The following is a 144,179-nucleotide window of genomic DNA, read 5'->3' as shown; positions in this document are numbered from 1 at the left end:
TGAGATATAAAGTAAGACTCTGAGAAAGATATGAAGCTGTGGGACCATGACTTCCCCAATCCGAACAGCAAGATTGAAAATAAAGGAGACCATGTAAATATTGTCAATTCGACAAACAGAAGAGACGCAGGAAGCAATGTTTTTTTTTTCCTGAACAACTTCAACATCCCGGAACAAAACTACTGCTTTTTACTCTTACCCTGTCTTTTCATGATATCCATTCCCTCCTTCTCCATCAGTGGTGGGTTTCAAAAATTGTTCGAACTTACTCTGTGGGTGTGGCCTCCTTTGTGGGAGTGGCTTGCCACCCATGTGATTGGATGGGAGTGGCTTGCCACCCATGTGACCGGATATGAAGATGCCGACAACACTTGTCAGAACCACCTTAAATTACCTCACACACAGCACTGGCATGCATAAGAATATGATGTAAACTTGTTTTTTAAAAGGCATCTTTGGTTTGCGTTAAAACAACTTCAATATACGCAATGTTCTGATTGCACCACAAACGCAGTAGTCATCCTTACCTTTTACAGAGGCACTGAGTTTTATAAATATGAGCATAATAGTGTAAAATAATCATATCCAAGGACCAATGGTGGGTTTCAAAAATTTTTGGAACCTCTTCTGTAGGTGTGGCCTTCTTTCCGGGTCCACTGGTGGAACCTCTTCTAACCGCTTTGGTAGATTTGACGAACCGGTTCTACCGAATAGGTGCGAACTGGTAGGAACCCACCTCTGTTCTCCATAGTACAAATGTTAGTATGTCAGAGAAAGAAAGGGAGCAGTTGAGCTTTCTGCAGCGATCAGCTACATTTCAAGCCAAGAAGCACAGATGCTGCTTGACGAACATCCAAAACTGCACAACTCAGATGAAGAGGGAGAGGAAGAAGATAAGTGCTACCTTTTATTCTCCTTCTCTTCTTCCCTCATCTTCCTTCCATGGTTTATCTTTCAATTACTTCACTGTGCATGGATGCATAGACTAGTCTAAGAGAGAGAGATTTTTTTTTAAAAAAAAATCATTTGGAAGATGTCTTAATGTATGTGGATAGGAAATGTAAGAAAGAGCAAAAGAAAAATGATGATCAAAATTTGAGTAACAGGGATCTATTTATAACAGGTGCAGTGTTCAGGTGAAATGTGGATACTGACTGTAACTACCCCAACTGACTTCCAATAAGCAAAGTCAATGGGACAAACTAGATTCTCTTAATAACTGTGTTAAGTGCTATTGCTTAACTACGGCAAAAAGGTCATAAAAATGGTGCAAAGCCTGCCCAACGACTGCCTTGCTTAGCAACAGAAATTTGGACTCAACTGTGGTCATAAGTCAAGGATTATCTGTAATGCTTTTTCCACAGATAAAAATATTTCAGAATTGTGAGTCCACTCTATGCTGTGAAAATTTTTGTGTGCGTCAGAGGTGGTATTCTACCAGTTTGGACCGGTTCGCCTGAACCAGTAGCAGAAATCTCGGGTGGCCCACCCACTTGCCCTGGTTCTGTAACATCCCATTTAGATACTTTTTTCACCAAAAATGCATGTGCGGAGGTACATTTGCATTCTCTATTTGAGAGAATGGACTATTTGAGAGACCGCCTCCTGCCAATTACCTCCCTGCGTCCCATCAGATCGCACAGAGTAGGCCTCCTCCGAATTCCATCCGCCAGTCAGTGTCGACTGGCGACTACGCGGAGGAGAGCCTTCTCAGTTGCAGCTCCGACACTATGGAACAACCTCCCCGTGGAGATCCGTACCCTCACCACAGTCCAGGCCTTCCGCACAGCCCTCAAGATCTGGCTATCCCGTCAGGCCTGGGGATAGGATTACTCTCACCCCGCCCGAATGTTGAGTGAATGTTGTGTTTTTATGGATAATTTTCTTTTATTCACGATTCTTTTCTTTTTAAGTCTTGTCTTGCACTCCCTTCCCCTCATTGTTGTAAGCCGCCCTGAGTCCCCTCAGGGAAAAGGGCGGCATATAAATCCCCAATAAATCTAAATCTCTAGATTAACCTTTTCAGGCAGGATTCATCATTGAGATGGCATTGGCTGCTCTTATAGATAAATTTTGTAGAGATTTGGAGAAGAGTTGCGTCTCCCTCCTGTTTCTTTTGGATCTCCCAACAGTGTTTAATATTATGTTTTAAGTATTTAAATTTTAAGTTTAATATTTATGAGGTTAAGGGATGGAAATGCTGTTTTGCAATGATTCCATTCCTGCTTCAGAGGGCAGGCCTGTCCAATTATTATTGTGGAAAAAGAGACAGCCTTAGTGGTTACCTATGTTAGGGGATTCCAGGCTTCTCCCTTTTCAACTTTTATAACCATAAAAATAGTACTTAGACATATATACCACTCCACAGTGCTTTACAGCACTCTCTGAACAGTTTACAAAATCAGCATATCGTCCCCAACAACCTGGGTCCTCATTTTACTGAAGGTTGGAAGGCTGAGTCAACCTTAGGCTTGTCAGGATTAAACTCCTGGCAATGGGCAAAGTTAGCCTGCAATAATGCATTCCAACCACTGAGCCACAAAGACTCCTGTATATGAAACTGCTACATGAGATCTAATTTAGCATTTCCGTTTGGTATCATTTATGTTGTGAAAAAAAAATGTTCTGCCTTAACCCATTAAGCTTCCTTGCCCTGAATCAGACAGAAAATATCACTCTTATGCAGATTCAAAAGCCTGCATGTCCGAAATATCTGGGAAACCTATGAAAGACTAAATAAATATTGGGAAAAGTACCTGCGATCCACACAAGTATAATTAAACAAACTCCATTCTAACCTAGCATACCAACAAATGTTTCTTAACAAATCAAAAGAGAGAAACTTTTCTAACCAGTGCAGCCAATTTATTGAGGCAAGGATAGACACCTGGATTAGTTTAGAACAGAGGTCTTCAAACTTGGCAACTTTAAGACTTGTGGACTTCAAGTTCCAGAATTCTCCAGCCAGCTATGCTGGCTGGAGAATTCTGGGAGTTGAAGTCCACTAGTCTTAAAGTTGCCAAGTTTGGGGACCCTTTAGCACCTGTATTTTGATAAAGTTCTGCTATTTTTAACGGGGATGACGAAGGGAATATTTTAAAGCAATAAAGGACAATATTTTAAAACATCAGCTTGCTTTAGCTGGCAAAACCCACGGATTTTTGCTGGTCTTCCAACCCAGAAAACACTACTTCGTTTGGGGTCACCCTACAAGAGGTTGCTGCTCCTCCTCCTCCTTTTCTCCTCCTCCTCCTCCCCCGGCCAAGTTACCTGCAAGAGGCAGTAGCCGACCTCGGAGTGTTCAGCCAAGCTGACGCTGTAGACTCGGCGTTTGAAGACGGGCTCGTTGTCGTTGGCATCCGCCACAGTGACGCTCACCAGGCAGGAGGCCGAGAGGGGCGGCGCGCCCAAGTCCCGGGCCAGCGCCCACAGCTGCACCAGCGCTTCCCGCTCGCGATCCAGCGGGCCTCGGAGACTCAGGACGCCGCTGAGCGGGTCGAGGAGGAAAAGCGCGCCGTGAGGCTGCGAGGGGGCCAAGGCGTAGCGCACTTGGCTGTTGCGAGAGCCGGGCTCGTCGGCGTCCGAGGCGCTGAGGCGCAGGACCACCGAGCCGGCCGACGCGGCTTCGGAGACGGTGGCTCGGTAGCGGGGCTGCGCGAAGACCGGAGCCTGGTCGTTTCGGTCGGCCACGCGGAGGGTCAGCACGTGGCGCGCGAAGAGCGGCGGGACGCCGGCATCGACGGCCGTCAAGCGGAGCTCGTAAGCTTCGCGGGTCTCCCGGTCTAAGGAACCTTCCACGCACAGGAAATAGACGCCGACGCCGCCGGAGCGCCGCAGCGAAAAGGCGCCTTCGCCGCCTTCCAGGCTCAGCGCCACGCCGCCCGGCTGTTCGTCGGGGTCGGAGACTGACACGCGGGCTACGTAGTCACCCGACCGCGCCCCTTCGGAGACTCCGGCGCCGGCCTCGGTGAGGTAGAGCAACTGAATGACCGGCGGGTTGTCGTTCACGTCGAGGACTTCCACGGCCACCCAGGCGGTCGCCACTTCGGGCAGGGCGCCGCCGTCTCGAGCTTCCACGGCCAGTTGGTGACTAGCGCGCAGCTCGCGATCCAGCGGCCGGCGCAAACGGAGCAACCCGCTGCGCTCGCCCACTTCGAAGTAAACCGCCGCAGAAGAGTCTCCCTGGCGGCGGCTAAGAGCGTAACGCACCTCCCCGTTAACACCCAGGTCCGGGTCGGTGGCGAAAACCCGACACACGGAAGCTCCCGCTGGCGCGTCTTCCCGTAGCTGGGCGCGATACTCGCGTCGGTCGAAAGTGGGAGCGTTGTCGTTTTCGTCCAGCACTCGGAGCTCTACCCGGAGGCGTCCGCTCCGGCGAGGGCTGCCGCCGTCCCAAGCCTCGACCAGCAACCGGTGGGTAGCCGCCTGCTCCCGGTCCAGCCGTCTCAACAAGAGCAGATCCAGAGGGTCGGAGGGAGCACCGTAGCGCACCTGGAAAAACGGATCTTCCTCCTCCTCCTCCGCGGAGCCGTCCTGGTCCCCCGGCAGCAAGGAGTAGCCCCGGACGCCGAAGCTTCCCTCGTCGGGATCGCGGGCGGCGGGCAAGCGGAAAGCGCTGCCGGGCGGGCTGAGCTCGGAGACGCTGAGGCGCACCAACTCCCGGGGGAAGCGGGGCGCGTGGTCGTTTGCGTCGGCGACGGCGATTTCCACCTGCACGATCGCCCCTCTCAGCGTGGCTGCCGCGAAGCTGTAGCGCGCCGTCCGCTCACGGTCCAGGGGCCTGGCGGTGCGGATGATGCCGGTGTCCGGGTGGATGTGGAAATCCGCCAGCAGGGCGGATTCCCCGCTGCCTTCCGACAAGAAAAACCCACCAGGGTGGGCTTCCCCAGGGGGCAGCCCCGCGCTTATGTCCCCTACCAGAGTGTCAGCCGGCAGCTCTTCGCCCACTTCCAAGCTGAGGTTATACACCTGGGCTGAGCACTGCCCAGCAATGCACAGGCACAGCCACAGTGGGATCGGCCATCTCCGGGAGATCCAAGGCTTCAATGCCGGTCGCCCCCTTAGCTTCCTCCATCTCTTCCTCGTCTTCAAGGCGGGAGGTCGGAGCTCCATGCTGGCCTCGATCTCTTCCACACACACCGATGAAGCTTTCCCCCCCCCCCCCTGCATTAAACACTTTTGAGCACTTGTAGCTCATCCAAATCAGTGTGACCAGCGCTTCTCCTTAGTCTTTTCCTTTCCCATGCCCTCAGCCCTCCTTGTAGCCTGGACGGAGTGCATTCAGACTGCTTTCACCCATAAAACTCTGGCTAAGCAAAACCTGTGCCAGGCTCCAGCGGGCAAGACATTTCCCTGCCTCTCTCCCGGCTGCTTGTTTCTGATGCTGCTGTTTCTGCAGTCTTAGCCAAGGACCTCTGAGATGCTAACACACCCCTACCCCATGTGATGAGGAAGGGGGGGGAATGAATAGCCTGGGACTTAGCCCCAATTAACCAGCCTATAGCAGCCTTGCTAGGCACTAACTACCCAGCTAACTTTGAAACAAGATTAAGATTTTATTTTAATTCATTTTTAAATCTTGGTCTCCCGCCTTTCAAAGGAAGTTATATAGTACAGCTTGTTAAAGCAGTATTTCTCTAACATGAACAATTAGGTCCTGTTGGAATCCCTATTGTTCAGGATTCTAATCTCTTTTCTTTTCATCACTTTTAAATTATTTTAAGCCAACCCTCAGTAGTCCTTGCTGAATTAATTTGGAGATGCTGTCCTCTTATCTTAGTAGGTGTTTGTGTTTCTTTCAGGGTTTGTTTGTTTTTTACTTTATCTTTGCAAAACTTGGAAGTCTCCAAAACTATGATATGTAAGCTAAATGAGGAACTTGAACTAACAGTATGAATATCATAATTAGAAAGAATGACAAGCAGGGGATGTATACATGTTTTATAGAAAGCTACGATAACCTGTACAAGTTTGATACGTATCCAGTACTTACTAAATAGATAATTCACAGTAAATAATAAACATTTTTATAATGCTTTCAGGACTTGAAAGTGCTTTGTCTGTTTTATATGATTTTACTCTTATAACAAGTATCTTATAACAAATAAGAGATACCGTATTTTTCAGAGTATAAGATGCACCTTTTCCCCCCAAAAAAGAAGGTCTTTTCAGCATCTTATACACTGAATACAGCATTTTTGGCTTACCGCAACCCCACCCCTTTGCAAAAATGGCCATGCAGAGACTTTGGGAGGCTCCTGGTGGCTGAGGAGGGCAAAAACGATTAAAAACAGGCTGTTTTTGCCCCCCCCCAGCCCCAGGAGCACTCTACAAGCATCACAAAGCTCTGCATACCCTTTTGTTTTTGCAAAAAAATGGCCCATTTTTTGCTCGTTTTTGTGGGCCCCAGGTGCACTCTACAAGCCTCCCACAGATCTGCATGCCTTTTTTTTTTCAAAAGAGGCGTGCAGACAGTTTGGGAGGCCTGCAGAGTGCAAAAACTGTTTTTAAAATTTACCTCTTCAAAATCGTGGTGCCTCTTATACTCCAGTGAGTCTTATATTCTGAAAAATACGGTATTACATCTTCTACTCCAGACTGAAGTCTAACATAAGGATCACTTCACAGCAGAAGAGTCAGCCTTGTGCCTTCCAATATATAGCTCAAACGCTGTAATACTATTATTATTTTGCCTTTGACTTCTGCTGACTATGCAGTGTTCTTGGCAACATTTTACCTGCTTCTATAGGACATTGCTAAACTTAAATTTGTGATGGATGCATTTAGTTGCATAATTCCCAAGGCTTGATTATCAGAGAAAGCTATTAATACTAAAATATTTGGAGTTTTAGAAGACTGGGAGTTAGTTTTCTCTGATAATCACTTTTATTGTAAATTGTTCTCTTGGACAGCTATATTATTTAAAGTTCCAAATTTTGTGATACTTTTGGCATCACTTCTCTTTCTTTAAAAACTTGTATTGTGTCTGATACATTATTTTTTCAAATATCATTCAACTTTGTATAACTAATCCTTTTTAAAAGAAAGATAAATATAATGAAACTATCACCCCATAAAATTTCCGGGAGTTGATCTACAAAAGTATGATTGAAATGATCAAGAGACTGAACCAGCTCTATTATGAGCAAAAGTTGCAATGTAGGAACTTTTTAGCTTCAACAAAAAATGCAGTGTGGAAAGTTGAAACACCAAACAGAGAGATTCAACTATGCAGAGTCAATTCGATAAGAATTTGGATAGGAGATCAACAGGAAATACCAGGACTAAAAGCTAGCCTGGAAAATTAGTAGAGGGAATCCTTGAAGAGAGCAATGGCACTCTATTTTCATTGGGTTGCTAATAAAATTATAAGGACACCTCCATGAAATCACCAGGAGTACAACCAGGAGTGGGTTCCTGTACCGGTTAGTACTGGTTCACTTTGCGCGCCATGTGTTGCTCATGCATGCACAGTTGACTGTAATTTTTTCCCTAATGAACTGTTGTAAGCCAAGGACTACATATAATGTAATGTAACGTACTGTACTGTACAAGGGAGGTGGTGGCTCACAAGGGACGTGGTGACTCAGTGGCTAAGACGCTGAGCTTGTCAATCAGAAAGGACAGCGGTTCGGCGGTTCCTAGCCCTGCATAATGGAGTAAGCTTCCGTTACTTGTCCCAGCTTCTGCCAACCTAACAGTTTGAAAGCATGTAAAAATGCAAGTAGAAAAATAGGGACCAGCTTTGGTGGGAAGGTAACAGCGTTCCATGCGCCTTCGGCGTTTAGTCAAGGCAGCCACATGACCACGGAGACATCTTCAGACAACACTGGCTCTTTGGCTTTGAAACGGAGATGAACACCATCCCCTAGAGTGGGGAATCACTAGCTCGTATGTGCGAGGAGAATCTTTACCCTTACCTTTACTTTATTTTAATTTACTTTAATGCAATGTAATGTAAAAACGAGTTAAAAATAAAACAAGCTCAGTGGCAGACTTGGCCAATCAAAGAACAAAATTGATCAGCCTTAATCTTGGTTGGGTTCTTTTGAGATCTAACAGGTTGAGAGACACCATCCCACTGGGTCGTTCCGTAGGAGGCTCCTGGCTTTGCTCCCCATGATATCATGAATGTTTTCAAGGAGGTGGTGAAGGAGACCCTCCATTATCTTGGGAAGTAAGGGGTCCCTTGGGTCATGAAATCAGCTGTCTCCCACAAGAACATAATGTGGTGTTGTCATGGCCCCTGGGGGCAGGTATATAAAGGCAAAAAGGAGGAGAGGAGAGCTGTGGAGAGTTCAGGAGACGAGGGCGGAGGAGTGTTGAGCAGTTGAGTTGTGTTTGGTTGGCGTTGAGTTGAGGAGTGGAGAACATCGCAGTGGAGGAGAGGAGGTGCATATTTGAGAACATTGCAGTGGAGGAGAGGAGGTGCATTGTGGAGAACACATTGGAGGAGAGGCGGTGCACAGTCGAGAACATCACAGTGGAGGAGAGGAGGTGCATATTTGAGAACATCGCAGTGGAAGAGAGGAGGTGATAAAGCAATAGAGAGAGAGATAGGATAAATTGAGGGATACATAGGTGGGTAGATGGATAAATGGATGGATGTTGATTGATAGATGAGTGATGAGAGATGAGAGACACAAAGACAGACGGATGGATGGGAACACCAAGGACTCTACATTTAAACCTGGAGTTACAAACATTCTCCTTTATTGATAGGATCTGCTGCCAGATATAGAGATCTCTCTTCACAGCAAGATGAGCCATAGCCTGAAAAAGTTGCAGTTTCTAAAGATGGAGTCCAATCCACAGATCAATCATGACCCGCGGCGGTGAAACCAGAAAGCCCATTCCTCTGGTTCCTGTCCTTCCAGTTCCCATCCTCAGCCACTCAGCGAACCACTCAGGTCTTTCCTCTGCTTGTGAAATCTTCCCCAGCCCCAATGGAGGTCAGGAAGAAAATTCTGTTTCCAGCACTGGGGCTGCCCAGTTTGGCACACAGAACAACTGTCAGGATCCCTCCAGGGGCTCTTCAAATAGAGAGGAAGCATGGCATGAAAGAGTCCGTTCCCTTGCCAAGGCTGTATGAGAGGGAATGGGCTCAGAGCAGCAACCTAGCCCAAGGGAGAAGATCTCCAGATGCCGTCCTGCCTTTACATCCAGGTATATACGCTAGGGGGCTGGGCTACCTATGGAATAACAGCATTGTCCTATCACATCAGCCCATCCCACACAATCAATCAATCAGAACAGAAGCTTATCTAAAACATTATAGGGTCCTGAGCAGGCGGTTGGACTAGATGACCTTCATGGCCCCTTCCCACTCTGTTATTCTGTAAAGATTTATTGCAAGATTAAACTCTCTCTGGAATGAGGACCCAGACTGTTGGTGGCAATAGGCTGACTCTGTAAACCGCTTAGAAAGGGCTGTAAGTCTAAAGCTAAGAAAGTCCAAATCCTATTGTTAAATGCTACAAAAATCTGACCAACTGGCCATTAAGGGAAAGAGTTTAAGACAATTGGCTGCGGCCAACTCACCATGACCAACTCGCCACAGCCAACTTTCCATGGCCAACTCGTTACAGGACAAGAGTTACGCTAATATCAAAGAAATGGTAGACAAGAATCATGAAAGAAAGAACGCAAAAGGAGGAATCGAGTGAAGCGTAAATGATAAAATGATTTGTAAAAAAATATTTTAAATAATTAAATTAAATGGTTGAATTGTCCTGGGGAGAGTTGTCCCATTGGGTAAGGGAAATACACGAGAGATAAGAAACACATTGAAGGTGGGCTGGACTTAGATCTTTTGTGGGCACAAAGGAACTCTTAAACTTATGACATGTTTGACCCCTCCCTCGGGCTCCATGTGGTCATCCCCTATGCATCCTTTTTTTCTCTTCGCTTTGTCCCATTGAATTGCCCACCCATCTCCGTCTGTCTCTTCTTCTCAGAACTCTCCAACAAAGGCTTCTGAAATTTGTGGCAGAGCAAGAAGCCACTACGAGGCCAATCTGTCAAAGAAATTTTGGACTTGATGGACGAGAGAGAAATATTAGAGATCCTGGACTTTCTTCATAAAAAGGTTGGTGTGTGTCGTGGTGGGCTCGGAGGTCCACCGTGGAGAGGTTGCAGAAACAAGGGCTGCCTCGGTGGTGCTTCCCTGGTTTTCCCTAAGCTCAGCTCTTTCCTTGCAAGCATTTCATGACCCAATTAGGTAACTTCATCAGTGCTGGTGAATGTGAGGTTTGCTTTGCTCCCTGCTTATTCAGGAGAAGCTACGGTGTATAAACAGAGAGCAAACATCACTCCCTTCTGGTATTGAATCAGTTCCCCAGTTGGATCATGAAACATCTGCAGGAAAAGAACCAAGCTCAGATAACACCAAGGGGCTTCACAGTCCTCCTCATCCTCCCATAAACCTCCTCCCACCACCCTCTTCCTTCTTCCATCCTTTCTCATTCTCCCCTTCTTCACACTGTGAAGCCACTCCCTTGTAGCACTGATAACGTTACCTAGTTGAGAGCCAAGCTCAGAGCACCAAGGGCTTCACAGTCCTCCTGCTCCTGCTCCTCCTTCTCCTCTCTGCCTACACTAATCCGTTCCAGCACTGATGACATTACCTAGTTGGGTCATGAAACATCTGCAAGAAAACAACCAAGCTCAGAGAGAACCAAGGACCCCTCATGTCAACCTACAAATGTTTTCTTCTCTTGGAGCTGCTAAACCAGCCGCCAGAGGAAGGATGTTCAGAAGTTCCAAAGGCCAAAATCTAACATTGTGGTTTTTTCTCCCCACAAAGCTAAAGAGAAGAAAAGGCCCCAAAATAAGAAGGGAAATAATGAGAAATGGGAAAAATAATTTTTGTTTTAATTTCGGGGCCGGCCATATTTTATGGCATCGAAAACATATCGAAAATGGCTAAGATATGTTTTAGTTCTTGTTGACCTTCCTTTCAGTCCTCCTCATGACCTGGAAATGGTCAAAAAAGTCAATATAACAGTGGAGATGGCATGATCCAAAGGCGGGAGCTTGGACACCCATCCCACATGATGTCTAGAATTTAAAGCAGAATTATTCCTTCTGGGAATTATAAGTGAGAAATATAGCAAAGGGGTAACCTACTTATACATATTATAAAGGTAGCAAGAATTGTCTTTGCCCAAAATTGGAAAAACAGGGAAATTCCACTAGAAGAGGAAGTGGTTAGGAAAAGTTTGACTTGAAAACTCAAATTAGAATTATGTATGTAATCATAACAGAGTTATGAAAGTGGATAAGATAGAACTGAAAGCAAAATGGAAAGAAGATGTTTTTATATTTGTAAATACAAAATGTAAATAAGCAAGGTGTTTATGATATCTAATGTATTTTTTAGTATCTATGGCAAAGACAAAGCCAGGACAGTTAAACTGTGCCCAAAGTTTTATTGTGTGTTTAATAAAAAGTCTTTTTTTTTAAAAAAAAACCTGATGCATCTCTGCATGGTCTCTTTTTCTTCTTTCCAATAGGCCTTTGGTGAGCATATTACCCCCACACACCCAGGTCACAGACCTGATACTGAAAGCCCTGGAGGCTCTCCCAAAAAAGAAGTTTGTCAGGCTACTGGACACCTGCTCAACTCTTTTTTGGAAGAATGTGGGATGGACCTGGAGGAAGTAAGAAAATGCAGGGTTTGGAGCAAAAGGGATATAGGAGATTTCCTATAAAACTTCTTGAGCCTATCCAAACTCACCCTCTTCCATTGAGATGGAAGCAAATTCTCCAAAGTTTGCTTGTCAGAGACAAACAAACAAACAGTGACATAGGATGGAGTACTTTGCTGTTGTTGTTTTTTGAAGCTGTTCTTCTTCCCTCCCTCCTTTACACCTGAGTGCATTTTTAAATGCTTATGAGTCAAGGTGCTGCACTGATATTTTTTTGTTTGTTTGCAACCCACGTTGCTGGCCTTTTGGGATGGCAGTCCTTGCATCCTCCGAGCCTGCCACCACTCATAATAAGCCTGCAAATATCATGGTCCTCCAAACTATCCCTGCTAAATATGCACCGCTCATTTATCATGATAGAAAGTATTCTATCGTTTGAGAAAAACAGCGGAAAATGAAGAAAATGTTAATAAATAAAAAGTAATAAGTATTATTACATGAAGTATGAACTTTTTATTACATAAGAATTTCTTCTACTGTAATATGTATATGTGTTGTGCTGCTGTAAAGGAGTTTTCCTTTGGAACATTTGATTGTTGGGCATTTGTGGCATATGTGCCTCTGCGAAAGCAGTTGTATCCTCCCTGTATTGGGATCTGGATCCTTCATGGGTCCTTTTAAAACCCCTTCCCATTCCCTCCAGGAATTGGCATGTAGCTCAAACTACCAGAGCAATCCTCACACCTTTTCTGCTGTTAATAGTCCAATCAGGAATAACCAAAGGGAAACACTGCCTGAAAGGAATCTGTCTATGTTAGGGTATATGAATGAGTTTTACAATGCAGTTACTATATACTATATTACTAAAGTAATTATAATAGTAAAAGCTTTGGTGTAAAATAAGAGGAGTGTGAGGAATTGTGACAAGTAGAAAGGAATGATTTTAATTTTCCTGTGGCCATTGTATATTTGGGGGGGGGATGTAAAGTATTTTCTAGCTTGGACCCGTGGCAACTGGGCAGACAAACAAACCCCCGAGAGGAAACTCCATACGTAACACTTTCTCCCTCCCTCTCCCTCTCTTTCTACCTCATTTTCCTCTGATTGGTTGGCGGTGAACTGTCACCTGAGCCCAAAAGCCCAGCGTGAACAGTGTTTCTCCCAAAAGTCCGTGAGGAAGGGCCTGGAACTAAAGATGCTGGGTCCCATTGGCCGACATGAACAGCTAGGGTCCGAACACCAGAGGCGAGATGGTAGATGTTAATGGCTGGGGGTGGAAACCTAGGGACACAAAAGGGGTGGTGAAGGGAACGAGAACAGTCCCATTCAGTAGAAGAATGCAGATGAGCGGGAGTAAGAAGAGACAAGAGGGAACAGGCAGAGACGAATAGGGTGGTGGGAATCAGGATGAGATGAACGGGTGCAAGCCGAAATGAGTGACTAGAAGCAAGAAACCAGGAGCCAGGAGGGAACAGGGAAAGTTGTACTAGAGCAGGCCAAGATGAGCAGGACCAAGCCAAGATGAGCAGACAGGAGAAGGCTGAGACAGTCCGTAGCATTGGAACCAGGTCAAAATCAAGATGAGACCAGGAGCAGGAAGGCAGGCAGGAACAGGCCGAGGCAGGTGGCAGCACGCCAAGATGGTCCAGAGCAAGATGAGAAGACCAGGAGGAAGCTGAGGTGAGCCGGAAGGAGCAGGCCGACCTTCAAAAAATAAAACAAGCAATCCAAAAAGAGGCACTTTGAATCAACACTCCAAAATATCAGATTCCATTCAGATGGAAGATGGAAGCAAATTCTCCAAAGGCAGCTACCAGAGCAATCCTCACACTTTTTGTGCTGTTAATAGCACAATCAATCAGGGTGAACAGTGTTTCTCCCAAAAGCCCATGAGGAAGGTCCTGGGACTAAGAGGCAGGGTCTCATTGGCCGGCATGTACAGCTAGGGTCCTAACAGCGGAGGCGAGAGGGTAGAGGTTACTGGCTGGGGGAGGAAGCCGAGATGACCAGGCAGGATAAGGCCGAGACAGGTGGGAGCAAGCCGAGATGGTCCAGAGCAAGATGAGATGACCAGGAGGAAGCCGCGATGGCCAGGCAGAAGCAGGCGAGGCAGGTGGGAGCATGGCGAGATGGTCCAGAGCAAGTTGAGATGACCAGGAGGAAGCCGCGATGGCCAGGCAGAAGAAGCCGAGGCAAGTGGGAGCACGCCAAGATGGTCCAGGATAAGATGAGATGACCAGGAGGAAGCTGTGATTACCAGGTAGGAGCAGGCCGAGGCAGGTGGGAGCACGCTGAGCTTCAAAAAATAAAAAAGCAATCCAAAAAGTGGTACTTTGAGTCAACACTCCAAAATAACAGATTCCATTCAGATGGAAGCAAATTCTCCAAAGGCAGCTATCAGAGACAAAGAAACAAACAGTGACATAGGATAGAGCACTTTGTTGTTGTTGTTATTTTTTGAAGCTGTTCTTCTTCCCTCCCTCCTTTACACCTGAGTGCATTTTTAAATGCTTATGAGTCAAGGTGCTGCACTGATATTTTGTTTGTTTGTTTGTTTGCAACCCACTTTGCTGGCTTTTTGGGATGGCAGTCCTTGCATCCTCCATGCCTGCCACCCCTCATAATAAGCCTGCAAATATCATGGTCCTCCAAATTATCCCTGCTAAATATGCACCCCTCATTCATCAGGATAGAAAGAATTCTATTGTTTTAAGAAAAAGGGAGAGAAATGATGGAAAGGGTAATAAATAAAAAGTATTATCACATGAAGTAGAAACTTATGTTATAGGAATTTGTTCTATTGAAATATGTATATGTGTTGTGTTGCTGTAAAGGTGTTTTCCTTTGGAGCATTTGGTTGTTGGGCATTTGTGGCACATGTGTCTCTGCGAAAGCATGTGCCTGCAGTCAGTTGTATCCTTCCTGTATTAGGACCTGGATCCTTCATGAGGCCTTTTAAATGCCATCTCCATTCCCTCCAGGAATTGGCAAGTAACTCAAACTACCAGAGCAATCCTAACACCTTTTGAGCTGTTAATAGCCCAATCAACAGATAAACACTGCCAGAAAGGAAACTGTCTATGTTAGGGTATATGACTGAGTTTTACAATGTGGTTAGATTATGAGACTAAAGTAATTACAATATTAAGAGCTTTGGCGTAAAAGTAAGAGAAGGAGTCTGAGGAATTGTGTCTGTTGTGTTTTTTTTTGGGGGGGGGGGAGGATGCAAAGGATTTTCTAGCTCAGACCCAAGGCAACTGGGCGGAGAAACAAACCCCCAGAGAGGAAACTCCATACGTAACACTTTCTCTCTCCCTCCTTCCCTTCTCTCTCTCTCTCGCTTTCTCCCTTCCCTTTCTCGGTGGTGAACTGTCACCTGAGCCCAAAAGCCCAGGGTTTACAGTGTTTTTCCCAAAAGCCCGTGAGGAAGGGCCTGGGACTAAAGAGGCAGGGTCTCATTTGCTGGCACAAAGAGCTAGGGTCCTAACACCGGAGGCCAGAGGGTAGAAGTTAATGGGTGGGGGCGGAAACCTGGCGGAAAAGGAGTGGCAAAGGGTTGGAGGAGAAGCAGTCATGGATCCAAAGCAGGAACTGGAGAATCGTATAATGGGTAGGATGGAGCAGCATCCAAACTGCATGATCAGGTGTGGCGTTGGGTGGAGCAGCGTTCTAATTCGAGCAGGTGCAGGCCAAGACTAATGGGTGTAATTGTAGACAAAAAGGATTACCCACCCTAACCCTAACACAAAAACTGATTCTGCAGTTGTGCTGCTTCTCCCCTCCACCACATACCTGACTCTGCATTTGAACATATGGTACTTCTGTGGGGCTACTGCTCTCCCTCTATCACACACCTGAACATGCAATTGGGCTGCTGCTCCCACCCAACCCCAAACCTGATCCTGCGGTTGGGATGGTTCTGCCCCCAGCCCGCATCTGATCCTGCAGTTTGGCTGCTGTTCCAACCATAGCCTACACCTGATCCTACAGTTGGGCTTCAGTTTCGCAACCTCACCTACATCTGATCCTGCAAGTGAGCTCACCCCACATCTGATCCTGCCCAATTACAGGATAAGGTGTTGAATATAAAGAGCAGCAGCCCAAATGCAGATTCAGGTTTTGGGGGGGGGGGGGAGAGCAACAGCCCAACTGCAGTATTATGTGTGGGTTGGGGAAGACCAGGAGCTCAACTGAGACATAATGTGTGGGGACTAAAGATGCTGTGTCCCATTGGCCAACACAAACAGCTAGGGTTCTAACACTGGAATCGAGATGGTAGAGGTTAATGGCTGGGGGCGGAAACCTGATATGAGTGACATCATAGAGATGAGAAGTCAGGAGCAGGATGAGTCAGGCAGGAGCATGCCAAGGGGTACTAGAGCAGGCCGAGATGAGCAGGCAGGAGAAAACTGACTCAGTCTGTAGGAGGTGAACTTGGTCAAAAGCAAGATGAGATGAGGGGGAGGAAGGCAGGCAGGAGCAATCCGAGGCAGGTAGGAGCACACCAAGATGGTCCAGAGCAAGATGAGTCGAGCAGGAGGAAGCTGAGATGACCAGGCAGGAGCATTTTGAGATAGGTGGGAGCACACCGAGATGGTCCAGAGCAAGATGAGACTACTAGGAGGAAGCCGAGATGACCAGGTATGGCTGGATGGCCTCTTGCTATGCGGATGGAATTTCCCATGCAGGAGGAGCTGAAGAAACATTTAGGATCTGCTTGGTAGATGTTGCTTGATGTCTGGGTGTGAATCCTTGAGAAAATTCAAGCAAACCTTCAAAATCAGCTTCTGATCTGAAAGGAATAAAATATTTTTTTAGTTGCCTCATTGCTTTACCATTTCTAATGAATAAAATCTTGGCATGAGGCCATAAAAAATATGAAACCTAAAACCAAATCCATTCAAGAAGTTACTATACATCATACGTTCTGTCCAAGCTTACCTTCCGGGGGAGATTCAGTGCTGCATTGCTGATTCCTCGGATGGTGTAGGTTTGGATTACGTGGTTGTTATTCATAAGGACCCTCAGCGCATTTTTCTATAAATGTGCGATCTTTGTTCTTGAAGTTCCTTCCTATAAACTGAACAGAAGAACAGAGGATAAGTTGCACTCTACGTAAGCAACCACTGAAAGTTAAGAACGACAGTAAAGTTTGACACCCCTGTTTCAGAGGGTCATTGAAACACTTGGAGGTTCATCGGTGTCCTCAGGGTCACCTGAGTAGTGTTCCTGGTTCCTATAATCTGCAATCTTTCCTCTGGAGATCCATTCCTACTCCTGCAGCATTCAAAGGCTGTTCATCCCAAATTGCATAGCGAGAAGTCAGTAGAGATTCTTAGTCATCCGGATCATGGTTGTCCTTTGGGACCTACAAGAGCCGAGGTGAAGAGCCAAGGTGGCGCAGTGGTTAAATGCAGCACTGCAGTTCAGCAGTTTGGCTGTTCAAATCCCACCAGGCTCAAGGTTGACTCAGCCTTCCATCCTTCCGAGGTGGGTAAAATGAGGACCCAGATTGTTGTTGGGGGCAATATGCTGACTCTGTAAACCGCTTAGAGAGGGCTGAAAGCCCTATGAAGCGGTATATAAGCCTAACTATTGCTATTGTTACAACCTGGGTGACTGAGAATCTCTACAGACATTCCCCTTTCCTGCGTTCCCCTCCCTCTTTTCTTGGGTCATGAAAGAAGAAAATTGAATAAAATGTATTTATCTATTTGTGAAAAACGTACCTCGTTAAAAAATGCAGCATAATCCTTTCTTGCAGCCTCTTTTTCCATAAACAGATATGGAAATATACGAGGAATCAGCTTCCCGGGAAATCCATCCATGGCGCACATCCTCATCGCGCTGAAAAGGAGAAATTGTGCATATTAGGAGTAGAAGATCTCCTTCTATCTGGACAAGCTGAACACCATCTTTTCAAGCCTAAAAGAAAATTCTGTACTTTACCTTCCCAGAGAGGCAAATCCTTTATGCTGCTCCTCAGGATTACTCAGCATGTCCCAGCCGTGCTCTTTGTTGATGGCCTCCAAAATGTGGCAGTCTGTCTTGCCTATTCGCAAGATGTTTTTCAGGGCCTCGACTGCCACACTGCAAACAAACATGATACGGTAGAGTTGGTCAGTGGGCTGATTCTAGTTCCATGCATCAGATGATGGAGCAGGGAGGCTGCTAGAGAAGTTTATAGCCCGTGATCCTGGGATCCATATGGCCCAGCTTCACAAACGGGGCCCTATATCTCCCTGTCCCTGGAATCCACCACAATCTTCTGGATGATTGTAGCTAGACCCCCATCCCTCTCCCAAATCCTAGAATGATACCAGATGCAAAACGTCTACCTTGCCCTGCCTTGTCCTTTCCCTAGGCTTGTGCATCAGAAAGAGGCTCAGCATATACAATTTCACCAGTGGTAGTGCACAGAAGCGTCCAGATAGGTGGGTGGAGTCTCCCGCTGCCGCTACTGGTTCAGCCGCTCTGATCCAAACTGGGAACAACCCACCTCTGAATTTCATATCTTACCTCAATGCTAACATCCTTCAGTTTAATGCTTAAACAGGGCTGTTATTATTGTTGGGGGTGGGGGGGAATCTGAATTACCTGCAGGGACTACAGTTGGTGTTGCTGTCCAGACACCCAATTGTTGAGCATTCTCTGTTGGCCTCAGGAATATAAAATAACCAATATAAGAGAAGACTTTCAAGTTTCCCTTTTATGAGTTCCTCGCTTTTAAGGAGTGTGGGTCCCAAATCCCAAAGCGTGGCTCACAGCTGTTGGGAGAGAGAGAAAGAAAGGGAGTTGGGCTTCTAGCCTCTTCTACCAAAATCACCCCTGAAATGGGAAGCGGAGAGATTCTTCAGACAGACAACCTACCTAATTGGGCAGATAGAAAGCTGTGCCCTTTCCCAGTTCCTCCATTTGTGTGTGTGTGGGGGGGGAACCTTGCTCAGCAGGCAAGGGAGGACTTTGGGATGGTGGGAGGCATCGGCAGCCAAGCAGCTCCAGAGGGTTCAGATTTCACTAGAGGGGAAAATAAAGAATCGTTTATTTAGGAAATCAAGTTATTTACTAATAACTTCTCAACTGGTTTATCTTCAGCAAGAAGCTGAATTACCATCCTTGTGACTTCCCTTCCGTTCCTTTCACCTCCGACTCTCCCTTTTCCAAATTGGAATTTAATCCCAGGGTTTTTTTTTTAAAAAGTAAAGATTATATTTAATCTTTTGCTATTTTACAAATAGGGGTTAATGACAGTGACCCAGAAAAATTGGGGAAATTCATTCTCAAGGATGAGAATGATGATGACACATTGTATCAGTAAATTATTTATTAGTACTTGATTGTTTTTAATTTTTCAAAGGTTACTCTGGGCACCATTCAACAAAGCTAAAACTATTTTTTAAAAATACATAAAACAGTTACAGTATTATTACTGAGCCATTAACCACTATCAAACAGAGCTAAAACAAAAAATTAACATGCAAAGGGCTTTAATTATAATGAAGCCACTTTACTAGACCACCATTCCCCTTGGGATTCTAGGCCTTGATTATTCAAATATTTCCTGGCTTTCAGAAAAGTGTATTTATGATTATGTATTAAGTGTATTTATTTACTATATTTACCAGTTGTCATGGCAGGCACACATCAGTAGTACGCTGACAGATTTCCTTGGTTCCATGTATACCAATGCGGCCATGAACCCTCTCACAGCCTTCTTCACTTTTTCATCCTCACTGCTTCTCAGAATGTGAAACATGCTCTGCAAAGTCCGCCCGAGCTAAAGAGATAAAACATTGGAGAGAAAACTCATTAGAAAGCATGACTCATGAGAAAGTTCAAGACAGTCTTCACCCTTTTGTGATGGGCTAATTAACGTCAGCATATCTTACCCAGTTGTAGAGCGAACTGGCTTGATGGAGCAGAACAAGTTTCACAACAGCCCCCACAGCCTCAGACCAGATCTCCTTCTGCAGTTTTGTTGCCAGAGACCTGTATGAAGGCTAGAAGTTCTTTTGGCAGAAGGGATTTCATAATCATCTGTGAGGGGAAAGTAAAGTAATATGTTATTAAACAGAAAACCGACCAGAAATCTCTGGGTTTAGTGGGGCAAATAAGAATGTAGAGTGTGAATGCACTCCCACATGAATGCATGCAGATTCAGGAGGCCTCCCTGAAGACTCCTGGGACCAAAAACGGACCGGCGGGGGGGCTCACCTGACTCTCTGTGGCCCATTTTGGGCCTAGCAGGTCTCCCCACGCGCTATATCCACATCCCCCGGCACATGAATGCACATCTCCCCCATGAGTGGCAGAGACCCGAAAATCAGCTGGCTGGCAGAAGGCGCATGCACATGTGTGGTGGAGCTGAGCTGGGCAATGGCTCGTGGCACCTGTGCCATAGGTTCGCCATCACTGGTATAGGTTGAACTAGAGGACCTCCAAGGTCCCTTCCAACTCTGTTATTCTGTAATAGCCTTAAATCTGTTATCGGAGTCTAGCATGATTGTGAGTGTGGCAGTCATATAAATTGATTAACTAAATAAGTTAAGCTTCCCTTTTCTCTAAAAAAATGCAAGTATATTTTGACACAACTCACTTCATTCTATTTAATAGTATATTAATTCATTATAACTCTTTGATGATTTCCTAGGATATGTAATCAAAGTTGGAACATTTCATGTGTTTAAAAGTGTTTCTGAATTGGCCCACATTCAGTTTGATGATTTTCAAATTGAGTTCCTGTGAAATCGAATTGGTTTTTATATCGCAAACTAAGACCAAGGCAAACATTGTTGCTCTATGAAGATTTTGAAAAGATCATTGTTCCTCACCATGGCGGTTTTGAAAATGGTGCTGTTGTCCCAATGCTGCTTCTCATCTATGCCCATATTTGCCAGTTCAGTACTGGATAATTCTGTGGAACAATAAAACAAAGGTGTTGTACATTCTGGATTAAATTATTTGCCAAATATTCAGTAGTTTTCCAACAAAAATGTTTTTTCCCCAAAGTTCCGTTATATGGATAGAGATGATCACGCATATAGAAAAAGACGCGTTGCGAACAATCTGAACTCTGAAAGAAGTTGCGGCAAATTTACTCAGAAAAGCTTGTCAAGATAGAGCAGATTTGTGGGGACAATGGCATTGGAAGATTTTTAATTCCACATATTCATCTTCACGTAAACACCTCCACCTGCACAACCAATCTTGACAAAGTTGCCTTGCCTAACCATACTTCTTGGCCAGTATTTAGGGGCATTTGCCCTGCTGGTCCTCCCTCAACTTCAGCCTCGTTTGCACAGATCTCTACAAGGGAAATTCACGATGTTGGAGCTACTTAGCTGAGCTGATCTCAGGGAAATCCTTAGTTTGGTCATATTAAATATGGACAGGTAGTCCTCAATGTAGGACCACAATGGAGCCCAACTTTGATGTTACTAAGTGAGAAATTTGTTAAGGGAGTTTCGCCCCATTTTACGACTTTTCTTCCATGTTTCTGAAGTGAATCACTGTACTTGTTCAATTGGTAACACAGTTGTGAAGTGAATCTGGCTTCCCCACTGACTTTGTATGTCAGAAGGTCGCAAAGGGGAATCACGTGACGTCGGGACATTGCAACGGTCGTAAATGGGAGTCAGTTGTCCAGCCTCCAAATGTAAATCCCGGGACCAGGGAGACGCTGCAACGGTCATAAGAGTGCAAAAATGGCCATAAGTCACTGAGGGAAACCTACCTGTTACTAGAACTGGGAATTTCAGATTCAGAAGCCAAGAGGTGGCAGTTTGGTCCCAGTACCGAAAGGCAGATTCTGTATGGACACAGAAAGGGACCAACAGGCCGATCCAGTGTCCCTCGTTTTTGATGGTCGGCTTCTGTGGAATAAGAGGCCCAGGGTGAATGCAAGGCTGACCTTCTGGAACCCAACAGAAAGCCCATCTCATCCAGGGGTAAAAAAGGCTGCTTCCTCAACAAACTCATCTCAGATGGGATCTGTCTTTTATAGATTTGAAACAGCTGGCTCAGGGACCGGATTGCTCTCTCATGCAAGGCGAGGTCAGGCGACATCAGCCAGTTCCCCGAGGCCTAGGAAAAGTGGAGAGAATTCCTTTTTCTAGACACGTCAGGGGTAAATAACTTGTTATGATTTACCAAAAAAAAAAAAAAATACTTACAATTATAGAAAACTATAAAAGAAAACTATATAAATTACAAGCAATAGTTTGAGAGATGCAGCCTTCCCTACTGGACTTCCAGATCCAGATTAATAGAATTTCCTTTGACCTGGTGGTTTCCCTATGGGTGAGTTTCTCAAGGGGACTCTTGAGCCAAGCTCTTAGCCTAATTTCAGTCCCGGGATGTAGGAAGCAATGATATAAAATATGATTTACAGCAGTGTTATTGTATGTAGGAAGATACAATGGGCAACCTCATTTACTGCTCAGTTCACACTGATTAGATTAAGTTCCAGGAATTTAAAGCACAAACCTGGTGCTACATAGTTAATGATTGTAAACATGTACCTCAATGTTTTGCCCTTAGGAACACCAACGTTTTCCTAAGAAAACTAGAACCCTCTTGTTCATTTCTTGCACAACACTAATGAAGAAACGGGGTATCCAAAACAGGGGGACTGGTAGCAGGCAAGCATACACAGGCAGGTTATGGGAACCCCTATTAATCAGCAACTCAGTCGCATCAATTCTTATCAGCAAGTCTGTTTCATGAGTATGGCATAGATGGATTGTGTTGAATGCATTCAGAAATATCCATGTAATGAGACAGTCACCCCAGGGGACGGGGGAGTAGAAGAGAGTTGAAGTAGGCACCAAATCACCACTGGGTGGAAATGTTTCAGCAGCCAAAAAAGAACAGGAGCCCAACGAGGCGAGAGGGGGAGGAGGAATTTTCATCAATAAATAATCTCTTACATTTTAATCATTTCAATGATAATCATAAAACATGCTGGCAGTCCTTGATCTGCCACTGTAACAGAGACTGCTCACAGGTTCTGATGGCTGTTAAGTAAAGTGTCAAACCTAATGACCACCCTCCGCTCTCCCTGATGTAAATGAACATGCAGGTCATTAAGTGGGGCTCAGGGCTGTAGGAGGCCTTTCTTTTTCTACCTTCAGCTGCTTTGGAGAATAGGTTGACCCCTTCTTCTCTGTAGTAAGCTCTCACATATCGGAACGCTGCTCTCATGTCACTCCTAGTCTTTCTTTTCACTAGACTAGACATACCCAGTTCCTGCAACCATTGTTCATATATTAGCCTCCAAGCCCCTCATCATCTTTGTTGCTCTTCTCTGCACTCTTTCCAGAGTCTCAACATCTTTTTTTATATTATGCTGACCCAAACTGGATGGAGTTCTTCAAGTGTGGCCTTTCTAAAGCTTTATAAAGTGGCACTAATATGTGATCTTGATTCTACAGCCCTGTTAATGCAGCCTAGAATTGTACTGGTTTTTTCGGCTGCTGCCACACACAACTGGCTCATATTTAAGTGATTGTTCACTAGGACCCCAAGATTGTTCTCAGAGTTAATGCTATTGAGCCAAGTTTCAACTAAACTGTACTTGTACATTTAGTTTTTCTTGTGGAACATTACTTTTCTCGCCACTAAATTTTGGGCCCTATCATTTTGTTAGATAGGGTTCCACCACAAAACCGTGCTCGACTAAACCGTGCCTGACTAAACTGCGCCGCTGACATCATCAACAGGGCGACAACAGCGCGGAGACAGAAGCACGCTGTAAACCTAAACCTAAAATTAACCCCTAAACCTAAACCTAACCCCCCTAAACCTAATCCTAAACCTAACCCTTAACCTAACCCTAAACTTAATCCTAACCCTTCACCTAACCCTAAACCTAACCCTAACCCTTAACCTAACCCTAACCCTAACCCTAACCCTTAACCTAACCCTAAAGCTAACCCTAAACCTAACCCTTACCTTAAGTTGAATCGGCTTGCTTTCAAAGCACTATTTAAAGCGCCCTTCTTTCTCCACGCTGGCTGTTGTCGCCCTGTTGACAGCGACGCGGTTTAATCGGGCGCGGCTTAGACGGGTCACGGTTAGATAAGGCCCAGAAACTGGCTCAGGGTTTCTGAGATCACATCTGACAGCTCCTTCTGAGCTCTGGGATGTCATCCCTCTGGTCTTGGTGATTTGAACTCATCCAGAGCAGACAGGTGTTCTCTTTCCATTTTCTTGCTTATTTTAATTTGTATTCCACCTTAGTTATGTGTCCTTCTTTTGATTTTTTTATACTTATTCTTTTTGTCTTTCAGTTTATCAGAGAATTCTGATACGCTGGTTTTTTCTTGAATTTTTTTTTCAATGGTATTGAGTTGGACTGGGCTTTTATACTCATATTTTTCAGAATTCCCCAAGCAAAGTTTCTATTCATGGATTCTATCAGGACTTTAACAATAACAAGGTCATTATTTCATTCAACCGATTTAGTACCTGCTCTTCATACACTTCATAGGCCAAACGTCTCAAACCTTGAAGGAGCTCATCCAAAGAGGCCGCTCCCTGAAGACTATCTGTCAGAAGGAATGAAAGACTGCAATGAACAAGAATCATTCATCTAAGGGTCACATAGATTTCAAAGTAAGCCTGACTCAGAAACTCTTACAATGGAATTACATTCTATATATCTCTGAATATCTCTATATATCTCTGAATAAATCCATATATCTCTGAAGGTATACTTTGTGTACTCTTATGCAAGGCAAATGATGAGATGATTATTCACAAGTCACAATACAAAAAACTAGTTTTAGATCATAAATATTAGTTGTGACAGATTATAAATTAATTGCTGCCCTCTCTACTCCAATAAAATTTGGTTCCAAATACTGACACTATCAAAAGTATAATGCTATAAAATAGGTTTATTGGGCCAAAATGAGTAAAAAGGCAGGTTTCTGGGTGGCAAAGTTAATCATTCTTCACCCAGGAAATTTAGAATTGTATATCCCGAATATATGTTTTAGAAGTATGTGGAAGAAATGTAGTATTTGAGATAACCAAACAAAAAATGAAGAATATTGATGTTTTGGGCTGCTTTTTATATTGAAGATTCTCTTACATGATTTTTGTGTTTTTTAAAACTTTCTAATAGTTTAATCTGTTTTTATATTGTTTTTAATTGTTGTAAGCTGCCCAAAGTCACATATTTGAGGCAGCTACGAATGAAGAAGTAAGGGAATAAAAATAATTAAGATGTTTGAAACTAATTTTTCACACCTACCTTCAGTGGATAGCTGGAATATGGTAGAATTCAATGTTACCCATAGTAACTTATTGAAACAAAAGAATGCCTGGGAAAAAAGATAAAACATTGTTTTCCTGTTAATGTAGTTGATTGTTACAGTTTTCCAAAAGTTAATTAAACCTTATTTGATCGATCAATCGATCCATCGATCCATCCATCCACTTTTTATATAAATTATAAGCAACAATTCAATAAAATAAAACAGCTCACCTTGCCAAATGAGATCGTCTCCACTGAAATCACAAAGAGGAAATAAAGGAGAGGAAACCTAAGGGAAGAAAGAAGGAAAAAGAAAATAAAGGCAAGGATCTCCTACAAGCTGGTAGGGATCCCTCTGCAAATCCTAAACAACAGAGGACCCAGAGGCAGATGGGAGTCTAAAAGAACCGTCCCCAGGTCCTTAAGCCAGCCAGTACTCTGGGAAAGGCAACTGAGGCACTTACAAAAGGTAGAATAGTCTTCTGCCTAAAGCGAGTTAAAAAAGGCTGTAGACATTTAGACAGCCCATGAGGTCTTCAAAATGAAACCTTTTAGGGAGTACTTTCTCAACCCTCCAATCCTCCCTCCCCCCAGATTATTTTTTTTTTTAAGTATGAGCCAGTTAGTCCACTTCTAACTCAGAGCAGCTATGAGACACTGGCATTTTTATACAGAAAAGTCAAAGTCCTCCCCTTGTCAACAGAGCCTCAGCAAGGGAAAAGTCGAATTAGCAACTTGTTCCACTTACACCCAAGCAACAGTTAAACGAAGAACCAGGTGGCAGTTGGACTCCCCCCCCCCCCGTGTTCCGTGACATCAGGCTGACATCATCAGCTGGATGACATCACAACATTCCTGTCCTGCAGCCAAGTCTCTCTTGGTCCCTAGTATCAGTGTCTGAAACGAAGTCCTTCTCAAGGAACTCCATGTAGATAAACCCTCTTTAGTTGTGCTTGGTGGCCAGAATATATCTGAGAATGTATCTCCTTCTGAGTCCTTCTACTAGAGAAAAGGAGCTCTTTTCTTCAGCTGCTTTTAGGCTACTTCTGGCTGCATTATTTCCAGACAGGAAACACATCCTTCTCTCCTACACACCAACACCCCCTCCCTCCTACACACCAACACCATCATCCCCAGCTGTTTTGTCAGCTTTTAGAGCCAACGGTCCTTTGCTAGCTGAGGAAAGGGTTTAGAGAGGCAGAGCAACCACTGCACAGACAGAGGCTGTTTTCTAGGCAACCTGACTTCTGACATGGATGAAGTAGATCAAAGTTGCCCTCAAACCAGCTTAACTCCTCCTAACTTACTGAGCACAAACAGATTCAGTGATTGGATTTAAAGTTTTAAAATGTTGTGGGAACCTTTTCAAGATCAACTATATGTGCTGCCAGTGATGAAGGAGCACATCAAATTATTAATGCAATTATTTAAATGTTAGCTTCTGATGTATGGCCCTGTGGAGGCAGCTCAGCTTTTTGGGGAGAATCTTGGCCTTGCTGCATGCTATTATGGGCTTAAAATAAACATATAATAAAACAACAACAAAAGAAAAAGAGAAACTTGCTTCTCAATTTTTAAATGTTCACTTTTTTTAAAAAAAATGTATGTTTTAAATTCAGTGTTAAATTTGCAAATAGGGAGTGAAGCCAAGCGAAGGCTTCACTCAGGTACAGCTTTAAATGACACATTAGCCTGAAATCCTCTGAACAGCAGGCAGGCAAGAAATATCTGAAATCAATGAATAAATAAAAGGTGCTTTTTGACGTGCACTTTTCCTTCCACAGACAATTCTGGTTCCCAACTCGGATGTGACATGAAACTGTGACTGGTTGAACGTTTTCCCTCTTTTGCTTTGCCAACTTGCTAGAAGAAGAGAAGCCAAAGAGGGGATGACTCATCAGGGAGAGATTTGTCAGGATCCGTCCCACCTTTTGCTCGAAGCCTACCAGAGGTTGAAGGCAGAGTGTTGATTGAATCTAGTGGATCTCAGATCTTCATGAACTTCTTCAGGAAGATCCCTTCCCAACCTGACCCTTTTAGGTTCTCCAAGGCTGCACCCACCACTGTTGTAACTGAGTCCATCCACCTTGCTGGTGCTCCTCCTCTGCCCTTCCGCCTGTCCCAGCGCTTGAGCTGTGTTCCAGAGGCAGAGAAGGCACCCCCTGAAATCAGCCCCATCGGATCCGTGACTTTGAGGTGGAATCGGAGGGCTCTGGTTTTGGAGATGACTTCAGTGTGCAGGACCTTTTGTCCCCCCTTTACCAGGTGATGGCTCAGAGCAAAGTGGGAACTAGCCCAAGATGATGGGGGTTGTTTTGCTTAGCCTTTGTCTCACAGTTATAGAGTTTTTGCCTGGTGCTCCCCTCGCTCTGAGGGAAGAGCTGTGCATAGTGCAGTGAGGAGCTCATGGCTGGTTGGGGTCAGGAAGGACTGACTGGGCCAAGGTCCTCCAACTTCTGTCACTAAGGAGGACCAGGACCTGGCTCTTCTGACTGTCCTCACATCATCAGTGGCTATCAGTTATAACAATGAAATCACATTGGAGTCACATTGGAGCAACTAACAAAATCCTGGAAAATATAGACAGTAAATAGAAATCCCAACTTTCTCAGGGTATATTAGGTTAATAGTTTCTATTTGGAATTGGTTTCTGTTTCTTTCCCTTTCCAAATTTCACCAGGTTTCCTTGTGACTTCCCCTTCAATGCAAAACTCCACTTAAAATCACTCTAAATATGTTTGGTGATTACCATTTTAATGACAGAAAATATTAACGTTTTAATTAATAATATAAATATCCCAGCATTAAACTCTTGATAGAATTAAACATGCTTCTTGGGGAGACAGCAATATTTTCTAGTTGTGACTTGCACTGTAAGGTTCATATAGTTCTGTAAGCACAACATCGTTAATAGGTGATTTTAAAAGGAATGAAGTTTTCTCCAAATATCATAGGATACCTTGGGAGATTTAATATTGTGAGATTTGGCTCTTTTTGTAATTCATTTAAAAAAGATTGTTTGGGGGAGGAATGTGATTTCTATGAGTCCTCTACAGTATTATAAGACTGACCTAAGCTCCCATATTTGTTAAACAGAGATGTACATTATGGAAACCATTCCTTTTTTAAATTCCTGAATGTCTCATACCTAACAGTAGTAAGTGAGAAGATCAACAGAGCAAAAAAAAAGGCCCAGTAAGCAATAGTGAGCAGTTCTTGCAGTGGGAACCAATACTTCTTTATGCTGTTGTGCACTGGCCTTGAAGCATTCTGAATTTTATTTTCATATCCTGCTATTTTAATTCCTCTCAGATCTCTGGGTTTGCATCACAATTGTATCCTTTTTCCTCTGGGTATCTGTACCAGCCACAAGCCACACTTCAAAATGGAGAGGGAAGTGAGACAATGATAAATCAGTGAGTAAATATTGAATTAAGAGCTGCTAAATAAAAACATTTCTTTACCTACTTCTCTCTCTCTCAATCTGTCATCTATCTATCATCTTTCTATTTCCTGCCCCCTCTCCCCCGATAATTTGAAGCTGAACACTGGAGTCAGTCTCAAACTCACTAATCTAAATCTTTATTGAGAAAGGTGTATTTTTTGTATATTGTTCGTTTATTATAACTACACTTGGGAAGCTATGTCAAAGTTATAACGACAAAAGGACAGAAAAATTAAAATCTGCTTTGGAGAGTCGTGTAAACCAGTGGCTGAATGAATGCTAATCCTTCAGACAGAGAAATCAGTTAAGGAGAACACCAACAAAGGAGAATATTTCTCTTTCTCTTCTACTTTCCCCTCAGGTCTTTTTCTCTGCTTTCTTCTCAGGTCTTTTTCTCTGCTTTTCTCTGTTTTTCTCTCAGGCCTCTTTCTCTGTTTTCCCCTCAGGCCTTTTCCCCTGCTTTCCCCTCAGGCCGTTTTCTCTGCTTTCTTCTCAGGCCTTTTTCCCTGCTTTCCTCTCAGGCCTCTTTCTCTGTTTTTCCCTCAGGCCTCTTTCTCTACTTCCCCCTCAGGCCTTTTTCTCTGCTTTCTTCTCAGGCCTCTTTCTCTGTTTATCTCTCAGGCCTCTTTCTCTGTTTTTGTCTCAGGCCTTTTTCTCTGCTTTCCCCTCAGGCCTTTTTCTCTGCTTTCCTCTTCGCCCTTTCTCTGCTTTCCCCTCAGGCCTTTTTCTCTGCTTTCCTCTTCGGCCTTTCTCTGCTTTCCCCTCAGGCCTTTTTCTCTGCTTTCCCCTCAGGCCTTTTTCCCTGCTTTCCCCTCAGGCCGTTTTCTCTGCTTTCTTCTCAGGCCTTTTTCTCTGCTTTCCTCTTCGGCCTTTCTCTGCTTTCCCCTCAGGCCTTTTTCTCTGCTTTCCTCTTCGGCCTTTCTCTGCTTTCCCCTCAGGCCTTTTTCTCTGCTTTCCCCTCAGGCCTTTTTCCCTGCTTTCCCCTCAGGCCGTTTTCTCTGCTTTCCCCTCAGGCCTTTTTCTCTGCTTTCCTCTTCGGCCTTTCTCTGCTTTCCCCTCAGGCCTTTTTCTCTGCTTTCCTCTTCGGCCTTTCTCTGCTTTCCCCTCAGGCCTTTTTCCCTGCTTTCTTCTCAGGCCTTTTTCTCTGCTTTCCTCTTCGGCCTTTCTCTGCTTTCCCCTCAGGCCGTTTTCTCTGCTTTCTTCTCAGGCCTTTTTCTCTGCTTTCCTCTTAGGCCTTTTTCTCTGCTTTCCCCTCAGGCCTTTCTCTACTTTCCCCTCAGGCCGTTTTCTCTGCTTTCTTCTCAGGCCTTTTTCTCTGCTTTCTTCTCAGGCATCTTTCTCTGTTTTTCTCTCAGGCCTCTTTCTCTGCTTTCTTCTCAGGCCTCTTGGTTTATAAAATGTAGCTAAAAACAAATTGGTACCCTCGCTCTATGTGCTTGTGTAAAAAGTCAGAAATGGGTCAAAAGTGAATTAAGAATGTAAAAGAAAAAACCTGTTTACCTATGGAAGAGTTTGTTACAGCCATTGCTGCCTGTCCACCCTCTTGGGTGTCATGACCTCATGTCATGGAAGGTCTGCAAGAAAGCCACTAAGCCCAGGGGTGCAAAAAGGACCTCAGGTATTCGGATGCGAACGGGGGGGGGGGGTGCTGAGACCCCACTTTCCCACGTGAAGAAACTGGTGGCTTCCTGGAAAAATTTGGTGAAGAGTAAAATTACTTTTTACTTTACACTTTGCTTCTTTTCTCTTCACGTCAATTTCACTGTAAATCGTGAATGTTTATACACTATATTGCCTAAAGTACTCGCTCACCCATCCAAATAATCAGAATCAGGTGTTCCAATCCCTTCCATGGCCACAGGTGTATAAAATCAAGTACCTGGGCCTGCAGACTGTTTCTACAAACATTTGTGAAAGAATGGGTCGCTCTCAGGAGCTCAGTGAATTCCAGTGTGGAACTGTGATAGGATGCCACTTGTGCAACAAATCCAGTCGTGAAATTTCTTCGCTCTTAAATATTCCACAGTCAACTGTCAGCTGCATTATAAGAACGTGGAAGTGTTTGGGAACGACAACAACTCAGCCACGAAGTGATAGGCCACGTAAATCCATCCAACATCAGTGTGTGACCTCACAAATGCGCTTCTGGAAGAATGGTCAAAAATTCCCCAAAACACCCTCCTAAACCTTGTGGACAGCCTTCCCAGAAGAGTTGAAGCTGTTATAGCTGCAAAGGGTGGACCGAGGTCATATTGAACCCCATGGATTAGGAATGGGAGGTCACTCACAGTAAGTTCATGTGCGAGTAAAGGCAGGTGAGTGAATACTTTTGGCAATATAGTGTATGTTTTTATATCCAAACACTGATGGTGCATTGCTGTACAAAAATGTCATCCCATCTTTCATTTGTCTTCCTCTGGCAAGTTTGCAAAGCAGAAGAGGAGAAATATTTAACCAGCCACAGTTTCATGTCACGTCCTCCATTTCAAGGAGGATTTGGGTAGAAGAGATTTTTTTAGCTGTCTCCCCAATTTTTTCTTCCCGACCCTTTTCTCTCTCTCTCCCAACAGCTATGTGCCACCCCACTTTGGGACTTCGTTGCAGCTTCTTTTATTCTATCGTGAACAAGGTAGGCTGCTTTACACCCTATGCTTCTCTTAATGCTGGGGTTTCTGTTTTCAGAAAGGTGGGAGTCATGTCCCAAGAGGTGTGCATAGCCAAGAACATCGCAGTGGAGGAGAGGAGGTGCATAGTCGACAACATTGCAGTGGAGGAGAGGAGGTGCTTGTTTGAGAACATTGCAGTTCAATTAGATTAGGGAAAGACTATTTTGAGGAATTAAATAAAATAGTGCTGAAGTTTATTTGGCAGGGTGGGTGGGTGGGGGGAAGCAAGAATAAAATTAAAATTGTTACAAGATGCTAGAATAAGAAGAGGACTGGGCTTACCTAACTGGGAATTATATTTACCAGGCAACAAGTTTGATGTGGGTTAAGGAGTGGATAACATTAAGGAATTCTAGATTATTGACTGTAGAAGGACATGACTTACTATTGGGATGGCATGCTTTTCTATGATATAAGGGAACTAAAACACAGGGTTATTTTAGAAGACACTATTTACAGGAGGCTTTGTTACTGAATTGGGAGAAGATCAAAAGGCAATATTATTTAAAAATCCCAGTCTGGCTATCAACTATTGAAGCTTTTTTATATCCAATAATATACGAAAAGGAACAAACAGATATGGTGAAATATTGAATGCAGAGGGTGAACTTAAATCTATGCAAGAGTTAAAACAGGAAGAAATAGGAATGAATTGGTTTTCATATGTGCAAATACAATCTAGATATGATAAAGATCATAAAACGGAAGGTTTCTATGTTAAAACGACTGAATTAGACAACATTTTGACAGGTACTGATGAAAAAGTAATTTAAAAACTATATGGATACTTACTAGAGGTTAAGTTAAAGTAAGAACAAGTTACAGAATCTATAATAGCTTGGGGGGGGAATTTTGGACATGAGATTGAACTAGAAAAATGGCAGAAATTGTAGTCTCAAAATTATAAAATGACAATGTCAATATCATACAAGGAAAATTTGTATGTTTCACAGGTGGCACCTACACAAACGAGAATAGCAAGAATGTCCAAGAACAAGTCAGAAAAGTGTTGGATATGTCATCAGACACCGAGTTCATATTACCATATGTGGTGGACTTGCATAGAAGCTAAAAGATACTGGACTAAAATCCACACATGGTTGGAGAAAATGATACAAAAACACATAGACCTTAAACCAGAGATTTTTTTTATTGGGAATCATACCAGAAACGTATAATAAAGATCTGAAATATTTGATTGTAAATGTTTTAACGGCAGCTAGAATTGTATTTGCAAAAAATTGGAAAAACAAGAAAATACCAACGTAGGAGGAAGTTATTCGAAAAACAACGGAATGTGCTGAAATGAGTAAATTGACATTCAAAATTAGAGAACAAGAAGATGAACAATTTTATAAGGTATGGGATTTGTTCTACAGTGGTAACATTAAAAAAATATGGAAATGAAAAATCTTGGAGATGTTTTTCATATTGTAATAATAGAATGAGATAGATGATACTATAAAGACATATTATTACTAAATAGATTAATAATAATGTAATGGAATGTTGGTATATACATGAATCTAATCTTTAGAATATTTGTTTAAAATGAAGGAATAACAATTTTAAGCTGAACATATGATCTACAATGAGAATAATGTACCTATGTATACTTGATGGACAATCTGTGATTTTATATATAATTGAAAGCTGTGATGCACAAATGTTTGTAACCAAACAACATGCTTTATATATATGTATTGATGATGGTTTTATGTTTCATGTGTTGTTCCTCTTTGTCTAAAAATAAAAAAAAATTTTTTAAAAAGAACATCACAGTGCAGGAGAGGAGATGCATAGTGGAAAATATTGCAGTATAGGACAGGAGGTGCATAGTCGAAGCATCACAGTGGAGGAGAGGAGGTGCATAGTCGAGAACATTGCAGTGGAGGAGAGAAGGAGAGACTGGACACTTGCAAAGTTTGGAATATTAGAATATCAGGTAAGACTGCACCTTGATTCTGCAGAATGGAATGGGATCGGATGGGATGGATGAATGGATATAGATAGATAGATGAGAGATGGATGGATGGATGTTTGATTAGATAGATAAATATAGGTGATAAAGCAATAGAGAGAGAGGTAAGATAAAGAGGGGTAGGTAGGTAGGTGGATAAATGGATGGATGGATATAAATAGATAGATGAGAGATGGATGGATGGGTGGATGGGCGGATGGATGGATAGATATAAATGATAAAGCAATAGAGAGAGATATAGGATTAATAGAGGGATAGATAGGTGGGTAGGTTAATAAATGGATGGATGGAAGTAGATAGATGGATGAGAGGTGGGCAAAGGATAATTGACGCGCAAAATATAGCCTCTCATTATCAAGACAACCCCTGCCTTCTCGAGGTGCCCACCGTTTTCCAACAGAAGGGGCTCTGTCAACTCTTGGGCCCGGCGAGCTCAAGTAGTACTCAGCCTAGAATCATGGATCCCGTTGATTCGGGATGCATGCGACTCTACAGCGAAGGGATTGGCGAAGTCAAGTAAGTCAAGATGGATGAGAGATGAAAGATGAGAGATGAGAGACACACAGAGAGATGGATGGATAGGAGCAGCAAGGACACCACATTTCAACCTGGAGTTACAAACATTCTTCTTTATTGGTAGGATCTGCTACCAGATCTAGTGGTCTCTCTTCACAGCAGGATGAGCCATATCCTGAAAAAGTTGCGGTTCCTAAAGAAGATGGAGAGAAATGAGTCCAATCCACAGATCTATCGGCGGTGAAACCAGAAAGCCCATTTCTCTGGTTCCTGTCCTTCCAGTTCCCATCCCTCAGCCAATCAGTGAACCACGGAAGTCTTTCCTCTGCTTGTGAAGTCTTCCCCAGCCTCAAAGAAGGTTCAGTCCCCAGCGCTACGGTTTGGCACACAGAACAACTGTCAGGATCCGTCCGGGGGCTCTTCAGATGGAGAGAAAGCATGGCATGAAAGAGACCGCTCCCTTGCCAAGGCTGTATGAGAGGGGAAGGGCTCAGAAGAGCAACCTAGTCCAAGAGAAAGACCTTCTCCAGATGCCGTCCCGCCTTTACATCCAGGTATATACACTAGAGGGCTGGGCTACCTATAGAATAACAGCCTTGTCCTATCACATCAGCCCATCCCACACAATCAATCAGTCAATCAATCAGAACAGAGCCGGAAGGGACTTTGGGTGTTTTCTAGTCCAAGCCCTCCAGTCTTGGAGCACTCACAAGTTCTGGTGGCAAGCCGTTCCACTGGTTGATTGTTCTCATTGTTAGGAAATTTCTGCTTCATTCCAGGTTGCTTCCATCTGTTGCTTCTCGTCTTGCATTTGGGTGCTTTGGAAAATAGGATGACCTCTCCTCTTTGAGGCAGCCGCTCAAATACTGAATGATTGCTGTCATGTCCTCCCTGGTTCTTATTTTCTCTAGACTCGCCATACCCAGTCCCTGCTACCATTCTTCATCAGGCAGGGAAGTTATGGTGCAGACCCCCTCAGTCAAAGAATTTCAACTTTGAAAGGGGGGGCTCAAGCGGGTTGGACTAGAAGACCTCCAAGGTCCCTTTCAACTCCTATTCTGTTCTGTTCATTCCTAACATTTTGCAATGTCTTGGGAAGACCTACCTTTAGAACCTGGAATCCAATTTTGGTCACCATAATATATATATATATATATATAAACTGATCCAGGAGAGATGCAACTTAAGAATAATGAGGAGAAATGTCCTGACAGATCAATTATCCAGTGGAACAGCTTGCTTCCAGAAGTTGTGGGCTCTTCATCACTGGAGGCTTTTAAGGAAGTCCCTTATCTGAAACGTTATATGGTTTGCTGCCTGAGCAGGGAGTTGGACTAGATGACCTTCATGGTCCCTTCTCACTCTTTTATTCTGTAAAGATTTATTGCCAGATTAAACTCTCCCTGGAATGAGGACCCAGATTGTTGGTGGCAATAGGCTGACTCTGTAAACCGCTTAGAAAGGGCTGTAAGTCTAAAGCTAAGAAAGTCCAAATCCTATTGTTAAATGTCACAAGAATCTGACCTACTGGCCATTAAGGGAAAGAGTTTAAGACAATTGGCTGCGGCCAACTCACCATGACCAATTCGCCACAGCCAACTTTCCATGGGCAACTTGTTATGGGACAAGAGTTACCCTAATATCAAAGAAATGGTAGACAAGAATCATGAAAGAAAGGACGCAAAAGGAGGATTTGAGTGAAGAGTAAATGACAAAATGATTTGTAAAAAAAATATTTAAAATAATTAAATTAAATGGTTGAATTGTCCTGGGGAGAGTTGTCCCATTGGATAAGGAAAATACACGGGAGATAAGAAACACATTGAAGGTGGGCTGGACTTAGATGTCTTGTGGGCACAAAGGGACACTTGACTTATGATATGTTTGACCCCCTCCTTCGGGCTCCACCTGGTCATCCTCTACGCATCCTTTTTTTCTCTTCCCTTTGCAAAGGCTTGTCCCATTGAATTGTCCACACATCTCAGTCTGTCTCTTCTCAGAACTCTCCAACAAAGGCTTCCGAAATTTGTGGCAGAGCAAGAAGCCACTACGAGGCCAATCTGTCTTGGACTTGATGGACAAGAGAGAAATATTAGAGAACCTGGACCTTCTTCGTAAAGAGGTTGGTGTGTGTCGCGGTGGGCTCGGAGGTCCACCGTGGAGAGGTTGCAGAAGCAAGGGCTGCCTCGGTGGTGATGATTATCCCAAAAGTAGACAAATGCGGTTATCGATAATTTGCTGAACTCTGAGGCCCTTGGTTTTCCCTGAACATGGCTGTTTCCTTGCAGACATTTCATGACCCAAGTAGGTAACTTCATCAGTGCTGGTGAGTGTAAGGTTTGCTTTCCTCCCTGCTTATTCAGGAGAAGCTACGGTGTATAAACAGAGAGCAAATATCATTCCCTTCTAGAATTGAATCCGTCCCCTAGTTGGATCATCTGGAGGAAAAGAACCAAGCTCAGATAACACCAAGGGCTTCACAGTCCTCCTCCTCCTGCTCCTCCCCCTCCTCTCTGCCAACCCCAATCTGTTCCAGCACTGATGACATTACCTAGTTGCAAACGTCTGCAAGAAAACCACCAAGCTCAGAGAGAACCAAGGACTCCTCATGTCAACCCTGAGCTACAAATGTTCTCTTCTCTTGGAGCTGCTAAACCAGCCATCAGAGGAAGGATGTTCAGAAGTTCTAAAGGCCAACATCTAATATTGTGGTTTTTTTCTCCCCACAAAGCTAAAGAGAAGAAAGAGAAAAAGCCCCAAAACAAGAAGGGGAATTATGAGAAATGGGAAAAAGATTTTTTTTTTCAATTTCGGGGCCGGCCATATTTTATGGCATCGAAAACATATCGAAAACGGCTAAGGTATGTTTTAGTTCAGCATTTTGCCTTGCTTCTTGTTGACCTTCCTTTCGGTCCTCCTCATGACCTGGAAATGGTCAAAAAAGTCAATATAACAGTGGGGACGGCATGATCCAAAGGCTGGAGTTTGGACATCCATCCCACATGATGTCTAGAATTTAAAGCAGAATTATTCCTTCTGGGAATTATAAATGAGAAATGTAGCAAAGGGGTAACCTACTTAATAATACATATTATAATGGCTGCAAGAAAGGTCTTTGCCCAAAACTGGAAAAACAGGGAAATTCCACTTGAAGAGGAAGTGGTTAGGAAAATTTTGACTTGCACTGAAATGGATAGATTGATGTGGGAATTGAAGAATAAAGGTGAAACAGAATACTATAAGATCTGGGGGGGGGGGGGGCGGAAACAGCTGTAGATTTCCGGCACAGAGATGATTCAGCCTCGGCTGCCCCCCCCCCCCCTCTCTTCGCAGACAAAAAAGCTGCAAAGATCAAAAGAAAGCACTTGCCAGCTGGATCTCTCTCCTCCCCTTCTTGCCTGAAGAGTGAGGTATCTGTCAGATGTCTAGGCAGATAACGCGACCAGGAACTCGGGAGCAGCTCTATTAAGCTGCCACCACCAGCAAGGTCCCGCCCAGGAAGTCAACATGGATAGAAGATGTCTTTATATTTGTAAATACCAAATGTAAATAAGCAAGGTGATTATGATATCCAATGTATATTTTAGTATGTATGGCAATGACAAAGCCAGGACAGTTAAATTGTGCCCAAAGTTTTATTGTGTGTTTAATAAAAAGTCTTTAAATTAAAAAAAAACCTGATGCATCTCTGCAAGGTCTCCTTTTCTTCTTTCCAATAGGCCTTGGTGAGCATCCCCACCACCACCACCAAACAGGTCATAGACCTGATACTGAAAGTCCTGGAGGCTCTCCCGAAAAAAGAAGATTGTCAGGCTACTGGACAGCTGCTCAACTCTTTTTTGGAAGAATGCGGGATGGACCTGGAGGAAGTAAGAAAATGCAGGGTTTGGAGCAAAAGGGATATAGGAGATTTCTTTATTATTTTATTAGAAGTTCTAAAGGCCAACATCTAATATTGTGGTTTTTTTTCTCCCCACAAAGCTAAAGAGAAGAAAGAGAAAAAGCCCCAAAACAAGAAGGGGAATTATGAGAAATGGGAAAAAGATTTTTTTTTTCAATTTCGGGGCCGGCCATATTTTATGGCATCGAAAACATATCGAAAACGGCTAAGGTATGTTTTAGTTCAGCATTTTGCCTTGCTTCTTGTTGACCTTCCTTTCGGTCCTCCTCATGACCTGGAAATGGTCAAAAAAGTCAATATAACAGTGGGGACGGCATGATCCAAAGGCTGGAGTTTGGACATCCATCCCACATGATGTCTAGAATTTAAAGCAGAATTATTCCTTCTGGGAATTATAAATGAGAAATGTAGCAAAGGGGTAACCTACTTAATAATACATATTATAATGGCTGCAAGAAAGGTCTTTGCCCAAAACTGGAAAAACAGGGAAATTCCACTTGAAGAGGAAGTGGTTAGGAAAATGTTGACTTGCACTGAAATGGATAGATTGATGTGGGAATTGAAGAATAAAGGTGAAACAGAATACTATAAGATCTGGGGGAAAAAAAAAAACAGCTGTAGATTTCCGGCACAGAGATAATTCAGCCTCGGCTGCCCCCCCCCCCCCTCTCTTCGCAGACAAAAAAGCTGCAAAGATCAAAAGAAAGCACTTGCCAGCTGGATCTCTCTCCTCCCCTTCTTGCCTGAAGAGTGAGGTATCTGTCAGATGTCTAGGCAGATAACGCGACCAGGAACTCGGGAGCAGCTCTATTAAGCTGCCACCATCAGCAAGGTCCCGCCCAGGAAGTCAACATGGATAGAAGATGTCTTTATATTTGTAAACACCAAATGTAAATAAGCAAGGTGATTATGATATCTAATGTATATTTTAGTATGTATGGCAATGACAAAGCCAGGACAGTTAAATTGTGCCCAAAGTTTTATTGTGTGTTTAATAAAAAGTCTTTAAATTAAAAAAAAAAACCTGATGCATCTCTGCAAGGTCTCCTTTTCTTCTTTCCAATAGGCCTTGGGTGAACATCCTCCCCCCCCCACCAAACAGGTCACAGACCTGATACTGAAAGTCCTGGAGGCTCTCCCGAAAAAAGAAGATTGTCAGGCTACTGGACAGCTGCTCAACTCTTTTTTGGAAGAATGCGGGATGGACCTGGAGGAAGTAAGACAATGCAGGGTTTGGAGCAAAAGGGATATAGGAGATTTCTTTATTATTTTATTAGAATCATATCTAATAATAAAATAAAACACCCCCCCCCCCCACCATGGTGACAACAACTCACATGAGCCATTTAATGGGCTCCATTAATGGGCACCACGGAGAAGGCAGATATTTCTCTCTCTGGGCACAATGAGAATTTATCTGCTGAACAAAACTCCTCCTTGGTGACAGGAAGGGCATCCCACCAGTAAACATTCAGTTCCATTCAGTTGCCCATATCCACACTGCAAGGGATTATGAGGTCATTGAAAGATGATAATGATGATGTATCTAAGTAATCTGGTGAGTCCAAGGTGACTCTCCTTTCATCCCGTTTCTAGGCCACCAGTGCTCTAGCCTACATCCTCACCCTACCCGATGCGGCTGATGCTCTCCAAAGCAAATTCCCCCACCTGCTCATCGCTCAGTCACACAAATTTATTTATTCCATGAAGCAAGCAGAATGGGTCCAGCAATACCTTTCAGGTTTCAGAACAAATCAACTTCTTGATGTAAGGAATCTCCTAGGCACAGTCTGGATCCTTTCTCCATTTCTGCAATGCTCGGCAGGTGCCTACAAGTTTTTCCCAAGTCAACATACGACCACAATGGAGCCCAAAATGTGTTATTAAGTGAAACAGTCATTAAGTGAACTTTGTCCCATTTTGGGGGGGTGGTGGCAGAGATCAGCTGGATCCTTGGCACTCACGCTTGTTTCTTTGTTTGATTTAGAACTGCCGTAGAAGCAGTCAAAGGTTTAATAAAGTGTGCCGCCTATCAGGAGCAATTCAAGGCTTTGGAGACATTGGGCTGCTGGGAAAAGTTAAGGACCCCTGGACGTTTATTTATTTATTTATTTTCCACCTGGCACGGTAAGAAATTCAAAGTTAAAAGAAATTGGCAACGTGGCAGTGGGGGAGAGAGAGGGGGGAGGGGAGAGAGTGAGAAAGAGAGCAGGAGACAGGGAGGGTAGAAGAGGGAGGGAAGGGGTGAGAGAGAGCAACGGTGAGAGGGAAAGGAAGAAAAGAAGAGAGATGTAAGGAGACAGAGATGGGAAAACGGGGGAGAGGGAAGGGGAGAGAAAGAAAGAGAGAGAAAGAGGGAGGGAGAAGGAGAGAGGGGGGAAGGAGATAGAGAGAGGGAGAGGGGAGGAGAGAGAGGGAAGGGGAGAGGCAGAAGCAGAGAGGGGGAGAAAGAGGGTGGATGGATGAGAGAGAGAGGGTGATGAATGGGAGAGGGAAAGAGGGAGAAAAAGGCAGAAGCAGAGAGGGAGGGGGGAGAGAGAGAGAAAGGATGAGAGAAAGGGTGAGGAAGGAGAGAGGGAGACAGAGAAAGAGGGAGAGAGATAAATGAGGGAAGGAGAAAGAGAAGGAAGTGAGGGGGAGAAAGAGGGGGAAGGAAGAGATAGGAAGGGGATCAATAGGGGGTCAGATAGCCGCTAACCTTTCCTGTGATTTTCATTAATTGATCTAAATTCAACTTCTGTAGCCCATTCAATATCCACAAGAACATTCAATAACTGCATGGTTATTTTTATCCACATTCAATATCCGCCTGGTTAGTTTTGTTTTGGATTTATGTTTTGAGGCTTCCTTTATTTATGAACTGTTGTTAAACACCCGGGTGTAAATGGAAGGTGGGCAACCATAGAGATTCTCTAAATGGAGTAACTCATTCAATCTCTTTATCGATAATTTAGCTAATGATTCTCTAGCTTGGTGATTTTCTTCTCACTAACCGGCAGATCTTGTCTGATCTCTCCATATTTGACCTTTCAGGAGCTTGTTTGCATCCTCGATAGAAGAGCTTGATATCCTGGTTCAAGAGGCCTATAAATACATCCGTCATCCGGATATGAAGGAGAAGACCATTGGGATGGATTTCTTCTCGGAGGTGAGGAGACGTTGTGGTGCACCTCAACATTCTGGAGGTCAAGGAACGTTGCCCAGGGCTCACACGAACTTTATGGTTAGAAACTGAACGTTGTAGGTGTTCCATCACTGGAGGTCTTGAAGAAGGGACTGGACAGCCATTTCTCTAAAGTGGAAATGTCAGCAAGATGCAGAGAGAAAGGGAAAGGATCTCGGGAGACCCAAAGGGCAGGAAGCAGAGCATGGGGTGTGTTGGGTGTGTGTGAGAATACTGTGGGCCTGTGCCTGTGCTAGGCCTCCAAAGACTTCTCCCATCTGAGGCATCCTGTCCTCTGATTGACAACCCACACACCTTCGTTTAACAGCTGCATCCTAGAGAGCAGAGGGTGGGAGTTGTTAAGCAAGGCTGTTTCATTGAGCCTGCCCATTACAGTCATACAATGAGGACTACAAGATCTTTCTTTTAGGAATTGCCACCCAATTTGATCGCCTGCATTCTTGGAAGTCCAAGATATAGGTTTGACAACATTCAGCTTTAATTTCACTTAATATTAAGAATTTCAAAATTACGTGGCTGCATTTTCTCACAGTTTCCATTACATTCACTTCACCTGCCAAATTTTATTGATTAGGATCAGATCAAGAAGAAATAATCTTGTACTTCTCCTTTCCCTTTCCCCCATTCTAATTTGAAAAGTGTGTAGTTTGCTTGTCAGAAGTAACTCCTCTTAGAAAATCAGTAGTACTCACCAACAAGTGTCATACATACTTTGTCATGTATAAGAATTTGGCACTTTCCAGATGTGTAAAGATTGGGGTTTTTTTTAATGTTGGAAAATACATTTTCACTATGTGGATTGTATTATATTAATTTAGGGAAACGTGTTTTGTGACATAACCCAGGTCTTCCAAGGACTCTGCCTTTTTAGAAAGTTCTTGGAAAATCAGCAAAAGAAAGATGGAAGCAAAGTTTCAAATTAAAACTACCTTTGATGTGGTGCTATCTTAGCTGCCTGTTCTTGGATCACGTGCATTTCAATTTTGACCAAAAAGTCTAAAATACTGTAAGGAGCATTAAGATAATAGGGCATATGTTTTCTTTTTTAAAAAAATATATGAAAAGTGTCTGCAAATCTGTAGTTGATTAAAAATAAGTTTTGTTCTTTCTCTTTCAAAGCTTAGTCGATTAAGAGAACAAATACTCCATCAAATTAACTTATTTTCAGGAAATTGGAACTATTACTCGCTTTTAAAATGGCTTTTAGCTCATTCCCCAACTCTTTAAATAATGCGGAATGTGTTGCCAATTGAAGACAAATCTCAGATCCAATCTCCTTCATGATTTACATAAAAGCCAACTGTGGTCATGCCAAAATTTTGGTTGTTTAGCATTTTGTTCACGATCTATCACAACCATATACTGGATATGAAAAAAAGGAAAGATAAATGCCGTGTAATTATTGTAATTATCATTCCATATTGAATCAAATATCAGTAGATAACCAGTTTAGCATAAAACCTCCAAATGTCCAAAGTCAGAAGAATATTTACCATCAACATTTGCGTTAAAATAAATATTCAAACTACTTTGAAGTTGATTGAGCTTTAATGACAGCCATTCCTTTCTAATTGCAGGTATATTCTACAAGCAGAGGCTTCATAGCAGAAGCTAATGGAATTTGCTTTGATTTGAGAGGCTGGCTACATCATTCTTGCTTGGAAGAATTCTGCCATGTATAATGGGATTAGCTTTCAAAGAAATGTGTTTAAGATCAAGTTGCTTATTTGTTTTTCTAATACAAAGGAACTTTCTATGCTTGCTAAAGATATTATTGTATGCATATGTACATGCATTTCATTATCTTTAATGAAACTTGGGAGGCAAAAATAATTCTTATTCCATATACACAAAATGAGCTACATTTCCATGAGTGACCAAATAAACCTTCAAAATTACAAATGGGGCTATTATTATCTTGAGCTATTATTTACTTTTGTACTTATACTTCTATTTTTTCCTATTTTTTATGATATGTAAAACTGATAGGAAGAGAGATTTTATTGTTTGGAGCATGACAATCAATATTTTGCACTTCTTCTTGTGCCATATCCTTCATCGGACATTGGCGATCATTTTGGCGATCCTATTTTTATCAACAGCAGCAAGAAAAAGTGCTGTTGAGTTTTGTCCAAACTAATCCCATAGATTTTGAAGCCATGATGTTCTTCTGTCTGCACCTCATTTGCCTTCAATCTTTCCTGGGAGGATTAAGTAAAATATGCATATTTGTATGGGTGTCACATTACATGTCCAAAATATTCTAACTTTTGCTTTTTTATGGTTTTGATAATTTCCCTTGGCTTTCCCAGGTGACTTATCACCTCCTCATTTCTGATTTTGTCAACGCAACTTATATGTAGCAGCCGCCTATAAATCCACATTTCAAATACTTCTAGTCTTTTCAAGTGGCTTTCTGTCAGAGACCAATTCTCCACTCCGTAGAGCAGGATAGAAAAGCTGTAGCATCTGACAAGCCTGATTTTCAATCTTAGGTTTATGTCGTGACTACAGAAGACCTTTTTCATTTTGAAGAATGCTGTTCGAGCTTTCTTTATCCTTGTTTTTACTTCAGTGTACAATATTTTGTACCGTAAACTAAATCTAACTGGTTGAGATATAAGTTAGAAAAAAAGGAAATAGCTCCAAATTCCCAAAAAGAAGTTAATGTATTTGTTCTTTTAATCCATGCTCCATCCAGTTTTATAGCAATACTAGTTGATAACCCGGCTCGGGTATTTATTTATCTCAAAGCTCCTTCCATGAACATCACCACAATTTCTAATGTTGGATTTTCCCCCTTACCAGAGGGAGCCCCCTTGTGGACTACTGTGAAGCCATTACCATGGCAACTCCACAGCACTGTACAGTAGAAGCCATTTTAAAGCACAACAGGCTGTAACATACACCACGAGGTGTCTTACCCCCACAGTATTTGTTTCCAGGGGGTAAGTAATCTGTGTACCAGGTTTGGTTGAAATTACTTTCTGCTAATAGAAAGTCTGAGGAGGGGAGCTCCCTTAGAGAAAGATTGCACCAAAACAACCATCTGCTAGTATCAGGAGGAAATAAAAAGAATAGGCAGGCAAGATCAGTCTGCTATTCTATGGAATAATTGGAAATCCAGGTTGTTATGTATTTATTTCAATAGGAAAAACACATCTCTGTTTTCTGTCGAAAGAAGGGGAAAAACAACTCCTGAGATTTCCATTTTTTTAAATGAGCATTAAATAACTTGCGTTCCTAAACACTGCACCCTGCTCACATTTTAGATCTGTCTAAATCTAGCTGTAATCTCTAAAGCAAAAGTCTAGATATTATGTCATATCTAATAAGCCAATGTCCCTTGGAGAATTGAGTCTTTTTGCCATAACCTAAACATATTCTAACAACTAGCAAAAACTGAATTTCAAAAAAAATATCTTCCCCTGTGTTGCAAATAACTAAAGTATTCTACTACTCTTTATTTTCAAATGCTTAGACTTATTAAACAGATGAATTATAATAGTCTGTGTTTTCCCCATGTAAAAGAACATTGGAAAAATATGCTGTTCCATATAAAGACCATATGCAAGATTCATGAACAGAACCACAGAGCGCCTACAAGGCTGACAATTTAAAAAACTGATCAGAAATGTATGTTTGACCGCTCAGAAACAAATGTTACTCTAAAGTAACATCTTTGTAAAGAAGCAGATGGCACTCCTAATGCATTTCATCTCAGGGTTAGTTTTGTTTTCAGCATCAGAAACCATCACAGCCAATTAGAAAAGATTTGTGCATGGGACCATGTTGACTGCAAGACTATAAAGAACCTCCATGAAGATCAGAATCTGATGTCAGGCAAGCCATTCCTGTTTCAATAGGCCATTAGTAATCCTTTCTATATTATCAGTTTGCGTATATATCATTAATTTATATAGTATATAACTGTGATGGCGAATCTATGGCACGCGTGCTACAGGTGGAACACAGAGTCATCTCTGCGGACACACAAGCCGTTGCCCCAGCTGAGCTCCACCACGCATGCATACGTGCTTCCTGCCAGCTAATTTTGGGGTTGTTTTTGCTCCGAGGAGGCTGCAGGGAGGCGTACCAGGTCCAAAATGGGGCGCAGGTGGGGGCTTACATGTGCATGCGCAGAGGGGTGGGGGAGCACAGGGGGAGCATGTGCCCATACGCGGCGGCAAGGAGAGTGCATGCATTGCATTATGGGTGCAGGCATGCGCGCACACTTTGGCATACAACGACAAAAGACTTTATCCATCACTGGTATATAATGTGCGACCAAAAGCTTTCTCCATGCCATGGAAGTGTGAATGCTTTGTTGGATATTGGGCATCTCCCTTCTTGACATCACAAACGGCACACACATTTTGGTGTGGCACCAACTAGAGAAGATGAGAGAAGGCCGGCTCCCCTGGTATGGACATGTCCTGAGAGCAGCACCTTCCATTGTTGCCAAGACTGCCTACCAACTAGAATCCAATGGCCAATGACCTGGCGGGCGAGATGGCAAGACGTCATCAACATAGATATGCAAGCCGTAGGCTTTCACCCTTTCACCCTGGAGATGCAGCTGACTGTGCAAAGTGGCGCTAAATGATCCAAAAAGTAGACCCTGCACTTGCTGGAATATACTAGGAAGAATGTTGTGGTGCAATCACCCGTTGAAGGGAAGAACCTCTACCATGGAAAGTAAAGATATTCCTGCTAACGGTGGGAGGGGGAGGACATCAAACCCTTAGGGGGTTTGCCCATCTGGCAAAATTCTTGCAATATATATTTGTTAAATTTATTTGCTGCCTATCTCACCAGAGGCTACTCTAGGAGGTAGATAGGTGATCAATAATAAAATATCTCTTTGGGCCATCCACAAGTGGTTCTAGTTGCTTGTGCTTGACAAATGTAGAGCTAGATATTTTTTTCTGACCCAAGTACTACTCCTCTTGATATTTATTTTCATGTTTAAATGTTTTAACTTAATTTCCTTGCTCTCTGGAGTGACCCACCCTCCTTGCCACACAAACAGCAGGACCCAACTTGGCATTTAGTGTCAGTTGACTTTAGTTGAGTTTGTTTTGCAGTGTATTTGATTGCTATTTTACATACATACATATACATATATGTTATATTTGTGCTGATAAATAAATAAAGGGAGACTAGTATAGATCTATTTCAAGCTATTTAGCTCTCATCAGCTAGCCATACCCTTACTGGGAATCGAGCCTGTGCTGTATTACCTCTAAGGCAGATGTGTTAACCATTGAGCCACAGAGCTCGACTCCTTATCAGCCAGCCAGGGTGAAAGGTATCTATTTAGATCTACAGCACAGGCTCGATTCCCAGTAAGGGTATGGCTAGCTGATGAGAGCTAAATAGCTTGAAATAGATCTATACTAGTCTCCCTTTATTTATTTATCAGCACAAATATAATAAATGAAACAAAAAGGCAACAGTAAAAAAAAAAAATTGGGTTCTGTCTGGATGGTCTCTTGTGATGAGCCGAAGGACAGAGAATGGAAGTAGTGATCTTCCTCCCATATTTGGGCATACCGGGGGTTGTAAAATCTAAATATATATATATATATATATGATCTAACTGGCGTGTTTATTCATCTTTTGTTCTGCATATAGGTCTAGATATACATTTGTTCCTGAAATAGGTTGATTTGGGTTTGAGGAGTTTGCAAAATAGCACTGTCAAAGAACAGGTGTCTGTACACAATACTAATTATTTAAAGAATAATTAGCACTATAACTGTACGTCTACTATAAATAGAATATATCATAAGGCCTCTCTGGGGGCATTTGGGTGGCTAATGGACTAAGAAAATCCCATCTGCATCCTGCTCATGTAATGCTTAGTTTTACCCAACTTCTGTTAATTTTAATGTTTTAAATTCTTGTTATAGTGTAAGCTACTCAGAGTCATTCAATAGCAAATGAGTGACATACAAATTTAATAAATAAATGAGCATCATAAGTTTTCCACAGGACTGTTGAGAGAAAAAGCCTTTTATTATGCAGAACTAAGAGATATCATATTTTAAACTTTAGCAGAAGCAATATTGAGCATCATTTTGTCTAATGTGAATATCCCCAAAATTTCAATGCACCATGTGATTGCCCAAATAATGTTAATCATTTGGAGTGAGTTCTCAATAGGAACAAAATACTACAATAAATTAAAAATTTATTATCAGAAATTGCAAACAAGACCAATATTTAGGATTTAGTAAAAAATACGTTGGGTCCATTCTTTCACAAATAGTAGCAACTTTATTCTACATTGATACTGCATGCTAGCATACATACAAGAAACTTATTCTACTTTAATTTCCTTAAAAATAAGAACAATGCAATTAAATTACAAGAGCCAAATTTCTATTTATCTAGACTTTGGAAGCAAAAACAACCAGGTGATAAATATGGTATTTCTTCAAATTCAGAACAGACCATTCCATTGGATATGAAAACATTGTTTGAATTCTAATCACACTCTGAGATATGCTAATAGGAATCATACAATCTCTTTCAATTCAACATGATCTAAACTTCCTGATTCTGAGAGATCCACTTTTGTGAATCAACTTGGAACTCGTAATCTGAAAAATAATAATCACGTCTAATGTTTCTTATCTAAAAAATTTTATTCACTGCAGTACAGATCCACTCATTAATTTTAGTTGCTATTGTTTCTCATTATAGCGAAGTAATATACATGTTAAGGTAAAAGTTCCACTCGCATATATGTGCTAGCCATTCCCAACCCTATCCATATACACGTTACTTGGAGATAACTTTCATAGAATGGAATGAAACCTACTATATTTCCTGTCAAGGGCATTTAATCCTTGTTTCTTTTGGGGGGAACATGCTTCACCAGCATTTCAGTGGTACACTTATCAATTACCTGCATTGATGTGGAAGAGATATTGTTTAAAAAACACTTTTCATGCACAAATGTAAATAGATTACTGCAATAGTCTTGCCATAGCCAAGGAAATAAATAGTTCCCTTTAACCCTCTTTCGTGCAGTCCAACATATGAGCAGCTCTTGCCTTCAAGAATGGCAATAATGATAAAGGCAGAATAAATGAAACACATAACAGAATCTGAATTTTTCCTTTAAATAAATGGGAAAAGATCTTGTTGTGCTTTTAAAATGGTTATGAAATCAAACATTACTAATAATATATCTCTTGACAAATTGTCCAAATAGCAGTTTTATCCTTAAGAGCTAAAGAGAATTTATAGAGCAAGAATTTCTGTTCACCCCAGTATAGACTGACTGAGTACATCTCAATATTGTAAATGTATTTTCCATCCATGTGGTTCCATGATTATCATCCAGAAATGATATCTAAAAGTAATTTAGTCATAAAATTATTTTCTATGATCACCATTTTACTTACACCTGCAATGGTGCAAATCAACATTTATAATAGTTCTGGTATTTCTTAAGATAAAGATGAGTACCCTCATATTAACTGAGATAACTATTGTATAGCTTATACCCAGTTACTAGTTTTCTGTTTAGTATCTTGAAAAATCTATTAACATTTAACCAGCGATTTCTAAAACCTCTTCAACAAATGTTATGTAAAATCCAAGCAGGTTGGAGTATGAAATCCTCCAGCAATTACCTTTGCAGCTTACCCTTTTAGAAGCTATCCTTGGGTTTGTTTGTTTTTTGGGAGAGTGGGGACTCTATATACCTGCCCATTTAACCATCCTATGCATGGCTCCTGAAGAATAAGATAGTATTTAAGAGATTGTTTAGAATTTGGCCTGAGTAGCTGATCCCTGGAGCTCCTGGAAGATTATGCTCGAAGGATCACATTGAAAGCTCCCATTGATATAGAAAAAAGATCTGGGCACCATTCCTGAGATTAGCACAAGCTCATTGGCCTGAGACACAATTTAAAAAAAAATCATGGTTACTTTTGAAAACACTAGAATATACTGATTTACTTGACAACACTTCAGACCACCCTGGCCAAGTAACAAATGTTATGAAGTCTTTCCAACAAGAATATCCCTGCTTTCAATTAAAATGTGAATATCAGGTACTCAATCTATTAAGCAATTGTTTTTAAGTACAAACTCTTGGAATGTGACCCAAAGAATCAAACATAAAGAAAATAACTTTTAACATTCTTCTGCAAATACCCTATTTTTCAAAGAATAAGACGCACCGCAGTATAAGACACACCAAGATTTCGAAGAGGCAAATTAAAGAAATTTTTGCACTCTGCAGACTTCCCAAAAATGGCCCATTTTTCATCAAAAAAAAGGCATGAATAGCCTTTAGGAGGTTCGGGGGGGGAGGGGGAAGGAGGAATGAGCAAAAAACATCCAAGTTTTTTTGCAAAAATGGGCCCGTTTTTTCTCAATAAACTGACATGCATAGCCTTTAGGCGGCTTCCAGAGTGCTCTGGGGGCTGGGCAAAATTGAGCAAAAAACGGTCATATACTTGTGATATGCTAAATTTAGGTTTATAATCTGTGGCTGATGTTTAAAAAGATTGATGCAATGCAGTAATTTCATTTAATAGAGACTTGCACCATAAATTCCTAAGTACTTCTACCTGGTATTAAGTATAATTGATTGCCTTGGTATAAATATAAGCAATGGCTCACAGCTTCACAATGACTCCAACCTGAGCCAATTTTAAGGAAAAGTGATAACTATTCCAATTTTTAAGGTACTTAAAAATGTTTCATCACACACTTGCAACATATATGATCTTTGTAATAAAGGCTTTCTACAACAATTACATATTTTTATCAAAACCTACTCATTGATAGCCTCAGGTGTTATATGGAAATTACATTAATAACAGTACCTTACAAATCAAGCATGCTACTGACAACATTACATGTGAATGAATACAAGCATACATATAATACATACTTGAAACATTTTTAAGAAAGTTTAAGTGAAGACATTATACCATTTATATCCAACTTGTCTTTGTCACAACTCACATGGAGGGAAGAAAAAGCTAAAGATCTCAATCTATATTAGACACACCCTTGAAGCAGTAAGTACAATCCAAAGAGAAAAAAATGTGCAGTGATTTTTTCAGCCCTTCCTAACAGACTTCCTCTTCTTCTTCTCTGAAAAGCTAGGGAGGTCATGCTACTGAGAAGCAAAATTCAATGTTGTATGAAGGGCTGCAAAGCAAAATAAGGAATACTTTGCCATTACATTTAAAGCAAAGTCCACCCATATGTGTGCAAGGGTATTTTATTTCAGCTGAAAAGTATACCTATTTCTGAAATGTGTTCGATTTCTTTTCCAATGTATTACCTTCACCTTTTAAAGCTTTCATAAATAAGAATGCAAAAATGGAAGAGACAAACATCAAATTATTTTTAAAAGGTTGTTTCAATAAAATTTTAATGATGATTCAAACATGGGATAGGCAAAAATTAGAACCGTGACTCAAGCAGAACGATGCACATTCAACATACGAGACTGCAGTTAAGTCTTCTATTTTAGGGGAAATGAAATGTATTGGATTACATCTTTACAAGCAGCACATTGTATTAAGGACGTGAATCGTTACTACAATGGCTTTTGTTTTCCCTTGACAATGTTACCATTCAGGGTCCTAGGACAGAGTAGTATGCAATTTTTTTTTAAAAAAAAATCATCAAAATTTCAAACATTACTTCTTCATCAAGAAGGCAGAAAGAAAACAGCACCACCTTCCATCCACACAGAAAGACACGCAAACATTTAATGGTCTACAGTTAATAGCACTATGTATGTACTCTGATTTCTTCAGACATGTAATAACTGCAGCTGATTTTTCTAGGATGAGAGAAAAGATAAATTCCAAAAGAAAACATTATAGGAGAAGAGAAAAACTCAAGAGAAGAAAGCAATACAAAATGTAAAAACTGCAAACTGAGCAATGGCTTTAGCAGTGTTTCGGCTATGTAACAAAGGATTGGGATTATGGCACATCAATGGAAGTTTGGTCTCATTTAAAATCGTTTTCTCTTCATGATTTCAGGTTTCCAGCTAACAGGATGAGTTTCTTCAGTCTAGAGAGATTAAAAGAGAAAAAAAAAGAGTTCTAGCCCAATTCTAACTTTGCAAATACTAGTGTTACATATTTCCTAAAACTCTAGGGAATTTCTGAATACAATCCCAAATGATATACCAATTTAACTACTTTGACCTTTTTTTTTTTTTAATTTTTAAGATTTTATTGGTAAAAAGAAAATACAACATCCATAACTTGTAACAAACAATACAACTACATTTCAAGATATTCCCATACTATCAAATCATTATAAACATCAAAGGTTAGGTATCTTTCCCTCCCTCTTTTCTTCCCTCCCCCCTTACTTCCTTCTCCCCTGCCTTCCCTCCTTTCTTTTCTCCTTTTCTCCTTTCCTTCCCCCTCCTTTCCCTCCCTCGCTCCCCCCCTCCTTCACACATACCTTCCCTCCTTCCCTGCCTCTTTCCCTCCTCCTTCCTTTTCTCTTAATCTCCCTCCTTTCCTCCCTCCTTCCCTCCTTCCTTTCAACTCTCCTTCTCTCTTTCTTTCCCTCCCTCTTTCCCTCTTTACTACCCTCTCTTCTTCCCTCCCTCCTTCCTCCCCCAGTTTCTTCTCTTTCTTCTCTCCTTCTTTCTTCCCACCTTCTTTCCCTTCTCTTCTTTCTCTTCCTCCTCTTTCTTCCCCCCTTCTTCTGCCTTTCCTATTCCTCTCCTTTCTCCTCTCCATCCTGACTTCCCTACTATCCTCCTTCCCTCCCTTCTAACCTTTGTTACATTTGCATATTTTCCTCTGCTGAGGACAATCTGGTTCTCTTTCCCTTTCCTTGCTTGAAGAGGCAAGGATTATACGTCTTCTCGCCTCATCTAAAATGAAGTTTGATCACTAATTTCATGCAGGTAATTATAGCGAATTTCCTATCAGCTTTTTAAAGTTTTCCCAGCATTGTAGCGTGACAAAATTGCTCGACGGTGGGTTCTCGCCCCTGATACATTTCTCCTTTCATTTATCTCTCAGTTGTTGTATATTGTTCATTTGAGTTATTGGTTTAATCGTGATAGGTTAGTCAGCTATCTCTTTTTATGTCTAGGTCTTCACTGACTCATCAAGCCATTTGTATAGCTTCTTCCAGACTGTATAAAAGTCTGTGTCTTCTTTGTCATTAATTCGCATCGTCAGTCTGTTCATTTCTGCTAGTTCTAAAATTTTATTCATCACCATAGTGTTGGTGGGGGCATTTTCACTCTTCCAGCACTGTGCGTAAACAATCCTTGACGCTGTCAGAATATGGACTAGGAGGTATTGGTCAGATTTGCAAATTTTTTGATCTATTATTCCTAATAAGAAAGTTTCCGGCTTAAAGCATAGTTTAATTGACAGGATTCCATTCAGCCATCCTAGTATTTGCTTCCAATATGCTTTGGCTACCGGACACGTCCACCACATATGGTAGTACGTGCCCAGCACCGTTTTACATTTCCAGCATATGGCCGAAACTTTTGAAGACATTTTCGCCAGTCTTGTCGGTGGAAGATGCCAGCGGTAGAACATTTTATATATATTTTCTTTATAGGCCGTCGACTTTGTCAATTTTAGATTCCATTCCCAGACTCTTTCCCAGTCGTCTAAATCTATTGAGTGGCCGATGTTTTGGGCCCAGGTTACCATGACTTCTTTTACCCTTTCTGCTTCCGTTTTTCGAATCAGTAAGCAGTTGTATATTTTTGAAACTAATTTCTCATCTGGTCCAACTAAAATTTTATCTAATTCCTGGTTCTTGTTCTGGAAGCCAGGTTGTGCTAGATCGAATTTATGTTTGTTTTGAATTTGAAGATATGGCCACCAATCGATGTTTATTCCCTTATCAGCCAAATTTTCCCTGGGGTTTAGTTTGTTTTGGTCGTCTAGCAACTGTTGGTAGGTAACAATTTTATCCAAGTTTATCAAATTCGGGTATATCAGGGCTTCCGTCGGAGATATCCATTTAGGTAGTTGCGTATAGTATCTCCTTCTAATTTCGAGCCAGTCCTTAATCAATACCCCCCTTAAATGGTGACTACTAAAATAATTGTGGATTTTATTTCCCTCGCACCATAAGTAGTTGTGCCACCCGTATTGCAGGTCGTGGCCCTCTATTGTTAAGATTCTTTTATTAGCTAACATTACCCATTCTTTTATCCACATAGTTGTTGCTGCTTGATGATATGTTTTCCATTCCGGTAATCCCATTCCCCCTTGAGTTCTTTTATCCTGCAGGTGCATATATTTTATTCTGGGCTTTTTACCATTCCATATAAAGTTTCGAATCATTTTATCCAGATCATTATAAAATTTTTCCCCTAGCTTAACCGGTGCCGTTTGAAATAGGTAGAGGATTTTTGGGAGAACATTCATTTTAATTACTGCGACTCTTCCCATCAGTGATAGTTGTAGTTTTGACCAGGTTTTTAAGTCCTTTTGGGTATTCTGTAACAACTTATCATAGTTGTCTTCTTTTATGGAAGAGCACTTCGCAGACAGCCAGATCCCTAAATACTTAATTTTTTTAGTTACCTTTAATTCCATTGTTTCCTCTAGTTCTCCAATCTGGTTTTTGGGGAAATTTTTTATAATCATTTTTGTTTTTTCCTTGTTTATTTTTAAACCGGCCACACACCCAAAGTTCTCAATGTCCTTCATCAAATTCGGTCCTGAAAGTAAGGGGTCTTCCACGATAAAGACCATGTCATCAACTTTGACCTTTCTTATTTAGAACAGTCACTTGTATTGACTTCCCAGTCAATCCCTAGCTGAAGAGGAACTCAATGCCATATCTTCCGTATAAATATTCTCTATTTCTTTTTAAATTTTAATGGGAAGAGAAAGGCACTATTGGTATGAAAACACAAATGGATTTATTTCCTATTTCATCTCACGTTACCCATGATTAACAGTTTTGGAGAAGAATTTAAAAAGTCCAATTGAAATCTTTCACATAAACCACAGCATCAATTAAGAAACATAAGAATTACAATTGTTTTTGAAAGTGTGTGCTCTAGTTACTATTTTCATAAATCAGATATTTTGTTAACTAGTCTAAGAGTGATTTCTTGTCATTTGTGAACTACCAGAATTCGACCAGTTGGTTTGTTTTGATATATCTTCCTTTATACATCACACCATGCTGTCATACTAAATGTGAAAGCAGATTGAAATATCATAAATTTATTTGGAAATAAAACCCACAAAACTAAGTTGAACTTATGAGTAGATGTATGTAAAATTGTTCTAATTGTTCTATAAAATGTAATTCATTGTTTTTAAAATGCAATCATAAATACATATTTTGTTAGCCAAACTGAATAAATATCTGATCACATAATGCTCTGAGTTACTTTACTGAAACTGAAGAACAGAATGCAAAAGCATTTATTTTATTGTATTACTGGAAAGTTTCTATAAAGCAATTGAACTCAACTTATAAACCATATTTTTAAAAAAATAATGTTTCCACTGGGGTAAAATGTTGCTTGTGAACCTTATTTAATAACTGTTTAACATTAAATATGCTTTTGAGATTAATTTCAGAATATGTACACTGTGTATCTTCAACCTAGTTTTATGCTGTAAAATGTTATTAAAAATATCCCACATACCGCAGAATCATCTTCTTTATAGACTTTTATAGTTTTGTCAGCTTCAGCTGTAAGAAGTCTGCTTTCAGATTGGTCAAATGCACAAGAAAATATTCCCGATTCACTGTCCAAAGAGCCAGGCTGTACAGCTGCATGCACCCTCTGAAAGTTGTACCCAGTTCTCCAATCCCAAAGGTGCATTGTACCGTTGTCAGCTGAAAATAAAACACCAGGATATTCATTCAAAGTCACAATTCAAGTATATAGCATAGTTATTCTGAATACATCCACCATAATCTAGATCTGTTTGCATCCATACAATTCATTTCTATACAATAAGATTAACAATCCATCTCTGTGCCCCTCTGATTTCATTAGGATTGACTTCTAGAAAAAAAGATTAATCATCACAAGTGCTCTACCAAGATATAATATTTTATTTTCCTAGAACTTGTACTGATATTATGTATGGGAAAATAATGCTTGCTATCTGCAGTTAATATATATTGCAGATAGTCTTCGAGTCTTGTCTATTTGTAAGTATTGGATTACATACCTAATGGGAGTTATAATAGCAATATAGCAATAGCAGTAGACTTATATACCGCTTCATAGGCCTTTCAGGCCTCTCTAAGCAGTTTACAGAGAGTCAGCATATTGCCCCCAACAATCTGGGTCCTCATTTTACCCACCTCGGAAGGATGGAAGGCTGAGTCAACCCTGAGCCGGTGAGATTTGAACCGCTGACCTGCTGATCTAGCAGTAGCCTGCAGTGCTGCATTTTAACCACTGCGCCACCTTGGCTCTTATAGCCAAACATAACACTAGAGCAGTGTTTTTCAACCTTTTTTGTGCAAAGGCACACTTTTTTCATGAAAAAAATCACGAGGCACACCACCATTAGAAAATGTTAAAAATTTTTAACTCTGTGCCTATATTGACTATATATAAAGTAATTCTCTTGAATAGGAATCAAATAAACAAAAAGAAATTATTTTATAATTGCAACTTTCGGGACACAGAGATGTGTCACACCCGGTGGGTGTTTTTCCCACGGCACACCTTACACTATGTCACGGCACACTAGTGTGCCGCGGCACAGTGGTTGAAAAACACTGCACTAGAGTACCTGAGGACTAGAAAGCCTAGGAAAAAAAATGTTCCCAGAATTCCTGTGTTAACATACTGGCACCAGGTAGAAATTCTTCATATTATCTGTGATGTTTTAGGCTAAACTTGCGTTACCATTTCTCCTTGTATATATATTTAAATGGGCTTGAATTAGCTTTCATTGAAGGCTCTCCTAAGAACATGTCTATATGAGATATACATACATACATACATACATACATACATACATTCCTTTAAATACAAAAATAATTTTAAAATATATAACTAAGCATTGGCTGCTTAGTACTTTTAATAATTTTAATTGTCCAGTCCCAAAAGAGCCAAATGTAAAATGCTCAAATCTATTTTTAAAGCAGTTTTGCAGTGCCAGATGCTGAAAAATAGAATTACTACCCTGCAAACACTTGTTGAAATAAGGGTGCATTGCTGACTTTAGGGATAAAAAATTGAAAAACTGACATGATGCACTACCCCTGGTGGACCGCATGACTGTTAGCTTTGGGCAGGTTCAGCTCCTTGCCCACATCAGATTTCAGCAAGTACCAAAATTTGCAGTAAATATATTCATTTTTTTTGTGCAGGAAAATCTTACAAGAGAGAAGATATTGAAACTTAGGCAAGGACATTTTAAACTAGAAATGGGAAACTTGCGGATTCCCAATGTCACAGCGTGGTTACTGGTCAGACATGATGGGTACAGTATTCTGACATCCTATGGATAGCCACAGGTTAGTGGTCCAAAAATTAAGGGTCAAAATAAATTGGAAACCCATATTAAATCCTTCCATCTCTGATGTTCATGCTAATCATTAAGTCTGCCAATAGGTTCTAAATAATCAGAGCTTTAGAATAGCCCATGAAAGACAGTGCTGTATCATGAGTCCTACAGTGCATAATAGCAAATCAGAATTTGTTTACAAATCATACGCAAATTTTAACTTACCTCCCGAAACCAGGACTCCATCTGAGTTCACAGCCAACGTATTGATAATAGCACTATGGCCAGAAAGGTTTTGGATGAAATTTCCATCAGGGAATTTCCACTGTTTTATATTATCTGGAGATCCAGATGCAAATGTGTACCTGCAAGAAAATGTATATTAAGATCTTAAAAACTGTTGGATGTCTAATTAATCAGCATTTAATTACTGATTGTTAAAGTTATCAGGGTTTATCAGAGTTTCAATGTTTAATTATTTCCTCTGAATTATTTTTGGTGGCAAAGAAACATGGCTTTCCAGATATTTTTGAATTACAACTTCAAATGAGCTGAATTCACATTAGTAGTAGTAAAACTGTATGGAACTTGACATTCAGCAGGAACTAGGAAGTGTACGTTCTCACCCAGTAATTTAAGCATCGTAGAACTGCTTGCTGTATGTATATAGCATACAGATATATTCTGTCCACTTTATCTTTCTATTACTTAACTAGGTTTCCCCTATCCTACTCTAGGGAATGGTGCTCATCTCCATTTTCTAGCCGATGGAGCCAGCATTGTCCGAAGACATCTTCCATTGTCATGTTGCCAGCCCGGTTATAAACCAAAGACACACAGAACATTGTTACCTTCCCACCAAAGCGGTACCTATTAATCTACTCACATTTGCATGTTTTCAAATTGCTAGATGGGCACGATCTGGGGCAGGAACAGGAGCTCACCCCATTGCATAGCACTTGGGTCTCGAACCCAGGCTGTGAACTTTCCAGCTAACAAACTCAGCATCTTTAACCACTGAGCCATTGTGCCCCCTGATACTTTTACTCAACTAAAAATAATAAAATCAAAGATTTACTGTATGGGAATAATCCACCAAAGTGGGTCATATTTTTTCCACATAATAGCTCTATTTGGTCAGTAGACACTATGGCTTAATTTGCACATCGAACCACTCTCAGTCTTTTATTGAGATGTAAAAGGGGAACAATGCCAGCAGAAGACATACTGTTTTCATCCGGGTAAAGAAATGAACTACCGGTATTTAAATCTAAGAATAAATACTCAATTCTTCCTCACTGATGATAGTGAAAGACAATCTAATAAAGCATATACAAGATTATAGCTTTAATCTTATATACTTCAATCTTGTTCTGCTGTATACAGAACCAACTTTTGCACAAAACCCTCTGGCCTTAATGAAGGAAAATTTCAATGATCAAAAGCTCACAAGGTCGTGTGACATTGCAATAATACATTTCTCTAATAGTTAAAATTACTAGAGAAATTCAATCTATTATTGCCTTAAATAGGCAGTACAGTATTGTGTTCATGATTGGCAGTCTGATTTATCTATAATAAAAAAGGTTATTTACTTTTTTAAAAGCCTGTTTTTTTAAAAAAAACATGGAAAATCTTACTGTCTTGGATGCAAGACAACTGCTCTTACAGATTTCTTGTGATTTGTTAACGTGACCCGTGTTTTCCCTGCTACCATGTCCCAGAGACGTATTGTGGTATCATGACTTCCTGCAATGAAGAAATGAATTTAAGAAGTAATATAGATAAGTCCTTACACCACATTTTGTTTTTCCTTAATGTTTCTGTTTCCCCTGCACTTGAAAATCTCCCTGCTGCTTTGAGTCTTATTAAAATAAGAAAGGTGGTAGAGATATACTGGTATTACTTCTGGCACCCCACTGCATGCTCCAGTAATACAGAGATCATACAGCATGCAGACAAAAATTATGACCTTGGCAGAACAGTACCCTCTCTGTTCTACCATAGCTCCAGGGAAAGTCCCCGGAGCCACAAATTGAACTGCTGCAGATACATATTCTAATTCATTTGTGGGCCCTATTCATATGGCCAAAGCAGTAAAAAGATGATTTTCTGAAAGACCTTCTCTTCCTTTGCAAGGCAGTTTTTCAAATCTTAAATCTATTTGCTTGAATAAGTACTTGCTGCAATTCAATAACAACTGTGAAAAGCATTCAAGATTCTCATGCTTTCAATATATTTTTAAAGCAATTCTGGGTAGTTATAATTGTTTATACTCTGAGGTTCTTAGCTATATGCAGAATTATTTAAAACATTGACATATTTGAAAACCACAAATGCAACAAATGGAAGTATTTTATTAAACCATAAGCAACTACGTGCAAGTTGACTACAGGACCAACTTACTGAATTATGCATTAATCGTACCTGTGATAATCTGTGGCTCTGCTGCTTGGCACTTCACTGTTGCCACGGCATTTGTGTGTCCTGACAATGTATGCACACTAGCTTTTGTTCTTACATCCCAAATCTAATAAGATCATAAATTTAAACAATTAAGTACAATAATGCAAAGGTTATAAATAATCTTTTATCAAACAAACATTTCCATTTATATATAATTATGAGTTTATCATGCAGGATTCTGCTGACCTTAGTATCACTTATGAACTCCCATATACAGCAAGAACAGTATTTGTGTAGGAAAATAGCAGACACACACAAGCACTTCCTGCCATTGGCATGGTTTACTATTGTACGGAGCAGAACTGAAACTGCTCAACTTTTTTCTGTATGCCTTTGAGGGATAAAGCATGGATTACAACAATTTGCAGCCCCAGGGACCTCCCTTATTTCTACTCCCAAACCTTAAAACAAAAAAATATTAAACAGTACTATCCCAATTTGGTTATTTTGCAAAAGTATTTCAATGGCACAATCCTGGGATTACAAATGCAACAGATAATTCACTTTCCATATTTAAAAATCATTCTTTTTTTATTAACTGGAATTAATAGAATCTGAAGATTTTAAATAGCTAATGACAAAAAAAAATCACATTAGTTTCCACAGGGACAAACAAGGTTTATATTCATATATATATGAACATTTCTGCTTTACTTACACGTGCTGTTGAATCTCTGCTACAAGTTACAAGCACATCTATTGTTGGATGCAAATCCAAACCATACACAGCGCTGAGATGGCCATGGTAATGCCTAATAACCTGTATGTAAACATATTACAGTCAGTACTGAATGTTCTATCATCATTACATTCCTGAAAGATTCCAACTCTTTCAAATTTATTTAGTTACCTTATTATATTCAAGATCCCAACATTTCACCTGTTTGTCTTCCCCACATGAGAAAAGATAAGGACTTCTTGCACTGACTATTACACCTCGAACTGTACTAATATGTCCTGTTAAAGACAGTTTTAATTTGCCACTTGCAAGATCCCAAATCTGTAATGAGAAAAATACATCTTTGGTGTTCTTTGAAACAAAACACACAAACGTCTGTTATCCTAATTGAGCAACATCTCAAAGATCTTAGTAGAATACAAAATACATTCCTTCAGGATAGTAGAAAGACTGAAACAATAGTTTACCAATCCGAGTTTGGGATTACTAACATACTTAAACAATTTGGCCTACAGGCAAAGATAGAAGGTAATAAAATATACTGAAGTGGATATTACTAAAGCATTATTATGAAGTATATTAGCGAAAGAATAAAAAAAAGTACTGGACCACAATTAAGTCAATATCTCACCTTTATAGTCCTGTCAGCAGAACCAGTAACAAACCACTGATTCCCTGGTTCAACTGCAATACATCTCACCCATCCCAAATGTCCACTGATCACCTGCAAAAGTTACAGGGCAATTTATCAATTTAGATCAAATATCAACCGACAGCTTAAAGCAGTTACATAACAAAAAGTTTGTTTGGTCATTCGGCTTCAAATCTACCGGTAACTGTAACGTTGCCAATTTTCAATGAATAATGATGAAGAGGGTTCCAAAGGAAATTGCAAATCCCACAGGATGCAGGTTGCCCAGTTCTGCACTATCATTATGTACAAATAGCAATAGCAATACAAATTATATATCAGTCTTTACAGCACTCTCTGGACAGTTTACAATGTCAGCATATTTTCCCCAACAATCTAGATCCTCATTATACCAACCTTGGAAAGATGGAAGGCTGAGTCAATTTTGAGCCAGTCAGGATCAAATTCCTGCAATACTACATTCTAACTACTGAGCCACCGGGACTCCCACACTGCGCCACCGCAGCAGATCCATCCATGATCAGGAATTTGTAAACTATGTTAATTTCAAATTTTATTTGAAATAAGATTGTTTTTGTTGCTGCCTTCTAGAGCAAATTCTTTTGCAACAACTTTTGTCTATATAATCCATAGAACTAGATTAAAAGTATCAGTATTATATCAGTTAAACTTCAGCTTGGAGCTGTGTCCCCTCACTCCCCCCAAGTTGCATCATTTTCATCTTGTTAGGTTTCCTCCTTGATGGTATAAATTGTCCATATCTTTCTTCAATTTTAAAAATGAACTTTTGTTAGTCTTGTTTGGACTGTATTTAACAATGTGTTGCCTTGCCCACTATGGTTGTCACATCATTTTGTAAAAGCAACTAGTTAACTAATGTGAGAGGCAATACATAAGTCATATACTGTGGTGCATGTGTGTAATGAACTAGATGCTTCTAAGGGGCTCTACAGTATGTTTCCATGAAGATCTGAAGAGTGGGAGCTGAAAAATATTTGATCCACTCACTCTGACAGTTCTGCCAATTACATGCAAGTCTAAGCTATTCGAACGAAGATTGTTGGAATTAGATTCTACAACAAGCTGCTTTTCCCATCTCCTCTGCTACGTTGAAGTGATTGGAAACATCACTTCAAATTTTAAGCAAGTCACAGAAATTAATTTAATTTAATTCAGTTATGATTTACTGGAACAAGACAGGATAAAAATATGATATAGCAATAGCAATAGCAGTTAGATTTATATACCGCTTCATAGGGCTTTCAGCCCTCTCTAAGCGGTTTACAGAATCAGCATATCGCCCCCACAGTCTGGGCCTTGATTCAGTCAATAAACCTTAATCAGAATGCTGTTAGTTTATTTAGAGATGTTTCCAACTTACCTGAAACATACTGAAGTGAACTCAAGGTCAGAATAGGCTTATTCTTCTAATAACCTCAGCGTATGGTTTTGTATTCCCATCTAAACTAGTCCAACATTTAACAAACTATTTATTCGGCAATAAATACTTTTAATGTATTTACTACTTACTCTGTATAGCTTCCATGGTGGATGCCACTGTGGTTTTGGCATTGTTGGAGCTTTTTTGGCCATCAATGCAGAATTTTTATTCCCACCAGCTTCCATCATAGCCTATAAATTGAACAAACGTAACATCATATATTTTTCTTTATCAAATTCTATGTTCTTTCTAGCTCATTAGAAGATTAGAATATAACCTGGTTCATTTACACGGGGAATGAAACTTACCATAGTCAAACCTGGAGGCTGTGAACGCTCAGAAATCCCAGCATGTCTATATATATCACCCACACCAGCAGCAGTTCTATTTGATTCGATTCTGAAATGAGAAAAAATGATGAGGGCTTTTTACCTCCACAATTAATAGACTGCTGATTTTGCATATAACTGATAATACACCTATTCGAGAAAATCTGTGGAGTATCATCATACTAGTGCAGAATGACAAAATATATTCAGATCACAATCCAGCTAAACTGGTAATAAGTAGCAACATTTTAATCATGACTATTAGATTCCATAGTATTTCATGAACCTGAGACTTTACTAATTTTTTACTTTATATCAGTGCTTCTCATAATACCAAAGGAAGAAACATGTCATACATGCACATTCATTGAGGCAAGTATGGTTTATCATCTCTGTTGATAATGGGAAGAGTGAATGTCCAAAAGGATTGCTGGAGATAACAATAAAAAGATGCTATTGCTGTCCTGTTGATAAGACCATTTGCTCTGGCTGGAATCTATCTATCAGAAAGGGCAGTCTTCTGGATATGGCTTCTTACTAGAATAGCCGTATGGCTCCTTCTCTAATAATATTCAGAAAGGGCATTAAAATATTGCTCCAAGGAATAACATTAAATCGTACTGTGATTAAGTAACCGATTTGTCTGATCCTGTGATAGATCATTTTGGATTTTTTAAAACAGAAGATTATTGTAACTGTAGTGTATTCTGCCAGAGATATTAGAATAAGACAGCATGGAAGACTAGGCAAATTGCACCCATCTTACTTCCTGGCAGGCCATTGGGAAAAAGAATACTTGACCAGACAGATCTGTCCTGATATGGCTCCTCTTCCTTTTTAAGGTTGGTATTAACAATAACATAGCGAAGAACTGAAGTTAATTACAAGGTCATTTATGCTGCAATTTATTTCTCTATATTTTTAGGATAGCCTAGTTAACAGCAATCCCACACAGGCATACGTGAATGTATGTCCTATTAAACTGAAATGATTACCGAGCAGAAGCCTATTAGGACTGTATTATTCATGGATTGTGCCCTGGCTCATACAGAAATCTCTAGACACTATAGCAGTGATGGCGAATCTTTTTTGGCTCCCATGCCGAAAGCGGGGGAAACACAGGGGGTTTGTGCGTAGGCATGCCACACCCATAATGATATGCGCACGACCCTCCCGCTTTGGGTGGTTTTTTTCATTCTCCCCAGGCTCCAGAGGCTTTCTAGGAGTCTAGGGAGGGTGAAAACAGTCTCCCCACACACCCCCGGACACCCTCTGGAGGCCTCAGGAGTTTCTCTGAAGCCTCCAAAGAGCAAAAAACGGACCTACGGGGAAACCAGAAGTTCAGGAATGGTGACTTCCGGTTTGCCCGTAGGTCCATTTTTTGACCTCTGGAGCCTTCAGGAGGCTTCCCTAAAGGCTCCAGAGGGCAAAAATTGGCCCTAGGGACGAACCGGAAGTCACCATTCCCGAACTTCCGGGTTCCCCATAGGTCTATCTTTCGCTCTCCGAAACCTTCAGGGTCCCGCTCCGGAAGGCAAAAAATGGTCCTATGAGCAACTTCTGGTTTGCCAGTAGGGCTGGTTTTTCGCAAGCCTCCCAAGGGCGAAAAGCAGCCTTAAAAGGACGCAGTTAGCTAGCCAGTGCGCACATGCGGGCTGGCCAGCTCACAGAGCAACGCCTCGCATGCCCTTCAAAATGGCTCTGCGTGACACCTGTGGCACAGGTGCCATAGGTTCGTCATCACAACACTATAGAAACTAGCTTTCATCAAAGATCCTTTATGGCACACAAAAGCCATCGGAAACAGAAAAGATATCTATTTACATACTGCTTGTTTTGCTGTTTGATGTAAGTCCCTATTTTACTCCCCCTCTTAAATTATCAATAGTAAATAACGTCTTGCTGAACAATTACAAAGAACATAATCAAATGGAGCGCACTATCATGAATCAACAAATATCACTGTGTTTTGCAAATGAATCTAAAATGCCATTTTGCTTTCTTAGCTGATTAATAAATGCAATATAATTACTTGGATTGAGAAGATGGCAGTGCCACAGCTAATGATTGAGATGCTGATTCACTAGGCATCCTTTGGATTTTAGTGTCTGCAGTCAGAGCCACTCCTGTTTTTTTTTTTTAAGGAAAGAGAATATAATCAATTACAATAAAATTAATAACTAAATAGCAATAGCAATAGCAATAGCAGTAGACTTATATACCGCTTCATAGGCGTTTCAGGCCTCTCTAAGCGGTTTACAGAGAGTCAGCATATTGCCCCCAACAATCTGGGTCCTCATTTTACCCACCTCGGAAGGATGGAAGGCTGAGTCAACCCTGAGCCGGTGAGATTTGAACCGCTAACCTGCTGATCTAGCAGTAGCCTGCAGTGCTGCATTTAACCACTCCGCCATGCTTATTCATGTTACAAATTATATATTTAATACATGTACCATTTTTCATTTTGCAACATATAAAGGAACAATGATCACTTCTCCAAGCAATTATGGAATCAGGGAAAAAAGGGAATTCTATGTGAAGTTTTTCCCTAGTAACAGATATGTTATATATTGAAAGATTGCCCACTTCAAGTATTATTCTATCTGCTTTTTAATTTTGAACACTTTTAATTTATTGCGGTTTCTGGGTATATGGCTAATGCTGTCACACAGATATTTCAACTGCTTAGTTTCATAGTACTCAGCAAAAATAATCAGTTTTTTAAATTTTAAAAAAGGTCAGTTTCACAAGAGTTCTACAAGAAGTTAAAACATTAATTCCATATATGAGTTTGGAAATTCAGTGACTGGAAGCAGAGATTAAAAACTAAATTCAGAGTAAAGAATTTGTGATCTGTAATGTATATAACACATGAATCTGAATAAGATTTTTTTGAAGCTATATAAAGAGAGAGAACATGAATAGATCAATGAACAAATATATATATATATATATATATATATATATATATATATATATATATATATATATATATATATATATATATATATATATATATATATATATATATATTAATATATATATATATATATTAATATATATATTATATATATATTCCTAGTTTAAAAGTTTGAAAAATATTGGCAGCCTGTCTTAATTCAAAGTATACCAAGCAAGAAGCAATTCTGTTTGTTTGTTTCAATGTCTAAGAATGGGTGAATTCTTCCATGAGGTTGCTGAGTTTCTAAAAATAATGCAGAGAGGAACAGCAAGGTGGGGAGTGACTTGCAGGCTAAATCTTACAAATATTTCAAAAACTGGGCATGTTTATCTTAAAAAAGTCAAAGTTAAGGGATGATCAATACCAGTCTTCCAATATTTGCATAGGAAGACAACACAGACTTATTCTACCCTGATGTTAGGACAAAAACCAATAGATATTTGGTTTTAGTATTTATAGATAGAGATCCAAATATGAGGAACTTTCTTACTATTAAGCAGCGGAACAATATGTCTCCTGGAATCATAAGTGCTCCATCACTGGAGGTTTTCAAATAAAGGCTGGGCAATCATTTGCCTGGGAGGTTTGAGGAATGCTGCCCTGGGTAGAAAGTTGAACTAAAGGACGCTCTGTTCCCTGATTATAACTATGCCGAGATTTTTAAACATTTCAAGATATATTGGCAATACACCTGCATTTAAACTATTAGACATGGTAACAGAGGATATCATAAATATTACCAAAAGCAATAAAGATTATTTATAATTCTCCCATGAATGATAACACTCAAACTGTTTTGAAATCCATGTCTATATTAGTACGCTGCACCTTAATATACAATGACATCTTTCTTAAGATTTCCAATTGGAAACATAATCGTATTTGGCAGTAAGCTTACTCACCAGGTCCAGGAGGATATGGATGTGTTCCTGTTATCAAATAATCATCCTCTCCTAAACATTAAGAGATGTATTAAATCATTTATAGAAGAGTCAAAACAATCATTTAATGATTATACAATTCCTGTCATGATTTCAAACTGCAGCCATCGTTTGAATTTCTACTGAATTAATGTAGAAAATATGTATATATTTATGCATATGAATACATGTATAATAAGTATGTAAATATGTATCTGAATATCTGAAAAGCTCAGGAGGAGTTTAGCAAGATGTTAAATATATTCTGAACAATATCTGGATGTTCAAGAAATTTTCGTATTTGAACTGATACTGCTTTCTTTTAACCAGGCACATATGGACTTTACCGTGTAGGATCTAGTTTATTTGACTAGAATTTCAAGATCATTGACTGAACTCAGAAGAAAAATAACAGTTTGAACAAAAAGACATAAGTTAAGAATTCACGAAGAATCTACCCACAAGAACCCATCCTAGCCACTTATGATTAGTAACGGACCCAGGCTCATGTTCTGAAAATAGAAATTAACTTGGTTTTCTTTTTCATTAGTTTAACTTGGGGTTTGAAAACTTTTTTAGTTATTACAATTTTCTGCATAGCTGGTAGTCAGATACTCTGCCAATGTATTTTAAAACATCTAGATATCTATTATTACAGTCTGATCTATATTTAATTATCTCTGCCTTAAATCAATGACTCAAGTCAATGACAAGCCTTCAGGCAGTTACAATTCACTGTTTCAGCCCGCAGGCAACCCTCTCTTTAAAAGTGGGACACAAATCCAATAAAACAATCCTAAGCATCTCTACAGTTACTATCATCTAATAGTGACCATATGGTTACAAAAGGTGTTTCTTGAACAAGGGTTCAGGATTATTAAAGCCATATCTGTATCCATCACCAGCACACTTGCACACATGTAATTGTTACCTACCTGGATTTTGAAGATACTGCTTGTGTCCATAGGACTCTACTATGCCATGGGGACCCTTCTCTCGAACACATTCTTTCAATATAGGCATATGTAGCACAGATCCATACTCTGTACGGAGTTTAACTGCCATCTTAACCTTGTGGCTGCACAAAAACATATTTTATTACATCTTTGTTTTCTTACATATGTTTTACTATAATAACACCATACCTCAGTAGAGATTCATAAAGTCTGATGTAAACATACTTATGCCATGCGCTGGCACACAATTCCTCCCCCCCCCCAAAAAATACCACTTTCCTGTATTTTCTAAATTTGAATGGAATGCCAAAGTCAATTCGGATTATTTAACATATAATAACTTGAAGTTTATTTAACTGCATTAATTAAGGGGAATCATTCCATTTTTCCATTGTATATAGCTCTGAATACTGGACTGAGTCAAGACTTCAGAATTCAAGCTATGAACAATGCCAGTGGTAGAAGCTAAAGTGAGGTAAGGAAAAGGAAGCATTGGGAAGATGAGGGGGGGAGGGGGGAGAGCTAGCTGCTACTGTCCTTGGTTTCAAAAACAGCATATTCAAAGGGCGAGCCCACTCGGTCTTCAAATAGCTTTCCTTTCCTTTCCTATCTGCTGACTGCCTTGGCTTCAAATATGGCATAAGGGGGGGGGGGAAGCATTGGATAGATGGAGGTGACTAAGTCAGTTAGATATGCTGTATTTGAACTCACTAATAGTAGGACAGGCAGGGAAAGTACTCAGATGATCAGTGTACAAACCACATGGGGGATGCAAGAGAGATGCACACTAGTCTTTCCTATTCATTATATAAAAATCTCCATATTTTGTTTCAGCTGAAACTTTTAAAGCACAGTGTGCTTATTCTGGGTTCAAAACAAAACCTATTTTTCATTTCATGCCTAGTTCTATTTCTTACCTCTTTTCATCTAATAATACAGGTTTTGCGTTGTCAGCCACAAACATATCATGAGTCCTCTTTAAAGACCTGAATACAAGAGTGTGGACAGAATGCTTCTGCACTTCCTAAATAAGAAAAAAAGCACACATTGCATTAGAGACATTCCTTGAGGATGGGCTCCAGCCCGAGTCCAAAAACTCAGAAGACTAAACCTCTGGGCGCGAGGATTGACCCAGATTGGATCCTGCAAAGAAAAAAGAGTTCAGATTTATCCATAATACTTTCAATAAAATAAAGAAGTGAAAAATGAAAACAAAAGATTGATTTACTAGATAACCATAATTTCTCTTTATGTACCAATGAGCAAAGAAAATGAACATCTGATCTCACTGGGATTTGAAAAAGAAATCACATAAAACTTTTCCTACCTCCTTCAAAACTCAACAGAATAGGAGAAATCTAACCTTCAGGTCAGAAGGAACCTCTACAGTAATCACTAAACAAAATAATCATATGTTTTACTTTTTATGGGAGAAAACCAAAGGCAGCCATTTCTTCTTGCTCTAAAGATCAACATATCAAAAGAAATCTCTCCCTTACTATTGTACAATTTATATGAAAGTAACAATACAGCTATTTATTTATCTGTCAATATCTCAAGGCTGAAAATGAGATGCTGCCTTCTCTTTGTGCAATTTTACACAATGGAAATGAGATTGTCCTTGACTTACAACAGTTCATTTAGTGACTGTTCAAAGTTACAGCTGCACTTTAAAAAGTGACTTACAGACATTTTTCACACTTATGACCATTGCAGCATCCCCATGGTCATGTGATCAAAATGCAGACGCTTGGGAACTGACTCACATTTATGACTGCTGTAGTGTCCCAAGTCAACTTCTGTGACTTTCTGACAAAGTCAATGGGAAAATCATTCACTTAACAACCGTGTTACTAATTTAACTGCAGTGATTCAGTTAACTGTGGCAAAAAAGGTCATAAAATGAAGCAAAATTCACTTAACAAATGCCTCAGCAACAAAAATTTTGGAATCAATTGTGGTCATAAACTTGAAGACTACCTGTATTGTTTTGCCTATGTAATTGTGGAAAAGGAGAATAGTGTAAAAACCACAAGAAAAATCAATTTCCATGTTACTGTTTTAATATTATTTAACTGTAAAAATCATTTGTGTGGTGGCTAAAAGTTAAAAATAATCTGAGGGCATATAATCAATTGTTGTTGCAGTACTATTACAGATGGATCAGTGGGAAAACATGAGTGACTCTGTCACCTTTAGATTTGACTACTGCAACATGCTCAACACAGGGCTGCTCCTGAAGACTATCTGGAAGAATACAGTGGTATGGGAAGTATGGGACCTCCTAAAACAGCATATGTTGCATCTCTGCTCCACAAGATGTTTTGGTTATCAGTTTGTTTCTTGGTCCAACACAGTTTTTTTTTTAACCTATAGAGCCTTTCGTAGTATTGAAACATTTTGGATGGATTGGCACATAATTTCACTTTCTGGCTGGTATCAGTGGCATCATATGCCTCATTTTATCAGTATCTTACCTTTCAAATGTACTGTGGTTTTCTTACAAGAGGCAGTGAGCCAGAACTTAATCAACAATTTTGTTTGTTGAATTAGCCTATTCTGTTTGGATATTTTATTCTTTGTATCATGAAAAATCTGAACATTGCAATAATCAAATAAGCTACAGTTAACCATGAAAAACAGTGTTGAACAAGCTCAAACATATCATTTTGTAGACAGGTACAAAAATAAACAGGTAGAAAGCAAAGACAAGTAAGAACTAAACTTAGCTGGAAACAAGAATCGTGGTTGTATAATAAACCTTTCAATTTAAACAGAATAAAGATGGAAGGAATGTTGAAGGTCTTCTAATCAAAATCCCCTGCTCAAGCAAGAGATCCTAAACCATGGGTGTCAAACTCGATTGTGTCATATGATATATTGTGACTTTTCTGCCTTTGTGGAGCTGGGATGGTGTGGTCTGCGCATGATGCATCCAGCCCATGGGCCATCAGTTTGACAAGCCTGTCCTAAACCATTTCAGATAGGTGGTTGTCCAGTCTTTTCTTAAAGACCTCCAGTGATGGAGCACCCACATCTTCTGAAGGCAAGCTGCTCTACTGATTAACTGTCCTGTTAGGAAGTTTCTCCTTAATTCTGGGTTGGTTCTCTCCTTGATTAGCTTCCATCCATTGTTTCCATCCATCCATTGTCTTGCCTTCTGGTGCTCTGGAAAATAGGTTGACCCCCTTTTTATGGCAGCCCCTCAAATGCTGGAACACTGTTATGATGTCACCCCTAGTCCTTTTTTTCTCTAGACTAGCCAAACCCAAATCCTGCCACCAAAACTGGATAAAAGATTCCAGGTGTGATTTTACTATGGCTTTATAAAGCAGTAAAAATACTTCACGCAATCTTGATTCTATGCCTCTCTTCATACAACCGTTCACATTTATGCTTTGGATCCTCTCACGTCAATATTCGCCTAAGAAGGCACCCCATTAGGTTCCTACTCATAATATTCTATTTTATTTTTCTTTTATGTACACTGAGAGCATATGCACCAAAGACAAATTCCTTGTGTGTCCAATCACACTTGGCCAATAAATAATTCTATTTTAATCTATTCTAATTCTATAATGGACCGTTTTGAGGGGCTAAGGTGTTGGGCAAACGCAGCCCCAGCGGGAGAGACCGAGGAGCCGTCACTAATTTCCTTTCGAATAAAGCCCCGGACGCGTCCAAAGAGTCGGAAGGGAAGCGCTCTTCCTTTCTTACCTCCACCATGATGACAGCCGGCTTCGGTAAAGCCGCCCGTTGCGGCTTCGGCTTCCCCCGCTCAACGGCTACGCACAGCACCCACTTACACCACAACCAAGTCTGTTACCAACAGGCGCTTCCGGCAACGGTCACCGGCGCGACGGAAGTGACGCTTCCGCTGCTTGCATCCGGGAGCATGCGCAAAAGCTCGCCGTCTGATTGGCGGCGCAAATGGACCCGGGACGCCTTTGGATGTGATGGGAGGGCGGGGGACCGTAGATGCGAAGTTATAGTCAGGAGCTGATGTTCCCAAACTTGGCCGCTTTAAGACTTGTGGACTTCAACTCCCAGAATTCTCCAGCCAGCAGAGCTGGAGAATTCTGGGGGTTGAAGTCCACAAATCTTAAAGCGGCCAAGTTTGAAGACCTCGGTTCAAGAATTTCAACCGGTGGCGGGGGGAGTCTTCTTAACTGCAGAAGCAGCCACGGAAAACTTATAAATAAATCATATTGCAATAAATTTCGTATATTAACAGTTCAGATGTGTGAGATGAACTCTCATGGTTCCTGCCTGGAGGAGTGCAAGCTTAAGCCCTCTTGAAATTCGGTTGGTCGCTTACAACGGGGGTTTCCCAATCTTGGTAACTTTTGAGTTGTGTGGACTTCAACTCTCAGAATTCCTCAGCCAGATTGGATGACTGAGAAATCCCGGGAGTTGAAGTCCCGGCGTCTTAAAATTGCCAAGATTGGGATTCCCCCTGGCTTACAAAACACAGAAGGGCGGATCGCAAGATCCACGTTCTGCTCTGTCTCTCCCAAGTTCCGGATTTGGTTCAAAAATCAAGAGTTTGCAAGACTTGTGAACCAGAAAATTCTAAATTTTAACTTTTCTTTAAAAACTCAAAAAAAAAAAAGAGGGTTTGTCAAAAATTAAAACTAGTTTTGGTGCTATTAAAGAAATGGAAAACTAGCATACTTCTGTAGGCTAAAATATAGTAATAAAGATCTACCAAGCAATTCTTTGCAGCCATTCCTCCAGTCTTTGTACTTATTTGTAGCCTATGACTATCATTAAGCGTTGTATTTTATGATTCGTGACGAATGTATCTTATTTTATGTACAATGAGATCATATGCACCAAAGACAAATTCCTTGTGTGTCCAATTACACTTGGTCAATAAAGAATTCTATTCTTTTCTGCAGAAAAGTGTGTTGGTGTGATCTGTGATACCCTGATAGACTCTAATTTGCATTGGTAACAAGGTTTGCTTAGTAGAGGATTCCCAAGATAATTGGTTCTTAAAGAAAGCCTGGTTTATCTTTGGGCCAGAAATTATAGAATTGAAGTAGCTACACCACCTGTTAAGGTCAATTAATTTTAGACTTTGGATAAAAATGCTGAAGTAATCTATGGAAAACGAAAAGCACTTGAAACAGAAAGGTTGCTAGTATTTTTTTTTTAAGGGAGATTTAATGGAGTGATTTTTTTAAGGCAGTCTCCTATGCAATTCAGATATTCAAAAGATAACAAAAATATATATTTACAGCATTATGAACTTTGCATAGTATTTTAGAGTTGCATACAACTTTGTACAACTTTCATCCTCTGGCTTCATGTTATATTTTGGGACAGAAAGTGCCATTACAGATTGTGAACAGTAGAGTGTGCAGTTTAGCTTGTTTCACAGCAAAGTACCAAAAATCAATTATACCAGTATCAAAAGATGGGGCCTTCCCCCCACTCCAAATGAAAAAAAAATCCAAAATCCAAACTGATGAAAGATTTAGGTTGGTTGTGGGTTGCAGTTCAATACTTCCAGAGGCTATTAGCTTTAGAACAATTAATACTATAAGCCTGTATAAGTTAAATCTCAAGATTTGTTGAATTTATCAGAGCTTGAGTTTAAAGATGATTGTTTCCTAATAAAGGAGTATCATGCTTTTGCGTGGCATGACAAAACCGCGCTCGACTAAAGCGCGCCCGATTAAACCGCGTCGCTGACATCATCAACAGGGCGACAACAGTGAGCGCGGAGAAAGAAGGGCGCTTTAAATAGTGCTTTGAAAGCAAGCCGATTCAACTTAAGGTAAGGGTTAGGGTTAGGGTTAGGGTTAGGTTTAGGGTTAGGTTAAGGGTTAGGGTTAGGTTAAGGGTTAGGGTTAGGTTTAGGGTTAGGTTAAGGATTAGGGTTAGGTTTAGGGTTAGGTTAAGGGTTAGGATTAGGTTTAGGGTTAGGTTAACGGTTAGGTTTAGGGTTAGGTTAAGGGTTAGGGTTAGGATTAGGTTTAGGGGGGTTAGGTTTAGGTTTAGGGGTTAATTTTAGGTGTTGCGTTTACAGCATGCTTCTGTCTCCGCGCTGTTGTCGCCCTGTGATGACATCAGCTACGCGGTTTCGTCGAGCGCGCTTTAGTCGAACGCGGTTTTGTGGTGGAACCATGCTTTTTGTTGCTAAATGATCATCTGCAAATAACTGGGCATTGGTGGGAAGAAAATGTGTAAGATGCAATGGACAAAATGGGCAAATTTCCCAATATATAAGGGTAGGATTTGCACTACGATGCTATTGCATGCATTTTATAATAATTTCAAATCCATGCCAATAACCAAAATATGCGATGACATACAAAATGCTAAGGAAACTAGGTTGATCACCAACAATTTCAAAATAATCACATATCTAATAATTTTTGCTTAATGGGTTTTAAGATTTTCCTTAAAATTGAATAATTTTCATTAAATACACTTGAGTATTTAATAGCTAAGTGACTAAGAGCTAATCTGATAATTCTATCAATTTTTTTAAAATCAGCTGTTGATTGTCTCTGTGTGTATTATAAATATGGAATATAAAAGCTGTCTTTTTTCAAACAACTACTTAAAAATGTACGTTGTGTAATCCTGTACTATGTGCTGCTACCATATTTATTCAGCTGGGGCAACTGAAAACTATATATTAGTCTTCACAAAGGGTTTTTGGTTGTTTTCTTTATATTGTGATTACATTAGATTCTCATTTACAAGAAGCTACTGCTGCAACTTATTGTTGTTTTTAGATTACAATTCGAGATATAGAGATAGACTGTTTGCTTTGCTGTTTTAAAAGTCAGAACAAACTTGCAACACCATTTGTGAAAAAAATACTTTTAAATGAACAACCAGAGGAACTGGTTGGCTTCCCCTTCAATATTGCTTATATTTGGTCAAAAGTCTCTGTTCCCGGTGCTATGTGCAAAGGCATTCTGATATGAGAGTCACCGAGAGGTGGCCTTGGCTCATCTGATAGATACGGCAGGATATTTCACCACTGTTTGAATAAACCCAGCAAGGCAAACAATGCAAGTTAGCATCTCTGTCCTCCACTGGCTAAATAAATAACTTGGTAAATGAATGAAAAACCAAGGAAGAACAAAATGCCTACCAACATCTTTACCTCCACTTCTGTTTACATGGAAAACACTGTTCTCCATCTAGTTTTAGCAATGCAGCTTATTTATATACTCCATTCTCATAAAAAGCTCAGGCAAGACAATATGCTACATGCTTAGTCATAATAGTTCAAAGAAACCATGATTTTCCTGTGTAATCTTTCCCTGATTTGAACTGCATTAGTAGATATTTCTTTACATGCTATTGCAGTTCAAATTAGGCAAACAGATTACACGGGAAAATCATGGTGGCAAGTATTGTGCAACATTGGTCAACAGGATAATAAATATAGTCAAATTATTTCCCCTAAATGCCGCAAGACATTATTTGTGGCCTAGCTGAGAAAACTATTTTGTAATGTTAACTTTGGTGCACGGTGTACTACTTCAATCATTGTCTATTTTACTTTGCTGATCTTATGAGTCATTGTTGGATGCTCTATTCCACATTTTCCTGTTATAACACTAGGACATCAACAGGTCAAACTATCTATATTAACAGATCAATCAAATATATTTAGGAATGGCTAATGCAAAAACATCAAATGTGACATTCTTATATTTTATATTACATATGTTTAAATCTCAGGGTGCTAATTAAATTCTGCTCCAAAGACTTTATGATAAATATACCAGAAGTGGTTAAGATGTTGCGCTAAAAATGGGAAGACACAGGTTTTAGTCCACCATCAATTCATAAATTCGCTGGTTGTCTTGGATGAAATAATATTTCTCAGCACATTCTGTTTCATGGAGATGTGGGAAAATTAGGAAGAAGGAATGATGAACAGTATATATGTTTCCTTAAGTTCCTCAGTGTAAGGCAGGCTATAACATAAATAACACTTTTACACATTCTGGCAGTTTCCAGACTTCCTTCCCAACCTCAACATCTATTAATTTATGGAATTGGATCATAAGTCCTTCATTGGACAGGATGCCACAGAAGGAGTATTTTTGAAAATAATATTGGTGGATGATTTTCAAGTCTTTTAGCTGCAGAATCTTCTCTTCATTATATAACCAATAATTGAGCAGGTAACACTACAATAAACCTGCATGCATGATAAAATTATATAGCCATCACATTTTTATTTTCTCAAAGATCAAGATACTACTGTAGTCACCTACAGCAGTATTTTGAACAGTAGGATAAATTCAGTATCATATAATGTGGCCCTACCACTCTTTTAGCTTCAGCTAGCCTAAGAAAGATTATTGCTGTATAATATAGACTTGGGAACATTTCTCAAAGTTGAGATGGCTATTGACAATCATCTGCAGAAAACTTGAGTTTATGTCAGGAAAAAAAACCATACAACAATACCATATCATAAATTCAGACATTATGTACTTCCATCCTAATTCCTGATTCAAACATGAGTTCTGGTTTTTTTGTCATTTCCCTCCCCCTATAACAGTTACTATTTCTTTTGTCCAGGTTTTTTTTTTTTTTTAAAAAAAAGTGGTATCCAGTATATAAATAACCATGGGATTTGATTATTTGATTTAATCAGAACAAAATACATGTGAATTCCCAAACATAACCTAAGTTTCTCTGAGACCTTGTTTTTTATGCAGGGAACAAATTTGCATTTACAATTGTTTTTTCTTTATGCAAGCCTTAAAACTCAATTGTACAGTAAGGCTTGTAATTGACAGACAAATTAGGTTTTTACCTGTGGTTCAGATTGAAGTGTCACTTGACAGTACAAATCGTACTGTAAGGAAACATCTCTAAACTACAGCTGAAGTTGCTATTGGTCAAAGATATAACCCAGATTCAAAGAAACGAGTTGTGCCCACTGAATACTGATCATTTTGAATCACCTCCATTTAATTTCTGTAAATGAGCAGAAACTATATTTTAAAAACTTTGTTTCTGTGCTTAAACTTGTGCATAGCAAATATTGCTCCATTAGTGACTTGTCCAGGCACAATAAGGTTAACTATTAACAATTGGAATGACAGTTGGACCTATCAGGAATCATTTAGTACCCCTCATGGTGACGCACTTATATAGGAGCTTGGATTTGCTTTCCCTAATTTGGGGGAAATACTGCAAAGATGTTCAGGCAACTCAGTATCACGAAGTTACTATTGCTCTTTCTTCTTTCTCTTGCTGTAGTTAAATCTGATGAAACTGCAGACTATGATGAAGATGAGGTTAGAATATCACTTATTTTATATGATAGCATGTTTTCTATTTCATCTAGATTAAAACATATTTCTGATTAGTATAAATGAAAGTTTGGTTTTCAACTTAATGTAAGAAAAACGTGCTGCACTTTTGATCATCTGAGTACATATTTTCAATTTCTCTCTTCATTTTCTTCTTCTTTGTCTTTATACAGGTAACTGATGCACCACTGGTAAGATTTTTTTTTAAAAAAAATTTTTTTAGTTAAAATATTTAGCATATAGTGGTTTATGCTTGTTTCTGTGGTAGACGGCATTCTGGTAATGTGTTAATAGTGTCTTATCAAATGCCTTAATGCAGAAAAATCTTTATACAGAAAAATTAAACTTGTCTGAAAAATTTAAATTTGAAAGCAAATTTTATTGTTACTAGGAATGAAATCTGGTAGGTATAAGGGGAACCAGTTAATTTTATTTCATTTAAAAAGAATGTAAGAAAAAAAATGTGAAAGTGTTCTTCATTCCTATAGTTAAGTGGGTGGAGTATAGAATCATTTGTCTTGATAATGCACACTGAAGATATGTTAAACAAAAACCTATTGTGAGCAGGTAATCACGGAACTTTTCAGAAATTAAAAAATATTCCGTATTAGTCTAAAAACTATTAAATGTTTTATTCCGCTCAATAGATACTTGTAAATAAATTTTTAAAACTTTGTGGAATGAAATATGGTATTAGATTACTTATTTACCAATAAAATGTTATACAAAATATATGATTAACATTGATAATCCATATAGCTAATATATACACATGTACATAGATATGTTATCCAGTGGTGGGTTTAAAATTTTTTAGAACCTCTTCTGTAGGTGTGGCCTGTTTTATGGGAGTGGCTTGCCAGCCATGTGACTGGGTGGGAGTGGCTTGCCAGCCATGTGACTGAGTGGGAGTGGTTTGGCAGTCATGTGACTGGGTGGGCATGGCCAACTTGTAAAATGTGATGAAACTCACTTAACAACGGTCTTGCTTAGCAACCAAAATGTTGGCTCAGAAACTCTGGCATTGAAGTGAGCAAGTCTTAAAGCTGTCAAATTACAAGAACCTTGCACCCCTACTAACCCTTTAGAAAAAAAAAACCAGGGGTGTTCAAACTTGACAGCTTTAAGACTTGTGGACTTCAACTCCCAGAATTCCTCCTCTTGCTCTTCATGATGCGAGGACAGGCAGTGGGAGGGAGCTGGAACCGGTTTTAAACGGCACTGTAGATTTGTGGAACCTCTTCTATAGAAGAGGTTAGAACTGGCAGGAATCCACTCCTGATGTAATCTAAGAAAGTAAAAAAATTGTTTCTCTTCATAGTTGTAGCCATAGAGCTTCAAGTTCTTCAGTCACTGTCTTTTATTTTAAAGTACAAAATATTTTAACTGCTTTCCATGTTTTTTTTTTCAAATTTATCTTTTGTTGTATAAAATGTTGTGTGAGAAATTTTTGGAGATAATACCAATCACTTCCATGATTTTTGAACTCTGATTTCTTATATCCAGATTCATAGCCCACATCCACAGAACTGTATTGTTCCTGAAGTAGATATAACCCATAAGAACTTGATGTCTTGAAACTTTTCCTGGCTATTTTAAACTGATTTTTATATGCTGCAGCTTTGTTTCTTTTTCCTTTCCGCATATGTAGATTTTTACATTTCATTTGTCTTGGTACGGTAATTTATTCTTAGGTCATCTGTTTAGTTAAAGTTGGCTTCCATAATCAGAGTCTGGATGAAATCTGAATGACTTCTACTGGTCTTCCATTTTTTTCTTTCTTTCTTTTTTAGCCTAGCAATGATATTTTTAGGATTAAGCTATCTAGCACACTCTTTTTCCCAACAAATATATACTGTGTGTGTGTATGTGTGCGTGTATATTGTATGTGATATTTGACAGCATTAAGCAGAAGGAGGTCAAGTCTTTCGCCATGCTATTTTTCTCTTTTAGTCATATAGTTAGAGGCTACTTCTCCTCCATGTGGTTTCAGATCAACTTTTATTGTGCATTATATTGAACAATTCAAATATAAGTCCTGCCCACAGACACATTTTAGAGATGTGTGTTGCTTGCTGCTTCCTTCAACAAATTAACATTTGAAATGAGATTCCCCCTGCATTCGGTGTAGCTCCCACCCTGATGGTGTTCCATGGAGCCTTCAAGACATAGTTATTCTCTCAAGCCAGGGAGTGAGATGGAGGGGCTCCCTGACTGGGCGTCCCTGCATGCCTATTACTTTTCTGGTCTGTATATTGTGCCCAAATCACATTTGAGTTTTGGCTTGTCTTGGTTTTTAATATTAGTATTTGTGAGCTACTCAGAGTCAGTTGGAGTTGGACAATGTCTGAATTAAGTAAACAATCTAATACATAAACATGTTTCAGCTGGAATCCTATTTTGCATTTTTTAAGAATAAATCTCATTGAACGAATGGGTTTTACATTTGACTAAATTAACAGGACTAAATTAATTTGTTAATGTTAATGCTGTAAACCTTCAGCTCAACCCGTCATGTTTGCAATTATAAATCCATTTGTTTGAGACTAATAGAGCTTTTCTCTGAGTAGATGTATATTGTGAATTAGTACTCTGCAGTTGTGCATAATATAATAAGAGAAGACAACAGCTCTTTGAAAGAAGAGATAGCATTATTCTATGGAATTATGGATTATTACTTGTTTGTGCCTTAATCTTTTTTTCTGTGGATGGAAATAATTCATACTTATGTTACCTAATCAATATGGTTTGCGTAGTTCCCCAAATCATGATTTTTTAAAAAATATTGTTGAATAAGATGCATTGTACTAAAACATAAGCAATATAAACCATTGCTAACAATCCACAGAAGATGAATTAATACTGCACCTTAAATTAAAACCAAACCAATGATATTGTGCCATAGTGCAATTTAGGAATCTAGCTATTATTGTTAATCATCTAGTAAAAAAATTAAAATGTTAATTAGGTATTGTTTCTAATCATCTCCATACAGTCTACAGTACAAGTTAATTATTATTTAATTTGACCAATTAGTTTTCATGAAAGAAAACTTAACAGGCTTATTATAAAACATTAAATCACCAAGAGTATTCATGTATCATAACTAAGGTACTGAAGTAGGATCTGGAATGATTGGTGTCAACTTGATGTCCCAAGGAAAATCAGGATATAAATCTAACAAAGTAAAAAAAAAAAAAAAAAACAAGAAAAATACAGTACACAGAAATATTCCAAAAAGCATGGCACAATTTGTTTTACATGAGTTTGCATCACTTTTTTTTTTTTGAGAATTTGATTATCTGTGTTTTTTGCTAGAAAATTTGTCATCTTGAAAATGCTTGATGGTTTGCAATTTATAACAGTATTTTTCCTTGATGCTAAATAGATTGAAAATAAAGGTGAGGCGGTGGATGCACGAGGTCATAGGCCTTTGAACAAGAAACGGGATCCACTTCCGACTCTCAGGCCAGTTCCCCTCCCTCCTGTTGGTGGTGTGAGATACCGAGCACGTCCAACCAAAAAGCCTGTTACTGGTGCAAGGCTAGGCCCCATCGTTTACCCTGATAGTGGTGGTTGCAAACACTTGGCAGAGGAACTGGTAGGTATTAGTTGTACTGAGGTAGAGTTGGGCTGGAATATTTAAGACTAAACAATATGTTGCTTTCATTAAAGTTTCTTTTTCAGATTTATGGCACATTTTCTTGAATAGAATGTTTATGTGCAAGCCCATGTATTATTTCCTCTGGACAATAAACCATTACAAGTAGAACACACATACGCCCACACAAACATAGATTCCTAGGAGGATTGTTTCAAAACACACAAATTAGGTCATTGCAATTATAATTGTTTGAGTATATCTTCTCTTTCATTATTTGTCTGATACGATTAAATCAGTGGCAGAGAGGTCAACATGTCCTTCCTCATAGAACTCCATGAGGCACCAAGTTCAGAATATTGTTGGACTCATTTCCTGTAACCCTGCTTGAAGAAGGAATGGGCAGGACCAGATATCTGAGTTTGATTCATTTATTTTTTAAATCCTTTTAGGACTCCTTCCAGTGATCTTTGATGGCACCATGGGGAAAAGGGGATTTGCATATTTCTGCAAATTCCCATGAATAGCGCACTTAGTCTCACAAGATCCCTAGAATCAGTGGTGGGATACAAATAATTTAACAACCGGTTCTCTGCCCTAGTGATTTCTTCCAATAACCGGTTCCCCAAATTGCTCAGAAACTTAACAACTGGTTCTCCTGAAGTGGTGGGAACTGGCTGAATCCCACCACTACATAAGATCCATAAAAATTACTCTTCATATCATAAGGGATTATTATTTGGAAAATATTACTTGTATTGCTGCGAGATGTTGTTGAGAGGAAAGATTTTTATGAGGCTCATAGCAAAATAGAAAATAATTAAGCTCTCTCAATCAGATTGTTCAATGTAGTTTTGATAACAAAGAGAGCTATCCTGACAGTTACTCTTTGCAATTTTTGAAGGTTATTTTATCATTTCTAATTTTGAATTAACCTATTGAATTTGTTGTTCTTTTTAAGGGTGTATTATGTCCAACAGGTTGTGAACTGAGAACCGAACTATTGAAGCAAGAAAACACAGTGAAGCCAACTGTTAAGGATCTACTAGACAAAACAAAGAATCTACATCAGTCCTCCACAACTATCCATACTTATGCCCATTTATTGGATGAACGTTTAGCCCAAAAGCAGAAACAATATAGAGGTAACATGTCCAACAGTAAATTTGGGCAAAACTGCCTTGTTTTCATCATGAAAGTTTTGTTTTTTAAAAAAAGATGGGGGCGGGTAGCAAAAAATATGAAAAGGCAAATACATTCTGCACCTATTTGGGAGAACCTGTTGGTAACTTTCTAAGTAGTTCAGAGAACCGATTGTTGGAAGAAATCTCCTTTTGTTTTTTTCCACTTTACAGGGCTAATCCTGTAAGGAAGGCAGGAAGGGAACATTCTGGTGTTGTTTCTAGCCTAACCTTTATTGACCTGCTATAGAAACTGCCTTTCTGGTTAACCCTTATTACATTGCAACAGTTAAGGCGAAGCGCCCATTGACCTGAGTGACCTTGAGTGGGCCAAGCCCACCCAGTCACATGACCATCGAGCCCCTCCTATCCAGATAGTCATTAGGGCAGAGAACCGGTTGTTAAATTATTTGAATCCCACCACTGATGAGAAGCAAAATGTCTTCAAGGAAACACCCCCCACCCCGAAAGTCCAGTTGCCTTTTGAAAAAAAATATCTTTGGGGCAACCATGACCTAGATGACTGAGAATCTCCATAGACACATGATCTAAGCCAAAAAAGGTGACAAGTGATTTATACATAGTAAATAAAGCTTATATGTGTTTGCTTTAATATCTGTAAAAATTAACTTTAATCAGTGTCGCATTTTCTTTATAGTTATACAATAGGTATCATAAATAACAGTTTTCTAGTATAATCTTGTATTTATTTAAAAGTGAGTTCTGTCTTTGGTTGCAAAATCTGCAAATCTGGCGCAGTGGTTAAATGCAGCACTGCAGGCTACTGCTAGATCAGCAGGTCAGCGGTTCAAATCTCACCGGCTCAGGGTTGACTCAGCCTTCCATCCTTCCGAGGTGGGTAAAATGAGGACCCAGATTGTTGGGGGCAATATGCTGACTCTCTGTAAACCGCTTAGAGAGGCCTGAAAGGCCTATGAAGCGGTATATAAGTCTACTGCTATTGCTATTGCTATTGCTTGTGAAATTTGACATGCACAGTATGCCAAATTTGTCACATCAGTTGGTTCCTAAACTGAGTAATTAGTAATTCCCAACCTGGGCTATTAAATGCTTTTGACAAACATTTTCTTTCATTTTTTGACCATTAACCAATTCTTCCTGGGAATGATGAGTCCTTGAATAATCTAGGAACCCAAGAGTGAAAACTACTTAAATTAATATAATAATACCAGTCGAGTTCTCGATCCAGTAATCATCTGTGATCTTTGTTTAAGAGGAAAAGAGAAAAAAAGTTTTGGCCCTGGTTTATAAAACTGCAAAATTGTAATTATTTATGTAGCATATAGTGCCACCTGTTCATAGAAATTTACATAGATTGGGAAGCCTTTTATCCTGGAGCTTTAGAATCTAGAAATAAGCATAGTACAGGAATTAGAAGAACATGGAAAGTCTTAATATCTAGTCAAATGTATTTTGTTGTTCTTTTTAAAAAGCTTGCCTCCTCTTCACATTCATTTCTCCTTTTTCTCCAGATAATCAGAATTTAATTTCCCAATATAACAGAGAACTTGAGGACCACTACACTTTCATCAAAGAGAAATTAGATAACAACATTCCATCCAATTTACGACTTCTTCGTTCAGTTGTGGATACTCTGAACAAAAAGTTACAAAAACTAGAAAACGCTATTACGGAACAGTTGTCTAAATGCCAAACCTCTTGTACAGTTTCTTGCAATGTCCCAGTTGTGAGCGGCAAAGGTAATGTTTCATTTCTCCCACTTGCTTTGCTCTTAGAAATGAGACCGATTCTTAGATAGCTTAGACTGCTGCAATTATGGAGAGAGCCTTACATTTCAGTCTCCTGCAAAGTTAACATTGCTCATTGCTTTGTATCAGTGTCGTATCTCTTTGGATTACCAACATTTGTCCTGGCTAATTACACTACCTAACACTGCATAACACTGATGCACTTTTTGAATCCAACATCCCTAGATTCTCATGTTGTCCCTCATGGCCCTTGTAACTGGCTGTTGACATTTCTGAGATAAAAATGAAAATCTTTGAGGATTACAAGCCAATATGGTTAGATGTGAGACCTGTGATGTATGAAACTAGAGTTATGTGTATACTTTGATAGCCTCCTCCTTTCCTTCCTTCCCGGAAAAGGAGAAGTTCTTTGTGACTACGGAGAACATTTGAAATTCAGTTAACAAATGCTGCATTTATAGCTTCACAAGTTACCTTTTCTAGCTGCAGCAACCTGGCTGTTGTTCCTTTCCTTCCTCTTATTTCTCAACCGTCTAGAGCAGGGGTAGTCAACTTTTTTATACCTACCGCCCACTTTAGTATCTCTGTTAGTAGTAAAATTTTCTAACCGCCCACCAGTTCCACAGTAATTTATAAAGTAGGGAAGTAATTTTACTTTATAAAATTTATAAAGCAGAGTTACAGCAAACCCCTACCGCCAACCATGGAAGCTGAAACACCCACTAGTGGGCGGTAGGGACCAGGTTAACTACCACTGATCTAGAGGAATATGGGAGAACTAATTCTTGGACTTTTAAGTTAATACCACATATTCTAAAAGTATATCTTTATCCTTGCATTTCATGGACTTATCTGCACAGGTAGTCTGTCAGGAAAGCTTTCATTCAAACATTGTTTGAAGTTAGACTTCGCCATAGCACAACAGAAAAGCTTGACTCCATAAACTCATTGCCATATTCAAAAACAGCAGAAAAAAAATCATAGATATGACATGGCTTGATAAATTCCACTAGTTTGGATAAGAAAGAAGTCAGGTATACACAGAGAATTTGTCTAACGCGGAAAAAAGCAATAAAGATCTATCAGCCTCAAAATTTACATCTGAGACCTTTTCCTCACACCCTTCTTTGGTTGTTTTTCCCTTAGCCTTGAGAGTTGGCTACATACAGTATGTTTCATGTACGGTATATATAATAGTTATTTTTTTTACCTCAGCACTGACAGCATCTGTGTGGCCAAATTAAATCCTTACAGTGGGATGGGCAGAAGAATTTCCAAATTAGCATTTCTAAAAATGCATTTTAGTCCTAGGTGAGGCAGAGATCTCAAAAGCAAGCAGACACTTGAAAACACTCGGATAGGTGTTTTCTGCAGATAAAAATCTTCAAGTTCTTCCCTTGCAGTTTTAATTATGTTGTAGATTTCTATGGTTTACTTATTCCTCTGTTCAGAACATTTTTGTTGCTGACTAAACGATATAATGTGCTTCTGTTTGCAGAGTGTGAAGACATATATAGAAAAGGAGGTGAACGGTCTGAGTTGTACCTTGTTCAGCCTGATCCTTTCGTTAAACCATTCAAAGTGTATTGTGATATGACCACAGAAAGTGGAGGTAATTGTTAAGCTAATATCCTTAATCAAAACGGTTTCACATGATGGATCCACCAACTTTATAATATTCACTTCCTTCTTCAAGTATTGTATGTATACAATGATAAGAGGAAAAAAGAAAAAGAAAATCCACTTCCAAATGCTGGGATCTTTTTGTCTCTACGCAACAGACTGAGCATAGAAGGATAGGGCACATGGTTGGCTAGCGTAACAGTGATAACAAGGGGGAGTCCATTCAGAGTGAGAACTCTACAAAGGGCATCTTGTCCCTTCCCCACCCTCCAGTTATGGAGCTTTATGGAAATATTTCAAGAAAGTGGGTTATATAATAGTTATTAATAATTGTTATCATTTTGAACAGGTTGGCTTCTAATTCAAAACCGCCAAGATGGGAGTGTTGGGTTTGGAAGAAAATGGGATGCATATAAAAAAGGTTTTGGAAATATCGCTTACAGTGGTGGAAAGAACTATTGTGACACCCCAGGTAAGAATCTGTTTTCCAGCAGTGTGTATCCGTACATAGTTAACAGTTGCCAATTTTGCTGATGCAAAAGGTAACAGATATTTCATTCTTCTTTAAATGATTTTTATTTTATTTTTTATTTTATTTTTTATTTTATTTTTTATTTTATTTTTTATTTTATTTTTTATTTTATTTTTTATTTTATTTTTTATTTTATTTTTTATTTTATTTTTATTTTATTTTATTTTTTATTTTATTTTTTATTTTTATTTTATTTTTTATGTTTTATTTTATTTTTTATTTTATTTATTAATTGTATTAATTGTATTAATTGTATTAATTGTATTAATTGTATTAATTGTATTAATTGTATTAATTGTATTAATTGTATTAATTGTATTAATTGTATTAATTGTATTCATTCATTTTATTCATTTTATTTATTATTTTATTTTATTTTATTTATTTATTTTTATTTGATTTGATTGAAAAGTTAAATTACAAAGTTTAAAAAAAAGAAAAAAACATTCACAGAAGCAAACAAACAAAAAGCAAACAAAACAATAACAAGTGCATAAAAATAACACAAACACATATACATATGGCTCCAGTTGAATATTGATAAATATATTACAACAATATTAGTTTCCCACCCTTTACCAAACAGGCTCAATTTTTTTTCAAATGTCTTATTTTATTTACAAATTATTAATCTGTCCTCTATACTATATTAATGGCCCAATAGTTAACAGGTAGAACAACAAATAAACAAACCAAAAATAAGATTAAATTTTCAAAACCCTCTGTAGTAAACTGTTACTTTATTTAATTCATACAAAATTGACCATGGCTTCATACTTTAATCTATCTGAAGTCATCCTAACTTTTAACTCTGATTCATCCTGGATCAATAATCAATTATTGTTTGTTAATACCACCTCTTATCAATTGTTGCCTGGTTAAATATAATAGATCCAGTCTATTCTATTATTAATCTAACTAAAGTTGATCTATCTTCTCCCAAAAGTCCAACTGAACTTGCTTTTGAGTTAAGTACGATAAATCAATTCACCATCTATTTCAATCTTCTTAGAGAAAACCAGTTCATTAAGCTTTTTACTGTTATAAAAGAGGGCAATCCTGAACTTTTCTATAACATCCATATCTGCCTCAATCTCCTTCACCAATCTACCATTTTCAAATCAAATTTCTTTTGTGAATCTAATTTCCTTGCATTTACTCCAGTTACTTGCATTTCAATGTTTTTTGCGATCATTACTTGTCAACTATTTAAAAAAGTATTCAAGTTGGGTTTCCATATTACCAAACTTTTTTTTAAACTATGGTACCAGCCATTTTTCCTTGTCAGTAATATGATACATTGTTTGCTCTGGTGTAACTTGTGAAGTATTAGTACCACTTTATTAAGCCTTAGTATGGCCACACTTGGAATACTGCATCAGGTTCCGGTCACAAAACATAAAAAAATATGTTGAGACTTAAGAAAGTCTTTGTCAAATTGCTTTGACCTCAATAAAAAGAACATGCAATAGCAATAGCAATAGCAGTTAGACTTATATACCGCTTCATAGGGCTTTCAGCCCTCTCTAAGCGGTTTACAGAGTCAGCATATCGCCCCCACAGTCTGGGTCCTCATTTCACCCACCTCGGAAGGATGGAAGGCTGAGTCAACCTTGAGCCGGTGAGATTAGAACCGCTGAACTGCAGATAACAGTCAGCTGAAGTGGCCTGCAGTACTGCACCCTAACCACTGCGCCACCTCGGCTCTTCAAGTCACCAGTCACTACACGTTGTCCTGCAATTTTTTTAAGTATGCACTCAGAATACTGGAAAAAGTAAATAAGGACATATAAATCATATTTTTCATATTTTTCATACATCCACAACTGGGGTGGCTTCCGGAAGTCACTATTGCCAGTTTGCTGGTGGGTGTGCTGCGTGCGCATGCTTGATAAAAATTGTTCTGCGCATGGGCGGAAGCAAAAAATAAGATGATAAATGGTTTGGGGGTGTGGTAGGCCTGAATCGCTGCTAGTTCCAGCGACCCAGGCTGCCAAACCACTACTGGTTCGGCCAAACCAGTCCAAACTGGTAGGAACCCACCACTGATCCCGAATGACTTTGGTCCAGTTATTATGGTACAGCTGTATGACAGATTGAAAACACTGCTTAAAATCTGATGAAAATAGATTCAGGGGATTTATTTTGTGTCATAGGTGAATATTGGCTTGGAAACGACAGAATCAACCAGATTAGTAAATTGGGGCCTACTGAACTTTTAATTGAACTGGAAGATTGGGATGGCAATAAAGTTAAAGCTCACTATGGAGGCTTCAGTATTCAGAATGAAAACAGCAAATACCAGCTCTCCGTTAGTAACTACAGGGGCACAGCCGGAAATGCACTTTTAGAAGGAGCTTCACAGCTATTTGGTGAAAACAGAACAATGACAGTCCATAACGGCATGTTCTTCAGCACTTTTGACAGAGACAATGATGGGTGGTAAGTATATGCTTTTTTCATTCAGTTTCTTTATAGTTTTATATAGCAGGTCCACAAAAAAGTCTTTGAAATATATTTGCAAATCATCCTCCTGCAGAAGATTTTTGGGGGTAATTTTTTTTCCCTGTAGTTCTTTCTGAATGAGCTCAGATGAACTCAGTGAAATTCATTACAGAAATTCATATCATTTGTCCAATTTTTATCCCATGTTTTCTCTGGGAACTCAAGATTGGAGGAATACGGTTGTATTTTTTTTTCTTCCACTTTTCTTCTCAGCACATCTATGGAACAAATTAGGCTATGAAAAAGTGACTGGCTGAAAGTCACCCAGTGAGTTTCCATGATTGAGCTGGACTTGAATCTGTCTCTTTGATCTTAGTTCAATAGGAAAATCATTTTAACTCTTCATTAGAGCTATACAGTGTTGCTTTTCTGTCTGGAAAAGATTATAAAGAATAGGCAAAAAGTAAAATTATGAGTATCCGATATTCCTTTTTTGGACAGCTGATCTTCTGGAGCAGTTGCATTGATTAAAACAAGTAACCTTATCTAAGTAAAATACGGCCGTTTCTTATTGTCTTATATATAGCAATGCTTTGTTAAAGCAGTACTTCACATTGTTTTGTTTGGGATTTAAGAAAGTTTCAGGTACAGTAAATACTAAATAAATGCACTTTATTGGGAAACCACTGCAACCACTTTATTAAACCACTGTAATCAAAACTGGAGTGTTTCTATTATTTTTATTATGTGTGTGTTACAGCAGTGGATATATACACATAGTAAGATAAGGGAAGATGCATAGTATATATTTACATTTCAGTTATTGGTATCTATTTTTAAAATGTTTTGTGTATTTAATTCACAGGATAAACCCAGATCCCAAAAAGCAATGCTCTAAAGAAGATGGTGGTGGCTGGTGGTATAATCGTTGTCATTCAGCCAATCCAAATGGCAGATACTACTGGGGTGGAGAGTACACCGCAGAAATGGCAAAACATGGAACAGATGATGGAGTTGTATGGATGAATTGGAAAGGTTCCTGGTACTCACTCAAACAAGCCAGCCTGAAGCTGAGACCAATTTCTCAGTCCTAGTAACAATGATTATTTAAATAAATAATTGCAAGTGTCTGAGATCAGGTCTGTTTCACGATACTCAGCTTTTACCTTGCATAGAAGCAGTGGAGAACAATAAAACAATTCTTCCTTGGTGATTTCTTTAAAAGCATTTTGATGAAAATGGAAAGACCATGCTGGAAATGCCTCTACCAACCGATTAAAACAATGTTATTTGTGATGTACAGAGGGGCAGTGCTGAAACCTACATTTTGCTAAATAAATATTTTATCCTAATGTCTGCCCATTAGCTTACTCACTGAAAAATAGATTCATAGGTAGTGAGGTTTTGTCTCACATTTTGTTGGAAATTCTTAATAAAGCAAGCCAAGTTCTATGGACAGGATGCTTAGTCTTTCTAGCTTCCTTCTTAGTATGCAAACATGATTATACCATCTGTTTAAAACAATATTGTCATATCTTTCGTTTTACATTGTTCTCATAGCTCTTAGTATATTTCTGATTTTTTTTTAATCATTGGAGACTAAAACACTTCTGGATTTATACCATAACTTCTCAAGCCCTGCAAGACATGTTAGAGGAATATTAAGGTTGGGAATTTCATTTTCAATATATTTGTAATGCACACATTACACACAATATTAGATAAAGGTAAAGGTTCTCCTTGCACATATGTGCTAGTCGCTCCCAACTCTAGGGGGCGGTGCTCATCTCTGTTTCAAAGCTGAAGAGACAGACGCCTCCGTGGTCATGTGGCTGGCATGACTAAACGGTGAAGGTGCACAGAACGCTGTAACCTTCCCATCAAAGGTGGTTCCTGTTTTTCTACTTGCATTTTTACATGCTTTCGAACTGCTAGGTTGGCAGAAGCTGGGACAAGTAATGGGAGCTCACTCCGTTATGTGGTGCTGGGGATTCGAACTGCCAAACTGGCAACTTTTCTGATCGACAAGCTCAGCATCTTAGCCACTGAGCCATCATGTTAGGAAAATGTTAGGAAAGCTTTATTAAATTTATTTGCTGCCCATCTTGCCACCAGGAAACTCTGGGCAGCTCACAACATTACACACACACACACACACACACACACACACACACACACACAAGGGGAACTGCTATTAGTAGATCAACCACCTCCAGTGATATTCCCCAAAGGACCTCCAACTGACAGGGCCAGGTCTTCAAGGTCTTTCAGAAAGTCAAGTGAAAACAACATGCATGATCCCAGGTTGATTTCTGGCATCCCTAGTTAAACGAGACAAAATTAAGACAGATCTCTGATAAGGTTATTAGAGAGCTGAAGTCTCTCCGAGGTAGCAGTGTAAGGACGTGGATCTATGTTTAGACAGGGTATGAGATAAATTCCTAGAATCATGTCATGCTTGTCAGCAGATTGTAATGGTTTTATAAACAAAGCATATTTGCTTCCAAGTAGGTCCTGCTGTCATCAGTGAGATTACTCTGTGGAAGTATAGCCTCATTTTCTAGCATTAGGTTGATACTTAATAGATAATAGAGTCTAGTATTTTCAGGATACTGTTGACTTGGGTGCCTCTTTGATCCGTTGACAAGTTTCTGTCATTTCCCCCAATGCTCCAAAAATGCTACCATGACATTTCCTCAGAGGAGGTTAGTTGAAATGATGAGTAGCCTCTTGGTTCCAGTAAGAACATAGAAGTAACTTGGTGGATCCGGACATTCTTCCATCTAGTCTAGACGTCTGTGCTACATGGGGGCCAATTGGTTGCATTTGGACAATGCACAGGTCTGGGTTAAAGGGTATACCCCTTCCACTGTTCATCTGCATGTATCACACATACATACCAGTGGTGGGTTCCGGATCCCATTGCAACCAGTACGGTGCAACGGGGCCCGGCGTCTTCCACATGAACATGTGCAGTGCATGCGCGCATGAATGCAGCACGCGCATGTATCCTTACTTCTGCGATGCTCTGCAATGCCTCCACGACGCTCCAGCTGCTCAGCGGAGTGTCGTGCAAGCACAGTTAGCAATAGCAATAGCATTTAGACTTATATATCGCTTCATAGGGCTTTCAGCCCTCTCTAAGCAGTTTACAGAGTCAGCATATTGCCCCCAACAACAATCCGAGTCCTCATTTTACCCACCTCGGAAGGATGGAAGGCTGAGTCAACCCTGAGCCGATGAGATTTGAACAGCCGAACTGCAGAACTGCAGTCAGCTGAAGTAGCCTGCAGTGCTGCATTTAACCACTGCGCCACCTCGGCTCTTCCTGTTCGCTCCATGCGTGTGTGCGTAAGTGCTGAAGAGCTCAAATACTGGTAAGGAGCGTGGGCAAGTGGGCCCTCCGGAGCAGCGTACCAGAACAGTACCGTACTGGGGTGTACCGGTCGTAATCATCATGCGCAGACCATGGCCACCCCAGCTCTGTGAATGGGAATGTTGTTAAAATATTCATGACTGGGAGAGACATGGAAACTAGGTCAGCCAATGAATAGGCATAGCAACTAAGTCAGCCAATGGGAGCTTAAACACTGATACATACCCATCACATTATTTCCATTGAATGTTGTGCAAATCAACAAAAAACTCTGACAAAGTCATTAAAAGCTTGAGATAAAAATAATTTTAAAAACCCAGCTAAAATGTATTTAGCCATAGCTACATTCACAAAGTATTCCTCGTTGTTACATATAGTTCCCTTTCAATTGGAATTCTATCAAACACTTTCCCAGGCACATACCATATAATAGTTTAAATCTCTTGCAGCTTTTGTAGGGCTTTATTTTTGCATTCCTGCTACTATTCCTTTTATATTGAAGAACAGTATTTAAAATTCTTCCAGTCATGAGGCCTCGATGCAATCTTATATGTTGAACAAATTATGCCCACTTTCCTCTGGCAAAGCACATTACTATTTTAATATTTTTCCAATTACTATTTCTTTGGATATTTCACCTGAAGTCTTATCATTCTATAGCATTTATTATTTCCTATTCATCCCTTTTTAAAGCAGAGTAAGTAAGTAAGTAAGTAAGTAAGTAAGTAAGTAAGTAAGTAAGTAAGTAAATAAATCTTTATTACGGTCAAAGACCAGCAATACACATTAGTTTTTACAACATGTTAAAAAGTACTGACATTTAGATATAATTAAAAAGTATTGACATTAAAAGTAGAAAATAACATACATGTTCTCAGATTGTTCGGGTCACTCCCTGGTTTACCTGGGTACAATGCTGTTAAGTATAGGATAGAAACGGTTCCACCACAAACCGCGGTAGACTAAAGCGCGCTCGACGAAAGCGCATACGTGACGTCATCACAGCGCAACGAAAACAGCACACTGTGAGCGGTAAACTTAAAATTAACGCGTAAATCTAAACCTAACCCCCCCAAACCTAACCCTAAACCTAATCCTAAGCCTAACCCTTAACCTAACACTAAACCTAACCCTAACCCTAACCCTAACCCTTACCTTTATGTGAATCAGCTTGCTTTAAAAGCGCTTTTTAAAGCGCCCTTTTTTCTCCGCGGTCGTATTTGTCGCGCTGCTGATGACGTCAGGTATGCACTTTAATCGGGTGAGCTTTAGTGGACCGCGGTTTTGACGGGTCACGGATAGAAACTAATTACCTTATTTTCAATTCCATTCTTCAGTACATCACTCTCGTTTTCATATAGATCCTTAAACTAATTGTTCATTTCAGATTCATCCCAACTTTTTTCATTTTTGAAAAAAAATCAATTTAGTTTCTGGATGTTTATTTATCTCCCCATTTTGGTCCTTATTCATCTTGTTTTCACCCATTCATTGCATCTCTCAGAAGAATAATTGTTCTGCTACTTCATCTTCAATTGTTTTCCAAAATTTCTTCCATTTCTCATTATCATCACTCATTGGAGTGTAACTAACATCACCTATGGATTCTTATTTCCTTATACGTATACTATAGCCAAATTACCTATATACATTTTAGCCCTTTCATTCATAATTAAAACTACTATCCCTTCACTTCCCTACCTCTATTAATCATTTCCACTCCATGGGTTCAGACAACATTAAGATCTAGTCATTGAGTTTCCATGGTTCAAATAGACCTGAAGTTGGGTTTTGTCAAAATTCAGACACTTAACCAATATAATATTCTACATCTGAGTTTGTTTGGGGGTCTTTGTAAAAGATTTTGTCAAAGACTACTTAAAAAGTTCATGCATACAGTATATGTTAATATGCTCTTATGTGCATATTTTATTGAAATCCTCAAAAAAATCTAGAAGGCAAGACAGCTTTATCTTTGGAAAAAACATGTAGTTTTCTTTGAAGAAAGCTTGTTCTTTGATGTTTGTACTTATTTTTATTGTATATTAACAATTTTTATAACAGATGTTGAATTAGCAGCTTGCTTATTATTTCTTTAGCAACCCCTTTAAAAACCAGAGGCATATTGTTGTTGTTGTTTTTAAAAAAAGATCAGCTATTCATATTTAAATTATTGAAAGAGTTTTGAAAGAATATCATTTGGACCTATGAACCAATTTGTTTTTAGTTTAGCAGCCCCTGTGATTTATAACTTCACCCCTTACCTTTATTTGTCTCAATCCAATCTTTTACCTAAAAAAATTAGCTTAGGAACAAAAATGCCTGTATGTTCTGGTTAGAAACAGAAAAAGGAGCAGGAATGCAGAATTGTGAACAAGAATTTGTCATTAGTGGGCTAGATATTAGAGGAAATCCAAGTCTCTTTTAAGTGTTTGAAAGCTAGCTATGCATAGGTTCTAAATGAACATTATGCTCAGTTGGAAACTATTGGTTATCTATTATGGTTATCTATTATGCCACCAACTCTATTGTGATTCCTAGGTTAAAAAAACCTTTTTGTTCTCTGGCATTTTTGAGGAGAAGGTGTAATGGGCAAAATGGGAACCACAAAGCTTGTGACTGTTCAAGGGACCCTTTTCAACCTTTAAAACTTCTGAAAGTTGCTTTGTCCCTACAGAGTTTGGGAAGCCCTTGAAGTGGCATGTAAAATCTGGATTTGGCCTTAACCTGGCAGAAATGGTACAGTTGTTATGATACGACAGCTGGTTTATAATTGTGCAGTTGGTAATTGAGAAGAAGTGCTTATATATAGATTACCATTTGTCCATAGTTGCTGCCACGCAGAAGCATGTCTTAACTGAACTTATTGTTTTAACTGATTGGAAAGTTTTTGGAGTTTACTTTTCTGCAAATATTAAGCAACAGGGTTTTGCAAAGTAACCTTTGAATTTCTGGCTTGTCTTTGTCATGTGTACATCACCTCTGCCCTAATATTTGAAGTGGGCCTTAGTATTAACTTTGCAGTAGCCATGGTTCTTTTAAACATGATTTTCTGAGAAAGTCACAATTGATGGCGATCCTACAATACCCTAAGCCAAAACAAAACATGTTATAGATATGTATGAACATAGCTAATCCTTGACTCATAAAGGATTGGATGGATGTCCTTGAACATCAAAGATAAATGGCTTCTTTTCACAAGGGCCAAGACTCCGTAATATATTTTCATTTAATCTAGGATTTGTACTTGTGGGAATAGACCTAGGTGACCAGAAATCCCGCTTTTGGCGGGAGAGTCCCGATTTTTAACAATTTGTCCCGTGGCGTTTTTAAAAAGTCCCGATTTTTGGAAAGAATGCATGACAAGCTAGGGAACGGCGGGAGAACGGGAAGGGAATATACCAGTGACGTGCGGTGACGTTTATGGCTGGTGAGGCAAAAAGAAAGAAAGCGGCTTTTGGCTGCTGTCAAGAAAGAGGCTTTTGGCTGCTCCACCTCTAATGGTGGACATACCGCCAGAGCGGCCAAAAGCCTCTTTCTTGAAGGCGCTGTCAAGAAAGAGGCTTTTGGCTGCTCCAGCAGTATGTCCGCCATACACACAGACACACACAGACACACAGACACACAGACACACCAAAGAATCCCAGACAGAAAAAAACAAGCAGCTTCCCCACCATGGGCTTTGTTCTTAACCAACAGTGGGCAAAGGGAATAGAGAGAGGCGGTGGCGAGGCTGCCTTTTGCGGGGAGAGCAGGAGCTTGGCCAACCCCAGAAAGGTGCCCGGGGCTGGGAAATAAAGTGCCAGCCCTGGGGCTTGGAAATAAAGTGCCAGCCTGCACTCCAGCAGAGCCGTGTAAAACACACACACACACACACACACACACACACACACACACACACACACACACACACAACTTATAATAATATAGACCAAATTTTTAATCAAGAATCCCCCCCCCCCCGGTCAATGTTGTCCCGCTTTACAAATGTTAAAATCTGGTCACCTTAGAATAGATCTAAAACATTCCATTCTCTATACCAGTGTTTTTCAACCTTGGCAACTTGAAGATGTCTGGACTTCAACTCCCAGAATTCCCCAGCCAGCATTCGCTGGCTGGGGAATTCTGGGAGTTGAAGTGCAGACATCTTCAAGTTGCCAAGGTTGAAAAACACTGCTCTATGCTACTATTCCTTGTGGTTCTGGATTCAGTCTGTACTCTGGAGCAGGGAAATGAGAGAAGGGAAGAGCCAGGAGACTCTAAGGAAAAATAGCAGACCTCAACAAGGCCAGATCCTGGTGACTGGTGTCATCTGTAATCCACCCAGTTAACTGGCCTGTATATTTAAGTCAATGCCTAAGGCCTAATTCCAAGTCCTTTCCACATTAGACATTAATATAGCACAAAAGATAGAGCTTCCTTGGTTCAGCCTGACTTCTAAAATATCCTTTAGGGATTAACTGACAGTTTTGTTGCTATTTGTTCTTTATAGGGCATTTTGCCCATCAGTTTCCGTTAGCAATTTGCGGCTGAATAAAATATTAATTCCTGATTATTACTACCTTGAGTACAGTAGATATTAAATAGAAGTGGCAACAAAAGCTGTGGGTTATAGATGCCAGTGTACAGAGGCATAGTGTTCTGATATTATAGGTAGTCCTTGACTTATGACCACAATTGAGCCCAACATTTCTGTTCCTATGTGAGACATTTGTTACGTGAGTTTTGCCCTATTATCTGACCTTTCCTGCCACAGTTCTAAGTGAATCCCTGCAGTTGTTAAGTTAGTACAGGTAGTACTTGACTAACAACAGTATAAGCCTGTATAAGTTAAATCTCAAGATTTGTTGAATTTATCAGAGCTTGAGTTTAAAGATGATTGTTTCCTAATAAAGGAGTATCATGCTTTTGCGTGGCATGACAAAACCGCGCTTGACTAAAGCGCGCCCGATTAAACCGCGTCGCTGACATCATCAACAGGGCGACAACAGTGAGCGCGGAGAAAGAAGGGCGCTTTAAATAGTGCTTTGAAAGCAAGCCGATTCAACTTAAGGTAAGGTTAGGTTTAGGGTTAGGTTTAGGGTTAGGTTAAGGGTTAGGGTTAGGTTAAGGGTTAGGGTTAGGTTTAGGGTTAGGTTAAGGATTAGGGTTAGGTTTAGGGTTAGGTTAAGGGTTAGGATTAGGATTAGGATTAGGTTTAGGGTTAGGTTAACGGTTAGGTTTAGGGTTAGGTTAAGGGTTAGGGTTAGGGTTAGGTTTAGGATTAGGTTTAGGGGGGTTAGGTTTAGGGGTTAATTTTAGGTGTTGCGTTTACAGCGTGCTTCTGTCTCCGCGCTGTTGTCGCCCTGTGATGACATCAGCTACGCGGTTTCGTCGAGCGCGCTTTAGTCGAACGCGGTTTTGTGGTGGAACCATGCTTTTTGTTGCTAAATGATCATCTGCAAATAACTGGGCATTGGTGGGAAGAAAATGTGTAAGATGCAATGGACAAAATGGGCAAATTTCCCAATATATAAGGGTAGGATTTGCACTACGATGCTATTGCATGCATTTTATAATAATTTCAAATCCATGCCAATAACCAAAATATGCGATAACATACAAAATGCTAAGGAAACTAGGTTGATCACCAACAATTTCAAAATAATCACATATCTAATAATTTTTGCTTAATGGGTTTTAAGATTTTCCTTAAAATTGAATAATTTTCATTAAATACACTTGAGTGTTTAATAGCTAAGTGACTAAGAGCTAATCTGATAATTCTATCAATTTTTTTAAAATCAGCTGTTGATTGTCTCTGTGTATTATAAATATGGAATATAAAAGCTGTCTTTTTTCAAACAACTACTTTAAAATGTACGTTGTGTAATCCTGTACTATGTGCTGCTACCATATTTATTCAGCTGGGGCAACTGAAAACTATATATTAGTCTTCACAAAGTGTTTTGGTTGTTTTCTTTATATTGTGATTACATTAGATTCTCATTTACAAGAAGCTACTGCTGCAACTTATTGTTGTTTTTAGATTACAATTTGAGATACAGAGATAGACTGTTTGCTTTGCTGTTTTAAAAGTCAGAACAAACTTGCAACACCATTTGTGAAAAAAATACTTTTAAATGAACAACCAGAGGAACTGGTTGGCTTCCCCTTCAATATTGCTTATATTTGGTCAAAAGTCTCTGTTCCCGGTGCTATGTGCAAAGGCATTCTGATATGAGAGTCACCGAGAGGTGGCCTTGGCTCATCTGATAGATACAGCAGGATATTTCACCACTGTTTGTATAAACCCAGCAAGGCAAACAATGCAAGTTAGCATCTCTGGCTAAATAAATAACTTGGTAAATGAATGAAAAACCAAGGAAGAACAAAATGCCTACCAACATCTTTACCTCCACTTCTGTTTACATTTTAGTGACCATTCAAAGTTAGAACATCACTGAAAAAAGTGACTTATGACCATTATTCACATTTATGACTGTTGCAGCGTCCCCATGGTGACTTGAACAAAATTCAAGCAGTTGGTAACTGACTCATTTTTATGGTGTTTGCAGTATCATGTGGTCATGTGATCTCCTTCTGTGAGCTTCTGACAAGCAAAGTCAATGGATAAATCAGATTCACTTAACACACCTGTAACTAACTTAACAACTGCCGTGATTCATATTTTAATCTGAGCACTGAGGAGCCAGGAGCCAATTTAAGCCAACCAACTTTGTTAACAGAACCAGTAACTAACAACGCAAACAGTCCCTCTGACAGCTTTTTATACCCGAGCAATTCTCCCGCCGGCCAGGTGTTGTGTCGGAACCAATAGGATTGCTCCTATCTTTGATGGACACCCGGCAGTCGTAAAAGTGAGGACATCTTCCTCCCAGACCATGCAAGCATAGTCTTTTTAAGTAAGCGGGCTGACGGTGGCTCTGCTATGAACGCCTCAGTTTTAGTGGGGGCGCTGGAGAAGGAACATGGCCAAGATTGTCCTCAGCTGCAGGCCTTGTCGTGATGTCATCAGCTGGACCCTTCCCATTGGTTGGCCATCCGGACTCCACAGCATTGGTCTTTCACCGAGAATGCTTCGGGAGGTTGACGCGGTGGTTCCTGTAACACAGTTGTGGCTGGCATGCGGCGGTAGGATTTTGAACTTGGCTCGACAAGGGGGTTGGTTGAGTGACTTCCTCAGTAGTTGGAATGTGAACTGGGTAAGGCAACGGAGATAGTCTGGTGGGTACACTGGATTTCGGTTGGTCACATTGCTGCAGCTGATCAATGTGTCACCGCCACATCAGTCCATCCTCTAATCAGACCCTATAAGAACAGGGCCTGGTTACCTCTGTTATTATATCTGGCACTCATTTCGGGTCCCCTACACAATTCCTAGTGAATACCCAGTCCCCAGGTGTAAAACTCCATGTTTTTTCCTATTCCCTCCTGCGACATATATGCTGCATACATTGGGTGCAGTCTGTCCAGTACAGATTGCAGTTGTCGGCCCAACAGGAGCTCGGCTGGACTTTTTCCTGACTCTGGGCAGGGAGTTATGTGTTGTATGAACATATAGCGGTTGAGTTTATCAGGTAAATGTCCAGACCCCATCCTACCCAGGGCGTCCTTAGCTGAACTCACTGCTTGCTCCACCCTGCCATTACTGGCAGGGTGGTATGGAGCCACCATGGCATGGCGAAGGCCTGGAACACTGCCGAGGTTAGCTGCGGTCCATTGTCAGACACAATGGTGTCTGGGAAGCCACACGTTGCAAAAAGGCCCTGTAATGCTCGACAGTAGCTTCCGCCATACTGGAATGCATGGGTGTTAACTCCACCCACGTAGAAAAGGCATCCACTACTACCAGTACCATGTGGGCTTGAACTGGCCCTGCAAAATCCAAATGGATTCCGGACCAGGGACCACAGGGCAGCTCACCCTCCCTGGGGGTGGCAGTGGCTGGTGCAGTCCTGGATGATTGACAGGGCTGGCAGCAGAGCACCCACTCCGCAATAGCTTCATCCATTTTGGGCCACCAGACATAGCTGAGCCCCAAAGACTTCATGTGCACTATGCCTTGGTGGCCCTCATGGAGGAAACTAAGAATCGACTGGCAGAGTGGTGAGGACATCACTACCCTGCTGCCCCACAATAGGCAATCCCTTACTACAGACAATTCAAGCTGTCTTCTGTAATATGATAGGAAAGCAGCAGGCACTCAATTTCCTGGCCAACCCCTGCGAACCCAATCTAGCACTTTGGAAATGATAGGGTCTCTTTTAGAGTGGCTGGCAATATCAGACACAGTGAGGGGCAGGTCCTCCTGATACTGCATGAGAACAGCCGAAGAAGTTAACAGGTATTTTAACAGCCACAAATGCCTTTGCTTTGTGGCTGCCCCATTTCCAGGCAGCTGAACTATCCAGCAGCCTGTGCAAAGGCTTGGCAACTGAAGCCTTATGCGGCAAGAACATGGCACAGAAGTGAAGCAACCCTAAAAAGGTTTGCAGTTCTAACTTGCTTGTAGGAACAAGGGCCAATTTAACGGCCTCCAATTTCGCAGGGCTGGATGGATTCCCTTAGCATCAATCAAGTACCCAAGAAAATCTACTGTATGCACCATTTTTGTCTTTGCAGATAGCACTCAAATCTCTCAATGAATACCTATAAAGCCGAGGTGATGCAGTGGTTAGAGTGCAGTACTGCAGGCCCACTTCAGCTGACTGTTATCTGCAGTTCAGCGGTTCAAATCTCACTGGCTCAAGGTTGACTCAGCCTTCCATCCTTCCGAGGTGGGTGAAATGAGGACTCAGACTGTGGGGGTGATATGCTGACTCTGTAAACCGCTTAGAGTGGGCTGAAAGCCCTATGAAGCGGTATATAAGTCTGCTATTGCTATTGCTACCTCCCAAGACTCCTGCCCTGGAACGAACGCTGTGAACTGGGGGAACGGCTGCCATTATTATCAGGAACAGTTTTTCCCTGAGGTAAATCTGACCCCTAATGCTCAGAGGTGGATCGTGGTGGCTGCTTCAACAGAAGGATCCCACCTTTGTCACCAGTATATTAATCTGAGCACTGTGGAGACAGGAGACAGTTTAAGCCAACAAACTTTATTAACAGAACCAGTAACTAACAACGCAAATGGTCCCTCTGACAGCTTTTTATACCTGAGCTGTCAGAGGAATAGCCAATCAGAGCTCTGCAATTCTCCCGCCGGCCGGGAGTTGCATTGGAACCAATAGCATTGCTCTTATCTTTGACGGACACCCGGCAGTTGTAAAAGTGAGGACTTAACAATTCACTTAACAACTATGGCAAGAAAGGTCATAAAATGAGATAAAACTCACTTAAATGTCTCTTAGCAACATCAATTTTGGGCACAATTGTGGTCATAAGTTGAGAACTATTTGTATCATGGTTGTTAAGTGAATGTGGCTTCCCCATTGACTTTACGTGTCAGAAGGTTATAACAGGTGTTCACGTGATCTTGAAACACTGAAACTGTGATAAATACGAGTCAGTTGCCAAGCATCTGAATTCTGATCACGTGACCATGGGGATCCTGCAATGGTCGTAAGTGTGAAAAATGGCCGTAAGTCACTTTTTTCACTGCCATTGTAACTTCAGTCACTAAATGAACTATTTAAAGTTGAGGACTACCAGTACTCCATTTCTACATATCAGGGAAGAATCACAGAAAAACTGTGTTCCAAATCCCTGATTCAGGAAAGTGTTATTCCAAAGGCATAGAGAGATGAAATTAGGATTAATAAAACACACATTCTGTGTCTGTTTCCATAGGAAGAATGGGAGTCTATGGCTGATTTGTCCCAAATCCAGGCTAAAACAATTAAATGTTGTGGCCCGCCAGTGGCCAGCAGAATTAGCAGCAGATTCGGACAATGAGGAGGTTGGGGAGAAACATGAGCCAATCCTGGAGTCTGGGGAAGGATCTGATGAGGGTTCTTCGTCAAAGGCGGTGGGGGGGCAGAGCCGTATGCCAGTTATCAGCTGCCTTCAGAGTCAGACTTCAGTGAGGCAGGCAGACAAAGAGCTGGAGCCTGTTCCCAGTGTGTGCATACGCAGAGTTACCAGACGAAGGGAACAACTAAAGATCACGGGTTGTCTTGGAAATAAGGATAGACAATGAATGGCCCCTCTCAGAGGAAATAAAAGAGGAGTGAAAGGGGAGTGGAGTTTGCAGGAAACAATTAGTTCACTAATTGGTTGGTGACCCTCTGAGACTCCTTGCCAAGTTCGGCAGATATCGGCCTGCCAGTTCTCAAGCCAGATAAGGTCTGTGTCTGTAAATCCTCCTTTGAAAGACTGGCTGGGAATGAGCAGAATTCACTGTAAATTAATAAAGGTTTTTTTTGCTGGGACAAGGAGTTTGGGAAGGCTCTTGGGAAGCCTCGGTCAGAACATTAAGATAAACAGTCATCTCCATGAACATCTGCAACCTATCTTACAGTATCGCCCTCCAAAAAAATATTTTGGAGTGGGCAGTATATTTGGTGAAAACCTTGAGATCCAGGAAATGATTATTGAGTTGAGGACAGTGAAATTACAAGACCATTCCATCATCATTCTCTTGATCCATCCAGTCAGCCTTTCCTAGCTATCTCAAATAAATCAAGACAGATAAGGGTCAAGTAAGCATGTGATAAGGGAGCGGTGATAAGTGGTTATGGCCTCAGAAGCTGAAAATGTTCCCATGCAATTAGAGAAGATGGTGACTCATTGCCCACCACAGTACAACGGTGTTCACATCAGTATGAAGTTGAACAAAATGGGCACCCATGTTTCCCAATAGGTCTTTGAGAACTCCAAAATTGTTTTTTTTTTCTGAATGGTGCTTGAACATCTTGGAGCAGGGGTGTCAAATGCAATTTCGTGGAGGGCCACATCAGAGTTCTGTTCGACCTTGGGGGGGGGGCACGTGGCCAGCATGATGTCACTTGTGTCCGGGGGGAGGGGTACCTCCTGCAACCCTCTGCCAGCAAAAATGAAGCTCGGGAGGACCATGCACAGCCCACCCAAGCTCCATTTTTACTGGCAGAGGGATCATGGGATGGTTTTTTTGCTGTTTTCAGGGTGGATCCTTGGACCAGATCTAAGCACCCCATGGACCAAATCTGCCCCCCAGGCCTTGAGTTTGACACCTCTGCCTTAGAGGCTTCTTGTGCAGTTACTTGAGAATCTAATGGAAGTCATCATAATTTTTTTTAGTGTTGAAGATTATTATATTTCCTCAGTGAATATTTAACTATTATAGTATGAGGTAGCTTCTGGTAGATTTCCTATGTAATTGTAGGTGTCCCTATAATATTGTTTTATTACATTGATAATATATGTTCCTGTACCATTTCAAAATTTTGTCTTAACGATAATTTCTTTCTAAGAAGATTTTACTTTTCTCATCCTACTTATGCAATAATAAAAGTACAAATCTGCTTCTTTCCACTTTCCCTCTAGTTTTCTTCCATATACTGTATATAACTATAAGGGTCATTCTTTGCACTCTCAATATTTTTCCACTGAAATGGTTTAAAATCTGGTTTCATTGTAATTCTTCACACAGTTACAACTTATAGAGAGCCTTCCTTTTTATTTTGCAAAATAAGTTAAATACACCAGAAAAATTTATTAGAAGGAATCTGTTTATTTTGTTTAATAAGTAGGTATCACTCAGTTGCATTCAGATAGGAAAGAAAGAAAGAAAGAAACATACACACACATACACACATAGGTTTGAGGTATATATTCAGTGGTGAGATTCAAATTTGTTTACTATTGGTTCTGTCGGCTTGGCTTTGTGGGTGTGGTATGGTTTTATGGGCATGGCTTGGTGGGCGTGGCCGGGGAAGGATACTGTAAAATCTCCATTCCCTTCCCACTCCAGGGGAAGGATACTGTAACATCTCCATTTCCTCCCGATCAGCTGGGACTTGGGAGGCAGAGAATAGATGGGGGCAGGGCCAGTCAGAGGTGGCATTTACCTGTTTGCCGAACTACTCAAAATTTCCACTACCGGTTCTGTAGAACTGGTCAGAACCTGCTGAATACCACTTCTGTATATATTATTTTGAAAGTTGGATTAAATTTTAGGACTGGTATCTAGTCGGTTTCCACTGGCCGAATTTTCATTCTCACAACTTTGAGAGAGTAATCTGATGGCCGAAAGGGTAACCAAATCACTCCATTTTCAATCTCATAAGGAACATTGTTCCTTGGATCATACTGACCACCTGAGTAGTAAATACCATTGAGATTAGCAGCTTGGCAGTTGTTATACCACCAGCCACCTCCATACACCTCAGCACAATTCTCCTCCCACTGATCACTGTCTCGGTCATATGTACTAAATTTCATGCTAGTGTGAGATGTATATTCAGTGCCATCTTCCTCTGATCCTCTGATCAGGGCATCCCCTGCTGTCCCCTTGTAATTGGAGACTCTGAGTCTATAACCTTCTGATTCAGAACCTATGTTTATATTATATTCTGCATAAACTTTATCACCCTCCCAATCTTCTAGTTCAACCCGAAGAACAGTATCTTTCTGGGTCAGGATATGGAGATTTTCATTGCCCAACCAGAATTCTCCCCTCCCTTTGACATCCAAGCTGCCGAAACCTTTCTTGTAGTCTTCCCAGGTCCGGTTAAAATTCAATGACCCATCCAATCTCTGTTGGATCAGAAGCCATCCTCCCAAAGTAGTCTCTTGGTCGCAATAAACTGAAAAAACCTTAGCGGATCCTGCTGGCGTGATTCTGAAAATGCCACTTTGGGCACCAGAAGTGTGTTTTTGGTGGATATCCTCACAGTCTAAAAAAACAAAGTTGATCAAGTTGACAGAAGTTTTCAATTAAGTTTTATTACAAGCTCACAGGTATCCAACAGTAATATTGCTGAAGTCAACTGTCTACACTCAATGTTGTGCTACATTGGAAAGACATCTTTGCATCGTCCCCCCACCCGAAAAGTACATTTGATTTAAATTTATTACCTCTCGTAGTCTGTATGGATCTGCCTTGCTAACCAATGACTCATGATAAAAGCTCAATGTACCCCACCTTTCTTAATTGGCAACAAACAGACACATGGCTTTCATTAACTGAACAATGTCATGGATTGCAGTATTTGTGTCAGTTTGGTTGCAAACTTCATTTTCGCTCCCTCCACAATTATTTTCCATGAACTGGATGGATACCTGTCCCGATGTTGCCTTTCCCAAGCTTCTCCTCTGCATTGAAGCTTTGTTCTTCTAAACCAGTGTTACGCTCTGTATTTTCATCATGTTGTATTTCTTCTGTTTCAATGACTCTTGACTTGGTCCCTATTATTGTCTTGGTGTGGCCTCCCTGGGAGAAATGGTCAAATCTTGAGAAGTCATCAAATTCGTCCTCCCCTATTTCTGAAAAAGGATCCCCTTCCTGTGTTTTTGTGTGGCTAAATGTTAAGGTTCCGGAATCTGCCTCTGGATGATGGGGAACGAAATCATGAGAGCCACTTCCGCCGGCGCCACTACTGATAGCTTCTTTAATGAAACCTTCCAAATGAGAACAGTCGGAACCATCCGGAGTTTTATATTCTTCAACGGTCTCTTCTCGTAAACCACCAGGCCCACGAATGATTTTTGTAGTGGTGGTTTTGATACATGTATGGCTGGTACGAACATCAGTAGAAGGTCTTATTATTGCTTTACTTATAGGCGGTTTTCCAAACACTCCTGCTTCGGGAGCAGCATATTTGGGATCTGCTGAGGATCCTTTAGGATCTTCCAATACTACCTTAAACAACTTTATAGTGTCAAGTAAGCTTACTTCCTGTTCAGTCAGAGCAGCAGATTTATAGCGAATGGGAGCAGGGGAGTCCTTCACTTCTGTTATTTTCAGTGTCTTGAGGGGAACGCCTTCTTCTTCTGACACCATTTTAATGGCATTAACTTGTACGAGCTGCTTCTGTATGTTTGTATAACTCTCTGTGTCCACATTGTAGTTGAAAACATGAGCACACGATCCTTTGCAGGCACGTATCTTTATATCAATGTCCACCTAGGCCATAAGGATTCAGGGGGGGAGGGGGGGAAATGTAGAAATTTGTAAGTAGACATTGATTCCTAAATCTCCCTGAATTGTAACCCTAGTTGCTGCCCCATAAGATTAAAAATAAGGAACACTTGTAAAGGCCATAAATGTAAATCGGCCCCTTGCAATCATTGAATTACATGTGGCTTCATTTCACATGACTCTATATAATTTGAAAAGTCCTCTGCAAACGAAGTGCAGATTTTAAATAGCTTTTCCCTGGCAGTCTGCTAAGACTATAGCTCATCCATGTTAATGCTGATTCACATTTTTGGTCTTATCTACCAACAGATTATTTAATATAGTAAAATAACATAGTAAAATGTTGCTGCTTTGAAACAGGAAGGAAGGGAGGGAGGGAGGGAGAGAAGGAGGGAGATTATTAATCGTACAATTTTTTTCCCCCTAATCTCGCAGTGGTTGCTGAAACTGCCTCATTCATTGAAACATCTAACTAATAAAAAGGTGCACTGGGAAATATTTGTTCCAGCATTTTAAAATAGATACATCTTAAAAAAACAACAACAAGACAACTCACCTCTAAACGTTTCAATTCTCCAACTTGATTATGGATTGAGTTCTGCAAGGTTTTAATCCTGTCTACTTTTTCAGCAACTCGCTGTTTCAGTGTCACCAATCTCCTTCTTAGATCATCAGATATTTGCCCATAGTTCTTATTTAATTCTGTAATAAAAGAAATTAGTACAGTGTAGCCGCAGCCCTTCATAAAGTGTGACTTAAAAAAAATTTGCATTAACCAAAGCTACACAGCCTTCCCAGTCTTATGCTTTTAAAATTAGATGAAGCCACCTGTATAACAGTCAGTACGACTATATATGTGTTTGCAAGATTGGATAGAGATTTAGAGATGGAATCAGGGGTGGACTGCTGGGGGTTTGCAGGGATTCGGAAGAACCTCTAGCTAAGATTCAGTGCAGTTCAGAGAATCCCCAAATCCCACTCCTGGCTGGCCCCACTCACCCTGCCCTGCCCCTCCCAGGAGTCCCCAAGTGGCCCATTTTGTATGCAGGTAAATGCAGGGCGTGCCCAGAGGTTTGGGGAGGGCAAAAAACCACACCTACTGGAAGTTCAGGAAGGCTGAAAACAGGATTGTTTCCAACCTCCGGAGCCTGGGGAGGCCGTTTCCGCCATCCCGGAGGCTTGAGGAAAGCCTCCGGAGTCCGGGGAGGGCAAAAACACCTCCGCGTCATGGTGCAGGAAGACAACTAAGTCACATCCACCATGGCCACCCCCACCCAGCAACCAGGCAGAAAACCCCTTGCTAAAATTTTTGAAGCCCACCCCTGGATAGAATACTATATCTGCAATTCCTCCTTAATGTTGTTTCCTGAACTGCACAGTCTATCATCCCAAAGAATTATCTCCCAGTCATTGTGGTTCCAATTAATATTGGACTACATTGTCATTTGTAATATTGGAGTACACCATTGTTAATGTTTATGTTTTAGGTGCATCCTATCAAATACTGAGAGGGTAGCTTAGAAACATATTAAGCATGCGTAATTTGGAACTGGATTTCCTGCCTTTCCTCTTAATCTTAATACTAACCCAAATGTTCAAGAGATGGCACTGGAAAATTAATATATGCATGAAATCATGACAAATAATTTTCAGAAGGAAAATGAAAAAAAATAATGTACTGGAAGAAATACTTTTCTAAGATTTGGTTAAGTAATTGGTAAAAACATTTTTGTGATATGGAAAATACCCAAAACAGCCCAGAATTAGATAATAATGCTTTTTACCAATTTATGTCAAAAAGTTTCAATTCTGAGGTAAAACAAATATATATTTTAAAAGAAATAGCTAACGGTATTTAAACTCAATTATTTTATGTAGTAACCTTCCCAGTCTGCTCTCCAGATACATTGAAGATAGAGAATTCAAAGAATTTCAATTTTAAATTACAGAAATACAGATTAACAGAGTTGGAAGGGACCTTGTAGGTCATCTAGTCCAACCCCTGCCTAAGCAGGAGACTCTACACCATTCCTGACTGATGGCAGTCCAGTTTCTTGTTGAAAGCTTCCAGTGATGAAGTTCCCACAACTTCTGAAGACAAACTGTTCCATTGGATTGTTCTCACTGTCAGAAAATGTCTCATTTCCAGGTTGAATGTCTCCTTGTTCACTTTCCATCTATTATTCCTTGTCTGGCCTTCAGGTACTTTGGAAAATAACTTGACCCACTCCTCTCTGTGGCAGACCCTCAAGTATTGCTATCAGATCTCCCCTGGTCCTTCTCTTCACTAGACTAGCCATGCCCAGTTCCTGCAACCTTTCATGTATGTTTTAGGCTCCAGTCCACTCATCATCTTGGTTGCTCTTCTCTGTACTCTTTCTAGAGTCTCAACAACTTTTTATAGCATGGTGGCCAATTTTATAGGCATTTTTAAAATCTTCATATAACTGGGATTAAACTCACCTTGTTCACTGGGCAGATATCTTTCCAGATAATTAAAAATTTCCTGTTTCAAATTATTAGATGACTTGTAACTATTTTGGTTATCCGAAAGCGCCTTCTTAATGTTTTCTATCCTGTTTTGAAAATCTTGATTTGCTTCATCTATCAGTCCTTGCATCCTACATCCTGAGGGACATTTAATGCCCTAAATAACAGAAACAAAGTAAAAGAACACATAAAGTAATTGACAAATAATTTACATATTTTCAGATGTTAGAAAGTATAGGTAGTCTCAGGTTATGGAAACAATCAGAACCAGAATTTTGGTCGCTAAGCAATGTGGTTAAGCGAGTCCTGTGCCATGGTCATTAAGTGAAATATTAAGTGAATCCAGCTTTAGACTGACATTTCTACTCAGTCATTGTGGTTTACAATAGCTTACCATATTGTCAGAGGTGGGTTCCTACCAGTTTGCACCTATTCGGTAGAACCAGTTGGTCAACCGGTTAGAAGAGATTCCACCAGTGGACCCGGAAAGCAGGCCACACCTACAGAAGAGGTTCCAAATTTTTTTTGAAACCCACCACTAGTCCTTGGATATGATTATTCTATACTATCAAGCTCATATTTATAAAACTCAGTGCCTCTGAGAAAGGTAAGGATGACTACTACGTTTGTGGTGCAATCAGAACATTGCGTGTGTTGAAGTTGTTTTAACGTAAACCAAAGATGCCTTTTAAAAAACAAGTTTACATCATATTCTTATGCATGCCAGTGCTGTGTGTGAGGTAATTTAAGGTGGTTCTGACAAGTGTCGTCGGCATCTTCATATCCGGTCACATGGGCGGCAAGCCACTCCCATACAGTCACATGGGCGGCAAGCCACTCCCACAAAGGAGGCCACACCCACAGAGTAGGTTCAAACAATTTTTGAAACCCACCACTGCGTATTGTGTGCACCCAAACTGAGGTAAAAAACTTCTTGTACAGATTTGTATAATTTATGCTCATTTACTCAAAAGTAACTCTTTTGTATTAATTAACTTTTTGTGCAACAGCAATGACTCCCTTATCCCCTCTCAATCCACAAATTAATATTTTTGTGGAAATGCACAAGTCAGTATGGCTGTGTTCTTCATGTGATGACTATTTTTTGAAGTTCTGCAAAAAAAAATAAAAAAAAAATCTAAAAATCTACTTTCTGGTTAGTTATTTTTTCTACTCGGGAGAGGAAAACAATTACAGGTAGTCCTTGATTTATGACTACAATGGAGCCCAAAATCTATGTTGCTAAGCGAGACATTTGTTAAGTGAATTTTGCCCCATTGTACCACCTTCCTTGCCACAGTTGTTAAGTGAATCACTGCAGTTCTTAAATTAGTAACACAGTTGTTAAATGAATGACACTGAAACTGTCATAATTGTGAGTTACTTGTCAAGCATCCAGATGCAAATCACATGACCATGGGGATGCTGCAACGGTCATAAGTGTGGGAAATGGTATTAAGACACTTTTTACAGAGCTGTTGTAGCTTCAAATAGTCACTAAGTAAAGTCAAGACTACCTGTAGTTTAAAAAAATCTATGATGGGGCAATCCAGAATAAATACGTAGATTTATTAAATTCCATTCCTTTCTTCTCTTGTGTGGCAAAGAAGGTATTATACTCCAGTTTACTCCAGTTTTTCTTCTGGACTAATTAAATAACTTGATTCCTTCTCTGCTAGTACTAACAAAACACTTATAAGCCAATGATCAGGTTAAGTGTGCTGCAACTGGCTTTCTCTTAGTAAAGTTAGCGGAACTATGGCCTGAAGTGTTCCTAATCAAGCCATTTCCAAAAAATGTTTCTTTAATGCTTTGTTTTGATTAGTTTGGTTAACTTAGAACAACATTTTCCAACCAGGAGCTTTCTACAGGGGCTTTCTACAGGAGACAACTACTGAATTACAAATATGTTTCTCTGCTGTATTGAGCCTATTATATCTAATACAGTGTTTCTCAACCTTGGCCCACTTGAAGTCCGGTGGACTTCAAGCTGGCCAAGGTTGACAAACACTGATCTAATATATTACAATGGGGAGAAATAGCTGTTTTGCATGAGAAACAACATGATTAGTCTGCCATTGGCTTTCTGTTGTCTTTTGGCTTACCCAATGCTCATCGCCACATATTGGCCAATCCTTATCAGATTTGCAGTCACCTTGAGCTTGATGCTCTACTATTCTGGGACCACGTATTATTTCTTCTTCAACTCCTCCTCTAACTTCTTCTAAGGTAGATTCAGCACTGGTCACCTGTGATGAAATAAATAAAGGAGGGTAAAAAAGAGACTAAATTAAGGCTGAAATGAAAGGCTGAAAACTCACACAGTAATAATTTCTTTTATAAATAATCCATAGCTTTTTAGTTGATAAAAAATAATTTGCTAAAAATAATCAACTACATTTAGACCAGTGTTTCTCAACCTTGGCAACTTGAAGATGGTATTCGCTGGCTGGGGAATTCTGGGAGTTGAAGTCCGGACATCTTCAAGTTGCCAAGGTTGAGAAACACTGATTTAGACACTTGCTTCAGACTCACGAACTATTCATTTGTCAATAAATAGGTAACAATCATTCAAAGAAACAAAATGCATGAAGTCTCAAAGAGAGCCTCCATCTCTGGCAATAGGTGCCTACTTCCTAACTTTCTAAATATGGATTGATTGAGTGATTAATTTCACTACTCCCAAAAAAATTCCCCTTTCCTATAAATAGATGACGTTACATTAGAATTGTTTGATTAGGGCCCATGGAAGCACACAGTAACATCTAATCAGGTTTAATTTAAATCCCATTGATTTCAATAGGATTTCAATGTAGGTCACTTGTTTGGGTTCAGGCCACAAGTGTTTTTAGTGGTAAATTAACATATTACAAAATATATTAAACCTTATGAGTTGGATATCGAAATTAGCAATTGCAATACAGATTGCAATACAAGTGTGCTAGATAGCTCAACTTGACTCTCCATTTAATTAGAAGACATATTTAATTTATGTCATGGAACTTTAAATTGTGAAGTGAATAGATTGATATACAGAGAAATTCTTCCTTAATATTAGCTATTATAGTAAAAATAGAAAAACAGAACCTTAAATGAAGAACAGCTTTCTATGTTTAGATGCTGATTACATCAAAATGCACATAAACTTATCAGAAGTATTACAGTATTACAATACTGTAAACATTCTGATAAATTCATGTGCATTTATATAAGCAGTATATAGTTTATTTTAAATACAAATAATCTCTAACTTCAAACCAAAGGATTTTCAAATATTATTATAAAAGTGGTTTATAATACAAATCATGATATCACTAATTACTCTGAACTGGGGCTATTCCTAGAACTATGTTGTTTCTGATGTAACTGAAGATCATGTCCTATGAATAGGATCATTGGATTATTGATAACAAGTGATTAAACCTAAAATAAAAGATTAAAATCAGTAATATTCTATCCATCTTCTTCAAACGTTACCAGGGATTACACTTTTACAGCAGCCGTTTAAATGACTGTAATATGCTGTCTATCCAAGTTCCACTGTCCCATCTTTTTTCTTTAGAATACAGCAGAAATCTTTGACATCAATGGGACTTCTAAGTAGTCAAATATTCCCTGTTTCCCATAAAATAAGACCTCCCTGGATAATAAGCCCAATCAGGCTTTTGACCGCATGGACTAAAATAAGCCCTCCACCGAAAATATTACAACATAGCAGCAGCCATGAGGTGACTCTTTTTGCCTCCTTCTGCACCTCAAAAATAATAAGACCTCCCCCAAAATAAGGCCAAGTGGGTATTTCGGGGTCCAAAGAAAATAAGACCCGGTCTTATTTTCAGGGAAACATGGTAGTTTTACAATATTAGTTTTACACTAATGCATTTGTACTGCCCTTGTATGAGCCTGATAATTGTATGAAAAAATGTAAGCACGTAAAAAGATTTCTCTTTATTAATATTATACATAACATGTTCAAAAACGTCATCTGGTTTTTGTATAAAAATATAAGAGAAATGCATATGAATAGTGTATGCTGTATTTTTAGTCAAATATTTATAAAGCCCCCACAGTTTCTAAACAAGCAAGATGATAAATAGCCTCCGTGAGCATTTAAAAACACAAAGCCACATCAAGATATGGGCTGAATCCCAACATTCTTCTGGAGTCTCCATCCACTCTCCAGAGATCGAATTATTTATTCCATGCAAGTCATGGAACATAAATAGGAGCTAAATGTGGCAGCGACATTTTTTTCACATGTGCATACAAAGCTAAATATTAATTTTATCAACAAACTTCCAACTTGGTCCAAGAATTATACCGCCACTAAGAGAATATTTGAAGTGGACAGGCTGTTGTTCTTGATCGAATTATAGTGTATTTGATAGTGAAGGGATGAAATATGTCGCTGCAAGTAATGAAAAGAACACAAATCAATATAATCAGTAAAGAAAAAAACTAGATAAAATATATTCATACCAAGGCGATGCTGAAGGACAGTAGCGCACAGAGAATTCTTAGTGGAAACATCTTCAGAAAGGTATGGCTGTGGCCCAAAGGAATAGCCTTCACTTGGGCATTTTTGGTTCTATTTCTATCTTTGTTTTGTCAATCCTCCTCCCCTTCCTTCATTAATGATTAGTTTCCTTCTGTTTACACGGGCATGTTGCAATCTCTGAGTTTGGTGACCCAGAAACTCTTGCCCAAACTCTTGTTTTTTTTTTGACAGTCTAGTTGCTCAATGCTAGCAAACATGGAAGGCAAATCCTGGTTGCTCCAACCATATTCCTGGAACTGAGAATGTCTAAAGGTTGAAATGAGTCATTTCAAGGTAAATTGTAGAGAGGAATCCAACGTTAAGCACAAAGCAATTGCAATGACAAACAGATGCTATTTCTTGCATTAGAGGAGTACGTTGCAGAAGAACATTTGTTCTCTATCTTTTATATCGCACTGTAATGTTTGGATTTCTGGAAGGGAAAAAACATTTGTACAAATTCTGGAAGATTTATCTACCCCACACCTTTTTTTCTGTCTGTCTGACTCCTTATCCCTCTGTCCCCTCCCTCTTCATGAGGGAGGTCCCATGGCCCCTATGAGACTATGATGGAAGAAGTGAAAACCCACAAACACCCTTTTTTTGGAGTGGATCTCTTGAATGCCATCTCAGATTAAAAAGGATCAAATTTAACATGAGATTTAAAAAGTTATATATCTGGGAAGGGGGGGGGAGGAGTTATATATTTCCCTCTCCACGAAGTTGGGTAAGATGGAGTCAAATCTAACTATATCTGGGTTAGCTAAGTAAATTATTTGCAATAACAAGGAACAAGTTTTTTATATTTCCCATGCAACCCAGTTAAGTTTGGCACATCGATAGGATTGTTTTCCATTTCTATTCATATTGACATACATTCCTCTCTACCCCAAAGGTGGTTCTTAAAAGGCAGTTGGGCTTCCATTGTTTTTTTTTCCTTTGAAAACATTTCACTTCTCAATCAAGAAGCTTCTTTAGTTCTGACTGAATGGTGGGTAATAGAAGGCTTTACGATTATTGCAGTCATCTGAAGGTTAGCCTTTCACACTCTGAAGGTCAGTAGTTAGCTCTCTGAGAGTTGTTGAAGCCACATTGCTGGAATATCTGAAAAGCTCAGGAGGATTTTCAACCAACACAACATTCATGCAAACTTCAAACCCAAGAATACACAAAGGCAAAACTTTGCCCACACCAAGGATAAAACACCTGGGCACAAATAGAACAATCTGATATGTACAGTACTTTTCAGTGAGATATTTGGAGTTAAGATCTGTACATTGTGGAAACAAAGCAGCCACTTCACAAACACATGGCATAACATATAGGAGAACAAACCGAAGAGGGCAAGCTTAGACAATCCATCTGGATTTAAAAGAGAAAGGTCACTCTTTTGAAGACAGCAAACTCTACATTTTGGACAAAGAGGACCACTGGTTTGAAAGAGGGGTTTAAGAGACCATCTATGTTAAAATGGAACTGTCCCCTCTTGGCATTGAAGAGGGATATGATACCGCCTATTTCCTGTCTGCAATACAGTCCTTTCATCAGTTCCAAGAAGGTTCCACACATATTTGCATTCTGATTCAGGTGATTCTGAGGGTACAGATCAGTGGTGGGTTTCAAAATTTTATAGAACCTCTTCCGTAGGTGTGGCCTGCTTTGTGGGAGTGGCTTGCCAGTCATGTGACTGGGTGGGAGTGGCTTGCCAGCCATGTGACCGGGTCGGAGTGGTCAACTTGTAAAATGTGGTGAAGCTCACTTAACAACGTTCTTGCTTAGCAACCAAAATGTTGGCTCAGAAACTCTGGCGTTTGAAGCACGCAAGTCTTAAAGCTGTCAAGTTACAAGAGCCTTGCACCCCTAACCCTTTAAGAAAAAAACCCCAGGGGTGTTCAAACTTGGCAGCTTTAAGACTTGTGGACTTCAACTCCCAGAATTCCTCCTTTCACTCTTCATCTTGATGATGTGCGGACGGGTGGGGGGGAGGGAGCTGGAACCGGTTCTAAACAGCAATGTAGATTTGTGGAACCTCTTCTATAGAAGTGGTTAGAACTGGCAGGAACCCACCTCTGATACAGATAAACTCCCAAGTGGCCTCAACGACTCTCAGAGAGCTAATAACTGACCTTCTGAAGGTTAATGAGCTGTGTATTACCTATGGATTGTTGCTCTTTGAGCTCAGACCTCATGTTAATTTATTTCAGGAGCATTTAGTATGCATGTAAAAAAGAATGGGACCAAATACAGAATGTTGACATGTGTGCCTGTGAGATGGAAGAAGCACCATGGCATAACTATAGCAGAGTTTCACAATCTTTTTGCTTTGTGGACCTGTGGTGGGGGAAGAGGGGATGGTTCTATGTGGCTGGCGGGCAAGCACATGCATGTGCAGTGGGCACGCGCATCTGTCACTCATACAAATGGAGCAGGTGCCCATGTGCTCGTCCTCTGCTTGTGTGACTGAGGATGTGCACAAGTGGGGATTCATGTGCACACACTCACCCACCATTTCCTGATTCCAAAAGTCTCAAGGCCTGGTAGTGGGCTGCAGCCTTGGGGTTAGGGACCCCTGCTATAGCACGTCTGCAACTCATAACAGGATACTATAACTAAATATATATATATATATATATATATATATATATATATATATATATATATATATATATATATATATATATATATATATATATATATATATATATATATATATATATATATATATATATATATATATATATATATATATATATATATATATATATATATATGAATGGTGCCAAAGAACCAGAAGCATGGAACCGTCAGAGGAATTTGAGATGGGACTCCAATAATGATAATGATTATAATTAAAAATTTGAAGTTCAATTTCAATACAGATTAAAAAATGAAGATCTGATAAAAGCAATAGCACCAGAAGAAGACTACAAATATTTGGGAATTTTGGAAGCTTTCAATTTATTACAGAATCAACTGAAAGAAAATACCATAGTTTTCAGAGTACAAGATGCACCTCTTTCCCCCCCAAAAAAGGGTGAAAATCTGGGTGGGTCTTTTACACTGAATATAGCATTTTTGGCCTCCCAGAACCCCACCCCCTTAGCAAAAATGGACGTGCATAGGCTTTGGAAGGCCTGCAAAGTGCTCCTGGGGGCTGGGGAGGACAAAAACAAACAAAAAATGGGCCCTTTTTTGCCCTTTTTTGATGACATTAATGGTGGAACCATAACACCATTCAAAATGTCATCAATGTCATCAAAATCTGGGTCATACCTTGATATAATACACTGCTGGAATGATTAACTGGACACATGTGAAAGGTTGGTAGTTCAAGACCTAAGTTACAAGTGACAGGGGGAGGTCCCATTACTTGCTTAACTCCTGCCAATCTAGCAGTTTGAAAGCACATGCTAATAGATAAATAGGTACCACTTTGGTGGGAATGTAACAGTGTTCTAGAAATGGTGGTAGACTTTAGGATAAACCCTCCCATACTTTCACCTCTTACAATACTAGACAACATAATATCAACAGTGGAGACCAAGGTGGCGCAGTGGTTAAATGCAGCACTGCAGGCTACTGCTAGATCAGCAGTTCAGCGGTTCAAATCTCACCGGCTCAGGGTTGACTCAGCCTTCCATCCTTCCGAGGTGGGTAAAATGAGGACCCAGATTGTTGGGGGCAATATGCTGACTCTCTGTAAACCGCTTAGAGAGGGCTGAAAGCCCTATGAAGCGGTATATAAGTCTACTGCTATTGCTATTATTCTTGGTTCTATCATATCTCAAGACCTAAAATGGGCACCTATCATCAAAAATGTCATTTAAAAACCACAACAAAGATTGCTCTTTCTGCGCCAACTCAGGAAGCTCAAACTGCCGAAGGAGCTGCTGATACAGTTCTACAGAGAAAATATTGAGTCTATTATCTGCACCTCTATAACTGTCTGGTTTAATTCTGCAACCCAACAAGACAAACATAGATTTCAACGGATAATTAGAAAACACAATTACTACCAACATGTCTTCCATTGAGGATCTGTATACTGCATGAGTCAAAAAGAAGGCCCTGAAAATATTTACAGACCACTCACATCCTGGACACAATTTGTTTCAACTCCTACCCTCAAAACGACTCTATAGAGCAATGCACAGCAAGACAACTAGACACAAGAACAGTTTTTTACCAAACACCATCACTGTGTTAAACAAATAATTCCCTCACCACTGTCAAACTATTCACTAAGGCTGCATTACTATTACTATTAGTCTTCTCATCGTTCCTATCACCCATCTCCTCCCACTTATGACTGCATGACTATAACTGTGTTGCTTGTATCCTTACCATTTATATTGATATTGATTGTTTCCCGATTGCTTATTTGTATCCTATGACTATCATTAAGTGTTGTACCTTATGATTCTTGATGAATGTATCTTGTCTTTCTATGTACACTGAGATCATATGCACCAAAGACAAATTGCTTGTGTGTCCAATCACACTTGGCCAATAAAGAATTCTATTCTATTCTATTCTATTCTATTCTATTCTATTCTATTCTATTCTATTCTATTCTATTCTACTCTACTCTACTCTACTCTACTCTACTCTACTCTACGTGCCTCGCATATAGTCATGCTGACCACATATCTACAGAATTGTCTTTGGACAACACTGGCTCCCTCAGCTGTGAATCAGAGATGAACACTGCCCTCTAGAGTCAGGCACAACTGATAGGGGAATCCTTTACCTTTTTATATTTCTGAAAGGACTGTTTGAACCCCATAAAGTTAGTCTACCTAGCCTTGTAGTATCAATGCTAATATTGGCAATAGATGTCCAGTTAGTTAGGGTCAGGTATAATCTATACTTTGATGACTTCTTCGGCTTCAAGCTTTTGTTCATTTCTTTGATGGTAAAGATTACTCTATATCAGACACTTGATGTTAAGGGATTCAGAGCACCATTGTTTGGGATTTCATAAACAAGATACTATTATCATTAATGATAGGTGTAATATATGGCTGAAAAGTGACTCATTAAAAACAGAGTCAGGAAAACAGCAACTAAATGTGTTCCTTATATGTCCACTTGCCCAGCAAACACAGGCAAAGATTTAATGTGAAGCTGAAAGCCAATATTTACCATATCATATGGTATAGTACCATATCATAGATAAGTCCTAACCTTGTTTTTTTTAAAGGTATATGGTATGTTCCTTTCAATTCATATCCAAGGACATTGTAGAATGAGCCGAGGTGGCGCAGTGGTTAAATTCAGCACTGCAGTTCAGCAGTTTGGCTGTTCAAATCCCACCAGGCTCAAGGTTGACTCAGCCTTCCATCCTTCCGAGGTGGGTAAAATGAGGACCCAGATTGTTGTTGGGGGCAATATGCTGACTCTGTAAACCGCTTAGAGAGGGCTGAAAGCCCTATGAAGCGGTATATAAGCCTAACTATTGCTAACTATTGCTAGAACAATTATTGAACACATGTTGGCTTTAAAGTGACCTATTAGTATGATACTATTAATATTTATAATTTTAGATCATAAAGGTACATTAGTTCATACAAAGAATCTAATTTGCCAGTTTATTTTCCATTCCCCTTAATTTCTGTGTTATATATTTGTTTTCACTATCCTGAATATTTGGAGCCATCTGAAAACTGAAAACTTGATCACAAGCAGAGAAAACAACTGTAGTCCTTTTTAGATCAGAAAATATTTTTGAAATTGGCTCGAAGTTAAGCAGCTCCTTGAAATTAGACTATTGCAATTTGCGCTACTTGGGGCTGTCTTTGAAATTTTATCTGAAAGCTGCAGCTGGGAGAGATTTCAATCAATACTTGCTGGCTGATGGAAACTGAATTCATACTATAATACCTATATTGAGGTTACATTGGTTGCCAATAGTTTTCAGAATTCACTTGTTCTGTTGGTTACTAAAAATTCCTACTTGGTATGGCTTCATTTCCCTTGGGGATTTTTAACCTTTAATAACATCTACCCATTGGTGAAGTCTTTCTTCGAGGAATTCCTTTTCTATAAGTGGTGAGAAATGCAGAAGGACAAAAGACCAAGTATAGACTTGTTGTCTTGCTGTCCCCTAATTATATATGAATTTTCCCCAGAAGTTCCAATTGGTTTCCATTCTTCTAAGTTTTAGGAAAACAGTTAAAACAGTCTTCCTCTGTTTGGTATCCAGAAATTAAGTGGTTTATTGATTTATGTTGGTTTTTGTTGACATATTGTATTTTATATCTAATATGATAACTGTTTTTCAATCTGTGTGTTTTTTTTTTAATTGATTTTGTATTGTGATAGCGATATGTATTTTGATATTATGTGCTTATACTAGCATAGACTAGTATACAAATTTGATAATAAATTAAGCAATGTACATTCCATTCATAGGATATGAAAACAAATAAAAAAATCTACATGATGGTTTAGCACAAACATGTCAATCCATTCTATGTTTTTGCATATAGTTTTGAAATAAATCTATTTGCAAATAAAGTTTTGAAAACTTTTTTTTTATTCCTGTTAATTGCATTCCTGTTAAAAGCCCTTAAAAAGGGAACCAAAGCTGAGTATCACCATTGAATTTTACCTTATTTGGCAACACCTTGATGATCTGAATTGATACCAATGCTTCTGAAACAATGAGTTAGCTGGAAAGAGGGGGTTGCATCTCTCTCTCTCTGTGTTTAATATTTAATCAATTATACATACTCTGTGTGTGTGTGTGTGTGTGGTGTGTGTGTGTGATGTGATGTGAAACTAGCCAATGTAGATCAATACATTGATGGCGAACCTTTTTGTAAAGGCGTGTGAAAATTGTGGGTGCTCACACCCCAATTCAATGTGCCTCACCCACCTGTGCATGCACGTGTGACCCCCGCCCCGCACATACGCACATGACTCCCTGTCCTCCATCCCTGGGGAGCTTTCGCACTCCCCAGGCTCCGGAGGCTTTACTGAAGCCTGGGTAGGGCAAAAAAACCACCCAATAGGCAAACCGGAAGTTTGTTTCCGAACTTCCGATTTGCCCGTTGGGCCTGTTTTTTGTCATTCACAGGCTCTGGAGGCTTTCCTGAAGCCTTGGGAGGGTGAAAATGCCCTCCCCCACCCTCCAGAAGGCAAAAGAAATCAGCTGGCCTGTGGCATGCATGCCATAGTTCGCCATCACAGGTCTACACAACTGTACACACATATATTTATGCAATGTGTGCAAGAAATGAACAATGAATGCCTTTTATTCCAGTAATAGAGAAAATTACTGTCTGAACTGAGTTTAGCTTCACTTCTATCTTATTTTTTAAAGCATCTCTAACTTGCAGTAGAAATGAAAACAAACACTGGTATTTGAAAAATATTGGTTTTTTAATGTCTGCAAATAGAATTCCTTGAAGATCTTTGCTCATTTATCTGACATCCTCGGTAGACATTAATCACATTGCTATCTTAAATGTCTTTATGTTTACAAGAAGTTACACTTAATGAAACCAGATTATCAACAGAAATCATTTTCCTCATGATTTGACTGGGGCAAGACAAAGTTATTAGAAGTTTAAATGGCTAGGTGCAAATTTTGGTCTAAGTCATAAGCTGGTTTATTTATCTTTGGCTCCTGTGCACTTAGCTGTTCTAGTTTGTTAACCAATGATTTATAGCCTATCAGCCAACAAACATCCAATTGCTGTTGAACATGCCTAAATATGGTGTGGTAAGCTTAGCTCATTGTGGGAACCAAGCAATGATATCAGTGAGATTTCAATTAGTCATGACATACATAAAGGCTATTGATTTAAACTGATGTCCTCTATAAATATGACTAATTTTTAAACCAATCACAATAATCTAGAGCACCTGCTTTTAAAGTCAATTTAAGTAGTAGACACCGCCAGAACTTACGGTATATGATCAGTAATCATGTATGTTTATTAGAAAACTTAAGATGATTTCTTTCTTAAAAAAAATACACTTCTTGTCATGAATGTGCCGTTTTATTGTAAACAATATGCTCAAAATTCGATAGCATTGGTGTTCATCGTTGCCTTTACAAAGGCAGTTGTCTTTCTAAATGTCTCCACGGCTTCCAAAATCAACATCTTTCACTCCTCCACTTTGTTGCCCTGTTACAATTGCGAGTCTGGTGAAAGGAATGACTTTCATAACTGTTTTCTTTAAGGAGTACCACCGATCACGCCAAGTTGCCCAGATAATGCCATTGTCATAGCCAGTTGGACCTGCATCTTTCTCGGTATAAGTGCCTCCTAAAATGGGTGGGAGGGGAGAAGTAAAATGTAAATGAGCCAGGAAATACTTTTACATAGCTTTGAGATACCTATGCGGGTAACTTAATGTTATTAATTGATAAAATTAATATATATTAATTTTAAGACCGTGCTAGGTGAACGTTAGGTAATTTCATTTATTCTACGATCAAGTACAATGGTATTAAACTGCTACAGACACTGGGGTGTTAGTGGGGAGGGGGGATTAGATTTCAAAGTAACGCGACTGCACTTGTATACTGTTGCTCTTTAATTCCACTGTAAAAATAGGACAAGCTGAATATATTAATAGATAGTAGAAATACACCAAAGGGAGGAGTAGAGGGATAGAAGAAAGAGGGGTGGGAGGGTGGGGGAGAGGATTGGAGGGAGGGTGAGAAGGAAGGGAGGGAGTGTACTGGGAGAGAGGCGTGGTAGAGGGGGAGGGGAAGTAGGGTAGAGGGGAATGATGGAGGGAAGATGGAAAGTTGGAGGGGGGTGAAAGAAAGGGTGTATGGAGGGTCGAAGAGGTACATTGGGTTTCTATTTTGGGGGGTATTGTTGACAAGAGGAATGGCTGTGTTTATTGTTTAATGTTATATGGCCCCGGTTATGCACAGTATATATGTGACTGTACGAAAATGAAAATGGAAAAAATAAATAAAAACACATTTACATTAAAAATAAAACTGCTACAGACACGGTGTTTAACATTTCTGCATGAATTATAATCCAACGTTGGAATTTGCTATCATGAGATGTGCTGTCTACCAGTTTGGCTGTTTTTTTTTTTTTTTACAAAAAGACTGCATCAGTTCATGAAAGTCATAGAGATCAATGGCTATTAACCTTGATGGCAATGTGACTGCCCTTGACAGCCAAGCCAAGAAAGCAGGGGTGAAATTCAGCAGGTCCTGACTGGTTCTGGAGAACCGGAAGAGGAAATTTGAATAGTTTGGAGAACCGGCAAATACCTCCTCTGACTGGCCCCAGAGTGAGGTTGGAATTGAGATTTTGCAGTATCCTTCCCCTGCTGTCCGCCAAGCCACGCCCACAGAACCGGCAGTAAAAAAAAATTGAATTTCACCACTGCAGCAAAGGCATATTTAATTCGCTCCTTATGTTTTAATGCTTATTTAGAAGTTCCATGGCATTAAATCAGATCAATTCGTCAAGGAACTTCCAAACAAGCTAATAGTAAACAAAAGTTAAGGAACCATCAAAACCACTCCCGGAAAGTCACTAGAATATAAAATGAGAGCAAACTCTACTCCTTTCTAATACTGATGATGTTATCTAGTTTGGTAATAAAACTTCTGCAAACACACAAACAAACAAGTTTGGAAAGCACCAAGGACCCCACCAGGATATTATCTTGACAGCTTTTTGTATAATTGTGTTTCCAGCTTCTCAATGGCCAGAACTATTGTTAAGAATCAGTGGTGGGTTTCCATTTTTTGTACTACCAGTTTACTCGTGCACACACACTTACTCGTGCAATGCTTCTGCGCATGCCGATCTTTTAATAGGGGTGAAATTCAGCAGGTTCTGACTGGTTCTGGATAACCAGTAGTAGAAATTTTGAGTAGTTCAGAGAACCAACAAATACCACCTCTGGTATGTTTAATTTAGAGCTAATAACCCAAAAATTTATGTTGCAGATATTAAGCTCTCTTCTTTTTAAAAAAAAAAAAAAGGGAAGGAGGACATGAATTAATACCTGCTTAAAATACTTAAGATGGAAGGTATCAAAAGACATTGTTCAACTAACCTCCGCTTTTCCTTCTTAATGATATTTCATGAATTTTTAAAAGAGGCAAAAATGGTATGAAGAAAGGCTATACCGTAAGTTAAAAACTGCTGGGAAAGTCAGAAAGCAGCGGCTTGGGAAATGTCTCATTCATAGAGCGCATTGTGCGTATGTGAACTTCCAAACATTACCTGAATAATATTTGCCATTCAGATGGGCGGCATGACACTTGTTCATCCACCACCCAGATCCATCTTGTTCAGCACAGTTGCCTTCATATTTATCATTATCGCTGTCAGGCGTGCTAAACTGTATGCCGTTGTGAGAAGTAAAAAACTTGTCGCTGGGATCGTCTCCAAAAGCAAACCCATCAAAGGCATCCCCAGCTTCACCCCCAACGAAGTAGGCATAGATCAAACGGTATTTGTCAGCTTCATTTCCCAATTTGAAATGGGCATAATCGGCATAGCTGGGTTGGGGAAAAAAAGAACGAAAATCACTATTAACTTCTTGTGGCCTTTAATTTATTAGCCATTCAGTTGGATGGCCCAATACTAATATTTCAAGGGCAGGGGTTTGCACTCATTCCTGAGAAATTATTAAAATACTTAATTTCAGGAGTTAAACAAATACATAGCATCTACACAGGCAAGCAAATAATGGACCAACTATAGTATGATCATTCCTGCAGACATTGCTCAGACAAATAAGTCTTTATTTAAAACAGATAAACAAACTAACTCTAGCTAATATTATAATGCTAAAGTATACATTGGTTAAAAGCAATTTAAATTCCACTAATTTCAGTGGGTTTGAAATACAATACATTTAGCTTGTAGAATAGCAGTAGCGCTTATACACTGATTCACAGTGCTTTTACAGTCCTCTCTAAGCAGTTTACCAAGTTAGCATACTGTCCTCAACAATTGGGGTCCTCATTTTACCCACCACGGAAGGATGGAAGGCTAACTCAATCTTGAGCCGTTGAGAACTGAACTTCCGAAGTGCGGGCAGCTGGCAGTCAGCAGACATAACCTGCAGTACTGCATTCTGACCACTGTGCCACCACGGCAGCGTTACAACTAGCAGCTGCAGTGATCTTATTGTATCACTTATATGCTAGCGCATGTAAAGTGCAGGTAGCTAAAATAGCAATTTTTGCCAGTCCCCTTTATGTTAATTATGAACTTTAAACTGATAAAGAAATCTATACCTTTTTTGGTTACTCCAATCCTCCAGCTCTATTCTCAAGGCATAGGGGACTGTAGTCTGAGTAGTTATTAAATGAATCTTTTCATTTCCCAACCAGAATTCTGTATTGTCATTGGGTGACAGATGTCCAAATCCTTCCTTATACTGATTCCAGGTTTTGTGAAAGTCTTCACTGCCATCAAGCCTCTGTAAATAAAACAGAAGACAGATAGATATTATTTTATTTTATTTTATTTTATCAATTTCATATATACATTCACAATTATATGATCTCATAACTATTATTAATAATATGTATTTATAACAATTTTTTCCCTACAGTTGACAATATACTTGAAGATTGCTTTCTTACCATCCCATAGATCCATCTTATCTTACAACGGTCCTACTTCTTCTTCCCTCCTTCCCTCTTTCTTTCCCTCGTTTCTTCTCTCCTACTCTCCTTCCTTCCCTCCTTCCTTCCTTCCCTCCTTTCTTCTCTCCTTCTCTCCTTCCTTTCCCCCTTCCTTTCCTCCTTTCTTCCCCCTTCCTTCTCTCCTACATTCCCTCCTTCCTTCCCTCCTTTCTTCTCTCCTTCTCTCCTTCCTTCCTTCCCTCCTTCCTTCCCTCCTTTCTTCTCTCCTTCTCTCCTTCCTTTCCCCCTTCCTTTCCTCCTTCCTTCCCCCTTCCTTCTCTCCTACATTCCCTCCTTCCTTCCCTCCTTTCTTCTCTCCTTCTCGACGGATAGAGATTATATATTGTTGTGCCGTGAACTCCTTTGTTGTATCTCTTTTTTTCCCCATGATATGCTTACCCTCTGTAAAACTGTCCACCCATTGCCCAGATTGTCGATTTCACAGTACACTAGGAACTGTTGCTTAGCTTTCAGGGGCTTTATGAAGTACAATCCACTCTGCCGGGCACCTTTATTAGCAATGTCTTGACAATCTATAATTAATATTTAAGAGAAAAGTGAGTTGTGATAACTGCAATCCACTATATTCATTTTTAGTTAACCCTAAAAACCCTCTTTATTTTAAATGATGGTTTATTATGTTCTCATTCTGTCTTGCTAAAAGTATTCACAGCACAATATATATATATATATATATATATATATATATATATATATATATATATGTATGTATGTATGTATGTATGTATGTATGTATGTATGTATGTGTGTGTGTGTGTTTATTTGTGCTGATAAATAAATAAAGGAAGACTAGTATAGATCTATTTCAAGCTATTTAGCTCTCATCAGCTAGCCATATCCCAGTATCCCAGTAAGGATATGGCTAGCTGATGAGAGCTAAATAGCTTGAAATAGATCTATACTAGTCTTCCTTTATTTATTTATCAGCACAAATAAAAACACAAATATAACAAAGGCAACAGTAAAAATATTGGGTTTCTGTCTGGATGGACTCTTGTGACGAGCCTAATGACAGAGAGTGGAAGTGTGACCTTCCTCCCACACTTGGGCATACCAGGGGTTGTGACTTTAAGTGTATATATATATATATATATATATATATATATATATATATATATATATATATATATATATATATATATATATATATATATATATATATATATACATACATACATACACACACACACACACACACACACACACACACACGTATGTATGTATGTATGTATGTATGTGTATATATATATATATATATATATATATATATATATATATATATATATATATATATATATATATATATATATATATATATATATATATATCCCTTTAATCTCACATCTATGCTGTAAGGAAGAAAAGATTGGACTCCAAGCATTCCTGTTGCAATGAAGGGTCTACTCCACTAGTTATCCTCAACTATACATGCTGAATTGCTTTGAAATAAATTACTTCAAACCAGGGGTGGGTTTCAACTGGTTTGCGGCAGTCCCTGCGAACCGGTTGGTCGGTGAACCGGAAGTAAGTAACTTCTGGGAACGGCGAAGGGCGCGCCTGCCCGCCCGCGGTCCTTACCCGGTTTTGATGAGTTCTGCACTTCTACGCATGCGCAAGACGCATACAGCGCCTGCGCAATCCTCCAGGAGAGGCTGGAGCGTCGCACAGATGCTAGTACGCATGCGTGCACCGCGCGCATGCATGAGGATGCCACCGGCCCCGTTCCAACCGAAACCCACCCCTACTTCAAATCCACATAACATAAAACTTACAGGGGCTTGTATCCGAACCAAAGCCTCACTGTTGTTATTGGTAATGGAATTTATTTGGTACTGAACATGATTTTTTTTCTGATGGAAATTGAAACATATAGTCAAGCTTCTAAGCATCTAGATTCCTGCCATAGAGGTTGTTCACATCAGTTCAAATGAAACTAGCAGTAGAGTAGAGTAGAAGAAAACAGAACAGAACAGAATATCACAGTTCGAATAGACCTTGGAGGTCTTCTAATCCAACTGCTTGCTCAGACAGGAGACCCTATGTCATTCCAGAGAACTGGCTGTCCAGTCTCTTCTTAAAAGCCTTCAGTGCAGAGGTGGGTTGCTGCCGGTTTGGCCCGGTTCAGCTGAACTGGTAGTGGAATTCAGGCCTGAGTCGCAGAACCGGCAGCAACCCAGGCCTGCCACGCCCCCAAACCAGTTCCCTCGCTGCCACTTGGCCACCGCGATTTTGGATTTTGGTGACTGCGCATGCGCAGTTCGCTGTAAATTGTTCTGCACATGCACGCAGAACAATTTACATCGGAGATCGCACCCACACACGGATTGGCTGCGGGTTGCACACGGCTTGCGAACTGGCAGTAACACTGGCAGCCACCCAACCCTGTTCCAGGGATACAGAAGACCTACAACTTCTGAAAGCAAGCTGTTTCTCTGGCTGATAGTTCTCACTGTCAAGAATTTTTTTCTTAGTTCTAGGTTGGATCTCTCTTTAATTAGTTTCCATCCATTGTTTCTTGTCTTGCCTTCTGGTGTCTCGGAAAATAGGTTGATCTCTTCTTTTTTGTTGGCAGCCCTTCAAACATTGGAACAGTGCTATCATGTCTCCCCTGGTCCTTCTTTTCGCTAGACTAGACCCAACTCCTGCTACTGTTCATCATGCTTAATCTTCAGGCCCCTATACATCTTTGTTGCTCCACTCTGCCCTTTTTCCAAAGTCTCAATACATTTTAACAGTGTGATGGCCAAAACTGGATGCAATATCCCAGGTATGGTCTTACTAAGGTTTTGTAAAATGGTACTCATACTTCATGTGGTCTTGATTCTGTCTTTTTGTTAATACAGTCTGGGATTGCATTGGCCTTTTTTGGCTGCTGCTGCACATGATTGTACACTGGGACTCCAAGATCCCTCTCACAGATAGCTTGAGAAAATAACTAAGGTTCAATAAGTACAGAAATTAGCTTAAAATAATGGCAACCAATCTTTGTCTTAGCATACTGAATGAAGGGGGAAGCAGCTATAATTTGGTTTATTTCTGCATCAGTGGTGGGATTCAGCCAGCTCGTAGCTATTCGAGAGAACCGGTTGTTAGCTTTCTAAGCAGTTCGGAGAACCGGTTGTTGGAAGAAATCTCATTTTGTTTTTTCCCACTTTACAGGGCTAATCCTGTAAGGAAGGCATGAAGGAAACATTCTGGTGTTGCTTCTAGCCTCATCTTTATTGCCCTGCTTACAGAAACTGCCTCTCCGGTTAACCCTTATTACATTGTAACAGCTAAGGCGAAGCGCCCATCGACCTGAGTGATGTTGAGTTGGCCACACCTACCCAGTCACATGACCCCCTGAACCACGCCTATCCAACTGGTCATTAGGGCAGAGAACCGGTTGTTAAATTATTTGAATCCCACTACTGTTCTGCATCTTAGCATGTTATGGAAATAGCAACTGTATTTTGCAATAAAACATGTGACGTGAAACTAGCCAATGTAGATCAATAAGCCCAGATGGCTCATATGTTTAGAAAATGTCTGCAAATGTTTCCATTAGTCCTCATGGCCTAAATAAGGCTACAAGAAGCCCATTCATTGGTGGTCCTATACAAAAGCAGATATGGGAATAAATAAAGCAACATGAGCAGAATTATAAAGTATATTTTTGTTTGATACTTCATTATTATAAAGCTAGTTGCTATTTTGTTTCAACAGATATGACCGTATATCTGTTTTTCAACTTTGATGTTTCCTCTGAAAGTGGCACCTCTTGACCTCCATAGAAATTTACAAAACTGGAAAAAAGTGCCCTAGCCTAGGCCATTGCCTAAGATACTTTAAAAAATATATATTGACAGATATTTTTGAGGCACAAAAGATCAAGGCCATATGTGAAGGTCCAATTAAACTGATTTATTGCTACTCATGCCTTTGCACAGGAATATTCTCAACTAACAGTTAGCACCTGTTAGGAGTTAGGCTGAACGAAATTCAGCAGAAGTGTAATTGGACATAGTTCACTTGTGGTTATGTAGAGATTCTAGGCTTATTTCTCTTTTAACTCTACTCTAGGTTCTGCCACTCGTTTCCATACTTGCTTACTTACTTACTTATTTGCTTACTTATTTGTTTGTTCAGTTACTATAGCCATCCATCTCAACCAGTGACCAGTGGCAATAGTATGTTTCCTATCTTTAGCCTTAAGGATTATGGAAACAATTACTGATATCTTCTTAGCTTCTCATCTCCTGTTGATAAGAATCCATTTGGGGAGATAGGGCCAATTTCTTTTGGCCCTAATCAACCTTTGAGTCACATACTGGAAGGTCATATTTAATAATTCAGAAATTCGTATTTCCAAGACCAGCAAGTGAGTAGTTCAAAATTAAATGAGTTAAATACAATCAATATTTCTCCCATTTACATCTTATTGTAACTTAAAGACAACTTATTTCTGCATAGAATATTTGTGCATTAGCCTTATGTCAACATGCTTTACACAACTTCCGAAGCCACAGTGAAAATGCTTTTGCATACAGTTTCTTAGTGGCTTATTTTTGGATTGCTTCCATATGACAATAATTTTAAATGCCATTAATTTAACATAATATATTAGATCATAATATCCAAAATTCTATGAAAACTATTAAAATGTAGAGTGTAACTAATACTAAACGAATTGATTTATAAGTGTTCTTACAACTGAGGTCAAAAGATAATTATAGCAGTAACATCTACATCTTAAGGCTGTTAATATCCACTGGAATCAATTTATTTCTTTCACTTAAAAAATAGATTTTGTTAAGATCTTGCCTCTATGCCTAACTGCTATTTAAGAATATCTTCTCGAAAAATAAATTTAACCTAAAACAGCTAAGTCAACTAATTATTTCTATTAATTTATAATATGTTAAAGAAACGCTTTTTAAAATCAATTGCAGATTAGATTGTAATGGGTATATAATGTACTTTTGTCTTGGTAAACAGTTCTTCAGAGGAGAGCATAGAATTTAGTGTTAGTAAATTAGTAATACAACAGCTTGTTACTCTTACCTCTTCCAGTTAATTCTTGTATCTGGACAGTGTCTCTACATGGCTGTTGACATTGTGCCTCGAGCTGAGCAGTTTTCTGCTTTAATAACTGAATCTTGTTATTGTTTAATATCAGCATGTCTGTCAATTGCCTGGAGTTTAAAAAGTATAATATAGATTTATTATACAGGTAGAAGCACTTGAAACTCACATTTGATGGCCTTTCCTTCTACAAAAGAAAGCAGCGAGGAATGAAATAAATGAAAGAGAAATATGAGTTTGCAATTCCCTACATCTTCTCTCCACTGAATGTACAGATTGAGGAGGGATTCTAAAATGTCCTTTCCTCTTTATCTATTCAGTATTGAATAGGATAACGCTTAAATGGGGCTATCAATTTGCAGATCAACTTCTGTATATGTGCTTACACTGTAATATTCTTCTTCTATTTCTATACTATTTTTCTTCCCACATTACAGAAGGAAGGCCCCAAATGAAAAAAAAATGCAAATATAAACATATAATTCAAACTAAGAAAAATAGAAAGGGTCTAAAATGGATAAATCATTCCGTCTTAAGCTGATATGGGGAGCCTAAAATCTATTAGAAATTAGTAACTATAACTTTAAGAGATCCCAGCCATTCTAACCAACAAAGTGTCAGCGACCAGGTGTTAAAATGGCTTCCAGAGCTGACACAAAGGAGAATATTGAGAACTAAACTTCAACAATATCTGGAGAATGCCAAGTCTGTTCCTTCCCTACCCCAAAGGAGTGCTATATGGTTAAGATGTGCTAGATAAGTCATGTATATAGTGAGATAACAAACATTCTCTCAACATTTTTGCTATTCTTTATCCTTCGTAAAATATAACGGTTCTTTTAAAAATAAGTAATTCTGCTTTAGTTAAAATACAAAGTAATGCAATAGTCTACAAACTCTGTGCTTCTTTTAAATGAACAAGAACTGTTTGGTGTAGTCTGGCTCTACTCATATTTACCTTTCACATAAGTTGCATACTGTAGTAAACTACAATATAAACAGTTTATAACTGTTTTTAAATTTGACAGCTAATTTGACAAACATGGAAGGAAGGAAGATTTGGTTTTCGTACACCAGCAGAAATTCTGCTGGAATAAAATAGATGGAAACCCTCTAATTCAATCCACATTTTCTTTTTGCCTTCTCAACATTGAAAAATAGTAATAATTAAACCTACTGTATAGTATTTTCATGGCCGACAATGATGTTTTCATATCTGATAATTTCATCAATGATTTGTCTGGACTTCTGTGTATAACCTGGAACCACACCTGCAGAAAGAAAAGAAAAAAGCAGGGCATGCATGAAACTTTAAGGATACCAAACGGAATCATTGAAATAGTAAAAACTATTTACGGTAGCTTTTGATTCTCACTTGTTTGAGTTGCTGGCTGGACATGCACTTGTCGGATCTGGCGTATCAAATTGTCAGTGACACCTGAAGAATTAGAAATGTCCTGCAACAATTGTTCAAGGATCCGAAGATCTCCATCAACAACTGAATGATAACTGGTTGCGAAATCTGCAATGCCGCATGTTGTAGGACAAAAGTTTCCCTAAAGAAAAAGAGAATTTTTTTTAATCGTATCGCCTAATGAGAAATATTTTATAGCCCAACAATAGAGCTTTTTTTCTATACACATGAGAAGATGTGGAACAATAAAGGGATCTGCAATAAATAGATATCTAAACCTAAACAAGATGACTAAAAACCCTATACTGATGGTCAGTTGTCAATCTAAAAAGAGTCATGGACTTCAGTAAGAACTTCACGCTTACAGTTAACAATCTACAGTAACAACCTGATTAGAAAGAACTGCAAAAATAACACAGATATCAACTTACGAATCGTTCATCCAAGATACAGCAGTTTTCACGTGTGGCAAAAATCTGAATAAAAGGGGGGGAAAAAACACAGGATGGCATTTCAGTCATTATGATATTTTAGATGACTACGTAGTTTACAAAGGTCCATACCCTCCCCAGGTAAACTTACTGCAGTACAAGTTGAAAAGAAGAAAAATAGAAGAGGCAACCGCTTGTGAAATTTTGGCAGCATTGTTTCTGTGGCTCCCAGAACCGCCAAACACAGGAGAAGCAGTGCTTAATCAATCTGAGTTTGTGGACATCAGAGAACTGAACTTGTTCTCTAAACTGTGTAGGGCAGCTTAAGAGATCATGTGGCCTTTAGGGGGTGAAAATAGGTGGGGCTGACACATAAGGAGGACAGCCTCTTCCGGCCCTAGTGGGAGTGTGCCCAGAATTTTCTGGCACTTATTCATTGCATTTTAAAACATTAGATGATTCTGACTTACCTCAGCCAGAAAAAACCTTGCCCTATGAAGCAATTTCTTCCAGTAATCATTTGCAATAAGGATGACTTGCTTGTTTGAACGACCTGAATGCAAAAGATAATAAGATATTTCAAGAGCTGTTCGCTCTCACAATTTTCCCCTATGGTCTTAGGGGAAAAGCTAAATTTTGGTAAACATGACTCGTGTGAAAAAAGTCTTCAAGACCTAGAAATATCAAACGTTTATGAATGCAATACAAGGCAACAGTTTTGTTCCACTTTAATTAGCACTGAAGGGAAAACATAGCTCTTTTCTTTGTCTACGTGGTCTCTGATTTCTTCTAGCTCCCCTGATCTCCCCTGGCCAACAGTTTAAAAATATCAGTTTTGGGTTAAGTCATAGGGCGAACAATACTTCTGCACCCTGATGATCAGGGTACAAAGAGAGCTCAAATCAGCAAAATTGTTTTATCACATTAAGGGCAACACAATTATAGGATTAATTTCTGTAATACGGAAGTGATTACATTGCTTTCATTGCTTTTTATCCTATGGCTACAAGCATTTAAATTATATATTAAAAATGTAAAGGTTCCCCTCGCACATATGTGCTAGTCGTTCCCAACTCTAGGGGGTGATGCTCATCTCAGTTTCAAAGCCAAAGAGTCAGCGCTGTCCAAAGATGTCTCTGTGGTCATGTGGCCAGCATGATTAAATGATGAAGGCGCATGGAACGCTGTTATCTTCCCACCAAAGGTGGTTTCTACTTTTTCAACTTGCATTTTTACATGCTTTCGAACTGCTAGGTTGGCAGAAGCTGGGACAAGTAATAGGAGCTCATTCCGTTAGATGGCACTAGGGATTTGAACTGCCGAACCGCCGATCTTTCTGATCGACAAGCTCAGCATCCTAGCCACTGAGCCACCGAGCCACCACATCCCCTATTTATATATTATATAGGTGCTAACTCAGCTTCCCCATTGATCAGCATATCCTAGCTTTTTAGTGAATGAAAATTCTGATATACATTTATAGTAAGATATCTCTTATAACCCCCCCCCCCCAAAAAAAACCCCACCCTACTATGATTCAGGACTTCCGCAAATCAACTAAGACCTGGCTGTTCCGGCAGGCCTGGGGCTGTTGAATTATCCAGCCCCATCTGATGTTATGACTGTTGCTGAATTTTTAATTGTTGTTTTTATTTTTGTACCCCCTTCCCTTCTTATTGTTAGCCGCCCTGAGTTCTCCCGGGAGTAGGGCGGCATACAAGCTGAATAAACCTAACCTAACCTAAACCTTTCACCAGATGTATTTTACTTACTATTTCTTTATGTATTTGTACATTGGAAAATCTTCACAGTGGGTTACAATATACTAAAAACCAGGGAAAGTGCAAACATTAAAACACAACATTTAATTATAATAATTACAGCACCTAATAATAAGAAAGGGTATCTGGTTAGAACCAATCACAATAATTCTCCCTTGGGAAAGTTTAGGCTTTAAAAGCATTCAGGAAGTAGCCAGCTTAATTTCTAGAGGGAAGAAAATTCCATAAGGGGCTTGCCCAAAGAAGAGGGGTTCAACCTATTTTCAAAGCATCCAAGGGCTTTGAAGAAACAACTGGTGGAAACTAATCAAGGAGAGAAGCAACCTGAAAATAAAGAGAAACTTCCTAACAGTGAGTGTTGTATATTGTGTGTTGTGAGGGAACGACGCAGGAGCCATGGAATCAGAGAGTAAGATGTTTATTAGTAGGTGACAAGCGATTCAGAATGTGTTACAACTGTCACAGTATTTATACTCTCAGGTACCAACTGTCATTTAACTGTCATTACAACCACAAATCACAGGCTGTGCTTCGCCCGACCAATTAGAACGCAGCACAGGCTGTTGCTGGGCTATAACAGTGAGGACAGTTAACCAGTGGAACTGCTGGCCAACAGAGGTTGTGAGTGCTTCATCACTGGAGGTTTTTAAAGAAATAACTGGACAGCTACCTATCTGAAATGATATATGGTCTCCTGCTTGAGCATACCTCCAATGTTCCTTCCAGATCTATTCTGATTGATTGATTGATTAAGTAAGAAAGGTGCTGCAGCAGAAAAATAGCTGCTATTAGTCTTAGCTTTTCTACCTCATGTGTAGAAATGACTGTAAATAACATAATAGAAATGTAAACTTTGCGACATATGTGTCCTATGGCCTAGTGAAATGTGCAAAAATTTGATATCTTTTTTTACATATATTTCCTTCAGTTAAGGCAGCAGCTCATAATAATTTAGAAACAAAAACAGTTAAAATTTGAGAACACATGCAGGGATTTTAGCATGATCAAATTTTATGATCAGTTATCAATTTTTGATAATGGGCTCCAGATGGAATTGTAACAATTGTGATTTAGAATTTGCAACTTGAAATCAGAGGGTGGCCTGTAATAAAAATGAAAGTGAAAATGATCCCGGAAATCATTAACGATGAGAAATCATTTTTTTCTCATCTTCTTATGAACCATGGATATTTATTAACCCAATTTTCCATAATTGTATAATCTCCCAACAGAAATATATTAATATTTTCCTATGAAACTTTTCTGGACTTCTAATCTGGGATAAATAAAGCAGTTCATGATGGTTATAGTGGGTTCACCTACAAAAGGGCGAACGACAAAAGCGTGCCCGACTAAACTGCGGTGACAAAACCACGAGTTCTAAAGCGCGACGACGAATGAGCGCTGAAGCGCGACGACAACACCGCGGCGACAGAAGCACGCTGTAAACCTAACCCCAACCATAACCCTAACCCCAACCCTAACCCTAACCCTAACCCTAAACCTAACCCTAACCCTAAACCTAAACCTAAACCTAAACCTAAACCTAAACCTAATCCTTACCTTAACTTAAATCGCGCTTCTGTCGGTGCGCTGTTGTCGCCGCGTTGATGACGTCGCGTTGATGATGTCACGGTTTTAGTGCCACAATTTTGTCGGCACCCTTTTGTCCTGCGCGCATTTGTCGGGTCACGGTTATAGTGGCTGTCATGTTAATCAATAGGCAGACATTAATTGTACTAGAATATTAATCTTATTTCAACACTGAGAACAGGAGTTTTCCAACTCACATTTAATGTAGAACTTCAAAGGGTTGGCACAGACAACTCAGTTTTCCAATATTTCATCCCTGATGCTTTTCTCCAAGCCCTGCAGCTTTAATACAGGTAGTCCTTAAGTTAAAACAGTTCATTTAGTGACTGTGCAAAGTCACAGCGACACTGGAAAAAGTGACCACTTATCACCCAACATTGCCATGATCACAATTCAGACGCTTGGCAACTGACTCATATTTATGAATTTGCAGTGTCGCGGGGTCATGTGATCGCCTTTTACGCCTTCTGACAAGCTTAGTCAATGGGAAAGCCAAACTGACTTTACGAATGCGTTACTAACTTAACAACTGCAATGATTAACTTAACAACTGTGGCAAGAACAGTCATAAAATGGGGCAAAATTCACATAATAATTGGCTTACTTAGCAACAGAAATTTTGGGTAAATGTGTATTGATTCATATTGGAATACAAAATAAACAGCCCTTTTTTCATTATTGTATAGATATGGATTGTTAAATTTATCCCAGAAAATGAGCACGGCTATGTATTTATTTACATAATTCATAATGTAAATTATCAAGGGACAGAAAATTGTCAACTTACTTTTGTAGTTGACAGTACAACAAATTAATGATATAAATAAATGAGCAAAGAAATATTGTCTGACAATATTTCTGACAAGCTAAAAGAATAAAAACACAATAAAATGATTACTTTTCAATACTTAGCCCAAGAAAAGAATGAGTCATAATATAACAGAGAGGTGAAGGAGATAAGATATTCTTCCCCGTTTGTTTTTGCTCTTGCAAATGTGTCCTTAGAAATGTTTTTCCAGAAAGAAAACAATAATAAGATGATGTGCAATGCATTTTTAGAGGCCAAAATGAATCCTACTATATCCCAATTGAGCAATTTTGACCTTGTAGTTTGCTTACTGATTTCTTAAGAACTTCTAAATGATTATACATGTAGAGATACAAAGAAGATTAGGTCTAGATTACTGTGTCTCTTTCAAGATGATAAGAAAGGTGAAATTGGTATGAGGTTTGTTCAAACTTTCTAAATTATATTTGTTATGCAAATACTTGTTTGATTCAATTTCTGTGACACAAAATGTTCTCAGTGAGGTGAACATTTTAGGTTAACAAAAACAATGAGAGATTTGCTGTCTGTTTGTCACATATTTTCAAAGAAACTTGGGAAATAGTTCAGGATATTTGTAGAACATTTAAGAACAACATTACGATCAATTTTATAGTCCACACCCATTACGGGATTTAGATTTAGAATGACATCCTCCAAGGCTGATTTTAGTAACCAAGACAGGTTGCTCTGGGGATGTGTACACATGAAAAGAACTGCAATCATTTATTTTGCAAGTTTATATATTATTATATATGCAAAAAAAATTTTTTACTTATGTTTCCCCTGCCTTTATTGTTTTTATAAATAATTAAATGCAATAAACACCTAATACTCCTTTATCTTCCTATCCCCTCCCCAAAATTCTTGTAATCTTTCAATACCATGCTTTACACTTCACTAAATCATGGTTGATTCAATCATGATTTAGTAAACAAATAATTGCTAGGTTTTCATAGTGTACTGTGAAATAGGTTACAATTTACTAATTACTGTGGCTGACTCTGTGCATCATAACATACAGGCCACGTATGATGTGTAAATCCATCTATTTGTGACAAAGGTTTTTCTCAATCTTAAAAGCATCTTTGATTCAATAATTTATTATTTAAGCTGTTCTCCTACCATTTTATTTTATTGGTTTTGATTCATTTTATTGTTCAGGTGTTGCTATTTTATAGGCCAGGCTTGACATTATGAATAAAAAGATCTATTTCAGCTATAGTGAAAACTTGAGGGTGTAGAGCAGTGGTGGGTTGCAGGCGGTATGTCCCGGTGCGGGCGTACCGGACCCTGCCCGGAGCACTGGGTACCGTTCCGGTACGGTATGGTGCTCCGGAGTGCCCACCTGCCTGCACTCCTTACCTGTCTTTAAAGGTAAACTCCTCCGAGTTCCATCTGCCGGTCAATGTCGACTGGCAACCACACGGAGGAGAGCCTTCTCGGTGGCAGCTCCGACCCTATGGAACGATCTCCCCGTGGAGATTCGTACCCTCACCACCCTCCAGACCTTCCGCACAGCCCTCAAAATCTGGCTATCCCGCCAGGCCTGGGGCTAAAGACTGTAACCCACCCGAATGGTACGAATGTTGTGTTTTTTAATGACGTATTGTCCTATGTGTTAAATGTTTGTCCCCCCCCCCTTTTCGAGTTGTAAGCCGCCCTGAGTCCCCCCAGGGAAAAGGGCGACATATAAATAAACTTCAAATACAAATACAAATACAAATACAAAGTCTTTGGCGCTTCCACACACAATGCTTACAGTGCCTGCGTGACACTCTGCTGAGCAGCTGGAGTGTCGCGTAGGCTCGCAGAGGCGTCGCTGCACAGTACAACGCATGTGTGTGTTGCACTCATGTGCGTGCCCATGTGGGTTCCGCTGGGATCTGGAACCCACCACTGGTGTAGAGGCAGAAGAAATGACAATACCTGAAGGACAGAGATGATGGGTGGGAGGGAAGAACCATATCTCCATACGACGGGTATTCTACAGCAGTGGTCTCCAACCTTGGCAACTTTAAGACCTGTGGACTTCAATTCCCAGAGTTCCTCAGCCAGCTTTGCTGGCTGAGGAACTCTGGGAGTTGAAGTCCACAAGTCTTAAAGTTGCCAAGGTTGGAGACCACTGTTCTACAGATCATTTTTGCAGTTCCTCTACAATTTTGTACTTTGAAATTAAGTTGAGAGTACAGAGGTTTATTTCCTGGTGAATTTGCATCACCTTGCAGTTGGACAGTTATTGGAGGGACTTTGGTATATTTATAAAAAAGTTCTTTATTTCAAACAGATTGCAATGTAGACTTTACCTTGAGCAGAAGAACAGTAAACTCTATTTGTTAATAAAGAGTAGACCTGCCAATGTGCTAGGGGAAAGCAAATAATCAGCTCAAATATTTGTAGAATGCATTGCAATTACGGGAAGATGGGATAGAACAAATTGAATAATTTGTGGGCGATTATTGATGCAGTAGAGGCAAACAGGGACAGTCCACATATATGAATAATACAACATTTCTTGGATATGAAATGGGGATAATAAAAAACATTCTGTTAAGCAAGGAGACTAGGAACCAAAAATAGAGATGAAAATAATTGTCAAAATGGATCATTTCCAAATGAATGCAGAGATATTGTGTTATTTAACATCTGAGGCAAAGTAAGAAGACACAGTGGCTCAATGGCTTAAACGCTGAGCTTGTTGATCAGAAAGGTTGGCGGTTCAGCGGTTCGAATCCCTAGTGTTGCGTAACGGAGTGAGCTCCCGTTATTTGTCCCAGTTTCTGTTAACCTAGCAGTTCGAAAGCACGTAAAAAATGCTAGTAGAAAAATAGGAACCACCTTTGGTGGGAAGGTAACAGTATTCCGTGCACATTTGGCATTTAGTCATGCCGGCCACATAACCACGGAGACATCTTCGGATAGCACTGGTTCTTCAGCTTTGAAATGGAGATGAACACTGTCCCCTAGAGTCGGGAATGACTAGTACATATGTGCGAGGGGAACCTTTACCTTTAAGAAGACACAGGATTAAGAATGAACGAACAAAAGAAAGTGGATTCAGTGACTAGTAGCAAAGAAGTACAGAATTGATTTGCTAATTAATAGATAAAATGAATGAGGATCAAATGATAAAATACATATATGAGGAAGACAGGGACGTGCAGTCACTAGAGGCAAGGGAGGTGGAGCCTCACCAGTCTTCTCAGGAAAAAGAAAGAAATTTAAATATATTTTTTAAAATAATTAAAGCCAAGATAGTTGCTACCAGATTCCAGCTCACAGTGGCTTGGTGTCTGCTTAGTGTTAACCAAAGCAGGAGGCGAGAGAACTCGGGGCCTCTTTTCAATAAGGAATTTTTCGCCTTCTAAAAGTTAATAAAGAGTTAAAAGGCAAAGAAGTTCAGATGGAAAAGAGGCACTAATTCTCCCGCCTCCTGATTTGGAAGCAGCCAATCGTGTCTTCTTGAGCACACTTACGTTGGGCGGGGCTTGCTTCAGAGGAGAGAGGAGTGGGCGAGAAGGAGGAGCCTGCCTCTTTGCTGCAGACCTGGGCGCTTGGCGGCTCCCACGATGCAAAGTGCCCCACCATCCCCGATGCTGCCGCCCGCTGCCCCGGCCTGCTTCTCCAGGCTCCGCCGCTGGAAGTCCCGGATCGCCTCTGGGGGAAGGCTGGGTGAGAAGTGGAGCGAAGCTTCTCTGCGGCCTTCCGGCGCTGCCCAGAGGCTCTTGCAGGAGCACGTGTCAGCGGCCGGGGGCCTGGAGCGGCCCCGGCTGTGAGACAAGGGAGCACTTAAAGCAGCCACTGCCGCCGCCGCCACCGCCCCTCCTTCGCCCGGCGGGGCGGTGGTGGCGGCAGCGGCTATTTTAAGTGCTCCCTTGTCTCACAGCCGGGGCCGCTCCAGGCCGCCGGCCGCTGACATGTGCTCCTGCAAGAGCCTCTGGGCAACGTCGGGAGGCCGCAGAGAAGCTTCGCTCCGTTTTTCACTCAGCCTTCCCCCAGAGGCGATCCGGGACTTCCAGCGGCGGAGCTTGGAGAAGCAGCGGACGCAGGCCGGGACAGCGGGGGGGGGCAGCGGGGCACTTTGCATCGCGGGAGCCACCAAGCGCCTTTGCTGCAGACCCGGGCGCTTGGTTGCTCCCGTGATGCAAATTCCCCTCCCCCCCGCCGAGGCTGACCGCTGCCCTGCTGAGCCTCACCAGGTATCAACCTCACCGCACGTCACTGGAGGAAGAGTAGATGAACTGAGAGAAAGATGAGAAGTTAAAGCAACAAAAATATGGATACTGTATGGACATGGTGGAAGTAGTGATTGTTAGGACAGAAAAGTAGAATGCCGTTGGATTGATGTTATTTTAACTCTTTATTGTGAACTTTTAATTTCTTTCTTTCCTGGGCTCAGCACAACGTTTATCTTGAAAGAGAAAAAAGCATAATGGCTATGCATGCCTATTACAAGTGCAACAGAGCCCCCTGCTGGCCAGATTATCTGTGAGAGATGCAGCCACTCCAAGTACAGTAGATGCAAGTCTATTTATAAAATGCTTGGCAAACAAAAGCATTTCCCCTGAATTTGCTAATCATTTTATTTTTAGTTTCAAAAGGCAAAAACTGAGCAAGGTGCAATGAAGTAGCTAAGTGATTTTAGGCATTGGATAGAATTACTTTACAAGCCAGAAAGAATGTTGATATAAGCAACTGAGTGGCCAATGACATACATGCATATAGTATTTGGATCTGTTTGTCATTCCCACATTATCAACTCTTTGATAGTAATTTGAGACCTTCTTGAAAATGGACCTTGCTTACTTCTATACAAGTGAAAACAAAACAAAACTATTGCTTTGGAGAATGGGCCTGAACTATGTTTTTCATTTCTTCACCAATGTCCATCACGTCTAGCATCTCAATCAAGGGAAATTGTGTTCTAACAATGGCTTAGACCTTTTTAAAGGAAAAAGTTACATTTTGTTTTATTTATACAATAAAACTTTAATTTTCTTTACCACGGATGGAAAACACGCTGATGGATTTAATTACTAGGACAGAGGTGTCAAACTCGATTTCATTGAAGGCCGCATCAGAGTTGTGTTTGACCTCAGCGGGGCGGGTGGGCGTGGCCAAGGTGGGCGTGGCCAGCTCAACATTATTTGTGTTGGGGGCACCTATGGTGGCCTGAGGGCTCTGACAGAAAAAATGGAGCTCAGGAGGGCCGCACGCAGACCTCCCAAGCTCCATTTTCACTGGCAGAGGCACCATGGGCCTGTCCTTCACTGTTTTCAGGATGTAGGCCAGATCTAAGCACCATGCAGAACCATGGGCCTTGAGTTTGACACCCCTGTACTAGGCTGATGAATACATGTTGGGAGATCTGGACAACCATGTTAGGAACAAATGTTGCTGGGAAAAAATCTATCTGTGTGGTCACTAATAGTCAGTGTTGATTTACTGGGATATAATCAATTAGTTAGTTTAGTTTAGTTTATTAGTTTTGTATGCCGCCCACTCCCGAAGGACTCCGGGCGGCTTACAATAAAAAAGGGAAAGGGGATAAATAAGACAATACAACAGTTTAAAATACAACAGCATTCATAGTTACAGGGGGGCTGGATACTTCAACAGCCCCGGCCTGCCGGAACAGCCAGGACTTAGTGGCTTTACGGAAGGCCGGGAGGGTAGTAAGGGTCCGGATTTCCATGGGGAGCTCGTTTCAAAGGGCCGAAGCTGCAACAGAGAAGGCCCTCCCCCGGGGGGTCGCCAGCCGACATTGGCTGGCAGATGGAATCCGGAGAAGGCCAAGTCTGTGTGATCGAATCGGTCTTTGGGAAGTAATCGGCAGGAGGCGGTCTCTCAGGTACCCAGGTCCGATGCCATGAAGGGCTTTATAAGTAACGACTAGCACCTTGAAGCGTGTCCGGAGCCCAATGGGCAGCCAGTGCAGCTCGCATAGGATAGGTGTAACGTGGGTGTACCTAGGTGCACCCACAATCGCTCGCGCGGCTGCGTTCTGGACTAACTGAAGTCTTCGAACACTCTTCAAGGGCAGCCCCATGTAGAGCGCGTTACAGTAATCCAGTCTTGAGGTCACGAGGGTGTGAGTGACTATCTGAAGGGCCTCCCGGTCCAGATAGGGCCGCAATTGGTGCACCAGGCGAACCTGGGCAAAGGCCCCTCTGGTCACAGCCGACAAATGATGTTCTAAAGTCAGCTATGGATCAAGGAGGACTCCCAAATTGCGAACCCTCTCTGAGGGGCATATAATTTCACCACCCAGACTGAGAGATGGAATAGTTAGCCAATCTTTGGGAGGGAGCATCAATTGGGGGGGGGGAGGCAGTAATTTAAATTAGCATTCACCTTCTGTTTTGCTGTGCTTTAGGTAAGTCCTACTGGTCACTACTTCAAGAAAGAAAATGGTGACGAGGCGGGAGAGACACGGACTGAACAATGACATAGGCTATAGGACTATGATGGCAAACCTATGCCGCCTGTGACAGAGGTGGTATGCAGAGCCCTGTCTGTGGGCACAGAAACAGACGCCAGCTGCTCTTCTGGGTTCTATCGTGCATGTACGTACCGGACAGTTCATCTGGCGTGCATGCGCATGGCGGCCAGCTGCTGTCTTCTGGGTTCCCCGAAGTTAGCAGCTGTCCAGCACACATGTGTGCAATAGAAACTGGAAGTGCAGCTGGCCACTGTGAGCATGCCTACCGGTCTTCTGGGTTCTGGTGCTCTGGCCCGCTAATGCGTGCTACAATTTTGGCCCTCGGTGCCAAAAACATTAACCATCACTGCTATAGACAAGCTGAATCTATTATTTTTTTTATAAATATCCAAGGTCCCTTCCAACTCTGTTATTCTATTCCATTCTAAAGCTAAATAGACATGCGGATGGTATATGTTCTTGTTTCACATCTTTTCCAAACCTGAGCCAAATCTTTTTTCCAAATTCAGTTCTTAGAATTGGCAATTTTTTTTTTTAAAAAAATCTAACTTTATTTTTCTGGTTTCATTTATTCCAGGTGAGGGCAGTAAAAGACCTTTTGCTCTTCTCTCTCCCCTTTCTAATATTTTCTCTCCTATGGTTCATATCAGGAGGCTAAAATATAGATGGCGTTTTTGCTTGTTCTTAAAATAAATATGAGTGCCACCGTAAGGGGTCAACATGATATATTTTACCATAACCTCTCACTAATCTATAATCTTGACTGTGCTTTGGCCTAATATCTTTCAGATACCTTCCGGAACTAAAAGGTACTGTTAAGTCCTTTGTAAGATTTCCAAAAGGGTTTTTTTTTTTTTTTGTATAGACTCAATAAAACTGTTTAAATGGATTTTGTCACTCAAGCAGACGGTAACATCAAAACGATGTGCCTCAGACAGTTTTAAAATAAAAAGCTTTACAGTGGGTTTCAGAAGTGCCTGCTGGAATGGAAAGTAAATAAATGATACGCTGAAACTGCTTCGTGGATGGTCTGAAAAGAAAGATGTGTGTATCCATGGTGGGGGGGACACATTAGATTGCAACCCCCCCTCCGAAACAAGCCTCCCTGAGAAAATGCAGGTTGTGCCTGCCATTACTTTTCCCAATATATTTTTAAAGCAGTTTAAAGAGAAATCAAGCAGTTCCTTTTAAAATCTTTTCTAAAGGGCATTGTGACTCACCACTTACAACTGACTGCTTTTCATCAGTTGTTTTTTTATTATATTCTTTTGTATCCTCTGAAAAACACGGGGATCCTCCTGGGGACAATTTCTTTACAATGATGGGGAAATATCATCTTTCTGCCGAATATTACCCATGGGAAACTGCTTGTATTCATTTTTTTTGGGGGGGGGAAATCTGTATTGTATAGCTTCAAAACATCCCGCCGAACTGCCAGCCCTTTGGATGTTTTATTTTCTTTCTGATTTCTATATACAGAGAGTCACTCGGTGTAGTGGCTAAGATGCTGCCCTAAACACTGCTAGCCCCATAACTACAGAACAGAACAGCACTGAGCCGAGGTGGCGCAGTGGTTAGGGTGCAGTACTGCAGGCCACTTCATCTGACTGTTATCTGCAGTTCAGTGGTTCAAATCTCACCGGCTCAAGGTTGACTCAGCCTTCCATCCTTCCGAGGTGGGTGAAATGAGGACCCAGACTGTTGGGGGCAATATGTTGACTCTGTAAACCGCTTAGAGAGGGCTGAAAGCCCTATGAAGCGATATATAAGTCTAACTGCTATTGCTATTGCTATTGCTATTCATTTACCTTCCCTACCGTTTTGCAAATAGGAGCACACGTGTGCATATGCACGCATCGCTGGCATGTGCCTCCTCTGTGCATGTGCACTGCCTTCTGTGCATGTGCAATGCTTGCACATTATGCTGGGGTAGGTGGGCGGAGCCTCCCGCAGCCGCCGCTACTGGTTCACCCGAACCAGAGAGAACTGTCTGAATACCACCCCTGCCACGGATGTAGTATTTCGGCTACGCTATTACAGACATGAGGTCATGATGGCCGCTCATACAATTTTCTTAGCCTATAAAAATAATAGGTGGGATATGTTCTTAAATTTACTTTGTATAGTTATAATTTTCATTGATTGGTCAAATTAACCAATTTTATCAATTCTATTCACAACTGGAACAGTTCTTTTCTAAAAATAGGGGTGTTCTGAACATTTTGGCAAATTGTTACGGTCCCTATGACCTCATGTCTGTAGTTAAGGGCTAGACTGTGAGTTCCAATCCTGTCTTAGGCACGAGGGCTGTTTAGGTAACTTTGGGTCACTCCCTCTCTCTCAGCCCAACTTACAGGGTTATTGTGGGAAAAACAGAGGATTATTGTGGGAAAAACAGGATAAAGTAGTATTGTTTTTATTTGCCACCTTCAGTTACAAATGTATTACTACTGGCAGGATAAATACATAACAAATAAACAAATCTATGTGCCCTCTCTATAGAACAACATCCACCCTGAGGTACAGCTGGCCTCTCTCCTATTTCTTTTCCAAAAGATCCTAAAAAATATGATTTTATCAGCCAGCTTGGGGAGCCCGAATGGAGATGGAGCTAATGAAGTGATTAGTTTGATTTTATTGATGCTTCCTGGGGAAGGGAGGAGTCATTCTTTGGAACGTAAAATATATTATCCACTTAGCTTTCGTTAGGCTCTGCTAACATCGCTAGAGTGTAAAAACTACCATTGAAGAGATATTTGCCTTTATACATCATTTATTAATTTGGCCATTGTACACATGATATGTCCATCCACCTGCCTCTCACCTGTAATTAGCTCTGTTATTTTTTACTTCAGACATGTTAATCGATGGAGGCTTAGCTCCTGTTGTTTCCTCCCCGATCATGTGCAACTTGGGCCACTCATTCCCAGGGAATAATGCTGAACTGTCCGATGTTGCTTTAACAGCATTCTCTCTGGCCCCTCCCTCTAATTACAGGTGGGAGGCAGGTGGATGAGCCTATCACGTGCACAATGGCCAATTTGATCAATGATGTCTAAAGGCAAATACACTATATTGCCAAAAGTATTCACTCACCTGCCTTTACTCACATATGAACTTTCTGTAAGTGACATCCATTCCTAATCCATAGGTTCAATATGATGTCGGTCCACCCTTTGCAGCTATAATAGCTTCAACTCTTCTGTGAAGGCTGTCCACAAGGTTCAGGAGAGTGTTTATGGGGATTTTTGACCATTCTTCCAGAAGCACATTTGTGAGGTCACACACTGATGTTGGATGAGTTTATATGACCTACCACTTCGTGGCTGAGTTGCTGTCATTCCCAACACTTCCATGTTCTTATAATACAGCTGACAGTTGACTGTGGAATATTTAGGAGCGAGAAAATTTCACGACTGGATTTGTTGCACAGGTGGCATCCTATCACAGTTCCACACTGGAATTCACTGAGCTCCTGAGAGTGACCCATTCTTTCACAAATGTTTGTAAAAACAGTCTGCATGTCTAGGTACTTGATTTTATACTCCTGTGGCCATGGAAGTGATTGGAACACCTGATTCTGATTATTTGGATGGGTGAG

General features: G+C 40.0%; 5 protein-coding genes across 5 annotated transcripts in view; 1 reads left to right on the top strand and 4 right to left on the bottom strand.

Annotated features, from left to right (window-relative positions):
- DCHS2 (dachsous cadherin-related 2) overlaps positions 1 to 26,037 on the bottom strand; it is a 97,380-nt gene extending 71,343 nt beyond the window's left edge. The window contains exons 1-10 of the mRNA XM_087723697.1: positions 26,029 to 26,037; positions 25,141 to 25,198; positions 24,117 to 24,196; positions 21,382 to 21,520; positions 20,480 to 20,562; positions 19,605 to 19,685; positions 19,271 to 19,425; positions 17,598 to 17,738; positions 17,378 to 17,495; positions 3,271 to 4,980 (exon numbers count right to left, since the gene is read on the bottom strand). Of these exons, the coding sequence (XP_087579823.1) occupies positions 3,271 to 4,980; positions 17,378 to 17,495; positions 17,598 to 17,738; positions 19,271 to 19,425; positions 19,605 to 19,685; positions 20,480 to 20,562; positions 21,382 to 21,520; positions 24,117 to 24,196; positions 25,141 to 25,198; positions 26,029 to 26,037 (2,574 nt within the window). The remainder of the gene's footprint in view (positions 1 to 3,270; positions 4,981 to 17,377; positions 17,496 to 17,597; positions 17,739 to 19,270; positions 19,426 to 19,604; positions 19,686 to 20,479; positions 20,563 to 21,381; positions 21,521 to 24,116; positions 24,197 to 25,140; positions 25,199 to 26,028) is intronic.
- A 23,302-nt stretch (positions 26,038 to 49,339) lies between these two features.
- Positions 49,340 to 70,341, bottom strand: PLRG1 (pleiotropic regulator 1). The gene is made up of 15 exons (XM_087724692.1): positions 70,207 to 70,341; positions 67,407 to 67,513; positions 66,469 to 66,611; positions 65,516 to 65,566; positions 63,684 to 63,777; positions 61,631 to 61,721; positions 61,412 to 61,513; positions 59,861 to 59,953; positions 59,401 to 59,550; positions 59,209 to 59,310; positions 58,512 to 58,614; positions 57,725 to 57,833; positions 56,310 to 56,449; positions 54,257 to 54,450; positions 49,340 to 50,664 (listed from the first exon to the last, which is right to left on the bottom strand). The coding sequence occupies exons 1-15, from the start codon at positions 70,213 to 70,215 to the stop codon at positions 50,605 to 50,607; spliced, it is 1,548 nt and encodes a 515-aa protein (XP_087580818.1). The 5' UTR covers positions 70,216 to 70,341; the 3' UTR covers positions 49,340 to 50,604.
- Positions 70,342 to 75,661: 5,320 nt separating this feature from the next.
- On the top strand, positions 75,662 to 88,258 carry FGB (fibrinogen beta chain). The gene is made up of 9 exons (XM_014072135.2): positions 75,662 to 75,779; positions 75,968 to 75,985; positions 79,183 to 79,395; positions 80,357 to 80,540; positions 82,070 to 82,297; positions 83,805 to 83,918; positions 84,279 to 84,401; positions 86,618 to 86,903; positions 87,772 to 88,258. The coding sequence occupies exons 1-9, from the start codon at positions 75,681 to 75,683 to the stop codon at positions 87,998 to 88,000; spliced, it is 1,494 nt and encodes a 497-aa protein (XP_013927610.2). The 5' UTR covers positions 75,662 to 75,680; the 3' UTR covers positions 88,001 to 88,258.
- A 13,657-nt stretch (positions 88,259 to 101,915) lies between these two features.
- Positions 101,916 to 111,438, bottom strand: FGA (fibrinogen alpha chain). Its single transcript, XM_014072136.2, has 6 exons — positions 111,314 to 111,438; positions 108,940 to 109,083; positions 106,808 to 106,991; positions 104,901 to 105,046; positions 103,486 to 104,329; positions 101,916 to 103,100 (listed from the first exon to the last, which is right to left on the bottom strand). The coding sequence occupies exons 1-6, from the start codon at positions 111,362 to 111,364 to the stop codon at positions 102,391 to 102,393; spliced, it is 2,079 nt and encodes a 692-aa protein (XP_013927611.2). The 5' UTR covers positions 111,365 to 111,438; the 3' UTR covers positions 101,916 to 102,390.
- A 7,300-nt stretch (positions 111,439 to 118,738) lies between these two features.
- FGG (fibrinogen gamma chain) lies at positions 118,739 to 130,259 on the bottom strand. Its single transcript, XM_087724691.1, has 9 exons — positions 130,088 to 130,259; positions 129,937 to 129,981; positions 129,467 to 129,647; positions 129,269 to 129,362; positions 128,071 to 128,201; positions 123,406 to 123,539; positions 122,614 to 122,798; positions 121,592 to 121,869; positions 118,739 to 119,650 (listed from the first exon to the last, which is right to left on the bottom strand). The coding sequence occupies exons 1-9, from the start codon at positions 130,148 to 130,150 to the stop codon at positions 119,454 to 119,456; spliced, it is 1,308 nt and encodes a 435-aa protein (XP_087580817.1). The 5' UTR covers positions 130,151 to 130,259; the 3' UTR covers positions 118,739 to 119,453.
- Positions 130,260 to 144,179: the final 13,920 nt, after the last annotated feature.

The sequence above is a fragment of the Thamnophis sirtalis genome, unplaced genomic scaffold, assembly GCF_051295495.1.
Source record: "Thamnophis sirtalis isolate CommonGarterSnake01/CBP01778 unplaced genomic scaffold, rThaSir2_p1.2 scaffold_10, whole genome shotgun sequence".
Classification (NCBI taxonomy): domain Eukaryota; kingdom Metazoa; phylum Chordata; class Lepidosauria; order Squamata; family Natricidae; genus Thamnophis; species Thamnophis sirtalis.
Note: the sequence above shows the minus strand (reverse complement) of the source record. Positions and strands in the feature narration are given on the sequence as shown.

Bases quoted from the DNA above. Each gene is read 5' to 3' on its own strand.
- PLRG1 (XM_087724692.1), bottom strand. The intron at 66,612-67,406 runs GTAAGAAATAGA...GTTTTTGTGCAG, and splicing joins GTATTATTAGATGAAAAGAG to CCACAAGGTTAAGATGGCAG. The intron at 65,567-66,468 runs GTAGGTAACAAT...CTTAATGTTTAG, and splicing joins GCAGTATCTTCAAAATCCAG to GAGAGGATGATTATTTGATA.
- FGB (XM_014072135.2), top strand. From the start codon at position 75,681: ATGTTCAGGCAACTCAGTATCACGAAGTTACTATTGCTCTTTCTTCTT. The intron at 80,541-82,069 runs GTAACATGTCCA...CTTTTTCTCCAG, and splicing joins AAAGCAGAAACAATATAGAG to ATAATCAGAATTTAATTTCC. The intron at 86,904-87,771 runs GTAAGTATATGC...TTTAATTCACAG, and splicing joins GACAGAGACAATGATGGGTG to GATAAACCCAGATCCCAAAA.
- FGA (XM_014072136.2), bottom strand. From the start codon at position 111,364: ATGTTTCCACTAAGAATTCTCTGTGCGCTACTGTCCTTCAGCATCGCC. The intron at 106,992-108,939 runs GTAAGCCAAAAG...TCTGTTATTTAG, and splicing joins TATGTGGCGATGAGCATTGG to GGCATTAAATGTCCCTCAGG. The intron at 103,101-103,485 runs GTATCCATCCAG...TTGTTTTTTTAG, and splicing joins GAAAGGCAACATCGGGACAG to ACTGTGAGGATATCCACCAA.
- FGG (XM_087724691.1), bottom strand. From the start codon at position 130,150: ATGCTGCCAAAATTTCACAAGCGGTTGCCTCTTCTATTTTTCTTCTTT. The intron at 129,363-129,466 runs GTGAGAATCAAA...TTCTTTCTGCAG, and splicing joins CCAGCCAGCAACTCAAACAA to GTGTGGTTCCAGGTTATACA. The intron at 123,540-128,070 runs GTAAGAGTAACA...TATTAATTATAG, and splicing joins ACAAGAATTAACTGGAAGAG to ATTGTCAAGACATTGCTAAT.